This window comes from Eulemur rufifrons, chromosome 17 (genome assembly GCF_041146395.1).
Source record: "Eulemur rufifrons isolate Redbay chromosome 17, OSU_ERuf_1, whole genome shotgun sequence".
NCBI lineage: Eukaryota > Metazoa > Chordata > Mammalia > Primates > Lemuridae > Eulemur > Eulemur rufifrons.
This window is the reverse complement of record NC_090999.1, coordinates 84,571,052-84,695,131: the sequence shown is the minus strand read 5'-3', so window position 1 is coordinate 84,695,131 and position 124,080 is coordinate 84,571,052. Positions and strand designations below refer to the sequence as shown.

Sequence of the window (124,080 nt, the reverse complement as noted above, 5' to 3'; positions counted from 1 at the left end):
CCGAGGTGGGCGGATCGTTTGAGCTCAGGAGTTCGAGACCAGCCTGAGCAAGAGCGAGACCCCCACCTCTACTAAAAATAGAAAGAAATTATATGGACAGCTAAAAATATATATAGAAAAAATTAGCCGGGCATGGTGGCGCATGCCTGTAGTCCCAGCTACTCGGGAGGCTGAGACAGGAGGATCACTTGAGCTCAGGAGTTTGAGGTTGCTGTGAGCTAGGCTGACGCCATGGCACTCACTCTAGCCTGGGCAACAGAGTGAGACTCTGTCTCAAAAAAAAAAAAAAAAAAGAAAAAAAAAAAAAAGAAAAACAAGGTGCTTTAAAAAAAATAATCCCTTGTTGGGTGGGGTGGCCGCCACCTATAGTCCCAGCTACTAGTGAGGCTGAGGCAGGCAGATCACTGGATATGAGGAGATCAAGTCCAGCCTGTCTCTAAAAGAAATATAATTATAGTGATAATAATCCTGTGGGCAGAAGATCAAAGTTATATGTGTGAATAAGGGATAATAAATTTCCAAATTTATTAACCTAGGAGTTTAAGAAAATACAAACATAAAACTGCATAGCCAGGAAATGTAAAAATTAGAGTAGATCCTTGAGGAAAATCAGGCAGAAAAACAAAGACATTTCCATATAGAGCTGGTGTCAGGAAACTTAAAGAAAAAGACAAACATTATACCAACAGTGTAACTAATGCATAAATAGTGCAGGAGATCTCAGTGACAAGTTGCATGAAAGGCATGAATCCGTGAAGGAAGGCCCTGCCCTGAGAAAAAGAATCTCAACCCCTTCACTCGAGTTAGGGGCAACAGCAAAGTGTCCAGGGATCTGGGGGTTGGAGGGAGAGAAGACCACTTCTCTATCCTCTACCAAGTCATTTAAGAACAATTTATGTGAAAATAATCATGACAGATTTACTTGAGGAACTTGCCTTAAATATAATTGTTTATATTGGACTCACTACTGATTCACATAAAAAAAGATTTCTACTTGGTTTTCTATTTGGAGATGGGAAGTAAATTAATATCTCAATAAATTATCTTGCCTCTGGTAAGTTGGTTGTGTCTCTTAAAGGATATTTCACTCCCTTTTCTGGCGTCTTGGCATTTCCTAGCAGTTGGGTCACTGATGGTCTTTATTCTGAGACCTGGGTCTACCCCAAGCTGGTAACCTCACACATATGTTTCCTCAGGCTTCTCAAGGTCAGAGTTTATAAACCTGGATACTGGGTGAATTTCCTGCTTCTCATAAGGGAAAATGATGCTCCTTTCTCCAACTCTGACTGTATCCCTCTTGGATGGGAGTTTTCTTTGATTCTGGTCAGCCTCTGACCAGAGAATGGGCTGGCAGGGGCTTTTCTTCACAGGGGGGCAAAGATGGGGCAGAATACTACTTATGTGGCTTTGGCAATATGCTATGCAAGAGATGATGGGGGCCTAAAAAGGGTGGGAGTAATAAGAGAGAGAAATGATTGGATTTTGAATACTTTGAAGGGTAAAGCCATTGATCTGATATGGGGTGTTAAAAGGAAAGCCAAAGATAGATGGGCTTGTGTCGACCTAAAAGGAAGAAACTAAGGCAAACTTAATATAGTTTATTGAGGCCAAGGTCGAGCACTGCAACCTGGGACGCACCTCTAGATTGCCTTGGCGAGTACTCTGGAGAACAAAGGACACCTCAACTTTTTAAAGGAAAAAGGATGACGAATCAAGACGGGGTGATTACAAAAGATGTTTGTCAGGAATTTTCACTGGTTTACAGAAATAACATTGGTTAGTGACTGGCTATACTTTGTTGAACTACAGGGTGTATGGCATTTTATGGCTACTTGGTATCATTTAGTCTAGAGCCAACATAGCACGTGGTTTCAAGAGGTAATTATTTTTAGCTTAAGGGGGAGTGAGACTGCTCACATTCCTCAGATAAAAAGAGTTTTTCCTCACTTGTCACAACTCATCTGCTCTCTCACACCATACAGTTGGGAGTCCCCAGGTACCTCAAATGACTTAAGAGAACATTTCATGGAGAGGGGGTAGAGTAAGATGGCCAAACAGAAATCTCCAGCAATTGGTCTGCCAAACACCAAATTCAACAGCCAACAACTATCCACACAAGCTAGCACCTTCAGAATAACCCCAAATCAGATGAGTGACCATACTACTTGGTTTTAACATTATATCAAGGAAAGAGGCACTGAAGAGGGCAGAAAAGACAGTCTTGCATTGCCTACCCCCCAGTGCCTTGCCAGCAGGTTGAGTGGAGAGAGAATCGTGTGGTTGGGGAAGGGAGAGTGAAGTGATTTTGGGACTTTGCATGGAAACTCGGGGGCCACCCTGGCACAGCGGAACACAGCACAGGGCAGAATTCTGCTGGTGCCCACTGAGGGAGCATACAGATCAGCCAGGCCACAGCAAATCCTCTGCCCTGAAACCCGAGTTCTGGCTAGCCCAACCACCAGCTGACAAAAACCAACCTGGGGTCTGGACAAAATTCATAAGGCACTCGAGCCACAAAGGCTGCAGTTCTTGGGCAACCCTTGCAGCTGTGCTGGCTCAGAGCTGGTGGACTTGGGGTACACCCAACCCAGTGAGACTCCAGCAGTGGAGGCCAAACCAGTGCCTGTGTCACTCCTGTCCCAACTACAGGGAGTATGGCTCAAGGAGAGTCTTCTTCCACTTGGGGAAAGGAAAGGGAAGGGCACTGTTTTGCAACTTGGGTACCAGCTCAGCTACAGTAAAATAAAGTACCAAGAAGACTCCTGAAACACCTAAATCCAGACCTTAGGTCCTAGATGGCATTTCTGGACCCACGCTGGGCCAGAAGGAAACATGTTGCCCTGAAGGGAAGGACACAGTCCTGGCAGGATTCACCACCTGTTGACTAAAGAGCCCTGGGGCTTTGAACAAACATGAGGGGTAGGTAGGCAACAGTCAACATGGACTCTGGGTGAGACTGGACTGGCTTCAGGTGTGAGACTCTGGCTCTCATGGGGTCTGAGTGAGACTGGTGCTGGTGGCCTAGAGGGAGTGCCCACATCACTCCTCCCCTCACTCCAGCAGCCCAGCACAGAGAGTGAGGGAAGACAGTGAGAGACTTTGCCTGGTAATCCAGGGAATTCTCCCATATCTTACCCAAGTCCACCAAGGTGAGACCACCAGGAGTCTGCAAGAGTCACAGCATCACTGGGCTTGAGGCACTCCTAGTGCTGATATAGTCAAAGACTTAGACCACAACACTCAATTCCCCTTGAATATCTGGAAAGCTTTCTCAAGAAGGACAAGTTCAAACAAGCCCAGACTGTGAAGATTACAATAAAATAAATATCTAACTTTTCAATGCCCAGACATCGACGAACATCCACAAGCATCAAGAACATCCAGGAAGACATGAGCTCATCAAACGAACTAAATAAGGTACCAGTGACCAATCCTGGAGTGATGGAGATATGTGACCTTTCAGACACGGAATTCAAAATAGCTGTCCTGAAGAAGCTCAGTGAACTTCAAAACAACACAGAGAAGGGATTCAGAAGCCTATTAGAGAAATGTAACAAAGAGATTGAAATTAAAAAAAAATCAAGCAGAAATTCTGGAGCTTAAGAATTCAGCTGACAAACTGAGAAATGCATCAGCGTCTCTCAACAGCAGAATTGACCAAGTGGAAGAAAGAATTAGGGAGCTGGAAGACTGGCTATTTGAAAATACACAATCAGAAGAGAAAAAAGAAAAAATAAGAATGAAGCATGCCTACAAGATCTAGAAAATAGCCTCAAAGGGGCAAATCTAAGAGATTGGCCCTAAAAAGGAGGTAGAGGGAGAGATTGGGGTAGAAATTTATTCAAAGAAATAATGAAAGAGAACTTTCTAAACCTATAGAAGATATCAATATTCAGATACAAGAAGGTCACAGAACACCAAGCAGATTTAACTCAAACAAGACTACCTCAAGGCATTTAATACTCAAGCTCCCAAAGGTCACAGATAAAGAAAAGGTCCTAAGGGAAGCAAGAAAAAAGAAAAAAAAAAATAACATATAAAGGAGCTCCAGTACATCTTCTGGCAGACTTCTCAGTGGAAACGTCATAGGAGAGAGTGACATGACATATTCAAAGTGCTGAAGGAAAAAAAACTTTAAGCCTAGAATGTGATATCCTGCATAAATCAGACATGAAGGAGAAATACTTTCCCAGACAAACAAAAGGTAAGGGATTTCATCAACACCAGACCTGTCCTACAAGAAATGCTAAAAGGAATTCTTCAATCTGAAATAAAAGGACATTAAAGAACAATAAGAAATCATCTGAAAGTATACAACTCACTGGCAACAGTAAGTACATAAATACACAATACTCTATTGCTATAACTGCAGTGTGTAAACAAACCATTTATATGTTGAATAGGAAGACTAAGAGACAAACCTGTCAGAAATAACTACAACTTTTTGAGAGATAGTATAAAAAGAAATGGATGGAAACAACAAAAAGTTAAAAAGTGTGTATGTGGGGATGGAGTTAAATGGTAGAACTTCTGTTACACTTCTCTTTGCTTGTTTATTTATTTGTTTGTAAGCAAGCAGAGTTGTCATATGTTTAAAATAATTGGTTATAAAATGTTTTCTGCAATCTTCACGGTAACTTCAAATTGAAAAACCTACAACAGATACACAAAAAATAGGAAGCAAGAAATAAAAACACATTACCAGAGAAAATCACTTTTAACAAAGGAAGACAGGAAGGAAGGAAGGAAGAGGGGACCACAAAACAACCAGAAATCAAATAACAACATGTCAGTAGTTTGTCCTTACAGATCAATAATAACATTGACTGTAAATGGACTAACTTCTCCAATTAAAAGACACAGAATGGCTGAATGGATAAAAAAACAAGAGCCAAATATATGTTGTATGCAAGAAACCCACTTCACCTATAAAGGTACTCATAGACTGAAAATAAAGGGATGGAAAAAGATAATCCATGTGAATGGAAACAAAAAAAGAGCAGGAGTAGCTATACTTCTATCAGATAAAATAGATTTCAAGACACAAACTGTAAAAAGAGACAAAGAAGGTCATTATGTAGTGATAAAGGGATCAATTCAACAAGAGGATATAACAACCCTAAATATATATGTACCCAACACTGGAGCACCCAGATATATAAAGCAAATACTATCAGAGCTAAAGAGAGAAATAGATCCCATACAAGAATCATTGGAGACCTCAACACTTAACTTTCAGCATTGAACTGATCAGACAGAAAATGAACAAAGAAATATTGGACTTAATATGCCCTATAGACCACAGTTTCTGGGTTTGGTTTATCCCCCAATTCCAAATGGCATAAGTGCCAGTTCTTTCTGCCACCATATATCCATCACCAGATGATTGTTTCAGTCTTTTTCTATCCCTTACTTAGGGTACTCCAAAAGAAAAGGGGGATGCTGTTTCCAGGGGAAAAGGATGCAGGATAGTTGAAAATAATAGCTTTGTATTCTACACACAAACTTGATTTTTTTTTTTTTGTTGAGACAGTCTCACTCTGTTGCCTGGGCTAGAGTGCCACGGTGTCAGCCTAGCTCACAGCAACCTCAAACTCCTGGGCTCAAGTGATCCTCTTGCCTCAGCCTCCCGGGTAGCTGGGACTACAGGTATGAGCCGCTATGCCCAGCTAATTTTTTCTATATATTTTTAGTTGTCTGGTTAATTTCTTTTTAGTAGAGACGGGAATCTTACTCTTGCTTTTTAGTAGAGACAGGAATCTTACTCTTGCTCAGGCTGGTCTCGAACTCCTGAGCTCAAACGATCCTCCTGCCTCGGCCTCCCAGAGTGCTAAGATTACAGGCGTGAGCCACCGCACCTGGCCCCAAACTTGATTTTAAGATGATTGAAAAAAATCTAATAGTGAAATAAACACTTTCTTTAAGAAATACAATATTGCTTTATTACTCAGTGGTGACTCTACTTTGTTTCACATTTAATCCTTCACAACTATGGAGTCAAGATAATTGTGATTGCAAAATTTCACTCATAAATAAGACTGCTGAAAACCAAGTTTAATTCTGTGTTTAAACGTTGTATATTGGCAGAAGTAACAGAAAGCATGAATAAAACACAAGAAATCAGCACCCATTTTGGGCAAATAGCATTTCTGACTTCATTCTAACAGACTTCATTTTGGCGTTTAAAAAACCCTGATTATCTGGGAAGCTGGATAGAGCAAAAGCAGAACAAAACAAAACAACCCTGAGCTACCAGGCTACATTGCTGTTAATTCAGTAGTTACAAATACTTGGGCAACGTAGTTACCTTTCTAGGGCTTCTTTTCTCAAACATAAAAATCTGTTTGTATCTCAGCCCAGCTCTCCTATTGCCTCCTGATCCTAGGTGTTGTGGACAATTTAAAAACCTCACTTAACAAATAGTTGGTGTCTAGTGTAAACCAGTAGTGCTGTTGCTGCCGAGAAGAAATACCAAAGAAGTACAAGACACAGGACACAGGTTTCTGCCCTTCTCCAGCAAGAAATTCACATAATGAAACGGACCAGACGTGACTCTAGTTTTTAGTGGGCACAACCTCTCCTTTGTTGGCCTTTAACTATCAAGTACATCAATTGTTGCAACTGCTATGCATGCACTCACCGTGGGAATCCAGCAAATTATTAAATTGACATTGTAGGACGGAAAATGCAGAATCTCATTTTATTTTCACCTTTGAGACAGTCTCGCTCTGTTACCCAGGCTAGAGTGCAGTGGCATCATCATAGCTCACTGCAACCTCAAACTCCTGGGCTCAAGTAAGCCTTATCCTCCTGCCTCAGCCTCCCAAGTAGCTGGGACCACAGGCATGCGCCACCATGCCCCGCTAATTTTTAAAAAAAATTTTGTAGAGTTGAAGGTCTGGCTACTGCACAGGCTGGTCTCAAGCGATCCTCCCACCTCGGCTTTCCAAAGTGCTGGGATTACAGGCATGAGCTACCGCGCCTGACCTATTTTCATTTTTAAAGCGTTAAATTAAGAGAGTTAAATTCGGGCTTGGTTCTGGGGTGGTTTCAGAGAAGCTTCCCTTAACTTCTCCCAGTGATACTACCTAACCTCACCTGCACTCTAGCACTCTCCACGCTTTCCTTCCTGGTTCTAGGGGAAATGTCCCACGGACCAATAGGCTCGTTGCTTCCCCGCAGCGGGGCGGGACCTCGAGGCTGGGCTTCCGAGACCCGCCCCCCCGTACGTGGCGTGCGTGCGTGTCGCTGTGCGACGCGGCCCGGTTTTCCCAGCGCGTGGCGCCCCCCGGCGGTAGCGGGGCTTCAATGCGACGGCCTGACCTGAGCGCCGGCCATGGAGGCGCAGAAAGAGGCGCGAACACTCTGCGAGCCCGTAGTGCGGCCGCCTGGGGCCTCGCGGGCTCAGACGCCGAGCGAGGAGGAGCAGCGGGAGGGCGGCGCAGCGCCGGCGGCGGCTGCTTTGGACGCAGAGGCGGACGGCGCTTGTGCGGACGGGCTGTGGGAGCTGCCAGTGGAGCCGGCTGAGCGGAGGCCCGAGTGCAGCCGCTGCAGGTGACCGCGGGGCCGGGGCGGGGAGTGTGGCTGGCGGCGGCCTTCGGAGCAGGCTGCGGCGCCCCCTGCCGGGGAGCCGGCGGCTCGGGCAGCTCTGGCTTAGGGCGGCGGGGTGGGTGGACCTTGGAATCACTCTGAAATGCCTGACAGCTCCGTGGAAGCCTTTTATCCAGGTTAGTGATTATTTAACCTTACTTTCCGCAAGACGTTGAGCGTATCATGGGATGAGCAGACATTAAGTTCTGTTTCTAAGAAACTTAACAGTCTGATAGGGAAAGTAAGGCCTAATGACAATAATACTTGTAATAGACTTTCATGCTTAAGTGACACGGTGATCTCACAATTAAAAAAATGCATAAAATGAATTGGAGGAGAGAGACAAGCAGGGCTACACTACTTAAGATTGTATTCAGAATAGAAATATTTGTCCAGCGCCTGCTGTATGCAAAGCACTGTGCTAGGTCAGGGGAATGCAGCGATGAATAAAGCAGACATAGTCCTTGCCATAATTGGGGCGCTTACGGTCTAATGAGACAATTTATACAACAAGCAAAACAACTAACATTGAATGCTCACAATTGCCTGACTGTTTAAGTACTTTTTAGGGTTATCTCGGTGTGCTCCTGTACTTCAGGCTTGTGAAATTTGCTCGCCCTGTTTATTTGATCTAATGCTATGCAGATAACGCCACTTTCTTTTTAACTCCTGAGTATACAGGATCATTTTTCCTGGTTACTAAAGGTCTCCATCCATCATCTGTCTCTCTGTTGCCCTTCACTAATTACTAGGTAGCGCCTCCACCTCTTCATCTCAGAATCACTCTGCAGTGTGCTATCAGATCCTACACTGCCCTGAGATGGCTCTCGCTAAAGTCAGCAGTAACCTCCATGAGATGAAATCTAGTGGGTCCTTTTCTGTTCATTTTTTACTAGATCTCTTGGCAGCATTCTGTAATTGAATACTCATTTCTCGAAACACACTCTTTCTTTAGTTTCCCTTTGATTTATCTGACTTCTCTATCCTAATCTCCTTCACCTGTTCAACTCAAACTCTAAATGTGAACTTTTTTTTCCCTTTTTTTTTTTGACAAGAGTCTGGCTCTGTCGCCTGGGCTGGAGTGCCGTGGCATCAGCCTAGCTCACAGCAACCTCAAACTCCTGGGCTCAAGCAATCCTCCTGCCTCAGTCTCCCCGAGTAGCTGGGACGACAGGCGCACACTGCGATGCCCAGCTAATTCTATCATTAGTAGAGACGAGTGTGTGGGGGGGAAGGGCTTTCTGAAATACAGAGCAAAGGCATTCAGTTCAGATTAGGAGCAATAGCAAAGAGGGAATGACATTTTAGAATAGAAAGGATAGTAGAAGAGAATAATTTGAATGTTCCTAGCATAAAGAAAAGATAAATATTTAAGGTGATGGATATCCCAATGGTTATGTGAATGTATCAGATTATCACAGGTATCCTGAAAATATGTACTTCTGATATATATCAATAACAGTAATTTTTAAAAAGACCTTAAAAAAGAAGAATTTGAAAGGATAAGAGTTGGCTAGGCAAATCTGGGAAAGAGACAGGCAAGTGAAGACAAAGAAGGAAATAATATTCTGAAATAGAAAACAGCACCTGTATCACTCAAGGTGAAAAAGAACATTGTACCTTCATAGATGGTAACAACATTGTCTATGGCTGGAAGGCAAAATTGAAGGGTGACGAAGGTAAAAGATGAGTCTGGTTCCCATTAAAAAGGACTTCTGTGGGCCACTCAAGGAATCTATATTTGTCCTGAGGACTATGGGAAACCTTTGAAAGTTTTTTTTTTTTAAATTTCAAAATATTAAGGGGGTACAATGGTTCTGTTACATGGATAGCTTTTATTACATAATGCTTTAGTCAGGGCTGTAAGTGTGCCCATCACAGGAATAGTGTTCATTGTACCTGTTAGCTAGGTTTTTACTCTTCCCTTCCTCCCTCATTCTCCCTTTTTGATTTCCAATGATTTTTACTTATTTCTGTGCCCATATGTACCCATCAATTACTTCCAAATTATTAAAGAGTGCATGTGGTATTTGTTTTTCCATTCTTGAGCTACTTCACTTAGGATAATGGTCTTCAGTTCCATCCAAATTGCTGCAACAGACATTAATTCATTCCTTTCTATGGCTGAGTAGTACTGCATGGTATATATATTCACCACATATTCTTTATCCATTTATGAATAGATGGACACTCAGGTTGATTCCACATCTTTGCAACTGTGAATTGTACCGTGATGAACATTCGTGTGCAGGTGTCTTTTTGATAAAATGACTTTCTTTTCCTTTGGGTAGATACCCAGTAGTGGGATTGCTGGGTTGAATGATAGGTCTGCTTTTGGTTCTTTGAGAAATCTCTGTGCTGTTTTCCATAGAGGTTGTGCTAATTTGCAGTCCCACCAACAGTGTATAAGCATTCCTTTCTCTCTGCATCCACACCAGCATCTAGTGTTTTTGGACTTTTTAATAAAAGCCATTCTGACAGGGTAAAGTGATATCTCATTGTGGTTGTAATTTTCATTTTCCTGATGATTAGTGACATTGAGCATTTTATCATGTTTGTTGGCCATTTTCTGTCTTCTTTGGAAAAGCTTCTGTTCATATCTTTTGCCCACTTTTTAATGGGGTTGTTTGTTTTTTTCTTGCTAATTTGTTTGAGTGATCCTCCTGCCTTGTCCTCCTAAAGTGCTGGGTTTGTAGGCGTGAGCCACTGGGCCCAGCCTTGATCTGTTTTTTAAAAAATAAAAATGGCTTGCTGAATTTTAACTTTTTTCAGTTCCATTTGGTTAATACTTTAGGATTATAATTTACTCCAATATTTCTGTACTTTGCTTATTTCTAGTGAGAATTACTACCATTTAAAAGCTCTTCTTCCCCTTGGCATGCTATTCATTTTATTTGTTTTAGTTGATTGGAATACAATTCTAGAATTATGGAGAATACTTAGGTAGTATCAGTAAAATATAAACTAATTAATAGCTCTTTATATTTTATTCCACTAGATTGTTGAGTTCTAGTTCACTGGATGAATTTATTTGTACTTATGCTTAAAATAATTTTAAAAATGCATTCTTAGATTTGAGTGATCAGTAAGTCACAATTATTTGGCTATTTACTTAAACAGTATTCATTTCTCTAAAAACATTGCTATAATTGTCACAGCCTAGGGAGTTCCAGAAATTGGGTTTGTTTAGGAAGTGCAAAATCAATTTAACTTTTCAGCAGAATCTTGCTCATTAGAAATACAACATATCTTAAACACGAATGGAACATTCTTTAAAAGATCCCAAACTTGTAATTTATTTTTTCAAAGCATACATTGAGTAAATTTATTCTTTCCCTTATGTATGTTTTGTTTACAAAATCTGACCATATTCTATTTACCTCTTTGTTCTCTTTCCTAATCTCCATTCCCAAACATACCAAATTAATTTTTTTCAGATAAAGACAAAATCTTGGTTGATCTCTCCAAATTATGTGTCATAAGCACCATTTGAGAAGAAATAAGAAGGCTGAGTATCGGGGGGCATGGTAGATTCACACAGTATTTGCTGAATTTTTTAGTAAAGTTCAGTTGTTCAACAAATATTTTTGGAGAACTTATTTGTAGAAAGTGCGATAGGCAGATAACTATGAAATAACAAAGATGGATAAGGGATGGCCTCAACTCTCCAGTAGCTCGGGATCTAGTGGAAAATGGCAAATCCATTTGATATAGGGAGCCATCGTTTAAAAGTCTGATTTAGGGCAATGTTTTCAAATTATAGGTAATTGAACCATGATGAGACTTTTGTTACATACATGCACACACACGCACGCACACACACGCACAGGTGTCTAATACAGAATGTATTCAAAAAGAGTTTGAAAAATATTGAATTTTTGAGGCTCTGAGAAAACAGGAAAAAGGGTGTTCTGGATTTTTCAAAGCAAAATTATTTGTGAAATAACTTTATTCAGGTTAAAATCATTTTCTTAGTTAAAAAAGCCTTATTTAAATTATATAATGTCACAGTAGGAAGATTTAAACACTTTTTATACTTATTCGATATCCTTTGGCAGTTTTTGAAATCAGGACAACATGGGAGTAAGAGTTGGAAATGAGAGGATGCATGTTATTAGTGTTTCAGAGATTTTACTAGAGTCTTTAATTTTGTTAGGCAATCAGATGTAGTATATATATGTTATGCATATGCGTATGTTGTTTTTCTTGTTGGATTCACATGATTAGCTCCCTTCTTACGTGGGTCTGTATAGGGTGTTTTAGGAACACATAGGAAGGTGCACCTAACCCCAGTTACGTTGGGGTGGCAGTGAGGAAAAGATCAGGGAAGGCTTGTAAGTGACATCTACACTGAGACTGAAGGACATAACAAAATATTTAATCTAGGTTCTAATATTTAGTATTAATTAGGGAAGAGACTGGTGGGGGGTTGAGGGAGGGAAAAATGTGTTCTGGTGGAAGGAACAGTATGTACGGGAGTATAGTATATAGAGCACAGTGTATTTGGAGAGTTTGGCAGAAGGGAGGGAGTGGGGAGAGATGAGTGGTGGTTGCCCCAGGAAGGGCCAATTAAGCTCTGTCAAGGAGGTTGGGCCCAATGCTCTAGAACTCAACAATCCACTTAAGTATTTTTATATTTGAATGGTGGTGACAAATTTGACGTCTATAGGTGGGTGGCTTTTTGCTGTCTAATTTATACTTTATTTTATTAAAAAAGAAGCAAACTGGATGGGGATAAAATGGTAAAAGGCTTGACTAGGAAGAGTTAGGGCCTCATTCCAGAAAGATTATAGGCATAATTATAGTTTTTTTTATCTTATGTAGATATTGCTATGAGCTTGAGGATAGGTCAGACAGAAACCTTTTACAAATCACTGGTCATAGAAATAATGGAATAGCATCTAAAAACTGCATGTTTTTTAATCTGTTTAAGGGAAGAAACAGCAGAGAGCATGTATACGAACTGACTCAGACCTTGAGACAGAAGTTTTTCTTTCTCTAAAGTTTTCTTTTCAAAAAACTATAAAGTTGTAAGGATTACAGTAAACCACACCTATATATTTAGCACCCACTTATCAAACGCTAGCCATCTTCCAGTTACATATTGTATTTTGTATGCAATTTATGTATTTTTTCTCATAACAGCCTTGTAGAGGTGATAATACTGTTTGCTTTTAAGTGATGAGGAGGTAGAGGTAGCAGGTGAATAGCACAGTTGGGTCTCCAGGTCCAGTCCACTTGGCTCCCAAGCTCATGCAAGTACTTGACCTTACTCCAAGCTGCTTGCTGAAGAACGTTAGGATTTTATTTGCATCGTAGATATCATCACCAGTTGAAATGGAGTCACTAAGGCTGCAAGATGTTCGTACTGTTTAAATTATTAACAAGATACCTGAGCTTTAGTATTTTCTTTAGCTTTTTTACTCCACATACCTTAATCTTCTCCTTAGTCTTTAGGCTTCAATATTTTGGAGAGAAAAGTGACAGGAATAAAAATCATGAGAGAGAGTGAGAGAGAGAGAGAGGAGGAAAGACTGCAGGTGTTTAGGAGGAATGCAGGAGCCACAAACTGGCAGCCTATGGATGTTTTGTTTTGAACTATACCAGCTTGTAAATTAGTAGTTAACAGTTAAAAATCAAGATGTTTTATGTAAAAATCCAGATTTCTGGCTTCTGTGAGAATGGGAAGATCTGGCCACTCAGGGACCACGTCCCTGAGCAGTAGTTGGTTGAGCTGTGCCCTTGCATTGGGCATGATCTGTCTAGGTCTCCGTAGCTCCCAGTCATTTCTGCTTAGTTCTTGTGGTTAGTCGGTGGCCCCCCATAGACAATTGTGTTTTTTTTTTTTTTTTTTGAGACAGAGTCTCACTTTGTTGCCCAGGCCAGAGTGAGTGCCATGGTGTCAGCCTAGCTCACAGCAACCTCAAACTCCTGAGCTCAAGGGATCCTCCTGTCTCAGCCTCCCGAGTAGCTGGGACTACAGGCATGCACCACCATGCCCGGCTAATTTTTTCTATATATATTTTAGTTGTCCATATAATTTCTTTCTATTTTTAGTAGAGATGGGGTCTCGCTCTTGCTCAGGCTGGTCGACAATTGTGTTTTGATTCCGGGTCTCCTGTACTTCACTGTGGTAGGTCTGACTGAGCAGCAGGGTAAATCAGTCTGCAAGTTTGGTAGAAAAAAGTAAAAAATGGTAATTCCCAGGGTAATTAGTTTAGAAAATTGAAACTGTTGAATTGCTATCAACACTTAGGAAACAAACTATTTTGGTAAATTTAAAATCAACTAAATTATTGGTGATAATTTTTAGGGTAAAAATTTGGATATTCTGAAAATTTATTTTTTTCATGCATATCAAAAGTATCATATTCCCAAGAGAAAATTGTTAATAATTTGTTCTTTCCTGTTAGTATAGAAAATATGTTTATTCTTTGAAGTAGTTCATTCATAATATATGTGGAAAGCTAACTGATTTACACATTACTGTGCAAGCTAATTGTATGTTCAAAGTTGAGTGAAGATGATGTATGTCAAAAGGGAATTTTCTTCTTAACCTTAATTAAGTCTCCAAAGAGGAGTGACCAGTTTTGAAAACCACATTAGAGCTTTCTAAATGTTTGATTAATTTTTCCTAAGAAAAATAAGAATTATTACCTTCTGATAGATGTTTTCTTCAAAGACCATCAATGCATTCCTTAAGTTCATTTGCCCAAAATTAATAATTCATAGTTCTATTAGTGCTTGTATAGTTAGAGAATGTATTCAGAAATAGTCTGGTCTAAAATTTGGTATCGTTTATAAAGAGTTCACAGTTACAAAGTGCTTTTACATGTACATTTTATTTAATACATGATTTACAGCCTTGTAATTTAAATAGTGTTATTTGCTCTTTTTTTTAATTTCAGCTTATTATGGGGGTACAAAAGTTCAGGTTATATATATTGCCCATGCTCCCCCATCCCCCCGAGTCTGAGCTTCAAGGGTATCCATTCCCCTAACAGTGCACATCGTACTCATCATGTAGGAATATACCCATCCCCTCCCCCCACCCCATCCCCCCGAGTCAGAACTTCAAGCGTGTCCATTCCCCAGACAGTGCGCATCGCACTCATCATGTAGGTATACATTCATTCCCTCCCCCCACCCCCCCACCTCTGTCTGATACCCAATTGGTGTTATTCCCAAATGTGCACTTAGGTGATGATCAGGGAAACCAATTTGCTGGTGAGTACATGTGGTGCTTATTTTTCCATTCTTGGGTTACTTCACTTAATAGAATGGGTTCCAACTCTCTCCAGGAGAACTAAAGAGATACTATATCACCATTATTTCTTATAGCTGAGTAGTACTCCATGGTATACCTATACCACATTTTACTAATCCATTCATGAATTGATGGGCATTTGAGTTGTTCCCACATCTTTGCAATTGTGAATTGTGCTGCTATAAACATTCGGGTGCAGGTGTCTTTTTTATAGAATGACTTTTGTTCTTCTGGGTAGATGCCCAATAATGGGATTGCTGGATCGAATGGTAGGTCTACTTGAATCTGTTTAAGTTATCTCCATATTGTTTTCCACAGGGGTTGCACTAGTTTACAGTCCCACCAGCAGTGTATGAGTGTTCCTGTGTCTCCGCATCCACGCCAACATGTATTGTTTTGGGACTTTTTGATAAAGGCCATTCTCACTGGAGTTAAGTGATATCTCATTGTGGTTTTGATTTGCATATCCCTGATGATTAGAGATGTTGAACATTTTTTCATATGTTTGTTAGCCATTTTTATATCTTCTTTTGAAAAATTTCTATTCATGTCATTTGCCCACTTTTTGATAGGGTTGTTCGAGTTTTTTCTTACTGATTTTCCTGAGTTCTAAATAGATTCTTGTTATCAGTCCTTTATCTGATGTGTAGTATGTGAAAATTTTTTCCCATTCTGTAGATTGTCTGTTTATTCTTGTGACTGTTTCTTTGGCTATGCAGAAGCTTTTTAATTTAATCAGGTCTCATTTATTTTTATTGCTGCTGTGATTGCCTTAGGAGTCTTCTTCATAAATTCTTTGCCTAGGCCAATGTCTGTAAGAGTCTTTCCTACATTTTCTTCTAGAATTCTAATAGTTTCACACCCAAGGTTTAAGTCTGTTATCCACCGTGATTTGATTTTTGTGAGTGGTGAAAGCTGTGGGTCCTGTTTCAGTCTTCTACATGTGGCTATCCAGTTTTCCCAGCACCATTTATTGAATAAGGAATCTTTTCCCCAGAGTATGTTTTTGTCTGCTTTGTCAAAGATTAGATGGCTATATGAGGATGGTTTTATATTTGGATTTTCTGTTCTGTTCCACTGGTCTGTGTCCCTGCACTTGTGCCAATACCAAGCAGTTTTAATAATCACAGCCTTGTAGTATAGTTTGAAGTCTGGCAAATTAATACCTTCCATTTTGTTTTTATTGCTTAAAATTGCTTTTGCTAAACGGGATCTTCTCTGGTTCCATACAAAGCGTAAAATTATTTTTTCTATATCTGTGAAAAATGATGTTGGTAATTTAATAGGGATTGCATTGAATCTGTAGATCACTTTGGGCAGTATAGACATTTTAACAATGTTGATTCTTCCGATCCACGAGCATGGTATGGTTTTCCACCTATTTACATGCTCTGCAATTTCCTTCCTCAGTGTTTCGTAGTTCTCCCTACAGAGGTCCTTTACCTCCTTAGTTAAATATGTTCCTATATATTTTATTTTCTTTGTTGCTATTTTGAAGGGTATTGAGTCCTTAATTTGGTTCTCCGTTTGACTGTTATTGGCATATATGAATGCCTCTGATTTGTGTGTATTGATTTTGTATCCTGAGACTTTACTGAATTCATTGATCAATTCCAGGAGTCTCTTGGTTGAATCCTTGGGGTTTTCTAGATATAATATGTGTTATTCTTTTTTATAGACTTTTTTTTTTTTTTTTTTTTGAGACAGAGTCTCACTCTGTTGCCCAGGCTAGAGTGAGTGCCGTGGCGTTAGCCTAGCTCACAGCAACCTCAAACTCCTGAGCTCAAGCGATCCTCCTGTCTCAGCCTCCCGAGTAGCTGGGACTACAGGCATGCACCACCATGCCCGGCTAATTTTTTCTATATATATATTTTAACTGTCCATATAACTTCTTTCTATTTTTAGTAGAGATGGGGTCTCACTCTTGTTCAGGCTGGTCTCGAACTCCTGAGCTCAAATGAACCACCATGCCCGGCTAATTTTTTCTATATATATTTTTAACTGTCCATATAACTTCTTTCTATTTTTAGTAGAGATGGGGTCTCACTCTTGCTCAGGCTGGTCTCGAACTCCTAAGCTCAAACGATCCGCCCACCTCGGCCTCCCAGAGTGCTAGGATTACAGGCGTGAGCCACCGCGCCCGGCCTTTATAGACTTTTAAGGTCAGGTGACTTGGAAGAGGCAGAGCTGCTTTAATTTTCAATTTGTTTGTTTTTTTAGAGATGGAGTCTCACTCTGTTGCCCAGGCTAAAGTGCAGTGATGTGATCATAGCTCATTGTAACCTTGAACTCCTTGGCTCAGGTGATCCTCCTGCCTCAGCCTCCTGAGTAGCTAGGACTACAGGCATGTGCCACCACATCCAACTAATTTTTCAAAAAATTTTTTGTAGAGATGGAGTCTCACTATGTTGCCCAGACTGGTCTGGTACTCCTGGCCTCAGGCAATCCTCCTGCTTTAGCCTCCCAAAGCACTAGGATTACGGGCACAAACTACCATGCCTGGCCCAGCTTTCATATTTTTATTGCTACATCACATAATAATGAATTATACTCAAATGAACAGTGTGACTGCCTTTGTTTTTCTATTGCTTATAATAAATATTTGCAGTGAAGTGTTTCTCTGACTTCTTCTGCTTTATAGATTCTTTTCCTTTATCTTTGACTATGGCTATTTTTAATTATTTTGAAATGAGCAATTTTTAATTATTGTCTGATTAAGGTCAAGCCTGTATCTCCTGAATCCTTTGCCTATGATCACATTCTCATTTTATTGGTGGCTCCTCACTTTTCAGGTAGAAAGACATATTTGAAGATATTATTGACAGGAATTTTTTTCTCTGCTGAGTTGTTTGTTTGCTTGTGTTTTGTTTTTCTCTGTTGGAAGCCTAGTGAAAAGGTTGTGGGGAAAGGGAGCAGTGAAGTAAGTGGAAAAAGTGTTCCAGGACTACCCAAGGAGAAAAAATGGAAAGGTATACAATGATACAGTGAGCCTGTTTATCTCGCAAAAGACTTAGAGGGATTGACCTGATAGAAATGTCTCCGATTTGTTTATGTAGGCAAGTTATTTGGCAGGCTGATTTTTTTTAATTGTAGTAACATATACATAACATATTTATCATGCTGACCATTTGTTAAGTGTACAATTTAGTGGCATTTAATATATAAGGTTGTATAATCATCACCACTATCTATACCCAAAACTTCATCATCCCTACATACTCTGTCTCATTAAACAATAATTTCCCATTTGCCCTCTTCCAGCCCCTGGTAATCTCTGTTCTACTTTTTGTTTCTATGAATTTACCTATTCTAGATACCCCATATAAATGGAATCATGATATTTGACCATCTAGCTTATTTCACTTAGCATGTTTTCAGGGTCCATCCATGTTGTACGATATTTCGAAATTTCATTCATTTTTATGGCTGAATTGTATGTCTGTACCACCTTTTGTTTATCTGTTATCCATTCATCTGTTGATGGATACTTGGATTGTTGCCACCTTTGGGGGGAAAGGCGGTACATGGGCAACGTATGTAACCTGCAATTTTGTATCCCCCATAACAATAAGATGAAATAAAAAAAAAATAATGCTGCTCTGAACATTGATGTACAAGTATCTGTTCTGGTTCCTGCTTTCAATTCTTTTGGATGTATACCTAAGTGTAGAATTGCTAGGTCAGATGGTTGTTGTGTTTAACTCTTTGAGGAATTTCCACAGTAGCTGCACTATTTACATTCCTACCGGCAATGTATGAGGTTTCTGATTTCTCCACATCCTTGCCAATATGTATTATTGTCCTTTTAGAAAAATTGTAGCCATCCCAGTAGGTGTGAAGTGATATCTTATTGTGGTTTTGATTTGCATTTCACTGACCAGTGATGTTCAACATCTTTTCTTATGTCTTTTGGTCGTTTGCGTATCTTCTGTGGAGAAATGTCTATTCAAATCCTTTTGGCAGGCTAATTGTAATAAATGGGCTCTAAAGTTAGACTGCCTGTGTTTGAATCCTGGCTTGTGACATTGAATAAGTTACTGAGCATCTTTGTATTTCAGCTTCACCTAATGTAAAACTGAGATAATAACAGTTGCTTGCTTCGTGGTGTTCTTATGAGGATCGAGTGACTTATTAATAATATAGACAGAGTGATTAGAGCAGTGCCTTTTGTATGCTAAGTACTCAATAAATGTTAGCTATATTTATTTTTATGAATCCCAGAATGCCTTGCTTTATTTAGCTTGTGAAAGAAAAGTGAATTCTAGTTATTGTATAAAATATATTTTTTTGAGCTTTAAAACATTTTTTTTGTTGTAAAAAACATATAACATAAAATTTGCCATTTAACCATTAGAAAATAAGACATTCCATAGTGATGAGAGAGATCACTGAACTGAATTAGTTTTGTTTTACCAGCTCTGTCACTAATCAACTGTGTGACTTTGAGTAAGCTTGAGTTCTTGGTGGCTTTGTTTACCTGCAACAGGGATTTAACCTACTTTATAGGATCAAATAGGTTAATGTACATAGAAAAATTAATACGGGAAGTATAATTAACTTGTGAAAGGTAACATAACTACTAATGTTTGTCATTAGAAGATTTTGTTTGGTTTTATGAATAAACTTATCTCATTATAATTGCTGTTGGGGCAAATGTCATGGCATTATCCTGAAAGCAAAGTTACCTTGTAATGAGGTATTTGTGGTATTTAAGCACAGTCTTCCCCTGCCATAGGAGGGTAATTTGTTTCTGAATCACTCCACTCTCTCCCCAGTAGGGTGAATTCTTGAAAGCTTAATTGCCATTGAAATTGATGATACATAGTTAACAAACAAAGCATATATGTAACATTTAATGTACTTGAAATTGAATCTTTAATGCCAACTCCCAAACCGAGGAAGTCACTGAAAAACAATGCAGGGATTATCATTGCTAAAGCAAACCATGAATTCTTTGAAAGGAGAACCTAATATAATACATACCAATTATATAGTGCCAATGATGACCCCATTATTATTATTGTTTATTTATTTTTATTTCAGGATGTTATGAGGGTACAAACGTTTTGGTTACATTTTATGTCTTTGCCTCACCCAAGCGAGGATTAGAGGCATGCCCCTTCCCCTCTACAATGCTCACCACATCCATTAGTTGTGAGTTTACCACCCCCCAACCCTATAATCTCTGGAGAATATTACTACCATGTGAGCACCATAGTGTTGATCAGTTAGTGCCAGTTTGATGGCAAGTACATGTGGAGCCTATTCTTCCATTCTTGTAAACTGGGCAGATCTTCCAAACAGAAAATAAGCTAAGAAATAATGGACTTACACAGAGCTCTAGAACAAAAGGGTCTGACAGACGTCTACAGAACATTCCACCGAAATAAAGCCGAATATACATTCTTATCAGTAGCCTGTGAAACTTTCTCTAAAATTGATCACATTCTAGGCCACAAATCAGACCTCAACAAATTCAAAAAAATAGAAATAATACTGTGTGTCTTCTCTGATAATAGTGGTATAAAATTAGAGTTCAATTCCAACAGAAATACTCACCACCTCACAAAGTCATGGAAATTAAACAATCTATTATTTAATAACTATTGGGTCAAGGAGGAAATACAGAGGGAAATCACGAGTTTCTTTGAACTAAATGATAATGGAGACACTAGTTATCAAACCTGTAGGATACAGCAAAGACATTCCTGAGAGGAAAACTAATAGCATTAAACACTCACATCCAAAAAACAGAAAGCTCAAAAATTGACAATTTAATAAATAGTCTCAAGGAATTGGAAAAAAAAAGAGCAAATCAATTCCAAACCTAGTAGAAGAAAAGAAATAACTAAGATCAAAGCAGAATTAAATGAAATTGAGAGCAAGAGAACTATATGGAAGATCAACAAAACCAAAAGCTGTTTTTCCGAAAAGATAAACAAAATTGACACTCTCTTGTGAGATTGACAAGAATTCGAAGGGAAAGGACTCTAATAAACTCAATTAAAAATGAAAAAAGAGAGATCACAACAGACACCACGGAAATATAAAACATTGCTTTCGATTACTATAAAAACCTATATGCCCAAATGAGGAGGAAATGGACAAATTCCTGGAATCATACAACCTCCCTAAGTTCACCCAGCAGGTTATAGAATTTCTGAATAGACCAATCTCAAGCTCAGAAATTGTAGCAGCAATTAAAAACCTCCCAAAACGCAAAAGTCCTGGGCCAGATGGCTACACTTCAGAGTTTTACCAAACATACAAAGAAGAACTCATACCTACACGACAGAAATTATTTCACAACATTGAGGAAGGTGGTACCCTTCTTAACTCATTCTATGAAGCCAATATCACCTTGATACCAAAGCCAGGAAAGGACACAACAAAAAAAGAGAACTACAGACCAATATCCCTCATGAATTTAAATGCAAAAATCCTCAACAAAATTTTAACAAATCGAATTCAGCAGCATATCAAAAAAATAATTCACCATGACAAGGTGGGCTTTATTCCAGGGATGCAAGGCTGGTTCAACATACACAAATCTATAAATGCAATTCACCACATAAATAAAAGCAAGAACAAAGACCATATGATTCTCTCAATAGATGCAGAAAAATCATTTGACAAAGTACAGCACACGTTTATGATAAAAACTCTTAACAAAATAGGCATAGACGGGTCATACCTTAAAATTGTCAAGTCCATTTATGATAAACCCATGGCCAATATCATACTGAATGGGGAAAAATTGAAAGCATTCCCACTTAGAACCGGAACCAGACAAGGTTGCCCACTATCCCCACTTCTATTCAACATAGTGCTAGAAGTACTTGCTAGAACAATTAAACAACAGAGGGGAATTAAGGGCGTCCAAATGGGGGCAGATGACATCAAACTCTCACTCTTTGCCAATAATATGATATTATATCTAGAAAACCCCAACGATTCAACCAAGAGACTCCTAGAATTGATAAACGAATTTAGTAAAGTCTCAGAATACAAAATCAATAGGATACAAATCAGAGGCATTCATATACACCAATAACAGTCAAGCCGAAATTCGAATAAAAAATGCAATACCTTTTACAATAGCCTCAAAGAAAATTAAATATCTAGGAATATATTTAATGAAAGAGGTGAGAGACATATACAGGGAGAACTACGAAACACTAAGAAAAGAAATTGTAGAAGATGTAAACAGACGGGAGAATTTACCTTGCTCATGGGTTGGTAGAATCAATATTGTTAAAATGTCCATACTACCTGAAGTGATCTACAGAATTAATGCAATCCCTATCAAAGTACCATCATCATTCTTTATGGATCTAAAAAAAATAATTCTGTGCTTTGTATGGAACCAGAGAATACCTCGTATAGCCAAAACAATCTTAAGTAAAAAGAACAAACTGGGTGGTATCAATCTACCAGACTTCAAGCTGTACTACAAGGCTATAGTAATTAAAACAGCATGGTACTGGCACAAGAACAGAGACATAGACCTTTGGAATAGGACCGAGAATCCAGAGATGAAACCATCCACATATGGTAATCTAATCTTTGACAAAACGGACAAAAATATACACTGGGGAAAAGAATCTCTTTTCGATAAATGGTGCTGGGAAAACTGGATACCTACATGCGGAAGATTGAAACTATATTGCCACCTCTCACCTCTCACAAAAATCATTTCAAAATGGATAACAGACTTAAACCCAAGGCATGAAACCTTAAGAATTCTAGAAGAAGATGTTGGGAAGACCCTTTCAGACATTGGCCTAGGCAAAGAATTTTTGAAGACCCCCAAAGCAATCAAAGCAGCAACAAAAATAAATAAATGGGATCTGATCAAATTAAAAAGCTTTTGCACAGCCAAAGACACTATCATTAAAACAAATAGACAGCCTACAGAATGGGAGAAATATTTGCTCTCTACACATCCGATAAAGGGCTGATAACAAGAATTTATCTAGAACTATTGTTTTCTTTTGACATGGAGGAGTTGGTATTTGGCTACTGATTGATTTTATTTGTAAGTTTTAATTTTGAAATAATTTTAGACTTACTGAAAAGTTGCAAATATAATACTGAGAATTCCTATATATTCTTCATTCAATAACTCAATGTGGTTATTGTACATGACTATAGTGCTGTTAAGAATTATAAGGGTCTGAGATTTTATATTATTTGTAAGTGGGCAAGTTAGCCTGCTGGAGTTTCATGGATGCTGGCAAAAGACATGAAATTTTTCTCTTCTGAATCTTCTTGTGAAAATTAAATTAAAAAAAAAAGAAAAGAAAAGAAAAATTGCTGAGTCAAAGACAAAGGATTTTATTACTCATGGCACAGCAGCTAGCATGAACTTCATCATGTTTGTGTTGGTTCCCCTTATTCTCCCCTCCCAGTCCAAGCCCTATATGGGCTTAGCAGAGAAGACTATGTAGATGCTATGCACACAGTGGGTTTGCATCATGGCTGAAGAACCTTGAGTTTAGGATTCCCAAATTTTTTATATTGGGTTACAAGCAAACTTGCCCTTTACCCAGAGGGAGAACTTATTTCTGTCTTCCAGGACTGTTTGCTGTACAGACACCTTTGGAAAGATAATTCAGAGCAAAGGGTTAGTGCCTCGCTCACAAAACATACAGAAATGTAGGAAACCCACGAAGAATTACCTCCCAAATTCAGTTATCAAAACTAAGAAATGAACATTGGTATAGCACTATTAACTATGTTCAGAATCTGCTGGTTTTTCCACTAAAGTCCTTTTTCTCTAGTCCAGGATCTAACTCATGGTCACACATTGCATTAATTGTCATGTCTTAACCAGTCTTCTTAGTTTGTAATATTTCCTCAGGTTTTTCTTGTTTTTCATGATCTCGATACTTTTGAAGAGCACTGGTCAGTTATTTTGAAGAATGTCGCTCTATTTGGGTTTGGCTTATATTTTCTCATAATTAGAACTAGGTTATAAATTTTTGGCAAGAATAACTGCAGAGTGATGTGCCCTTCTTAGCGTATTGTATCAGAGGTACGTGATGTCTATATGTCATATTTCTCATGAAATTAACCCTGATCATTTGGTGAAGGTAGTATCTGCTATTTTTTTCTACTATAAAATTACTCTTTTTCTCTATGTAGTTAATATCTTGGAGGGGCAGTTACTGTGAGACTTTGCACATATCCTGTTTCTCCTCAAGGTTTTGCCCACTGATTTTAGCATCTGTTAGTGGTTCTTGCTTGCAACAATCACAGCTATGGTGTTCTGATAGTGATTTTCTATTTCCTCCATTCTTTCTATATTTATTGATTGGAATTTTTCCATATGGAAGAGCTGTCTCTTCTTCCCATTTATTTATTTATTTATTAAATTATTTGCTTATATCTGTATGGGATTATGGATATTTATTTTATTCTTGGGTTATAATCTAGTACTATTGTTATTTATTTTATTGTTCAAATTATTCCCTCTTGGGCCATTGGGAGTTCTTTCAGGTTAGTTCCTGGACTCTTTTGAAATTCTTATCCTTTTTTGAAAACTTTCTTACTTTCTAGCACCATAAGATGGTCCAAGCTCATTTTGTATTTTCCCTGCCCCAGCCTGGACTCAATCATTTTTTCAAGAAGCCCTGATTTATTGTAGAATGGTATTGGAAACCAAGATATGCATACTATGTGTGCTCATTGCTACTGGAATGTCCATCTTATCAGTGGCCAAAACTAGGATATTTTTGTATATGTACTGACTCATGCATAGACCTATATCTGTATTTATTTCTGAATCTAGGTGACTTTGCAAATATGAGACTGTGGGCACATATATAAAGAAACTATAAATTTTATCCAATACTACCAGGTTCATTCTAGTCTCCTTCCTTTCTCTATTTGTAGCTTAATTCTTTGACAATGAGAAATATGACTCTCCTTATGTACAACATATTTACTTATTTGTTCAACTCTAGTATGCACATAAAGTCATTTCAGTATTGCTAACTCATAGCCCTATTACTAATTGACTTTTAATTTGCAATCCTGGAGAACTGTTAGGGAAAGCAGCATCCCAGGAGATGGATTCTAATGGTGATAACTTTTATCAATTTAATTAACTTAGGTATAGCTCCTAATCAGCTTTTGCTCCCATAATTTACTATTTTTTTTTTTACTTTGTCTTATATAACATAATGTACTAAAGAGATAAGACTAGCATTGTAGCATATTGTTAACTAATTTGCCTGAGTATGATCATAAGAAAATGTTAAACATCTTTTCTGGTGAAAAGATCTGGAAAACACAGATTGTTAGAGAAACCTTGAGGTCACATTGTTTTGGTGCTTTTTTTTAAAAAAAATATTTTTATCTGAATACGAAAGAGGTGTATGCTCCGTAGAAAAAGCCATACATTACACAATAAGTGGAGCATCTGAAAATCTGTCGTGACCCCTATAACTACTATCCATCCACATACACCAGATTACTGTTCTGTGTCTTTTAAACTTGGACATTTTGTAGCTTTCTTTTGAGGTTTACTCTTGCAAATTGGTCAGAATGGTAGAGAAACAGCCAAATCCCACTATATGTCTGGGAAACTGATCAAGATATTAGGAGGTATTAAGAAATTTTGATAGTATTAAGATTTTTTTTTTTTTTAGGGGCAACTAACATTTATTATTTAATATAAGTTTGGCACAATACAGGTTTTGGACTCTGTCATATTTCAAACACTCCCTTCTCTATGCTATTTTTTTTTTTTTTATTTCAGCTTACTATGGGGGTACAAAAGTTTTAAGATTGTTTTCTGGCAAGGCTACCAAGTAATGCTAGTGACTGCCCCCAAACCATAGCTAATATCGTTATAAGTTTCTGGAGAGAAATACTTGTATGTGCACAAGGCACAGTGGCAGGTGAGAACCAGGTATTAGGAGATGCTCCTTCATGGGTCTCTGTATTACTTTCGTGTGGCTGATACTACAAATTACATCTTGTCAGCTGAAAACAACAGAAATTTATTCTCTCACTTCTGGGGGCAGAATTCCAAAATCAAGATGTCAGTAGGGTTTTTTGTTTTTTTTTTTTTCCTGAAATCAATCTCTTTGTCTTTATTTTTGTGAACCTGACATTGTGAACATACTTCCTAGAATATCTGAGGAAGGATTTGTTCCATGTCTCTCTCTTAACTTCTCATGGCTGCAGGCAATTCTTGATGTTCCTTCACTTGTAGATTAATCATTCCAGTCTCTGCCTCCATCTTCATGTGGCCTTCCCTTCTGTGTGTCAAATCTTCCTCTCCTTTCTCTTATAAGGATAACAGTAATTGGATTGAAAATCGCCTTAAATCCAGGATGATCTCATCCTCAGATCCTTAACCTAATTATATCTGCAAAGCCCTGATTTCCAAATTAGGTCACATGCACAGGTACTGGGGGTTACACCTTGACATATCTTTTTGGTTGACACTGTTCAACCTAGTATAGTCTCTAACACTTCTACACATCTTTCTGGTATGCTAAGAATTCAAGGTCTTGAATACTCTTACCTGGGTCATTTCTCAGGGTTGTGTTTATACCAACAACTTGAGAGATGAGATCATTCTCCCAGCAAAGAGCAGGCTGTTTACTGCTTCCCATAGAAACAGTGATTTCCCAACCCCAGTGTTTCTCTCCTGTAACAAAATCCACTCATCTTCCACTTTGCTGTGGGACTTGGGCACATGGAAAACTGATTTAAACATCATTTGGGCTGCTTACAGTACCATGAATAATAAAGTACTTTTTCTCTAATTCAGGAGTCTCCTATCTTCTGATAGCATCCATGAAACAGAATTTATTAGTCTGTTATTGGCTTTCAAGTGGGGTAAAATAAAAGCTCAGACCCTGACAGAAGGTACTATGTTGTTGTCAGCTTTGCTTGGGCCTGTATTCCCTCATGCAGAACTTTCTAGAAAGCTGGGCCAGAGCCTTACCTAGTCTAAATGGCTGAAGAGAGAACTTTTCTCTCTTTGAGGGAAATATAGAATAAATACAGAATAAAATAAGGTGACAGTAATGGTCAGTTCTGTCTCTAGGAACATCTATCCAACTGGAAGGAACAAAGACAGAGAAGGCCTCTCTGAGTACTGGACCTGTTACCATGCAGTGACCTGAGCTTCTAGGAAGTGTGGCTCAGTCCACGTCTTGGAATCTAGCTGGACTCAATCAGATTAGTAGTGCCTCTTTGGAGAGGAAATAGGCAGCATGACTTTTAGTCTGAATGGTACAATTTATCACTCTGGCCTTGTATGAAGTATGGTTTGGAACCAGTCTTATTCTGCAGTCACATCTCATTACTGAGTGAACACATCTCAGATATTTTATTCTGCAAATGTTTATTTTATGTATTCTTTTACCAAGCTGGGCCCTGGGGCTATTAACATGAATGAAACTTTGCTGTTACCATAAGGAACTTTAATGGGAGAAACACATATAAAGCGATAACTGTACTATAATATGAATAATGTGCTTTAGGAGCACAGAGGTGGGAGGGACCCACTACGTAGAGCTTCATGGGGAGGTGGTAGTTAAACTACTCTTTAGTACCTGGCTTTTCTCAGTGCCATTGGTCTGCCATGAATTTTTACAGTCCTGTACTAATTGAAGTAGTTTTCCAACCTCCATTTTGTCATCTATCCAATTCCCTTTCAACTAAGTTCATTATTTTTTTAACATCTGAGTCTACTCATTTTATTCCTTTCCTGGAGACCTTCTGTGCTTTTATTTTAGTTAAAGAAAGCAGTTCTGACTCGTGTGTGATATCAAAGTCCTGCAGGTCAGTCCTCAGCTTGACTACTTGTCTCCTCCTCTACCATACCCTTCACATACTTCCTTCTCCAGCTATGCCAAACTGCTCCCTAACCAGGTGTTTTTTGTGTATGGCTCTGTGCCTGTGTTCTGTTACTTTTCCACTGTGAAAGGACTCCTCCCTCATCTCTGTTGTCTGCGATCAGATAGGTTCAAGGTCCAGCTCAAGTGCTATGTCTTGCAGGAAACCATTTCTTGTCCTTCCTGCTGTCTTCCAAGTTTGAATCGTTTATTCTTCTAACTGTTTTGTCTATGTTTTCTACTATACTGTTAGCTTCCTGTGAATTGGCTTCCTCATATTTCTTATGGTATCCTTAATTACTTTAAGCCATGTTATACAGGAGACTTTTATGGATGTTTTGGTTTTGACCTTTTGCTTCTGGATCCTCTTTCAAACTCTAAGGTTGGTTTGTTTATCTCCAAATATTTTAATTCTAGTGCTAGGCTTTCTGGGGCCTAGAGCAGTTAGATAGAGTTATGTGTTAAAACTTTCCAATTAACATTAACTGCCTATGTGGACTTAAACTGATTAAAGGCATGCATTTTGGAGTCAGACAGAATTGTCCTATTGCACCTCTGTTTTCTCTTGGGAAAGTTTTTTAATCTCTCTAAGCCTTAGTTTCTTCATCTTTATTTATTTATTTATTTCAGAGACTGGGTTTCACGCTGTCACCTAGGCTGGAGTGCAGTGGCTCAATCATAGCTCACTACAGCCTCGAACTCCTGGGCTCCAGCAATTCTCCTGCCTTGGTATCCTGAATAGATGGAATTATAAGCACATGCCACCATGACTGGCTAACTTTTTAAGAGATGGGGGTCTTGGTATGTTACTCAGGCTGGTCTTGAACTCCTGGCCTCAAGCGATCCTCCTCTCGGCCTCCCAAAGTGCTGGGATTACAGGCGTGAGCCACTGTGCCCAGTCTTCATCTTTAAATTAGGAGAATAATACTACCTCCTTTTGACAGTTTTTGTGAAAATAAAATAAAGATGTTTAACATAGTGCCTGTGAACAGTAAATATTCTTTCTCTTTACCTTTCCCTCCTCTTTCTCTCCCTTCTCCTTTTCCTTCCTTCTCTTTATTCCCTCCTCCTTCTTCCTTTTTTTCCTCCATGAAATTATTATTGCTATTTATGAAATTAGTCTATTTTGCTGTTATCCAGCTTCTTCACTGGTAAGGGAGTTTTTCTAGATTCAGAAGCCCATAGGAAGGTCCATAATTTTGTGTGTGTTAATGCTTCAGGTCACCATAAATAAATTGCCTCAGAGTGGAGAGTTTGTTATTCTGGGGCTTTCAATAGTACTCAGTTATCAGCTGAACATAAATGTTGCATTGATGAAAACCACTTTTTTGGGGGGAGGGGCATCAAAATCGGTGGCTTATTCCAAACAATGTTGTATTCTTTTATGTAAGGTAATACTAACCTAAATCTTAATATATTTTCTCTATTTTATATTGAAGAAAATTCTCAAATCTTTTTGTTATCTTTTGAAGAAATGGACATTTATTTAAATTTAGGAGGAATACTCCCCCAATAAATCAGCTGTATAAAATCTGTATTTTAAAATATAGACAGTTTTTAGATAAGGGAAGGAGATGAGAGACTAAACAAAATGAAAATGTTTCCGAGTAACATGGTCCCCTCCTTCTATTCTTTGTAAAATATCTCTAGCTTGACTTTTGACTTCTTGCTTGTAAGGATGAACATCCATGGTGTTCCCTTTCATTGGCCAGTGGATAAGGAGCATAGAATTCTGCTACAAACAGACCTGGAGGCTCAGTTTGATAAATCATGTGGATTTTCTTTTTTCATTCAATCATTATTTATTCAATATCCAATACCCAATATATGCATAGTTGGGGTCATACAAAAGTGATTTAAGAAATTGTTTCCTGAAGAATTTGTAGCAAATTATATGTGAGAAAACATGTCTAAGTAATATTTAAGACAAATTACGGAAGTACAAAACAAGAGTTTGCTGAGGAAAGAGTGATTAGCTTACTTTGCTACTAAGAAAGCTGTTTGCTATTTTTTATATTTATATTTCTATAAAAGGAAAGGAAGTAAATAATAGGATAACCGAATGTAAGATGATTATGATAAGCTTCTCAGTCTTAGTTGATCTGTCACTTTGTCATCACAGTTTCAGCAGGGGCTTTGTATAGCTACTGTATATAGTCATCTCTCTGGACTCAAAGCTTTTGTTCTCTGGGCATGTGGCCTCTATGAAGCCTTCTTTAATTATAATAGTCACCAAAACTTTAATAATTATAGATCCTATAGTAGGAACAAACTTATCTATAGGCCAGTGATATAATTATTTTGATTACACACTATAATGGATTAAAAAAATTTAGGATGTATTTCTATTAGCTATACTTACTTATCTATAATTACTTACATTTATAGTATATTAATTTATGATGTGCCTCATAAAACACACAAAAATAGATATTAAAATAAGAAATAATGGTGAAATAAACTATTTAAAAATGTCTTGCTAAATATGATGATGGAATCTCACTGTCATTATTCATTATTTCAAAGTACAGTATATACTTAGGGTGAGATTCATTGTTAGTGACAATAAGATGTGAATCCACAGTTCAAAGAATGATAATTTTTCCACTGCTCTAGGCATGCCCTCTGAGGCACAGGTCTCTGAAACTCTCATCTAAAGATATTTATAGAGTTACTTTCCGACCTACAACGGTGATTTTTTTCTGAGTCTGCTCTTCCTCCATTCCTGAAGCCAGTTATAAGGAAAAAGAATCTAGTAAGAAAAACAATTTTGGGGGATGTGAGAATATCATTGTTATTTATACTTGAATCAGTGAGACATATAAGATGTTATCTACTTTGCTTCTATTTAAGAGATGAAAATTTATTATAATAATCATAATGTAAAGCTGTTTCTCCTTTCATTGGTTATGTGAAATATATAGTTTCAGAAATTGAAAAATTAGAGTTTATCTTACAGATCATTTTAGTTTCCTTAAAATGACAGCAGAGGGCACTGTGGTATTTAGTTTTTCAAAGACTTTTAAAATTGGAAAAGTTTTTGCTATTTTTATGTGTAATGCAGTGTATCTATTCAACTAATTCAATGAAAAGCTATGAAACATTTTGTTCCTTGGTTTTTCACTCTGTTGGGACTATAAAAATTTTGTTGCGAGTTGGAAAATTTGAGGTGCATTATTTTCCTGGGTTCTACATTTGTTTTTAGTGGGTACAAGAAATCCCTTAAAAATAGTAATTATTGTAAATCTATTCACTAATCTTTAAAATTATGTGAGATTTTCTTGATTAAAATCAGTACTATGAGGAAAAAAGCTTTCAGGGAATATTATGGAAGAAATTTAAGCTTTTGAAAGGTGTTTTTATAGGTCCTAGCATCTCTAGTCTTATGTCAGATATAGTTTTATTAGCCCACAGGCTGTCAGAGATAGCGTGCCCAGAGTGACAGATTAGCTTTGTATTATAGCATTCACTTAGGAAGCGAGTCGGTCTTAGTCTGACAGGAAGCCTACTGATTTATTTCTACATCCTTAATGAAAAAGAAGAAAAAATTTATTTTATAAAATTCCCTTAGGGAAATTATTTGAAGGTTTGATTTATATTTTAAGAGTATAATTAACATTCATTGAGTTGTATAGATTTTAATAATGCATAGAAAAATAGTGTTTATGCTACCTTTATAGTATACCGTAAATATAGAGAAGGGAAAATCTCAGCTTCTACTTTGGTCATTCTGTTACAAATTAGCTCAATATAATAGCCAATGATGATTACATTTTTATAATGTTTGCCAGTAATTCAGTGGTTATTCCTCAAAACTTTCTTGGTTCCTTAGTGTTACCAGTTTTACAAAGGAGGAAATTGAAAAGCTGTGACAGGCCCAAGGTCACATAGTAAGACAGTGACATTGTCAGTGACACATCTTAATAGTTATTCTCCAAACCTATACTCAGTTGGCCGGTTTATATTTCTTTGTATATTAATCTATTCCTCAGAAGTATATAAATTCTAGAGGTAGCTTTTTACTTTAAAATGAATGTTCATTATTTACAAATAATCAGTTTTGATATGTAGTTATGTGTTATTTTTTTCCTGTTAAGTATAATAGTTCATAGGAAGCAAGGAACTTACAAAATTTTTTAAAAAAAGATATGGGGTCTTGCTGTGTTGCCCAGGCTGGAGTGCAGTGGCCATTCACAGGAGCCATAATATTGCACTGCACCCTCAAACTTCTGGGCTCGAGCGACCTTCCTGCCTCAGCTCTTGAGTAGCTGGGACTACAGGTACATGCCACCACGCCCAGCAAAGCAAGGAACTTTTAAAAAGTCCTTTCGGGCGTGAATGATGAGAACAAATAAACTCCATGAAGGCAAGAATCTTTGTTTGTTTTGTTGTCCCAAGTGCCTAATATCTGGCACTTAGGTGTGCAGTAAATATTTGAATAAAAATTTGTTGAATTTATAAATTATTTAATCCATTATTGACTTGAAATATTTAAACCTTCTAGGAGTTAAGTTTGGATGTAGAGGGTTCTTTTGTTCCTTGGAAAAAGATTTTAGGACGAGGAGAGCAATTACTCTGCACTTAGGCACTAGTGTAGTGAGAGATGGTTTCTAGTCACCATCATAGTGCTTGGAGAGCATTATAGAGGAGGGCAGTAGGAGAAAGATTGATATTAAAGTAGCAAATAAGCACAAATTCATCTTATAAAGTAACTTGCTAAATGTAAAGTTGGTCAGCTGGAATTGCAAAATGTTTTAAAGAAATATAGTTTTATTTGTTTGAAGTAATTGTAATTAGAATTAGGTTAATAAAGAGGACATGCTTTAAAATAAATAGATAATGATATTTTATGAGCATATCAAAGCATGAGCCAAAGCAATTAGTTTTAGCTTAAATCACAGTTACAATGTTTACACATAAAGTGCTTAGTTGTTTTTTATTTAGTAAATAATTTTGTTCCGTGAATATTTTTGCCTTTTATGTGTTATTGCTTATTAAAATGATCACGACATATGACAAAGGAAGACCTGATGCTCTGAATTTCAGTTATAATACAAACTAATTGCTTAAGTAATAGAGAGGATGTGAAGGAGAAATCAAAATTCGATATGTAAGAAAATGAAGGGATGGGATAGGAAATTGTGTAAGTGGAGAAAAGTATCCCCAGGTGGAGGTGAGAGGGAATGTAAAAATATTCCTTCATGTAGAAGAGTTGTCAGGTTTCTCTCTGATGTGAAATCTGTTCTTGATTTGGAATAGAAGTTAGGAGAAGTGTTGCTTTATGAATAAAAGGACAATGGTGACTTGTGAGTATTCTTCCATTAAAGATAACTAAGATAAGACTTTTTTGAGGTGCTTTATTAGTATGTAGATGGTAAAGAATTTACTTGAATTTTTTCCCAAGTTCTCATGTCTGAAGTCAGATTGATTAAATTTATTCTTGGTGTTTCATTTTGAAAAGAATGCAGTTTTAGCAAACCTCTTTATATACATGAAGTGGGATTTAGGAAATTGTTATATCATTGTATTTAAAAACTTTACAAGTTTTCTTTTTCTTTCTGCCCTTTAGCCGGCCTCAGAAAGTGTGCTTGTGTCCCTTTCTACCAGTGCACCCTTTGCATATCTCCACCCACTTGTACATAATTCAGCATCCAGCAGAGGTGAGTAAGGTTTTGTAAATTATATAATTTCAAATAGAATATTAGTACAACAGACGAAGCACACAGATTAACATACTCATCCTTCCCAGCTCTTTAGCATTTCTGGAAAGAAATTGATGATAAATACTTTCTCTTTGAGAAAAAAATTGTTTCTTTTATACATCATGTGATAGTATAGAGTCATATGCTTTAGGGACAGATAAGATTTCATAAAAATTGTGTTACTGAATAGTGTATAAATTTGGAACTCCAACAACTTTGTATGAAGAAAAGATGAGATTTTGTGAGTAAAGAGCTAAGAAAATCATTTCTTTTTTTATTTTGGTCATAGCTTATGTTTCTTGATGTCTTGCTGAAGTAGCAATAGCTTTAGCATGTTAGTATTACAAAGTAAATGTATAAGTAAGTTTTTGGTTTTGTTTATTTTAATATATATATATATATTTTTTTTTTTTTCTTTTTCCTTTCTTTTTTTCTTTTTTTTTTTTTTTTGAGACAGAATCTCACTCTGTTGCCCAGGCTAGAGTGCAGTGGTGTCATCATAGCTCACAGTAACCTCAAATGCCTGGGCTCAAACAATCCTCCAGCTTTGGCCTCCCGAGTAGCTGGGACTATAGGTACATGCCACCATGCCTGGCTAACTTTTGAAAAATCAGTTTTTTGGAGATGGGGTCTTGCTGGTCTTGAACTTCTGGCCTCAAGCAATCCCCCTGCCTCAGCCTCCCACGTACCTGGGATTATAGGGGTGAAGCACCACACTCAGTTGATGGCTTTTTAAATGTGGATATTTTCATTGATTTGTAGCAATTTTGATGTTTTCAAATCTTTTATTTTTTTAATTTATTTTTTACCGTGCTTAGTCCATGATTTGGATGATCCAGCCATAATTGTGTGTGCTACAAATGTATTTTATGCATACATAGATATAGTTATACAGTTTCTTATCAACAAAGGAACTTTCCAATCTTCATCTAACTCAATAATACTGGGCTACCTGTGCTTAACTTCACTGTTTTCAATAAAAGGATGCTAATTTGATGACTTTCCCCTAAAAAAGTGATTAAAAACCATTTGGATAGGTTCCAGGAGGGGTCTTAGGGAAAGGGAAATTTGATAGAGGTGATATGGAAGTGATATGATGGAGCATTTCAAAGAGTAGGTATAAATATGTAGAAAATTACTTAAGGATAAAAACAAAACACTTATCTCAAAAATTACAAAAAGCTTTATAAGAAAGAAGTGTTTTGTTAAACTACTTGGCCTTTGTGCACAATATATATTTAGCCACAATAATGCAACACTGTTGCTTTGGGAAAAACTCTCAAACTGTGTTTTTCCCTCTACTGTCACACCACAACGATCATCAACACAGAAGAAGACGTCTGTGACCACATGTGGGGGGTTTTCCCCACACGCCGAGCAGTGGGCACCATCTGGGTATCTTCTCATTCAATTCTGACACTATCTACTGGAAGATAGTGTCAGATCCCGCAGGGTGAGGGCTCAGTCCTCTAAACTGTCCCCTTCCCCTAGATTCTGACAGACTGGCTTCAAGTTGGAATTCCCACGACCCCCTCTTTCGGTTTGATTAGTTTGCTAGAGCACCTCACAGAACTTAGGGAAACACTTATGTTTACTGGTTTATTACAAAGGATGAACAAACAGCCAGATGAAGAGATACATAGGGTGAGATCTGGAAGGGTCTTGAGAGCAGGAGCTTCTGTCCCCATGGAGTTGGGGCGAGCCAACTCACAGGGATGAGTTTTTATTCACCTTCTATCTGCCTCCACGTGTTCAGCTTTACAGAAGCTCATCGAACCCTGTCCTCTTGTGTTTTTGTGGAGGCTTCATTATAATAAAAATTGACAACTGTGTAGAAATGTGATTGGACAAAAAGCACTTGATCTAAACCCAGCAAGGCCTGTCTATTCAGATGCTTCCTGGCCTCTCTGTGCAACATTCTTTCTCCCAGGGTGTGGTGCAGGACCCTCTCTGGACTGAGGGTGTTCTGACCCACAGTCAGATCAGGGTGCTGCCTTGGGCAGGTGAAAGGAGGACAGGAGAAGGTGAGAGAGATTCTCTCCTGAGGCCTAAAGTGCCCCAACATTATAACAAGGATTATAGAAGTTATGAGCCAGGAACCATGGATAAAAACGAATATATGTGATAATACCACAACTGTTTATTGATTTAACTAAAAATATTAGAAGATGTGGGGATAAGGATTGGTGTTAGAAAGCTAAATCCTCATTTATTATGAGACGCTGTAAAGTGGACTAGTTAAGATGAGGGCTCTGGGGCCAGGTTGCCTGAGTTCAAACCCTTAATAGCTCTGTAAATTCTGTAACCCTGGGCAAGTTCAGTAACCTGTCTGTGTTTCAGTTTCCTCGTTAGTAAAATGGATGCAACAGAAGATATATTTCTTTATCAGTTTATTGTGAAAAGTAAATGAATTTCTCTTCCTTCCTTCCTCTCTCTCTCTCTGTCTCTTTCTCTTTTTATATATATATATACACAAACATATATACTTACATTAATGATGGCTGTTATGATGCTAATTGGTAGTTTTTAGATAATATCTAAAATTGATAAATCAAGAAATAGCAAAGCACATATTATATGGAGTTATGGAGATAACTACCTGAAAAAAATAGCTAAAAGAGTTAAAGTGATTGCCTCTGAGAAGTGGTACTGGGGAGTATATCTGGGAATACGTGTGGCATTTTAAATCTTTTGTATGTTTAATTTGATGTATATACATTTATTACTTTGATAAAAGTTGGGGAAGTGATTGTGTCAAAGTCTCATGGTGGTGGTAAGGAGGGAAGAACATTATATGAAACACTGAAAAATGTCCTAAAACCACCTAAGGCAGAGTAGCTAATCACCTGGCTCTGTAGGATTAAGGATAGAATTCTTGTGGCAACAAGAAAGGTGGTTTCCAAAGTGGCAACAAGAAAGGTGGTTTCCAATGTTGGAAACTAGGATGTTGAAAAAACTACTGATGATAATCAAGTTAATGGAATTTTCAGAAATGGTCACCAGATTTCTCTACTCTAAAGTTATTATTTTGTTCTCTTTCCATACTATATTCTTTGGAAGCAAGGCCATAAAACACTCTGGTGGAAGGGAGAGATTAAGCTCTGGCTTCTGGAGTGGGAAGTATTTACATTTATTACTTAGAATTCTTTTGTGAGGAAGATTTGTTCCTTCTCCCTCATTTATTTATTCATTCATATCACTCTAGAGTCTTTTTTACACTTTGGGTTATAACCCAATACTATATCATTTATGTTTCTGAAATTGTTCCATTTTAGCCATTGATAAGATTGGCTTCTGTGTCCCTTTGATTTGCCCCATTGTTTTGTTTTTTGAACACTACCTTGCTTTCTGTGCATTAAGATCTAAGCAATTATCTTCAAGCCGATGTAGTACAAAAATGTGATTACTGTTGAAATAAAAAAAAGTTGTCAGAATAAATGATTCAATTTAAACACAAATTTACATTTTTATAATCCTAATCATTATATAGATTAATATTATCTTGTTTGATCACTAAACCTATAAACATATCAAAATAGAATAAAAAGGTATGCTTGTATTATGCTTAGTACTGATAAATCAGAGAAACTTACCTCTTTTTATTAAAGTGTGGTCTTTAGTAAAAGACTTGTGAAAGTTACATGTAAAGTTGTGAATCATATTTTCATCATAAAAGGTTTAGAAGTGTTTAAGCAAAAATCCATGTTGTAATTAATTTTTTAATTAAAGGAAAACAAAGTGTTGCGGACAGTTCCTCTACTAGCAGCATGCCTCCCCCAGGACAAGTGTAAAGTAAAGATTGGTCGTCGCTTCAGTGAAGAAAGGTAAATTAACTTTTAGGGCAATTTAAAATAATTAATTCTTCTCTTCACAGACCTTTAAAAATGGTTTTCTTTTTTTTTTTTTTTTTTGTTTATATATATATATTTTTTTTTTTTTTTTGAGACAGAGTCTCGCTTTGTTGCCCGGGCTAGAGTGAGTGCCATGGCGTCAGTCTAGCTCACAGCAACCTCAAACTCCTGGACTTAAGCGATCCTCCTGCCTCAGCCTCCCGAATAGCTGGGACTGCAGGCATGCGCCACCATGCCCGGCTAATTTTTTGTATATATATATTTTAGTTGTCCATATAATTTCTTTCTATTTTTAGTAGAGACGGGGTCTCACTCTTGCTCAGGCTGGTCTCGAACTCCTGACCTCGAGCGATCCACCCGCCTCGGCCTCCCAGAGTGCTAGGATTACAGGCGTGAGCCACCTCGCCCGGCCTAAAAATGGTTTTCTTTAATATATTCATTAGACCCAGAACATGGTCTAAAAACTGGAAATTAGAAGTGGTCAAAAAATTGAAATTCTGCCTCCCCCCCAACAAAATCATATAAGACAAGCAAAAGCAAAACAAAAATAGAAATAAAAACACACAAACCAAATGGTATAAACAAGGGAATGAATGATGGCCTTATCTGAATTCCATAGTAATATATGTTGAACATAAAAGGCAAATATATTTATTGTTTGTTTCATTTTTTATTAAAAGTGCCTTCAGGATGGTAGGGTTCTTGTATTAGATTTAGTTCAGCTATTTCCTATGGTGCCTAATGTAGTGCTTACTAAGTAAATTATTCCCTGATGAATTTTAAATTAAAGCAGATTGACTATTGATTTAATATGAATTTGATAGTTGAATGATTAATTGAGGCTTTTGTTAGAGGTAATCATGGGGAAATGATTAAGAGACCTACTGCCCTACTGCCTTGGTATACTTTGTAAATGGAATTTAAAAATACTCATTTTCATGTATTTGTCTTTAGTGTATCCAAAAACAATTGATTTTTGTATGTTAAATCTGTATCCAGTGACTTTATAAACTCATTTATTAGTTGTAGAAATCATTTTGTAGATTCCCTGGAACTTTCTTTGTAAGCAGCATTATCATCTGCAAATAGAGTTATTTACACTTCCTCTGTTCTGATCTTTATATTTTTAAGTTTTTTCTTGCCATATTGCAATAACTGATACCTTCGGTACAATGTTTATTAGAAGTGGTGAAAGCCAATATCTTTACCTTGATCCCAGTCTCAGGGGACATTGTTAAATATATTGGCTGTATTTCCCCCTTCCTCAACATTATTGAGATATAATTGATAGATAAAAATTGTATATGTTTACAGCATACAATGTGATGTTTTCATATATGTATACATTGTGAAATGATTACCACAATCAAGCTAATGAACATACCTTTCACTTCACATAGGTGTTATAATTTGTTAAAGATGTTAAATAATATTGGGAAGAACACTATGGTATGGGTGTGTCAGGTGAGATACAGTGAGAAAGTAAAGCCAAAACACATGAAATGAAAGACATTTATTACTCACGGGCACCAGAGAGGTTAGGGTGCTGATGGGAAGCCAATGGGAAGTCAAGACAGCAGGGCACTCAACCATTGGGTGGGTTGGGGGAGATGTGAGAGGGAGACCTGTGGGACTGTGCCTTTATTAACATCCTTTATTAAAGGTCTCTTGGGTACCTATGGCCTTGGGGTCACACGTTGCCTTTTGATCAAATCCAAATTTTACAGAACAAATTCTTTTAATAAAGTATTTTCAAGTACACAATACATTATTATTAGCTATAAGCACCCGTGCGGTACAACAGATCCATAGATCTTCATTTTTGTAATGTCATTTATCAGTTTTTAAGGTGCTGAGATTTTTTTTTTAAGGAAGAGAGGTTTGCTGAGTTTCATGAAATGCTTTGTCTGTATCTGTTGAAATGATCATGTGGATTCTCTCTTCAATTCTGTTAATAGTATATATTATATTGATTGATCTTTGAATGTTGAATACCCTTGCATTCCTAAGATAAAGCTCACTGGGTCATAATATAGTATCTTTTTTGTATATTGCTGGATGTGATTTGCCAGTATTTTGTTGAGGAAAAATTTTGATTTCTTGGCTTATTAAATGGGATTTGGGTTTGGTGATTTTCCTTTTTTATAATACTCTTGTCAGGTTTTTGTGTCAGGTTTATGGTGGCCTTTTAAAATGATTTGGTCATTTTCCATTCATCATCTATTTTCCAAAAGAATTTATGTATGATTTTATTATTTTCTTAAATGTTTGATAGAATTTACTACTTAATCTGATGCTTAAGTTTTTATTTGTGGGAAGGTTCTTAAAAAACATAATTTGTTTATGAGACATAAAGAAATTCAGATTTTTCTTTTTGTATCAGTTCTGGTAGTTTGCACCTTTCAGAGAAATGGTACAAGTCATCTAAATCGTTGAATTTATTGACATAAAGTTGTTTGTAGTATTTCTTTATTAGTCTTTTCATGTCTACAGAATTTGTAATGATAGCCTCTTTTTCATCTCTGATTTAGGTAATTTGTGTGTTCTTTCATTTTTCTTAGTCTATCTCAGTCAATCTTTTTAAAGAACCAACATTTGTCTGTGCTATTTTACCCTATTTGGTTTTTCTATTTAATTGATTTCTACTCTCAAAGTTTGTTTCTTTTTTCTGCTTGCTTTGGACTTAATTTTCTCCTTTTCATAATTTTTAGTAGAAGATTAGATAACTGATTTTAAACCTTTCTTCTTTATCTAAACATTTAAATTCTCTTAACCATTGCTTTAGCTACATCCCACCAATTTTAAGTTGTGTTTTTGTTTCGTTAAGTTCAAAATATTTTTAAATTACTCTTGTGATTTTCTTCTTTGACACGTGGATTGTTTAGGAGTGTGTTGCTTAATTTCCAAATAATCGGAAAGTTTTAGATCTATTATGATTATGATTATAATTATTTTGATTTCTATTCTAATTTATTTGTATTTTGTGATTTTAGGTTTAAAAATTTTGTTGATTTTTGTTTTATGTTCCAGCGTGTGGTCTGTTTTGTGGTGAATGTATACACAAGAAAAAACTGCATTTTTCAGTTAGATGTAGCATTATTACCCAAATTATCAATTAGGTCAAATTATCAATTAGATTAATAGTGTTCAAATTTACTATCTTATGACTGATTTTATGTGTACTTTTTCTCTCAACAAGAAGATTATGTTTAAAATCTCCAGCTATGATTATAGATTTGTCTATTTTTACATTTTGTTCATTCACTTTTTGTTTCATATATTTTAAAACTTTTTAATTAGGTGAATACGTATTTAGTATTGTTATGTTTTCTTCATGAATTGGCCCTTTTATCATTATTAATTGTCTGTCTTTATCTCTGGTAATACTCCTTGTCTTGAAACCTACTATGTATGATGCTAGTGTTTATATGGTATGGGTCTTAGTTTTTTAAATCCAATCTGACAATCTGTTGTTTAATTGAAGAGTTTATTCCATTACCATTTAGTGTAATTATTGATTTGTTTGCTTTCCTTTGAAGTTACTGATCTTGGTATTTGTTTTCTGTTAGTCCTATCAGTTCTTTGATCTTTTGTTCCTCTTTTATGTAGTTCTTTTGGGTTATTCAGTTTTTTGGGGGGTTTTTTTTTTAGCATTCTATTCTATCTCTTTGTTGGCTTTTTAGGTGTGTCTTTTGTGGTTAGTCCATAGATTTATACTATGCACTCTTTTTTTTTTAAGACAGAGTCTTGCTCTGTTGCTTTGGCTAGAGTGCCATGGCTTCAGCCTAGCTCACAGCATCCTCAAACTCCTAGGCTCAAGCAATCCCCCTGCCTCAGCCTCTCAAGTAGCTGGGACTACAGGCAGGTGACACCACGGGCAGCTAATTTTTTTTATTTTTTAGTAGAGAGGGGGTCTCGCTGTTGCTCAGGCTGGTCTCAAACTCCTTACCTCAAGTGATCCTAGCCTCCCAGAGTGCTAGGATTACAGGTGTGAGCCACTGCGCCTGGCCTATACTATGCATTATTAATTTATCACAGTCTACCTTGAATTAATGTTATATACTAAATATATAAGAACCTTATAAAAATATAATTCCATGCAACACCTTTCCATTTTTTGTGCTATTGTTTTTATATATTTTATTTCTAGATAATAGGAGAAACTGGCTATAATGTATATAGAAACTCCCTGTACTATCTTTGCAATAATTCTGTAAATCTGAAGCAGTTAGTTAGATCTATTTTGCTTTTTTAAACCAGTCTTCATAGTTTTTCACATATCGGTACTGTATGTATTTTATTAGATTTATACTTAGGTATTTCATTTTTGGGATGCTATTGTAAATGGTATTTAAAAAATTTCAAATACCAATTGTGCATTGCTAGTATGTGGGAAAGCAATTGCCTTGTGTATTAACCTTGTATCTTGTGATCTTGCTATACTCACTTATTAGTTCTTAGAGTTATTTTTTAGTTAATTCCTTGGAATTTTCTACACAGATGTTAAGGTTATCTGATAATAGAGTTAGTTTTATTTCTTCCTTTTCAGTTTGCAAATCTATTGTTCCCTTTTCTTGTCTTGTTGCAGTAGCAAGGGGTTGAATAGCAGTGGTGAAAGAGGATATCTTTGTCTTGTTCCCAGACTAAGGGAACTGTTATGTATAATGCTAGCTATAGATATTTTGCAGATGTTCTTTATAAAATTGAGGAAGTTCCCCCTCTAAGTTTGCTGAGAGTTTTTATTAGGAATGGATGTTGGATTTTGTCAAATGTATTTTCTTCTCAATTAATATAATATAGTCCTTTGATTTTTCTTCTTTAGTCCATTCATGTGGTTGATTACATTTATTGATTTTAAATGTTAAACCAGCCTTCCATACCCATTATAAATCTTGTTTGGTTGTGGTAGATATTAATAATTCTCCTTATAAATCATTGAATTTAATTTACTCATATTTTATTGAGGATTTTTGCATCTATATTCATGAGAGGTCTTGGTCTGTGTTTTTTTTTTTTTCTTGTAATGTCTTTATTTGGTTTTGACATTAGGGTAATGCTGGCTTTATAGAATGAATTAGGAAATGTTCTCTCTGTTTTTATTATCTGGAAGAGATTATAGAAAATTGATTTCTTCTTAAATGCTTGAGAGAATTTACTGGTGAAATCATTTGGGGCTGGTGAAGATTTTTTTGAAGATTATTAATTATTGATTCAATTTCTTTAATAGATATAGGGCTTTTCAGTTTTCCTAATTCTCCTTGTGTGAATTTTGGTAGTTTATGTCTTTTAAGGAATTAGTTAATTTCATCCAAATTATGAAATTTGTGGGCAATGAATTTTTTGTAGTATTCTTTTATTATTCTTTTAATGTCTATAGGATCAGTAGTGACCATCCTTGTATCATTTCTGATATTGCTAATTATGTCTTCTCTTTTTTTTTCTTGATTATCCTGACTGGAGTTTTATATATTTAATTGATCTTTTCAAAGAACCAGTGTATTAATTTTCTAAGACTGCCATAATAAAATACCACAGACTGGGTAGCCAAAGAGAAATTTATTTTTCCACAGTTCTGGAGTTTAGAAGTACAAGATCAAAATGTCAGCAGGTTCAGTCTCTCCTGAGGACTTTCTCCTTGGCTTGCAGGTGGCTGCCCTCTCACTGCCTCTTCACTTGGTTGCCCCTCTGTGCAGATGTGCCCCTGGTGTCTCTTTTGTATGTCCAAATTTCCTCTTCTTATGATTATACCAGTCAGATTAGAGCCCACCCTAAGGGCTTCATATTAACTTAATTGCCTCCTTATAGGTGATTTATCTATCTCTAAATACAGTCATATTCTGAGGTACTAAGGGTTAGGATGTCAATATATGAATTTTTTTGGGGGGGGGGCACAGTTCATTCTATAACAATTAGCTTTTGGTTTCATTGATTTTCTCTATTATTTTCCTGTTTTGAACTTCATTGATTTCCATCTTAAGTTTTACAATTTCTTTTTATTCTGCTTGCTTTAGGCTTAAATTGTTCTTTTTTCTCTAGTTTTTTTTTTTTTGGAGGAAGCTTAGGCTGTTGATTTTAGGTCTTTCTTCTTTTCTGATATGTGCATTTTAATGCTATCAATGTCCCTCTAAGCATTGCTTTTGCTGCATCCCTCAGATTTTTTTTTTTCCACCTCTATTCCCCTATCTCTCAAATTTTGATAAGTTGTATTTTCATTTTCATTTAGTTCAAAATATTTTTAAATTTCTTTGAGAGTTTTTTTTTGACTCATGGTTTATTTAGAAGTGTGTTGTTCAATTTGTAAATCTTTTGGAATTTTCTATCTATGTTTCTGTTATTGAGTTCTAATTTAATTCCATTGTAGTCTGAGAGAGCATGTTTTGTGTGATTTCTATTCCTTTAAACTTGTGAAGATATGTTTTATGGCCCAGAATGTGGTCTATCTTGGTGAATGTTGCTTGTGAACTTGGGAGATGGAATATTCTATAAATATCAATTAGGTCAAGTTGACTGATAGTACTGTTCAGGCTAATATATCCTTATTGATTTTTTGCCTGCTTGATCTACCAATTACTGACAGTTGTGTTGAAGTCTCTAACTGTACTACTGGATTTGTCTATTTCTTCTTTAATTTCTATCAGTTTTTGCCTCACATATTTTGACACTGAGTTTTTAAGCACATACATGTTAAAGATTATGTCTTCTTGGAGAATTGACTCCTTTCTCATTATGTTATGCTCCTTTATCCTGATAATTTTCCTTCTTCTGAAGTCAGCTTTGTCTGTAATTAATATAGCTACTACAGTTATCTGTTGATTAATGTTATCATGGTGTACCTTCCTCTTTCCCTTTTCTTTTTTTGAAACAGCTTTATTGAGATATAATTCACACAGCATTTAATTTACGAATTTAAAATGACAAGTTAAGGATTTTTAACGTATTCAAAGATATTTGCAACCATCACCAATTTTAGGACATTTCATTACCTCAAAAAGAAACCCTGTACCTTTAGCTATCATCCATCCCTTATCCCCTCTCTCCTCGCCATCTCCCTGCCCTTTCCCAGCCCTAAGCAAACATTAGTCTACTTTCTGTCTCTATAGATTTGCTTATTTGATATCTACTATTTCATACATGTGCAGTAATTTCATATATGTGGAATACTATATGTGGATTTTCGTGATTGGCTTCTTTCAGATAGCATAATATTTTCAAGGTTCATGAATGTTGTAATATGTAATACTTGATTTCTTTTTATGGCCAAATAATAGGTGGAAAAAAGCTCTGGTAAAGTAGTTTTCCTTGAGAGAAGGCCTTTGTTTTGGAGAACATTGATTACTTTTCACCTTTCCTTCCCTTAAAGCACAACAGGATTTTTCTCAGACCTTCATTATGAGAACTTAATGGAGGTCTTGGATGTAAAACCCAGGAAAGTAGGGGCCCTCCCTGCCAAGACTGGGCCCCCGGGAATTTTAACTCTCGAGCTAGTCCACACTCAGCCTTCAGTAATTTGTCAATGACTGTTCAAATGTTCCTACCAGTTACTAGCTTTAGTGGTTTCTACTCCCCTGTGAACTGCTTTGGCTTTGATTCTCTGTTTTTGCCTTGTCTCTCTAATTTTTGGAGTGTTTGCCCTGTGGCCTCAATTCTTTGATGGATGGAAGAAAAGTTGTTGGTTTTCAGTTTGTTATCATTTTTCTTGAGAGGATGAGCTTGATGACTTACAAGCTCTTTGCATGTTTGAGCTGAAATTGGAAGTCTAAATTATCACATTGTCTTTAATTGACTTTTACTTATCTCTTTACCCTTCAAGAGAATTTTTTTTTTTTTTGCTTGCGAGCAGAGACTATCTTATTAATTGTTACATCTCTACTGCCAAAATGTTTTGACATGTATTTTTGAAAGAATATTGAGTTAGTTAACCCTGTAACTGAACTGGATGATGTGGGGGCCAAGGGAAAACTTCCCCGTTGCCCTCTGAAGGTTTGCTAGACAGATTAATAGGAGGAAAAGTATACAAATATGTTAACATCCATGAGAGTCTTACAAAATAGAAGAACTCAAAGAAATGGCCAGATGATTGATGCTTTTATACCATCTTGAGTTTCCAGAACGAATGGGACTTGGAGTGTGGCCTAGTAGGCTATGGTGCCAAAATAGTTATGGGAGGGGGTGAAGAGGAGGCCTGGCTAGCGAGGGTGATCTCGTTATGCAGATGAAATCTCTTAGGTAGCAGCTCTCAGAGGGAATAGATGGTTAATGTTTCTTTCAGATCTTTACAGTGTCAGACTCTCAATTAATCTTTCCTAGATCTGGACAGGGGAAGGCCCTCAGGGAAAGCCTGGCTGTATTAATGCAGATATTCTCTGCAGATGCAAGGCTTTCCCACAAAAGGCAGCTTTGCAGGGCTACTTCTGTTTGCAGGCCCTCTGAACAGCCATCTCAAAGATGGCATATGTCAAAGAAGCATATTCTGGGGAAAAATACTTGGAATTTTTTTCAATAGATAATATAAGGTGAATTTAAGAATCTGGTTTGCCAATAAGCTATGTTACATAACTTCTCCTTATGGTTCTGTTGCTACTGGGATTGTCCTGGGATTGTTTGTGGTAGAATTGTTTGTGCCAGTTGTTTGCTGTGATAAAGTAGATCAAATTTCAGATAAAGCAATAGTCAGAAAAGGAAGACTTCTTTGGGAGGTTTAAGTTATATCACTGACAGTTGGATAGAAAAGCTTTAATGGAGAAGAATCGTGAAGACTGGGAAGCCTAGAGGAGAGTGGCAAAATTGTGGCTAATGAATAAGTAAAGAGTACACACAATTTTGAATGTTTTAATTCATACTTTATGAACTAATTAATACCTCTGTTTGATTGGACAAATGACTAGATATAGGGGAACTTTAATTAGGAAATTTAATAAGCATAATAAAATGTTTTTTTTTCACAAGCTAATAAGATATATTTTAAAAAAATTTTTTTAGAGATCCTGAACTTTCAACTGTTTGCCGGAAGTCTGGTACATTAATATTATATCCAGGGGCTGACGCGGCTAATTTGGAAGAATTTATATTAGATTCTCCTGTTTACCCTTCCACAATCATCATCATTGATGGTACATGGAGCCAGGCTAAGGACATTTTCTATAAGAATTCCTTGTTCCGACTTCCCAAACAGGTAAACTAGTATTTTAACAGAGAATGAATGCAAATCTCTAATTATGTATATTGTATATGTTTTCTGTGAAAGAATATGCATTTTTTTATATATAATTTGGTGGTGTTTATATGTGTGAATATTATATACATAGGTATGTATATGCTTGTGTGTGTTTGAATATTTATATTTATATATATGTAGAAAATTTCAAATTTGTCATCCTGTCTCAATTCCTACTGCCAAACTTCACTGTAGTTTAGGCATTTGGCTATATTAAGAGTCTCTCAGACACTTAAACTGAGAAGTTAAATGGTTTTTGTTAAGAAGTGTTATTATATTTAAATACTTTTATTTGGTTACTAAATTACCATACCTATTTCTTACTAAGAATGACCAAATTTTCATGAAATACTTTTTGTCATCCATTATTATAATTATATGGTTTATTCTTCAATTTTTTGATGTAATTAATTATGAAGATATATTTCCTAATACTGAACCATTCTTGTGTTCCTGGCACGCACTCTGCTGAGTAGACTATCAAAATTTTTTGATATATTGTTGAAAGTTATAATTGATTTAATGGCATTGAATTATGTATTTTTGTACTTTTGTTATCAGGCTTGGGTACTAAGGTAATGTTAACTTCACAAAATAAATTGGAGAGATTTTAATATTTTTCTATGGCCTGGATTACATTGGAATTCCTTGCCCCTTAAAGATTGGATGGAACTCATTGATGAAACTACCTGGTCCTGGTCTCTTTAAAAATGGTGGCTTTTAAATCCTTTCAAACTCTTCTGTGGAGATTATTCACGCTTTCTTCTTCTTTTTAGATCAGTCTTTAATAACTTATTTTTCTAGGGAATTATCTCTTTCCTCTAAGTTAGCAGATTGGTTGCTGTATACTTACATATATTCTTAAATAATTATTGTAATTTCTCCTAAATGTGTTCTTTCTCATTTCTAATCATATGCACGGATGTAGAGACACAAAAACTTTTTTCATACATAGATTCAAAAGAAGTTTCCCGTTTTTTTCTTAAAGCTTTTGTGGTTTTTTTTTTTTTTTTTTTTTTTTTTTGAGACAGAGTCTCACTGTCATGCCTGAGCTAGAGTGGTGCAGTGGTGTCATCATAAGTCACTTCAGCCTCAAAGTCCTGGGCTCCAGCGATCCTCCTGCCTCAGCCTCCTAAGTAGCTGGGACTATAGGTGTACACCATGACACCCAGCTAAATTTTATGCTTTTTGTAGAGATGGGGTCTTGCTCTTGCTCAGGCTGGTCTGGAACTCCTGAGCTCAAGTAATCCTCCTGTCCTGGCCTCCCAGAGTGTTAGGATCATAGGTGTGAGCCACTGTGCCCAGCCACCAAAAGAGGTTTCTCTATTGAGCTTTTAAAAGTATTAATATAAGCTTTCAGATTGTTTGTAATGGCTATCATACTTTATTTTTATTTATTTCATTAAGTTAAGGAAGGTTTTTTTCTTGATCATTTTCTTCTTTCACTTTTTTCAGCTTATTTTCTTATGTTCCTTTTCTAATTTTATAAGATTTATGTTAAGAGTACTGCTATGGCCTGAATTTTGTTCCCTTCCGTCCCTTTCATATATTAGAGCCCTAACTTCCAATGTAGTGCTATCTGGAGGTGGGACCTTTGGCAGGTAATTAGATCATGAGGGTGGAGCCCTCATGATGGAATTAGTGCCCTTAGGACCGGGTGAGAGATTTCTTTCTCTCTTTCTGCCTTGGGAGGACACAGCAAGAAGATTTCTATCTGAAAGCCAGGAAGAGAGTTCTTACCAGGACACTGAACTGCTGTTACCCTGATCTCAGACTTCCCAGGTCTAGAACTGTGAGAAATGCATGTCTGTTGTTTAAGCCACTTAGTTTATGATGTTTTGTTATGACAGCCCAAGCTAAGACAAGCACTATATTTCTTTATTAAAGATTACTGAGTTCCCTCTTGAATACTAAAGAGAAGGATTGCTGCAGTATTCCTTCTTAGTATAACTTTCATTGGTTGACTTAAAATTAAAAAGTCTATAAATTTGGAAAGGAGAACTTTATTTTTTATGGATTGCAACATGCAAACTGGGGAGTGGAGCCTTCAGCTGAGACTGAAAACAGGCACTTCGAGGGAGGGAGGGTGGAAGGGTGGGACAGGAGTTTTATGCAAATAGTTGGCTAAACCATATATATTTAACAGGTTATAGGAGGCTATGACTATTCATGAAAGAGGGTCACCTAAATGTGTGGTAAGCAAACATGCATGTTAAATACATCCTATGTTCACTTTGGGATGGAGACTTAACATTAAAATACGGTAAAATTAGAGTCTATGTGTCAAAAGATGAAATTTAGGACACAAAGGTGCTTTGTGCGTAGCCTCTGTAAACCAGCCAGAACAAGTCTGTGGTCAGTGGTCATTTATCAGGAAGGAATGTGTTGTGAAACTGGTCAGCTGTCGTGTCAAAACCAGGAAGAGGGTGGGGAGTCTGGCTGCAGTGTCGGCTATTAGTTGAAGTTGAAGTCAGTGGAGGAATCTTTGGTTCTTTGTTTTCCAGGGCTTGTTTCTTTTTAACTCATAGGAGAAAAGTCTGGTAATGGTTAGTGAGAAAGGAGGTATACTGAAGTGTGACTGACCTCCTATCCTCTCATTGCTGGAAACTTAATCTTTAAAGTTTTTCTGGGGTCTCCTTGGACAAGAGGGTTCAGTTCAGTCTGTCAAAGGCTTGGAGTTTTATTTTTATTCCACACATTGTATTCCATTATTTTGGGTTGAAGTGTTCTTACATTGATGACATTAATATAATTTGTTTTGCTTTCTTTCTATCCATAGATTATCAGTGAATTCTTAATTCTCATTGTGGTTACTGTTTTATTTTTATTTCTGACTTTGTGGAATTGTGATAAAAGAACATTGGCTGCAACGTTTTGAATAAGCTTATGATTTCTGTGTGGATAAATTCATGGTAGATTTTTGTTCCTGTTCTATGAATATAAAAAAATGTACATTCTCTATTTAGGGATGTAAGAATTTTCATTATGTATGTATGTATGTATGTATGTATGAATGAATGACAGGGTCTTGTGCTGTTGCCCCGCTAGAGTGCAGTAGTGTCATCATAGCTCACTCCAACCTCAAACTCTTGGGCTCGAGAGATTTTCCTGCCTCAGCATCCTGAGTAGCTGGGACTACACACAAATGCCACCATGCCCAGCTGATTTTTCTATTTTTTGTAGAGTTGGGGTCTTGCTCTCACTCTTGCTCAGGTTGGTCTTGAACTCCTGACTTCAAGTGATCTTCCCTCCTTGGCCTCCCAGAGAGCTAGGATTACAGGTGTGAGCCACCACGCCTGGCCTACATTATTGTTTTTAAGTTTGTAATTGCATTTTTCTTCATGCATTTATTTTTGGTATACCTTGGCTATTTGCTACTGAAAAGGTTTTTGAAAACCTTCAGCTCTTATGTATTTTTAATGATGTTATCCTTGCATTCCCAATAGTTTTTGAGTTACGGATTTATCTGCTTTGTTGTTAGGTGCATACAAGCCATGCACTTAGTGAAGAATAACAATGGAACCCTGACTTCTGAGGTTTTAATCTCAAATTCTTTCTAGTTTTCATTTCCTATAACCATAATGCAGACATAGTTTTTAGATGAGACTCAAATATATGAAACAATTCTAAAAAATAGCTAATGCATTGAGTACTTTGAATGTGCTAGTCACAATTCCAAAAGATTTGCATGTTATCAGTTCATTTAATGTTTCTCCAAATCCCATGAGGCAATAAGTATTGTTATGTTAGCTAACAGATGAGGAAACCAAGGCACAGAGATGTGAAATAACTTGCTTTAGATCATGTAACTATTTCACAACATAGCTGCAATTTGAACCCATCTTATTTAGAGATAAAGCATGTAGTCTTAAACACAACAGTATAATGCTCCTAAATGGAAAACTTCAGTTGAGGATATTTACATAAAATAGCTTCTTTAGATTTAACTTTTTTTTAAATTTCAAAATATTAACGGAGTACAAATGTTTTTGTTACACTGATACCTTGTATGATGCTTAAGTCACGATTTTTGGTTTGCCTGTCACCAGAATAGTGTTCCTTGTAACCAGCAGGTAAGTATTTATCCCTAACCTCCCCACCCTCCCACCCTCCTTTTGCATAGAATTGTCTTAGTTATTGCTCTTAGTTTAGTTCATCCATTCAGTTTCTGTAATAGTATAAAAATTTTTCTCCAGATGCATGAAAGGAAAATGGCAGAAAAGAAACAAAAATCAGAATTAAAGTCCAGAGTTCTTTGTAGAAGAAATATAGTTTTTTTCTCCTAATAAGCAGGTAACCATATGTGGACTTCATACTTACATAATTGAGGAATGAGAGAATTGTAGTGCAAATGCATTAACTTGGCCTCCTTTTAATCTGGAATTCGAATATATCCAGACCATTTGGCAGTGACTCTCTTCCTTCAGGGGACTTTTACACAAGAGACCCTGGACATTTGTAGGAATAAATCCAAGGTGAATGTGGAAATGTTTGAAGAGGCCCCTGGCTTTCTTCATAAACATATTTCCATGGTGTCTTTGTATATCTTTGCTCTGCTGCCTTTAAAACATAATACTGAAGCTTAATTTCTCACTTGATAAGCAGAGCACTGTTGGGAACACTCATTGGCTCAGATATGTTCATGAAAACTTTTTCTTGTGTCCACATAGAGCTATTACGGACTGGCTTATGTTATATATCTGATCTATTACCAAATTCATCATTATCCTTATTTTATCTAAAACTTCAATTGTCTTTATTTCTGTCATCAACATTGGGAGTTGGTTTACTTTTTAACACAGTCTCATGGAGATGTAGATTCTAAATAGCCTGTTAATGTTCGTTAAGTGACTTCTGTACCGTACCTTTCAGTAAATATGCTTTAAATTAATACCACAGCAAAATAATAATTTTATGTCATGAAACATCTCTGTCCTTGAGGTGTAGCCAGAAGAGTTGAGTGTTAAATCCAGAATGTCAAAGGTCTACACATCAGTGATTTGCTTTTATGATCTTTGCATTCATAATTTTGTTGGCAGAATGTATCTACACCTGAATCTTTCTGGCTCACGTGTTGGGAGATGTGTACTTCTCACAGGCCATGAGGCTGATCTCTGAGGTTGTAGATAGTATTTACATATAGGACTTGAGTTAACTTGGAAGAACATTTGCTTCTATGATTCTGGGTGATAGAAGAAGATATGATAGGAATTATGTATGATCTTGCTATCTGTAAAAGGATAATTTAAAAAGGATTTATCAGAGATCTCACCATGGAATTGCCTGCCTCCCTACTTCCATCCGTTCTTTATTGAGTTCTTAACTGTGAACTCCTCTTACTGGGAGAAATTCTCAAATCCCTTGGCAAGTAATAATATAATTTTTGAACTGGAAGGAATCTTAAAAATTAACTAATAAATCCTCAGCATTTCAAAAATGAGGAAGCAACAGCTCAGCAATAAATGACCTTTCTAACGTTGCAGCCAGTTAAGGGAGAACTAGGAGTAGAATCTGGGTCTCCTGCATTTTAATCCAGTATACCATGTGATCACTAAAATATTGTAATTTTAAAAAGTCCTGATTGAACTTTATTTTAAAATTAACCTAAACTTACGATTTTATGCCACAAATTATTTAGTCTAATTTAGTGCCGTAAGTTAAAGGCATTTTTTCCTGAAGTGTAATAAATCAGGTAGAGATACACAGTAGCAGAGTGTGAAAGGATGTGCTCTGCCTTTCTTCTCAAACTGTGGTCCCTGGAGCAGCAACATTGGGAGCTTGGAAATGTAGTTTCTCAAGTCCTACCTCAGAACTACTCAGAATCTTCATTTTAACAAGATCCCCAGTGAGGCTTTGAAAGAGAGAGAAACTGATGATCCCTGATACATGCGGTAATATAGGGCCTATTAACTGTATAGATAGACCTAATGACTGAACAGCTAATGCCTAGCCTGCGTAGATGTGTTCATCCAGACCTCCAGGTAAATAAATATTGTGTGCAATTTGGATCTTTGTTTTATTATCAATGTGTGAAGGTTCTTTTAAATTTAGTTTATATTTTCAGGAGTGATTCATGTCTGGCACTAAATGTTCCACTTCCACTAAAGTGTTTAAATACTTAGGGCTTTTAAAAAAGACAATTTTATTTTTTTCTTTTTATTTGACATTTGCTGAATCGGTTATTTTTATTATTATTTTTTTTGAAAATTCAATGCTTAACTGTAGATTAGAAAACCAGTGTATATATTTCTCTTTGCTCTCAATGAAAATGTAGGTCACAGGAACTTCCTAGAGTTTGGATGCTGAACACTTGGTGTTATAAATGTTTTACATTTCCACAAAAGGACCTTTCATTCCAGGGCAGAAAAGACCCATTTTGTATTGTGGTATCATATGAAGCATGAAAAAAAAAAATCAGCCATTTTAAAGAAAAGAAAGATTGGATGCTTTTAATTTGTTGGAAAAATGCTTTTTATTTAATGCTGTGTTAAGTATTCTTTTTTGCTCTAATTACTTCTAAAAATGTAAAAACAAATATGTAGAATAACCATAACATAGGAGTATTTTTTTCTCTATTTGTGAATAGTTTGAGATAAATTCTGCATTTTTTATTTTTTAAAAAATGTTAGCTTTACTGAGGTATAATTTCATACAATAAATTCTACATTTAAATATACAGTTTGATGAATTTTGACAAATGTATACAACTGTAACCACCATTGTAATCAAGATACAGAGAACATTTCTATCATCTTGAAAAGTGCCTTTATATAAAGGCTGTAGTTTTTTTCTGCAAAGGATCATATGGATCAAGTACAATATTTATAGATATTAGCACTTAGAAATGTAATTGACAGAATAATATATTTATTCTTTCTATATAAAGAGACAACAACCAAGATCACATTGAATTAACTGTAAGCAGTTAATTTATTTCATTCATATTTATTTTTAATATATATTTGGTTTAACTTACATTTTTAATGCTCTTTTGCTTTTTTACCTTCTTATAAAATGAAAAAAAAAAATTATACTATCAGCCTAACCAAAAGTTTGTGTTGGTTGTATTGTTTTTCTGAAGTTTATAGTCATTAAATTATTTTTATATTATATGGCTTTCTTTAAGAGATTACAATAGTTAACATTTGGTTTTATAATCATATTTATCACAGTTATTTAAATCATGTTTAAATCAATTTATTGCTCACTAGTAGTACTTCTTTTCTATAGTTTCCTAGTTTTTATGACTTCTTATGGTTATTTCATTTTTTTTAGTTAGCTAGACTGTATTTTTAACATAGGCTTCAGGAAGATATGTAAATTTGATATACTTCTTGAACAGAGGTTTTTTTATTTGTTTGTTTTTTTTTGAGACAGTGTCTTCCTCTGTCACCTGCGGTAGAGTGCTGTGGCATCATTGTAACTCACTGCAACCTCAAACTCCTGGGCTCATGCTATCCTGCTGCCTCAGCCTCCTGAGTAGCTGGGAGTAGGGCTACAGGTGCACACCACCACGCCTAGCTAATTTTTCTGTTTTTGGTATAGATGGAGTCTTGCTGTTGCTCAGGCTGGTCTCGAACTCCTGAGTTCAAGCAATCTTCCTGCCTTGGCCTCCCAGAGTGCTAGGATTACAGGCATGAGCCTCCACAGCTGGCCTCACTTCTTGAACTCTTACATACTTAAGAGTATCTTTATTCCTGTGACAAGTTAAAAGTAACTTGGCTTTGTGTAAAATTCTTAGTTTAATATTCTTTTTACTTCAAAACTCTGTAGACCATACTCAGTGTAGTAGTCAAGGGTCTCCAGAGAGACAGAACTATTTTATGTATGTGGGTATGTGTGTGTGTATATATCTTCCCCTATATATATGTGTGTGTGTGTGTGTAGTGTATGTATATGTATATATATATAGGGGAGGATTGATTTTAAGGAATTGTCTCACATGATCGTGGGGGCTTGGTAAATTTAAAATCTGCAGGGAACAGGCTGGAGACCCGTGGACAAGTTGCAGATCGCGTCCACAGGTAGTCTGCTGGCAGAAATCCCCCTTGCCCAAGGGACTCCTAGTTGGAGTGCTTGCACCCTTCCCTAACCAGCCATGTCTCTGGCTCCTATTCTAAAGTGGGAAATATTTGAAAATCCTTTAAGAATTTCTTTCGCTTAGTAACTGTAGCCCTGAACTATGCTTACAAACTCTCGTTATCAGCACCAAGACTCCACTTTCATTTTGGTTCAAATTGATTTGCATCTTATTGATAGCGTTGGTATGTTTAGTTTGTGTTTAGAACTTTTCCTCTTTTAAGTATAGATCTATTCATTCACTTATCAATCCATACAATTACCCAATTCATTTGTGCTTCCAGCTACATTTCTCTCATTTGTCATTTGGCTTAGCTACTAGACTATATGAGACATGGTTTGACATCAGAAGATTTAGATTTGAATTCTGTTTTCTTAATTCCTAGCTCTTTGACTAGATGGCTCACTTAATTTCTCTGAGCCCAAGTCTCCCTAGAAATGCAACGAAGTGGGGTTTTATTTTTATACCTATTGGATTATCTAGATTGCTGGCTTCTTTAGCTCCAAGCCAGGCATATATGAGGCAAAATGAAAATCCAGGGAACTCACCTCATGTCATTCCTTGGTCCTGAGCATCCTGAGGCCCCTATCCACTCTTTCTTCTCTTCACTTTTCAGTTTTTTCCTGTTCTTTTTTTTTTTTTTTTTAACATGTAATATCCAGAGTTTTTTGTTTTACTTAGCAGGATGAGCAGGGAAAAGTACAACAACTCCATCTTCCTGGGCACAGATTCCTGGGCACAGATTCCTGAGCTCATTTTTAATAACCGTGAAGTTATAGAATTTTGGAGCTGGAAGGCATCTTCAAGTTCATATGGTCCTGTGATGGTTCATTTTATGTGTCTTATCTAACTGAGCCACTGGGTTCCCAGCTATATGGTTAAACATTATTCTGAATGTGTTTTTAGATGAGATTAACATTTTATTGTTAGAGTAAAGCAGATTGCTCTCCATAATGTTAGTGGGCTCCATCCAGTCAAAGGTCTGAATAGAACATTAAGAGCAACCTTCCCCTGAGTAAGAGAAAAATTCTCTAGCAGACTTTTGCCTGTGGACTCTATGTGCACCATTGGCCTCTCCTGGGTCTTTTTTTTTTTTTTTTTTTTAAAGGCTAGGGTCTCACCGTGTGGCCCAGGCTGGTCTCTAACTCCTGGGATCAAATGATCCTCCCACCTCTGACTCCTGAGTAGCTGAGACTACAGGCACATGCCATTGTGCCTGACTCTCCTGGGTCTTTTTTTTTTTTTTTTTTTTTTTGAGACAGAGTCTCACTCTGTTGCCCAGGCTAGAGTGAGTGCCGTGGCGTCAGCCTAGCTCACAGCAACCTCAAACTCCTGGGCTTAAGCGATCCTACTGCCTCAGCCTCCCGAGTAGTTGGGACTACAGGCATGCGCCACCACGCCCGGCTAATTTTTTCTATATATATTTTTAGTTGGCCGGGTAATTTCTTTCTATTTTTAGTAGAGACGGGGTCTCACTCTTGCTCAGGCTGGTCTTGAACTCCTGACCTTGAGCGATCCACCCGCCTCGGCCTCCCAGAGTGCTAGGATTACAGGAGTGAGCCACCGCGCCGGGCCCTTTCCTGGGTCTTGAGCCTGCTGCCCACACTGCAAATTTAGACTGGCCAGGCTCCGTAATCATTTGAATCAATTCCTTATAAGAAATTGTTTTCTATACATATATATAAATATCCTAGTGGTTCTGTTTCTGTGGTGGAGAATCCTGACTAATATAGGTCTAACCTTACCATTTAAAAATGTTGAGGAAAATTAATCCCAGTACAACTAAATGAATTTCCTGATTAGGGTCAGCTAAGTTAATGGCAAAAACAACTATATTTGAAGAGAGGGGAGAAAAACTTTCGAATCCATAGAAAGTGATGTTGTAATATACCACATAGTCCATCGGATGGGAATACTTCTAGCACAGTTTCTATGGGAATATAGTTCTGTTTACAAAAAGTAAACAAGGCGGGCGCGGTGGCTCACGCCTGTAATCCTAGCACTCTGGGAGGCCGAGGCGGGTGGATCGCTCAAGATCAGGAGTTCGAGACCAGCCTGAGCAAGAGCGAGACCCCGTCTCTACTAAAAAAATAGAAAGAAATTATCTGGCCAACTAAAATATATATATAGAAAAAATTAGCTGGGCATGGTGGTGCATGCCTGTAGTCCCAGCTACCCGGGAGGCTGAGGCAGTAGGATCACTTGAGCCCAGGAGTTTGAGGTTTCTGTGAGCTAGGCTGATGCCACGGCACTAACTCTAGCCCGGGCAACAGAGTGAGACTTTGTTTCAAAAAAAAAAAAAAAAAAAAACAACAACAAAAAGTAAACAGAAAAATTTTGGGGTAAAACTATGATGTTAGCCTAATTTGCCATCATTATTCCCGGTCTCATTTTCTTTGTTTTTTTTTTTTTTTTTTTTTTTTTTTTAAATGATAATTGTAATTTTTCCGTCTCTTTCTATGTCTAATACTCCTTCACATACTACGTTTTCTTCTCATAAAGCCTGTTAAAAATTTGGTATAACATTGCCTTGTATTATTTTGGGAAACTGTAATTTATTTTTCAACTCACATGCAATAAACTACATGTTTAAAGTGTACAATTTGCCAAGTTTTGACATATGTATGCACCCGTGAAACCATTACCACGGTAAAGATAATGAACATGTCCATCACTCCCTAAATTCCCTCCAGCTCCCTTATAATCCTTTCCTCCCACTCTTACCCATCCTTAAGCATCCAGTGATCTCCTTTGTGTTACTGTCAGTTTGAATTTTATATAAATATCATCATACACTATATGCTCTTTTTTGTATGGGTTTTTATTTAGCATAATTATTCTGCAGTTCATTTGTGTTGGGTATATCAGGGGCTCATTCCTTTTTTATTGCTCAATAGTATTCCATTGTGTGGATATACTGCACTTTGTTTATCTGAACATCTGTTAATGACCATTTGGGTTGTTTTCAGTTTTTGGCTATTACGAATGAAGTGGTTATGAACATTCATGTATAAGTCTTTGTGTGGCTATATGCTTTCTTTTTCTAAACTAATTACCTGGGAGTGGGATGCTTGGATTCTTACAGTAGGTGTATGTTAAACTTTTTAGGAAATGGACAAATGGTTTTCCCAAGTGATTGTACTATTTTACATTTCTCCTAGTAGTTTATGAGAGATCCAATTTCCTCTCATCCTCACCAATACTTGGTATGGGTAGTCTTTTTTTTTTTTTTTTTTGAGACAGAGTCTCACTCTGTTGCCCAGGCTACAGTGAGTACCGTGGCGTCAGCCTAGCTCACAGCAACCTCAAACTCCTGGGCTCAAGCAATCCTCTTGTCTCAGCCTCCCGAGTAGCTGGGACTACAGGCATGCACCACCATGCCCGGCTAATTTTTTCTATGTATTTTAGCTGTCCATATAATTTCTTTCTATTTTTAGTAGAGATGGGGTCTCGCTCTTGCTCAGGCTGGGTCTTTTAAATTTTACCTGTTCTAATAGTTGTGTAAAGATACCTCATTGTGGTTTTAATTGCATTTGCCTAATGACTAATGGTGCTGAACATCTTTTCATTTGTTTATTTGTAATCCATATGTCTTCTTTGGTGAAGTGTATATTCAAATCTTTTGCCCATTTATATATTAGCTTCTTTGTTTTCTTATTAATGAGTCTGAGAGTTCTTTACATATTCTGGATATAAGTCTTTTATCACATATGTGATATGCAAATATTTTCTACCAGTTTGTCTTTTCATCTTCTTAGCAATCTGTATGGAAGTGAAGAATTTCTTAATTTTGATGAAATCCAAGTAATCAGTTTTAAATTCATATACACGATTTTTTTTTTTTTTTTTTTTTTTGAGACAGAATCTTGCTGTGTTGCCCTGGGTAGAGGGCAGTGGTGTCATCGTAGCTCACTGCAACCTCAAACTCCTGGGCTCAAGTGATCCTTTGCCTCAGCCTCCTGAGTAGCTGAGATTACAGGCATGCAGCATGCCTGGCTAATTTTTCTATTTTTAGTAGAGACTAATATTTCTATTTTCAATAGAGATGGGGGCTCTCACTCTTGCTTAGGCTGGTTCTGCCTTGGCCTTCCAGAGTGCTAGGATTACAGGCATGAGCCATCGCACCTGGCCTCATATGCATGATTTTTAAGATAAAGGATCTAACCAATTAGTTAGCTTATTTTACCTTTATGCATGAAGGCTGGGCAAAGATAAAATTTTACAGCTTTTCTGGTTACCAAAGCCATATTACAAGTCTTTTTATCTTCAGAAATAGAAATGTCAGTTAAAATAGTCTTACCAGGGCAATCACTTAACAAGCAAGGCAACCAATTGAAAAACCAGAGGTTTTTAGATACTGGTTAGAGTCACAGGGCATAGTCAGATTCTTTGAATCCAAATGGCTTTAGAGACTCCTTTGTTACAAATAACATTTGTAGGACCTGTTTTATCATAGAATATAGAACAGAATGATTACAGTTATAACTTGACACACAGCCTCTGTACTATACTTAGGATATTCTTGTGAATGCTTTCAGTTCTATATCTTATCAGGACAGGCCCTCTGGCTCAGAATGTTCTGCCCTCTGCAGCTGCAGGAGAGAGAGCAGGGGCATCCCTTCTCATCTTTCTGAGATTCCTTTCTGAATTCCCAGTTAGCAATTCCTCCAATTGCCACTTGGGAGGGCTTGTGTTCTCAAAGCTAAATCAGAAATTCCATTAGTTACTAGTTCTTTGGAGAAAAGAACATCAAATATTTACAATGTGAAATTAAAGGGAAAATTTATTTTAACAAATCAAATTAGGTAATGTTTTATTTTTAAAACATGCTTACAGACAGATACATTAGTATTACATATATGTACCCTTATATACACACAAATGTACATAAATACTTACATAAACATATGGAATTGTTAGCAGAGTTTGCTTTGTCTTTTGAGATTTAAATAAAATTGTCTCAAGCTCTTATCAAATATGCTGTGGAAGTTTCCTGGGAAAATGTTATGGTCACCTCTTGCTCAGAGTTCCTGCTCTATTAAACTTACTTCCCAGGAATGTCCTCTATTCTCTACTTCCTGCCTATTCAGATGTAGAATATAGCTCCTTTCCTACAATTGACCCAGCATCACTCTCACAAAGCGTTTGTGTGTAAATGTTGACTTCAGTGAACGTTTGGGTAAAGTGGTGAGGGGAGGATTGTAACAAGGTGAACAGTTTAATCACCCTGTTTTTTCTCCACGTGGTCCCAGTTCTTGTTTCTTACCATATTCTTTCTCTTTCTCTCTGATTGTCTGTTTCTTCTATCTCCTGTTTCTATCTCTTTTGCTTTTCAACTTGCCACTACTTCCAAATTCTGGAGAGATTTAGGTATCTCTGATTCAGTCTCTTATCTAAGGAATTACCCTAAACACAGGCAGAAACCTTAATGTCAGCTGATTAAAAAAAACACAAAAAATGTTTTATTTCTTCTACATAAATGTATGTGTGTGCATGCACACATTACATAAAAAATGGTGCCACACTTATACATATTATTCTGGAACTTGGTTTTTTTATGTTTGAAACTATATCATGGATATTTTTCTATGTCAGTATAGTACACAAGTGTGATAATTCATTTAACTGTTCACTTAGGGTGTGACTGCCGTATTTTAGTGAACATCCTTGAATGCATCAGCTTTTTGAACATGTGGGTATTTTTATTAGATTCTTAGAGGTGAATTTTGGGTTAAAAGGTATATATATTTTTTATCTTGAAGGATACTGCCAGATCAGTCTCTACTAATAGTTTATGAGAGTTATCTGTGGCCTTATAATCTCAGCAGTCCTGGATATTATGTCATCATTTTAATTTTTGCTAATATGATGGTATAAAGCAGTATCTGATTATTGTTTTGAATGTCTTTTTAATGAAACCACTAATTCTTGGTGTAACCCTAAATTTAATACAGACACTATGGTTTGCATTAACAGATGTTGGTTATGATTATAAATAAGGAAATACAAAGCTTTTGATTCTTTATTCTTTGTGGCATAATTTCATCCTAATATGTATATAAAATTCTCTAATAGGAATGTTGTATTTTTTAGAGACCGCTGTTATTTCTCTTCAACTCTTCCATTTCTTTTGATTGAATTTCACACATATAAGTAGATAAGATTATGATGATGATAAAGACGGTAGAGATTTTATTTTTTCTTTTTTGTTGTACATCATAACACTTTCTTACATTTCCAGGAACTTCAATTTTATTTTTAATAGGATTTCATCTTCATGACAGTATATAGTGTTTATAATACTGAATGAGCTTTTAAAGAACCGATGTGGGTGGTAAGAATCTGCTTTACATAGTTAGCTAGAGATTTGGAGATCCTAATACTCCTTGAAAATTCTAATAGGTTTCTGGGGACGAGATCATACTTGTATTCTCAAAGTATTTTGAAGCTGGCCTCAAGTATAATTGAATTTTCACTGTGTGCAGTTGGAATCCCTCCAATCCCTTAACACTGATTAGTATTTCCACTATGTTATAGTTTATAGCTGATATTTCAAGAAACACAAAGCAAAACAAGTAGCACTATATAAAGGAGATTGTTTATTGCTCCTTAGTTAATATGGTATACATTCTCCATTTCTCTCTCATAATTTCTGTCCTTGTCTTTTTAGAATAAGAAATATTATCAATATTCTTTGTACTTATGAAAACATTGATAAGGCTTAACATTTATATAGCAATTTATAGTTTTCAGAGCTGTTTAATGTTTATTTCATTTGTTTCCAAGAAAAACCTTTTAGGCAATATTGTTGTCACTATGTTGGAGGACTACTGACTTAAGTTTTTGCCACTTTTAGCATTGTGAATGTTAACCAAATTTTTGGTGAAAAATGTGGAGTTTTAAGATGTATTGTTTTCCCTATAATTAATCATTTTAAATTACTTTTAATGACTAAGTTAACACAGATTTGTTAGTATTAAAACTTGGTTTTGATTATGATGTGATATAATGTGTAGACATACCCAAAGGATATAATATAAATGTCAGATATATAAAAAGATCATGTGGTCATATAAAACCTATTTATGTGTTATGAAAGGATATTAACATTTTAATGATTCATAAACTTAGAGCATCTGGTCCTTTGGTATCGTTAACAACTTTGCATATGGTCCAAGTCTCAAGATTCATATGGCAATCATTTGTGTATACATGGTAGAAGATATCTAAAAATTTCCTATAGACTTATTTCAGTAAATATTAAGTCTACTGTGAATAATATGATGATTACCATAGAAAGTAGCAGGCTTACTTTTTCCACATGGATGTTTATAGGGGTGATTTTGATGGAAGAAAGTGCATTTCTTGTTTTTACTGTCTACATTGATCAGAAACTTTGTGTGTGTGTGTGTGTGTGTGTGTGTATATATATATATGTTCTCTAAATGTAAATAAGACCCATTGAGATAATTATGTTGAAGAAGAATTATAATAAATGTTTGGATGTAACTGTAAATTTAACTGTAAAGTTGCCATCTCACCTGAAAATATAATTCTTTGGTTTACAGAAATCTGAGTACTGTTACCAGATATATACTTTGATATTATGATATATTCCTTGATCTATTTTAAAATATAAATGGCTTATAGTTATATATTTGTGTGCCTTATAATTTTAGCTATTTATTCCCACAGATATATCCTAGTTATAGTTCATTCATTCTATATATATTTACTGAGTTCCTGCTATGTTTTAGTTACTATTTAACACAAGGGACTTTTTTTTTCTTTTTGGCTTTGAACATTTGTTCATTGATATTTCTTTTTTTTCTTTTTTTTTTTTGAGACAGAGTCTCACTCTGTTGCCCAGGCTAGCGTGAGTGCCGTGGCGTCAGCCTAGCTCACAGCAACCTCAAACTCCTGGGCTCAAGCAATCCTCCTGCCTCAGCCTCCCGAGTAGCTGGGACTACAGGCATGTGCCACCATGCCTGGCTAATTTTTTCTATATATATATTTAGCTGTCTATATAATTTCTTTCTATTTTTAGTAGAGATGGGGGTCTCACTCTTGCTCAGGCTGGTCTCGAACTCCTGAGCTCAAACGATCCGCCCACCTCGGCCTCCCAGAGTGCTAGGATTACAGGCGTGAGCCACCGCGCCCAGCCCATTGATATTTCAAGTAGCACATTTGCTGCTCTCTACTATTCAGTTTAAATAATCAATTTAAATAATTATACTTTCATAAATTATTTTGTTTCTCAGAGGATCACTAGGTACAGTAACATGTTGAAATAACATATGGTGAGAAAAGGTATTGTTATGTGATTATATAGACAGATTATTAGAATTTTTTTTTTTTTTTTTTTTTTTTTGAGACAATGTCTTGCTCTGTCTCTCAGGCTAGAGTACAGTGGCACAATCATAGCTCACTGCAACCTCAAGAGGTCTTCTTGGCCCAGCCTCCTGAGCAGCTAGGACTACAGGCATGCATTACCATGTCCAACTAATTCTATTTTTTGTAGAGACAGGTCTTGCTAAGCTGGTCTTGAACTCCTGGCCTCAAGCAATCCTTCTACTTTGACCTCCCAAAGTGCTAGGATTACTGGTGTGAGCCACTGTGCCCAGCTTTAGAGTATGTTTAATGGGAAATTGTGCAAAACCATAAATAATAAAAAGGAATTAAGTATGAATCATTTAAAAGAATTTAAGGTTACAGTCAATCATCTGATTTAATTTTGAGTTTAGCCTGGGTTAGCAATAAACATTTGTAATTAAGTCATTTTAATTTCTTGATCTGGGGAGATAATCTACTTTATGGATAGTTAGGACACATTTAATTATTACTGTTTTAATTTTTATTGACAGGTCTCTGACATAACCTGCAGCCCATGGTAATACTTAGTAGATACTTTCTTAGCTAGATATAATGTATCTCCTTCCCTTAAGGCCACATAATATATTGTAATATATTGTATACCAGTATATAACATTTTCTTCAACTATATGCAAGTTGTGACTTAGCCAAGATAAAAAATCATCAGAGGCATTCTGGTCTCTGTGTTTTAATTTGATTGTCAGTAAAAAAGACTCACTTGTTAGTAATGAAACTGATGAGGGATTGTGAAACTATATTGTCTGATTTTTCTCAAATTTGATTGTTTTAATGCTGCTTCATTATTTTTATTATGCTTTGTGAATTCCTAGATTATCAAGCATGTTTATGGTTTATGCTATATGGTTTATGGTATAATATGTGTACTTATGTGCATTTGGAACCCCCCCACCCCCACCTTTTTTTGACTGTTTTGAATTTTGTCATTTAGAGGGAAATCATAGGGTGTTGATTGTCTCATGGCTACCAAAAAAATACGGGTAAAAATCTTAGAGAAAATATACAAACTGACTAGTATTAGAAGTGCTAACAGTCTTTATTATAATTATAAATTTAATTATATTCACATATTATATTTTATAATATAGTTAAATGCTGAGAGAATGTAAAATATATGTGAATACATAAATACTTGAATAGTGATATTGATTTTTGAGAATCGTTATCATTGAGAATGTAGGGACCAAGGCCTTGGCCCCCTAAAAGTTTGCTGAAAAATCACTGACACGAGGCTCATGATTAATATAGGAGAAGAGGCATACAAATTTATTTAACATGTATACACAGGAGCCTTCAGAATGAAGACCCAAAGATATGGGCAAATTTTCCATTTTTATGCTTAGGTTCAAGAAAGTATGAAATATAATTGAACAAACAGGGTATTATCTAATGCTATTAGGCCAGGTGGGGAAACCCAGCAAAGCCTCTTTGTCGAGATTCTTGTTAACTTCTCTGCGCATGTACTTCTTACTTCTGGGTTTGGGGCATAGCCTTCTCTGGAATGGGAGCCTTAAGACCTACAGTCAAAAAGGTAGGTCAGATAAATTTTTTTATGGCCAGGTTTTACACAGAATAATTTTAAGTTTTATGGCTGGCTTTTGGGAAAAGGGGTCTGGCTTTTATGACCTACCTTGAGGAAGAGGGATTCTAATTTCTGTGACTCACCTCGGGGACCGAGTGATAGGAGGACAGTAGGTTAGAGAAAGACTTTTGTTTCTGAGGCTGCTTCTGAGGCCTTCATTTTGGAGTTCTGCTTCTGAGCCCTGACAAGAACCTCTGCAGGAAATATGATTTTGAGTCAGTTTTCTCATCACTGGTTTTAGGTTAATCTATTAACTCTGTCACCCAGTCTATCCTAAAGTAAAATACCTTATCTTTTTTAAGATACTTTCATTTTTTGAAAATGTCTTGGACATGTACTTGTGAGTCTATTTCTGGGTTCTCTATTCTGTTCCATTTATCTATGTCTTTAATAGGAATACCACAACTGCTTTGATTATTGTAGCTTTATGGTAAGACTTGCAATCAGGTAGTATAAACCCTCAAACTCTGTTTCCTTGCTGGCTGCCAGCAGAAGGCTGTTCCTATCTTCTATAGGTTGTCCACATTCCTTCTCTTGTGGTCCTCTTCACCCATTTTCAAAGCCAGCAATGGTGGGTTGATTCCCTTTTAAGCTTTCTCTTCTTTTTTCAGTCTCATCTCTCTGACTCAGCTGTTCTGGGAAAAATGTTAAGGACTTGTGATTAGATTGGGTCCAACTATATAATCCAGGATAATCTCCCTAACTCAACATATTTAATTTGATCACATCTACAAAAATCAGAAAAACTACAGAAAAGTATACTCAGGGACGTCTCTGTTTCATATCCCTTCTTTCTTATTTCCACATACCCTCTATAGGTAATAAATGTCATTGTTTTTTTGTTCATTCTCCCTTTATTGCATTTTCCAGAAAACTAGTAGATACATATATATTTTTTCATAGTATCCTTTCCACTTTTTTATACAGAAGTATCACACTGTATATATTCCTTTGCATGTTGCTTTATTTTTCACTTAATAGTATTATCTTAGTAATCATTCCATATCTGTTCATAGATCTTCTTTATTCTTTTTTAAAGCTTCCTTATTTCTTATATCGATTAAATGGGTGAACTATAATTTATTCAGTTTCCATAGAAATGCATTTAGACAGTTTCTAATAGTTGCTCTGACAAATAATACTGCATTGAATACTGTTGTGCATATGTTGTTTCATATTGGTGGAGGTGTTTTTTCAGAGTAAATTCCTAGAAGTAGGATCATATGGAAAATACATATGTACTTTTGTTAAATATTGTCAAATCCCTTCCTTTGATTTTCTACCATTTTACATATTCATGCACACATCATGAGAGTGCCTATTTCCCAATAGCTTTCCAACAAAGTTGTCAAGCTTTTGAATATTTTGTCAATTGGATAGGTGACCAATGGTATCTCAAATTGACTTTACTTAAGTATAATTTCTGTAAAATAAAATGAATTTATTTAAAATATAGAGTTGATGTTTTGACAGATGCACATTTCACATAACCACTACACAATCAAAATGTAGAACAATTCCATCATCCTTAGTAAAGATGGAGAATAATTTTGATCATACTTCATTGTGGTTTTAATGAATTTACTTACTATGGACAGTCATAGTTTTTAAACTGGTATGCTTTTTGCTTCTAGGTTAAATCAGGGATTTTATTTATTTTTTTAAATTATTATGGGCACATAATAGTTGTATATCTTTATAGGGTACATGTGATGTTTTGATACAGGCATAGATATTAATCAAATCAGGGTAATTGGAGTATCCATCGCCTTAGGTGTTTATCATTTCTTTGTGTTAGGAACATTCCAGTTCCACACTTAGTTATTTTAAAGTACACCCAAACTTATTGTTGATTATGTTCACTTTGTTGTGCTATCAAATATTGTTCATTCTAACTATCTAACTATATTTTTGCTCCCATTAACTATCTCCACTTTATCCCCACTCGCCACTACCATTCCCAGCCTCTGGTAACTATCATTCTACTGTCTGTCTCCAGATTGATTTTAAAAAGATGAACCAATTTTGTCAATGTGTATGGGAATATTAAAGGAAGGTATTTATGTGGTACATGATTGTGATATTGGAAAACTCTGAAGTATGTTTGGAACAACTTAGATATGTGAACACTTTTCCCAAGTCTATTTTATAAAATCTAATATAGACTAAATATTTTTAATTAAAATTTAGCCCCCTAATTAAGATGTTCTATATATATAAAATACATGCTGGATTTCAAAGATTCTTTTAACATTTCTTAATAATTTTTATAATGGTTACATGTTAAAATAATTTTTATTGTAGATTTATTGGGTTAAATAAAATATATTATTAAAATTAATTTTCACCTTTTTTACTTCTTCAAATATGGCTATTAGAAAATTGAATGTTGCATATGTAGCTTATATTTTTATTAGCACTGAGCTAGATTATTTTATTTTCTTGCTTGTATAAAAGTTTGTGGGTATTTTCTGGATGTTTGAGGTTAAGAGAAGTTTGACCTGAAGGCAATTTGGTTTTAACTCAATTACTAGTAATTTCTTGGTTATCCTAATCATTTCAAACATTCTGTTAGTAAGGTTTATAACACATTTTATTTATATATTAAATATTAGTCCTTGATTCAATGGATCTTACTGGGTTAAAATCATATCTAAAACATATAATAAAGTGAAATGACTTTGTTTTTGTATTTGCCAATTACTATAACTTCTAGTGAGCCATATTATGATACTGATGGTGTTTAAACCTCTAATTGCCTACATTCTTTTGGAGCAGTACATTATTCAGAGATATTTTGCACAGCCACAATTGAGAGTAGGCTGTGAGCAGTGGTGTATGCATTGTACACTTGCTTGCAACAGCTGTCAAAGTTGGCAAAGGTAATGTTGGAGAAGCACTGTATTAAACTGGTCCAGTGGTCATAATTAATTCAGAGAAAGAAGAACTGTTTGCATAGCAGGCAAGCTTGGCATAGTCAAGGCAGCTAGTATGATTATGTGCCTCAATTACAGGATATGGTAGGTAAAACTGTCTCTGTTTATGAAGTGATGTGGATTGCATACTGGGAACAGATGGCTAAAAAATATACTTGACCCTCTAATACTGTTCATACTAATAATGAAATAATTTTTTAAAAAATCTGGAGAATTTTTTATAGATTTGGAAAACAACCTGAATACAAATGGAAAAAATTTAGCCAAATTTAATCAAAAGAAAGACGATCTATTAAAAAATCTCTTCCACTGCATCTAGAGGTTACTAATGAAATCTCATTATTAGTAAAATTGTATATATAGGCATTTTTCACCTGGAGAATTTCACATTTAGCCCTCCGCATATTTCTGCTCTATTCTTCTATGTGCTTAATAATGAACTATACACATTTTTAAAAAAATACCTTTTTACCTATACATTCATTTGACTTCTGAATTAAAGAGAGTAATTTGTTAATATGTAATCAGGGCATAAAACTCATGAAGTTAGGATTTTGTTGATTGCTTTAATTTATACCCTTAGGATTACATTCTGTCTACAAGTAAGATCACCATGTTTTCAAAGACATATAAAAATTTAAGTGAATCAATTTAAAATCTAAGAACCTTAGAGTTTATAAATGTGAATTACCAAACAGTACCTAAGACTATCTGTTTAGAACTTTATTGTACCTAGTGTAATGAAATGTGTAGGACAGGCCATATGTCATAATGCTTAGGAGCCCAGGCCCTGATGTCAGACTGCCTGCCTTTATATGAGGCTCCACAGCTTAATTTGCTGTTTAACATGGCCAATTACCTCTCCGCCCTTAGTTTCCTCCTTTGTAAAATGATAATAATAATAGCATTTATTTAATAGATGGTTGTGAGATTTAAAAGAGATAATACATGTAAAGCACTCAGTATGGTTTCTGGCTTGTAGTGAGTATTATTTATTGATATTATATATACTGACATTTAGTTACTTTTGTTGGGTAGCTGGGACTTTCTTATTTCAATTAATTTTTCTTAGTTAATAGATTGTACTTTGCACCATATTATTACCAAATAGTAACAGAATGAAGCATATATTTCTGAAAGCAGAGGATCTTGAGTTTTAGTGGAGAGCTGAGTAAAGTTTTCATTCTTTTATGAACAATTGTGATTTTTAAGAGATACATTTTAGTCTTAGAAAGCAATGACTTGATCACTTTCTTGCATCACAATAATTAAATAATTGTTGAAAGGACTATAATTATCATTCAGGTTTTTTGGGATTTAATTTTTTATAAAAGTAATATATTACATAGTTAATATTTCTAGACCTCATAATAAGTAAGACAGCATAATATTTCTTGAAATAGCCAACAAGAATGAAGAATTTAGTATTCTGATTCTGTGGGTGTTCTTGAAATACATACAAAAGGAACTACATGTATGTGTATGTAAAAGCACAAATCTATTGGTAAAGTGAGAAGTGTACACTTCTCTCAAATGTTAGTGCTTCTGCAAAAAGTTTATTTAGAACATCCTGGATTTGATTAAATAGAGATGGGAAATGTTCATGATAGTTTCCATCCTCTCTCATCTGGTAACTTCAAAATTGTATCTACAGAAAAAGAACCCTTATAAATTTACAAAAATCTGATGTCTAATCCTGAACCACACTATTCTCTCTTTTACTCATTACTTACAGAACTATAAATATTTATAAAGTTCCTAGCACCACCATTTTGAAGTGTCATTTTTTGTCAGCTTTATTTATTTTCTTTCTCTCTCTCCTATAAAAAGATCTTGAAATAGTTTTATCCTCTAAGACCAGTAGTGTTTGATTTTCATTTCTCTCTCTCTTTTTGTTTTGAGACAGAATCTCGCTCTGTCACCATGGGTAAAGTACAGTGGCATCATCATAGGTCACTGCAACCTCAAACTTCTGGGCTCAAGTGATCCTCCTGCCTCAGCCTCCTGAGTAGCTGGGACTACAGGTGGACGCCACCATGCCTGTCTAATTTTTTTATTTTTTGTGAGACAGGGTCTCGCTCTTGCTCAGGCTGGTCTCGAATCCTGAGCTCAAGCAATCCTCCCACCTAGGCCTCCCAGAGTACTAGGATTACAGGTGTGAGCCATTGAGCCAAAGCTTGATTTTTATTTCTTTTTTAAAAGAAATATTGAGGTTCTAGAAAAATATGAGTTTCAAAAAATACTGGTAGTCATTAGAAAGAAATAATACTTTCAAATTATTAATACTCTTATGAAACGTGTTGTTTCTTAGGTAAAAGAACTTTTCAAATACTCAAATCTCATTCTTTGAAATAAGCAGTGAAGATCTTAAAAAATTATATCTTAGATCATGGTATTTAGAGTCTATGGTAACAGAGAAAGCAAAGATAGCATTTGAATCATATTGAATGATTTTGAATCATACTGAATCCTTTGAATCATAACATTTAAATCTGTGGTAACAGAGAGAGCAAAGATAGCATTTGAATCTCATTCTTGCAAAATTCATATTCTTAATAGATATTTTAAAAATGGTATTCACAGCTTCAATACAGTATATTTACTTTTTCTGTGTGAATTTAGACATAGTATGAGAAACATGGGTAGTTTGCATATTGTTTTGTTGCAGAAATAAAATGCCTTTTTCCAAAATAGATATATATTAGAATGCATTCAAAATCTAATCTGTAATATTAAAATTAAAACTATGAGATTAATTCTGTTGCATGAAGCTGTTAATCAGTTAAGATGATCTAATCGTTTGCATGCTGTATGTTTTGCTGATAGCATTAGAGTTTGAAGGTGATTGAAATGATTTTCAGTGTATTCCAGCAGGTGTATAAAAATACTGAGAAGGATACTTTAAAAAAATTTCATTATTTTTTTTAGAGATAGAATCTCACCCTGTTGCCCAGCCTGGAGTGCAGTAGTACCTCAAACTCCTAAGCTCAAGTGAGTCTCCCACATCAGTCTCTTGAATAGCTGGGACTGCAGGTGTGCACCATCGTGCCTGGCTAATTTTTTTTCATTTTTTTCAGACAGGATCTCACTATGTTTCCCAGGCTCATCTCAAACTCCTGAGCTTAAGCAATCCTCCTGCCTCAGCCTCCCAAGTTGCTGGGATTACAGATGTGAGCCACCATGCCTGGCCACACTTACTTAAATTGTTAAAGAAAACTCCCCTTCAAACTAGGAAGTTTAAGGTCTTGGTTCACATAGAAATTTAGCTGTGACCTTTGACAGTTATTTCAGTGGTTAGCAATTTTAGACTAACCTGTTAGGAAAGACTATGAAATGTATGAGGAAGATAATACTGTTTTTATGTGTAAAAAGAAACAACTAGTTAGATAGTTAGCATTTTATTTTCAGGATGATGAGTACCCTTTATGTGAAGCATAGCACCATTTGAGTGCATTTTAGTATATTTGCCAGTAACATTGAGTTTGTAGAGATCCTAGAGCCCAACAATTATATGAGAATTGAAATAAAATGTGAATGAAAAAAACTGAGCCGTGTTTTTAAAAGGGAAATAAGGAAAAATAATAACAGTTCAGTAGTATCCAGAATCTAATGAAAAAACTAATTTTACCTGAAAATTAGGTGACATCCTTTAAAGAGATTTATAAAAATTCCAAAGAGAATCCCAAATGTTACCATTTGGTTATGATAAGTATTTTTAAAACAGGTTGTATTGATGTTTGGGAATCTAAAATTCTGCTTATTTTAAGACATGCCCTAATTTTAGAGATGCTAAAATATGTGGAGAAAATGTGTCTATGAATCAGTGAGATACAAGATTAATGTTCACAAGCAGAAAAACATAATATAACTCATCTAAAGTTACAAAAACATTGCAATCTGGATGTGAATTGAGCTCTGGTCCAACTTTAGAACTCTTTGACTACTAAAATATAATTCCCTATCTGTAGATATCTTTCCACGTCTGCACACAGGGTATACAGGCATACTTTGTTTTCTTGGGTTTTACCTTATTGTGCTTAGCAGATAGTGTGATTTTTACAGACTGAACGTTTGTGACAACCCTGCCTCAAGCAGATCTCTTGGTGTCATTATTCCAACAGCAGGTGCTCAAATTGTGTTTCTCTGTCACATTTTGATAACTCTCAAGATTTCAAACTTTTTCATTGGTAGTATATCTGTTATGGTGATCAGTGATCTCTAATGTTACTGTTGTAATTGTTTTGAGGCACCATAAACTGTACCCATATAAAGTGGCAAACTTACTTGATAAATAAATGTGTGTGTTCTGACTGCTCCAACTCTCTCTCCCTCTCTTCTCACCTCCCCATTCTCTGCAACTCTCATTGTGATTTTGATTTACTTTTCCCTGATGATTAGTGAAGTTGATCATCTTTTCATGTGCTTATTGGCCATTTGTTTATTTTCTTTAGGAAACTGTCTATTCAAGTCCTTTGCCCATTTTTTAAAACAGGTTTTTTTGTTCTTGAACTGTAGGACTTTGTATGTTCTGGATATGAACCTCTTATTGGATGTATGATTTACAAATATTTTCTCCCATTTCTTACATTACCTTTTCACTTTGTTGCTTGTGTTCTTTGATGCATTTAAAAAAAATTTTAAGGTATTCTAATTTATTTATTTTTTTTGTTGCCTGTGCTTTTGGTATCATATCCAAAAAATCAGTGTCATGCTGCTTTCCCCCTGTGCTTTTCCTTAAGAGTTTTATATTAATAGTTTTAGTGCTATGTTTAGATCTTTGATCCATTTCGAGTGAATCTTTATATATGGTGTAAACTAAGGGACCAACTTCATTCTTTTAAATGTGGATATCTCATATTTCTAACAGCATTTCTTGAAAATACTGTCCTTTCCCCATTGAATGGGATTGTAACCCTTGTTGGAAACCATTTGACCATATATGCCAGAGTTTACTTTTGACTCTTTATTCTATTCTGTTGGTTGGTATGTCAGTCTTTATGCCAGTACCACAACTGTTTGATTACCATACCTTTGTAATAAATTTTGAAACCAAGAAGTGTGAGATCTCCAACATTGTTCTTTTTTCAAGATTGTTTTGGCTATTTGGGGTACCTCGAGATTCCATGAGTTTTAAGATAGGTTTTGTATTTCTGCAAAAAATACTATTGGGATATTGATAGGGATTGGATAGAATCTGTAGATTGCTTTGGGTATTGACATTTTAACAATATTAAGTCTTCCAATCCATGATGTTTTTCCATTTATTGTTATCTTCTTTAATTTCTTTCAGCAGTGTCTTTTTGTGTTTTTTAAGTGTTGCTCTGGATAACAGCATTTTTGTGTATATTTTTCTTTTTTATCAATTTAAGGAATTTTCATTGGGAGGGAATAGATTCTTGGGCTTAATCTTGGGCATAATATCCCATCTTGCTGTAATTGTATGTATTTTCCTGACTTGATTCCATAATACTTAGTTAAGAAAATGGAAGACTAGAGAGGTTAGGTAATTTGCTCAAGGACACGCTGTTAGAAAGTGGCAAGCCTATTTTTGAAGCCATTTTGGCTCAAGAGAGTTTTCATTCACTTTGCTGTCTTAAAAAATTATCTCGCTAAAAAGGCAGAAGATAGGTAATATATATAACCTATCTGGCAAACAGATGTTCAGCTGCAGTATAGTTGTAAACAAAAATGTTTTTTCCTGTGGAATTCTTTAAATTCTTTCAGAATAATTGTATCTTGGATTCATAGAGTGAATTTTTTCTTTCTGATCAGTTACTTTGAAGTATGTTAGATTATGTATGCTGTTTAATTTTGAACTAAAGTATTACACATTCTGCCATAAAGTATATAAATCATTACCTCATGCCCTTTATTCTATTTTGTTAATATGCCTATTTCAGGCCAGCATAAATTTTTTTTAACTAAATTTTTAATATATTTTACATCTAGTAGAGTTCTCATTGCATTCTTCAGAATTTTCCTGTTTTTTTCTGACTCTAAGAGTAACAACAACAACGTATTTGTTGGTATTTCTTTGAAAACTTATTTAATTTATAGATTATTTAAAGAGTTATATCTTTACAACATCAAATTCTTCCTTTCTTTTCCTTACAAATTTTACCTTTCAATTTATTTCAAGTCTTCTTTTGTGTTCCTTTGTAGAGTTTTAATGTTCATGTGTGTCTTGCCCATCTCCATTTTTACACACAATTGGATTCAATTTGTTAATTAATAATTACTCAAGAATTTTTGCATCAATATTATTTTAAATGTAATTGACATGTGGTTTTCTTGTAGGACATAAGGCAGTGTGTGTCTGTTATGCTGTCTTTGTAGAAATGGTTTGGTTTGGATTGTTTTCATTGTTTTTTTTTTTTGTTGTTGTTGTTATTTCAGCTCATTATGGGGGTACAAAAGTTCAGGTTATATATATTGCCCATGCCTCCCCATCCCCCCGAGTCTGAGCTTCAAGCGTGTCTATTCCCTATACAGTGTACATCGCACTCATCATGTAGGTATGCACCCATCCCCTCACCCCACCCCATCCCCCCCAGTCAGAACTTCAAGCCTGTCCATTCCCCAGGCAGTGCGCGTCGCACTCATCAAGTAGGTATACACCCATCCCTTCCCCCCAGTCCCCACCTCTGTCGGATACCCAATTGGTGTTATTCCCAAATGTGCACTCAGGGAAACCAGTTTGCTGGTGAGTACATGTGGTGCTTATTTTTCCATTCTTGGGATACTTCACTTAATAGAATGGGTTCCAACTCTCTCCAGGAGAACCAAAGAGATGCCATATCACCATTATTTCTAATAGCTGAGTAATATTCCATGGTATACATATACCACATTTTGCTAATCCATTCATGAATTGATGGGCATTTGGGTTGTTTCCACATCTTTGCAATTGTGAATTGTGCTGCTATAAACATTCGGGTGCAGGTGTCTTTTTTATAGAATAAGAATCATAAAATTTTGTGACTTTAAGGTCTGTGGTACTGTGTCATATTTTCATATGAGGAAACTAAATCTCAAGAAATTTAAGTGACTTGTCTGCTCTTAAACAGTTAATTAATTTTAAATGGGAGAGATTTTTTTTTAAAGGCAAGTAATAGTTTAGCAGTTTTTAGATTCATAACTTTTGTACCTGGTTGTTCCAAAATGGAATATATTAAGACATTTTCCTTCTAAGATTCAGTTACTATATCCTAGAACACAAACGAACATACACAGACACACACACACACCCCTTTTAGACCTTTGGTACATTTTATATATTAATACTTTCACTGGTTGTCAACTACTCTGGGTCAGGGTCTGTGGATATTAAAGTCTATAAGAAAGGTAAGTTTTTGCTTAAGTATGTATGTTACAAATCAACTTAAAAGTGGTTCTTGTTTTCAGACTTTTTGAATCCTAGGGAGATAGGTTATATTTTATAATTTATGAGAAAAATGAAAAATTCAGTGTTTCCATTTTTGAAATGTTTAACATAAATCAGTGAGATAAATTGAGGACATTTTAGCCTCCATCAGTCTCCTAGCTTTTAAAAATGAGGCCACAGTAAGGCAAAATAAGGAGTATAATTTTTCCTTGAGATGTAATGGCTCTTCAACTACTGTTGTATTTCTTAAATTTTTCACTTAATGTATTTAGACAGTTTTTTAAATTAACTTCAGAGGAAGTTTGAGAAAATATGACCATGTCAAAATGTAAAGGATCACATTTTAAGCCCTATTTCCTCTCACTTTCCAAGTATGTATGTATTTATATGTATGATTCTATCTGATGTTTTTGTTTTATATTTATATAAATATTTTTATTATATAGTATATAGACAAACTGAGGGGGAAAGTAAATATACAGAAGTAAATATATTCATGATTCTGAGGCAATGATTCTTGAGTCAGGAAGTGCTTTTATTCATTCCTGCTGTATTTGCATATAGTGTAAGCTAGTCTTAGTGTCATTTAACACACTTTACAATGCCTTTCTATCTTATTTTAAAGTGATTATCATTAGTGAAGCCAGAATCAGCCTAGACTGAAGTCTATGAGTTGTGAAGGAATGTTTGTTATCAAATTCAAATATATTTCAGAAAATTTAACTGCTCAAGTGTGGGTGTATCTTAAGGTTATAAGGTAAAAAATTGTTGGTGAGGTTGAAAAGGTATGTACGTTATATACTGTGTGTGTGTGTGTGTGTGTGTGGTTTAAATTAGCATCAACATTGTAATAATTTGTCACTGAATGACTTTTCAGAAAATATGTGTTCTCAGTAACAATTTTGTTAGGCAAAAAGGGATTTGATATGGCATCCAAGAGGAGAGCTGCTACTCTTACATTTATGAGAAAATATGTCAAGGGGAGTAACTTGGTTTTGGCAACCCAACAGCTAAGAGGGAAGTTTTTATAAGTGAGCAATATGACAACTGGGAATAAAGTACTGTGCAATTTTTACACATAATAAATCTGCTAGAATTTTAGAATTAGGAATAGGTGAAAAACATAGCTTTATTTTCGTTGATATTTTTAATAGCATCCCTTTATGTTTTGCCACTAGTATTTTAAGTGGTTCTTTTTATAGTTTGTATTTCAAAAACAATTTGTTTAGTTAAAACATCATCTTTTCTTGCTAATATTACTCAGCTGGAAATAAATAAGAATTTTTTTAATTACAATTTTTCCTCAGCTTTAAATGTTATTTTTGGTTCTTGAATTTAAAGTTGATTATGCTATAATAGGCAAGGCTATATGAATCTTTGCAGATACTGGTTCAAACTGTTAGACAGCCTAAAGACCAGAAAATATAATTAAGGAAGAAAGGACCCTAATAATCTGTCAGTCCTCTTAGTAACAAGTTGGTTGATCAAAAGTTCAAAGAGGTGTTTAAGAAATATGCTTAAGACTTGAGGTACTTCTTTTGTCACTTTCCCTGGTTCTTAGAGGTAGTCCACTAATAACCACTGTTTATATCCGTACTTCTTCAATGTAGTCTTCTGGTCTCTCTCTTTATTTCCATTTCCTCTTGTACTTAGAATATATATAACACCAGTTAACTCTTGGTGATTCTCCTCCCATGTTTTTCTCCTCAACATGATTTTAAGCTTCTTTTAATATACTTACATTCTCCGATAGTGCAGAACATACTAAACAACATAGGCAATTGACTTGTACTTTTGGACTAATCAGTAAACATAAAAACTTAAAAATGCTTGTTTATAGAAAAGTTAAAGCTGTAGCTCTTTGTTTCGTAATAATTTGGGAATGTTCTTTATCATATTATGTTTGAATCTTTTGTCCCTGTTTGTTATATATACAATAGGAAAAGATTTAAATCATTTGCTCAGTAGGTCTATAATGAAATTCAAAGGCCTAAGCAATGAAAGCATTGAACTCTTATTTGAATTTTTTTTTATTTTTTGGATGTATACTCATAAATGTGAAGCACATATACATAAGCCCAGAAGTTTCCCTGAAACAGAGGCATTAAAATGTGTGTATGGAATTCTAGTCCTCAAATGCAGTCTTCATAAAGTTATGAATGTAAATATTGCTGTATCCCTTTCCATGAAAGAAGTTCTCTGCTGTACAAAATGAAAATCTTAATAAATAGTATCTTGTATTTTTTCACAATCTTTTGAATAGGGGTGCATAACTAAAATGTAATTAGAATAAATAGTACCTTCTTCTTTGTTTAAACATGGACAGGGTCTCATTCTGTCACCCAGGCTGGAGTACGCGGCACAATCATAGCTCACTGCAGCTCTAACTCCTGGGCTCAGGTGATCCTCCCGCCTCAGCCTCCTAAGTAGCTGGGACTACAGCCTTGTATCATCATGCCCAGGTAATTTTTTTCATTTTAAAGAGAAAAGGTCTCACTATGGTGCCCAGCCTTGTGTTGAACTCATGGCCTAAAGCGATCCTCCCACCCAGCCTCCAGAGTTGCTGGGATTATAGGCATGAGCCACTTGCACCCAACCTAAACCACTCACTTTAAATAAAAGTTTGTTTTAAAGTTGTGCAATAAATATCCTTTTTCTGCAAGACACTTTGTCTATTTTAGAATTTGTTTTAGGAACTATAACTAAATGTAATATGTTATAAGAAGGTAGGGTAAAAATAGTAAACATTTCAATTTTGAAGGAAAAAATATAAATATTGTGGTTCTTAAAACCAGATTTCTATGATTAATTTAAAATCTTTTAAAAAATCAACTTTATATAGAATGTGAAATATCTTAGAAACATGTGAATGATATAATTAATCAGGAGGCCTGACATGGTGGCCTATGCCTGTAATACCAGAATTTTGGGAGGCCAAGGCGGGAAGATACCTTGAGGCCAGGAGTTTGAGACCAGCCTGGGCAATACAGTGAGACTCCATCTCTACAAAATATTAAAAAAAAAAAAAAAAAAATAGCCAGGTGTGGTACACCCAGTAGACTGAGACAGGAGGATTCCTTGAGTCCAGGAGTACAAGGCTGCAGTGAGCACCACTGCACACTAGCCTGGGCAACAGAGCAAGACCCTGTCTCAAATAAATAGAGAGATAGATAGGTAAGTTAAAAAAAATTGATCATGAAACCCTGATGTCCCATGACATCAAGTTTACACCTATTTCTTGGGTTGATAATTTAGAAAATTTTGGTATCTCCATTTTTATGGGAGAATAAATATATGTGTGTTTGTGTGTGTGTATGTGATTAGACAAATAATGGTTATAGAAACAGTCTTTGTGGCATCTACTTTTCTTATATGACTATACAATTTAAAAAATTGCATGATGTTTAGGGAAAAAATTCCCTTTAGAAATTTTTTTCCAAATGAGTGCTCTAAAAATGTCACCTTGAATTAAGGCATAATGTTTGGAAAAGATAACTTATTTATGTTCTTGATGTAGATTTCAATAACATGCTGTGTTTTGTTCTGGTTGAATTTTTCCTGTATTTTAAAAGAAATTGATAAAAATATTTGAATGTAAGTTTTTTAGATTTTGCGTTATAAAAAAACATTAGAATTGCATAGAATAAAAGAAAGCAATCCTTTTAATATTCCTAGGAAAGGATTAGGTAAGCATGATATATTAATATTTTATAATTAAAGAGAATTCATATTTGAGTCAAAAGTCTAAACAGCTTTTATAGATTTCTCAGCTTAAATTGAGATGTATTATATTTTTATAATATGAAAAATGACTGCATTTGTAATTTTTGTAGTGTGTGCTATCAATGGGCTATTTCTGTTTTATAAACTTACCAAAGTACCTTAAAAGATATAAATTATGGCATATAATATTTCTTTACCAATTTCACATTTTCCATATAAAATTTAATAACTGAATAAAGCCGTTGTTTTTAAACTTTATAAACTTAAATTCAGACACAGATCTCTAACTTCTTTAAACAGTCTTTTTCTCCACTCCTCGTCCTCATACCTCCTTCCCCAATAAAGTCACAAAACCCCTAAATTTAAGTATTAATGGCTAGATTTGGCATTGATAATTCATAGCTATAGTTATTTATTTGCTAATGACTGTGATCAGCATTTATTAATTCAGCCAATATTTTTGAGCACCAGGTACTATGTTGGACACTGTTCTAGGCAGTAGAATACAATGGTAAGTAAAATAGACAGTTTATGTCCTAATGGAGTTTACATGTAGTAAAGAAATAAATAGCCACATAGATTAGTGTATAATTACAAATTAAAGTAGATTCTTTGAATGCTTTAAATAGGGGTGCTTTAAAATGCTGATTTTATTGAGGTTGGGGATTCAGAAAGACCATTCTAGCATTTGAGAACTGAAGAATAAGTAGTGGTTAGCCAGGCAAAGAGTGGGGCAAAGAAACTTACAGATCACCCTTAGTCTGAATGGTATGTAGTAAGAGGAGGCAGAGAGTGGTGTCAATGAAATGGATGATTTATGGGCCATGGTAAGGATTTTTTTAGTGGCAAGCTGTTTAAGGATTTTAATCAGAGTAATAATTTGATCAGTTGGTTTTTTGAAAAATCACTTGGTTGATGCAAAGAGAATGATTTATATTTTTTAGAGATCCAAGCTAGGGAGGATGGCGACTTGGAATTGGGTACTGTCATTATGGAGAGAATTATCTAAAAATAAAAGCCATGATAATAGTTACAAAGATTTTGTGTGTTTGTGTCCCTGAATTAGGATGTTGACCTTGTCCAGTAAAAAGAACTAAGTTATACAGATGAAATTAGGTTTTAGATATTGCCAATAAATTAAATTTACACAAACAACTTTTATATGGATTAAGAAAGTGATGGGAATCTTAGTAAGATAATACTGGGATAAAGTACAGGAGAAGCATTCATTAAGCAGATGGTAAAATATAATATAACAATAAACCACCATTTGTTAAAGATTATGTATCACCATAGTGAGACTTTTATTGTAATTAATGCTCTGTATGAGGAAGCATGGAATTAACGTGCCACACTATTAGGTCTATTAGGTGTTTCAATTAACCATTTAGTAGAGCTTTTATTTAAATCATGTGATGAGCTTTAGGAAAATTAAGTTTTAATTTGAAATCAGATTTTTTTCCCTACCGAATAGAAAAGAAATTCCTATAATTTGTAAAAAATTTCCACCTCATGTTCCTTTTCCATATTCTTTTCACTCTTCATTGCACTACCAGCATTTCATCACTTTTGGGGGTAGCAATTCTTCAGCTTTATATGTATCGTTAAAAACTACTTAATTTTTCAAACTTAGTATGTGACATTTATGTACATATTTTTCATACTAGAAAGCTGACAGAATTATGCCATCTTTTATTTTTTATTTATTTATTTTTTTTGAGATAGGATCTCTTGCCTAGGCTAGAATGCAGTGGTGTCATCATAGTTCACTACAACCTGGAACTCCTGGGCTCAAGGAATCCTCCTGCCTCAGCCTCCTGAGGAGCTGGGACCTCAGGCACGTGCTACCACGCCTGGCTAATTTTTTTCTATTTTTAGTAGAGATAGGGTCTTGCTCTTGCTCAGGCTGGTCTTGTACTACTGAGCTCAAGCAATCCTACCACCTCAGCCTCTCAGAGTGCTAGGATTACAGGTGTGAGCCACCACGCCCAGCCTATGCCATCTTTCTGAGGGGAATGTATTATATGCCATTAATGGTTATTTCATGGAGCTTTATGTTGCCCCAACTGTGTTGAAGTGGATTCATTTAAGAAATCCAATTCCCTTTTTAGATTTCACTCTTTCTTAAATAGTCTAAAAATATAATTGACAGAACAAGTACAGGCATTATTTAATATCTCAATATGTTTTGACTATACTTGAATGGACAATAGTGCTAATAAAATTCTATACCACCACAAAATATGATACATGTTATATTTCTCTTTCACACCTTTTCAGCTCCCAGAGTGGTTTTTGTATGTTTGAATTTTTAAAACTTAATGAATCAGCATCTGTTCATATCCCTGGCACTTGTTAGGGTGACAAAAAAACATCAATTCACACTCACAATTTGGCTGATTATTGACCTTTAAATAACAGTGAAATATCATGTTTGCATGTGTATAAATTTGAAATTGCATATGTAATTTTTCTCTATTGTGCTGTACAGTGGAGAATGGAAAGAACATAGGAAGCATACATGAAATTTAACTGGAGCCCTGGTAGTATTCACCTGAGTCATGGGAAATAAAGCAAATTGAAGAATTTCAGAACCTGAAGGAATTTTAAGGATAGTTTTAAACGCATTATTTCTTATATTAGGAAAATGAGACACTGAAAATTAAGTAACTTACCCAAGATCACACAGCTCATTACTGACAGCCATCCCATTTTTCTTTTCTTTCTTTCTTTTTTTTTTTTTTTTTTGAGACAGAGTCTCACTCTGTTGCCCAGGCTAGAGTACCGTGGCATGAGCCTAGCTCACAGCAACCTCAAACTCCTGGGCTCGAGCAATCCTCCTGCCTCAGCCTCCCGAGTAGCTGAGACTATAGGCATATGCCACCATGCCTGGCTAATTTTTTCTATATATGTTTTTAGTTGTCCAGATAATTTCTTTCTATTTTTAGTAGAGACGGGGTCTTGCTCTTGCTCAGGCTGGTCTCGAACTCCTGACCTTGAGCGATCCACCCGCCTCAGCCTCCCAGAGTTCTAGGATTACAGGCGTGAGCCACCGCGCCCTGCCACCATCCCATTTTTCAATTTGATTTTAGTGTTTTGCATAGCAGAAAATACTTCTCATAGGAAGGTACATTTATTAAGCTAATAGTTATCAAGAGAATTTCTAATAACATGTTTTATTTTGCGATGTGCATAAAACATATGTGTAGAGTAAGAAACACTTAAAAAGTTAACATTCTTGTAACCACTGTGCGAGTCAAGACCGTTGCCAAAGGGTTTTGTACTCCAAAAGGTCCACATTCTGGTCTGTGTTATATCCCCTTCATACACCTTCTCTTACTCCCCAGGTAACCATATCCTGACCTTTATTGTAAACACTTTTTTGATTTTTTAAAATAGATTTATGGGTCCCTAAATAATACAGTTTTGTCTATTTGTGAACTTTATGCAAATTGTATCTTTTTTTCAATATTAATGTCTTTAAGATTCATCTATGTTATCGTGTATAGTTGTACTTTGTTCATTTTCATTGCTGTGTACTATCCCATTATGTGAATATATCACAATCTGTCTGTTCTATTGTTGATGGTCATTTGGACTGTTTTCAGCTTGGGGCTATTATGATAAATGCTGCTGTGAATGTTCTTGTGATATATCCTGATACACATGTGCAAGAGTTTCTTTCAGGTGTATGGCTAGAAATGAAATAGGTGAGTCGTGGGTTTAACATCATTTCAATTTTACTAGATTTAACCAAACTGTTATAAAGTGATTTTAACTATTCACACACCCACCAAAACGTGTGGGAGTTATCCTCTCTAACACGCGGTAATGTCAGACATTTAAAATTTTTGCCAATCTTATGAGTGTATGGTATTTTCTCATTTGGTTTTAATTTTCATTTCCCTGATTACTAATGAAATTTAACACATTTTTAAATGTTTTTTAGTCATTTAGATTTTCTCTTTTTTGAAGTGCCCATCCACATCTTTTAACCATTTTTCTTTTAGCATTTTGGCTGTTTTTCCTACTGATTTCTAGGAATTGTTTATGTGTTCTGACTCTGAGCCATTCCACAGTTATATAAGTTGCCAGTTTCTTTTGTGATTATCTTTTCACTCTTTTTTTTTTGGGGGGGGTTGTGCTTTGATAAATGGAATTTTGGATTTTCAGTCTAATGCTCTCCCAACTGAGCTATTTTGGCTAAGGCTGGAATTTTGGGTTTTAATGTCTTTTTTTCATGGTTAGCATTTTTTGTATTTTAAGAAATTCATTCTTTTTTAAATTTTTATTTTTTTTTATTTTTTTTGATTATTTTTTAAATTATTTTTTCTTTTCTTACTCTTATTTTCTTTCTCTAAGACTCCGACCTCATGACCTAAATAAATTCATTCTTATCTCTAGCTCATAGTCTTATATTACCTTCTAAAAGCATTAGAGTTTTACCTTTTACATTTGTCTTTAACCTACCAGTAATAGATCTTTGTGTTTGATGTGAGGTATAGGTCCAATTTTCACTTTTTTCCCCTCATTCTGCTGCGCACTAGTCCCAACACCATTTACTAAAAAGATCATTTTTTAAACTCACTGCTTTGCAATATTACCTCTGTCATTTATCATTTGTACAGTATACAAAAGTACATTTATGTGCTTTAAAGTCTAGTCTATTACTGGTCTATTTGTCTCTATACCAGTTCCATACTGTCTTAATTAATGTTTATAGTAAGTCTAACTGGTAGGAAAAATTTTTTTGTCTTCTTCAAGAGGATCTTAATATTTTTGCCCTTTGCATTAAAATATAATTTCAGAATCAGCTTTATGAAATTCCCCCCAAAAAACTCCTCAGGTTTTATTGAGATAACATTAACTTATAAATCAATTTTTGAGAATTGACATATACAATATTGAGTCTTCCATTCCATGAACATAGTATGTATCTCCTTTTATTTAGGTTTTCTGTAAATTTACTCAATAAAGTACAGACTGTTGGTGAGAATATAGATTGGTACAGCCATTATGAAAACAATATGGAGGTTTCTAAAGATATTAAAAATAGAACTACCATATGACCCAGCAATCCCTCTTGTGTACATATACCCAAAGAAAATGAAATCACTACCTCATGAAGATATCTGTGCTCTGATATTCATTGTAGCCTTATTCACAATAATGAAAATATAGAAACAATCTAAGTGTCTGTCAACAGACAAATGGATAAAGAAACTGTGGTACATATATACAGTGGAACATTTTTCAGCCTTAAAAAAGAACGAGATCTTGCCATTTGCCATGGATGAGCCTGAAGGACATTATGCTAAGTGAAATATGCCAGACACAGCAAGAAAAATATTACGTGATTTCACTTATATGTAAAATCTTTTTTTAAAAAAATTAACTATACAGAGATAGAGAACAAAACATTGGTTACCAGGGCAGGAGGGGAGGGGAGAGGAAAAGGGGAGATGTATCAGAGTATATGAAGTAGCAGATATGTGGGGAACAAGTTTAGAGATGTAATGTACAATATGAGGACTACAGATAATATAAATATTGTCAAGTTTAAAATAATAATCATCATCTTTTAATAGATTCTCTGTGTGCCACATTTCATCTATTAGTTTTTTCCCTTTTTTAGAATAACTTTGCCTTGAATTTTCTTGAATTTTTAAGAAGACAAGGCAATTTCTTACAAATTATTTATTATGCCTCTGACTTCTTAAGACGGATTAACAGGATTCCTTTCTGCTCTTGCTTATTTGCTCATTGAATCAAGTGTGTGATGAAGGTAGACTAGCATATAAGTATAAAAGGAAGAGCTGTGAGGTTACATTAACATGCTATTATCTAATAACACATGTTAATAACGTAACATAGTTATATAGTCTTTTACTATATCTAGTTGCTGAAGAGATGATTTGTAAAGGATATTCTGAAGTCTCTTAACATGAGAAATTTCGAATTCTGAGTTTTCTTAAATTAAGAAATAAAACTCCTCCCTGAAATAACTAACTTCTTTTAAAAAATCAAATTTATTCCAATAAGCAAAATTCACTGTGAATTTTTGCATGTTTCTCAAAGATTTTATTGCAATCAGATGTCATTGTAAATTTCTCCAATGAAGACTTGAAATTTAGTATTGAAACCAGTAATTGGTTGTACTCTGTTCTACTAGTTGCTTTGATGAAATATCAAATCTGTTAGTAATTATTGTTAATTGACACTGTGAATTACTCTTAGTTATTTAATAATAAGCTAACTTTATTTTATCACTATACATATTTCTCAACCATTTTCCTCCGTTTCTTTCCCTCCCTGCATCTTTTTCCTATCTTTTCCATTGGTAGAAATGCAGAGTAATTCAGTATAATCATACGTAAAACAGTATTACTCAAATCTGCTTTAAAGGATATATTCCAAAATCATATACATTTTTTAAATAATGTTCATTTAGCAGCAGTAGCAGCAGCAACTTGCTTCTCCCTCTCCTCTCTCCCCTCTCCCCTCTCCTCTCTTTCTCAGGAAAGAAAGAATACAAGCTTGTAGAGAAGAATTCTTTTAACAAAAAGCACAGAGTAAAGAACCATATTTCTCATCATGGGAACTGCATGAGACACAGAGGAGGGAAGGGATTGAGGGACAAGATGCCATTGATGAGAGAGTTTTGATGGTTTAAAGGAATGAGAAACTCATACAACTGTGGGGATACTAGGAAATAAGAGAGGGTACCTGATTTTAATAAGTTGCTATGCATTAAGGTTTAGACACCACTACCTCCAATCCCCATGTTCACATATTTTATAAACAAACATTGAAATTATCATCTACCCACATATCCTTAAATGTGATTCTGATCAGAATGTGAGCTAGGAATATGGCTTTATCCCTAGTATAAAATTGCTTGAGTTTCATTTAATTAAAATAGAAAGCAAAGGCCAAAATGTTGACATTTGATTTTCTATTTATTGCCTTTCTCATGTCTGACTCTGTCTCAGTCATCAGGTCTCAGCTAAAATATTATCTCTATGAATAATACAATGTATAGTATGCTACGTTTCATCTAAAAAGAGGATGTATATATACACATATACACTTACATACCTTTGTGTGTCTGTATGTTTATATACACACACACAGATGTACACCTATCAGTTTATATTAATAATGGAAGGATAAACCATACAATTAAGAAAATTGTCAAATTTTTTCAAAGTGATTATGTTATTTTAACTCCCACTGTAATATATGAGAGTTTCATTTACTCCATATCCTTTTTGGTTTTAGCTACTCTGGTGGGTGTGAAATGTTATCCCCTGTGGTTTTAATTTGCATTCAATCATTTTGAACACTTTTTCATGTACCTATTTGCCATTCTTCCAGCTTCTTTTGTGAAGTGTGTATTCACTACTATTCTTTTCCTTAGGGAGTGGTAGTGTTACTAGTCTTTTTATGTTGGATATGTAGTAATTTGTATATATTCTGGATATATCTTTGTCAGATATATGTGTAACTATTCTTTTATTTCTATTATTTATCAAGAATAATAAAACAATATTATATATGAAAGATATTGATACATTTGATATTTCTATTAAATATTAAAAACTGAGACTTTTGGAAGGAAAGTAATTAGTATTTAAAACACGGACTTTATAATTTTAAATTTAAAACAAAAATTACATTGTACTATTTTGTTTCTGGTTTCAGGTGCAGTTAAAAACTAACATTTCTAGTCAGTATGTAATTCGGATGCAACCAACTAATAGGTGCCTTTCTACACTGGAGTGTGCAGCTGTTGCTCTTTCAATCTTGGAGAAAAATAGTTATATACAAGAGGTATGTCTTTGGAAGGTTGTAGTTTTTGACGGTAGGAGTTTGGTTAGATTTTACCTAGAAAATTTAGATATGCTTAACTTGTTAAATTTGTAACTCTAGTGACAAGTAGAATGTATCTGTGATAGAAATTAATGTACTTTTATAACCTCCTTTCCCCTCTGGTGTTTTTCTGTGTTAGTTTAGCATTCCAGATTGCATTATTTAAATATTCATACTAAGCTGTGCAAACAGCATTTGTAATATGCTAAATTGTATTTAAGTAGCACAACATTAAATAGAGTTTTTTGGCTAGATTTTTCTTTTAGTATTTTCTGTTTCTCTTTTTAGTATTTTTTGTTCTTTTATACTCAAATTTTTTTTTTCTTTTTAGTTAGAGGAACATTCTACAGCGACATTTTTGTTTTTGCATTGGTGCCTTTATTTGAGGAGGTATACTAACTTCTTGTTTATCATACTAACCTTGTTTACAGTGTAAAAAAGACCTTTGAGAAAAAATTGCTATAGAATATGAACAGGTTATAACTTACGATCACCATTTTAATTTCCATGAAAGCATGATGATTTCATATATAATTAATAAGCATCAATAAACAATAATATTTTAATGAGCTTATTAACAGCTCAATCTTTTGGAACATGTATAAGAAACTGCATCTGTAGCAAAAGAAAAATATAGTGAAATAAAATTTAAATTGTTAGGGGTTTTTAATCATTGAAAAATTTTGACAAGTACAACTCAAGGAGAAAAATCATAGGATAATGAACATAGCTAAATGGAGTTTATTACTCCCCCTCTGATACCTTCCCTCCCCCCACATATACATAGAAGGTACTCTTTTTTGCTTGCTTGCTTTCTTTCTCATTATGCACAATGGTTGCTATTATAAGAGTGTGCCTTAGCCATGAAGGAAACTTCAGTGATGGATAAAAGTTCAGTTGAAACTGGTAACTGGATTAGTTACCAAGATATTAATCCTAAAGAGAACAAAAAGATCTCAGGCACAAGGATTGTTAAAGAATGCCAGAAGCAAGCGCTGAATTACTTTTTTCCTCTCTTCTGCCCTAAACTGTGGAAAATGTGAGTTGGAGACTTTTCTTCTTTTGAAAGAAGTAGGCTTTCATATGTAGGTTTTTCTTGAGTGTGTATGTGTGTGAGTAGACTTTGTTTTGGGTCTAGGCAATTTCATTTTCTCTGTTCTCTGTCCTTTAGAAAAAAATTCATAAAGGACGCTAGATCTGTACCCTAAATGACCAGGGAGTGTTCTCAGACTCTCTTCCTTCTCCTCTAACCTTATCACCTATTCCCATGCCTGGCCACAAACATGGCACTTTATATACCCCTATACTTGCCTTTCTGTTTTGTTCATTCACTATCATCCCTGTATATTCTTGAGAAACAAAGAATATTCTTTTTATAGGTACCTTAAAAGAAAAATAAAACCCAGTGCTGTTGTTTAAACTTGCTTTCTGTGTAGTCTCTGTATTTTCCTTTTTGTTGATGTAAAATTCTAGGATCAGACAACATCAGACAGACCAAGGACCAATTAAAAGTTCAAATTTTGAGGGGAAAATATAATATTCTTTGGCCATAGATTTGGAACTTGCTTTTCTCTTCTTTTGGATTCTGGAAAGAATCCTCTGTGGTCTTACATCTCTTATTCCCACAATTGGAATTGGATCTTTACTGCAATCCTAAATGGATGCTTTAATGCTGGTAATAGTGATGGTTATAGTAATAGTAGTTGTATTAGTATAAAAGGGTTAGGGTTTGTACTACTATTACAATAATCCTGGCCCCCCCAGTTTTGTAAGATATTATTCTGGCATTAATTAATGTATCATCAAGAATGTTTCAGGTTCTATTTTACAAGTATTCTGGATTCTACAGGTATCGAATGAATTCTTTTAAAGTTGCCTGAGAAGGAACTTTTTCAGAAGATGATATTATATATTTAGGGCAACTTCCTTAATATTGTTTTAGGGTTTATTCTCCATCAGTATATTTTAATTTTTATTATTTGACTACTTTTTTTGATATAACCAAAAGCATTCACTGATGACATAAAGCCAAAAGCTGACATTGACTGTTGCTAGATTGGATGTGCTTTGTGATATGGTATCTTTTAAAACAAAAAAGAAATCCTTGTAGCAACTTGAGACTTGCAAAATATCTTACGTTCTGAGTATAATATCTAGCAAAAGGCAAAGTTTAAGATACAGCGTGGTGACAGCATCCACCATCTCTTTACCTTTTGTTATTGTTGTCTGAGAATCAAATTGAACATAAAATCCCAAAGTAATAGTGAGGTCCTAGAGCCCTCATTCTGCTTGCTTTGGTAGTCAGGAGTATTCATACCACAGTGGCCGGGAGTATAAAAAGGATGTTTGACAATCAAGCCTGTGATTTGGGAGGTGCTGATGAGATAGTTGGTGGGATCAGGAGAAGAAGAAATGCGTAATGAAGCATCCCAATTTGCTTATTATTATAGATGGCAAAAATTGGCCCCACTCAATTTATAGCAAAGGCTGCTTTCCTAGTGGAAGAACTCCAAATCCAGCCTGTTCAAGTCTAATTAACAATAAAAAATTAGCATGTTTGTGACACACACTTACTGTCTGCTCTGAACATAGATATTTTCTTCCTTTCCCGGGAAGGAAAGCTATATTTTTTTCCCAGTAACCTTTTATTGGGGCATTCGATTATTATAAAACCTTAAGATGATGGAGGAGAGTAGTAAATTTTCACCTGTCTTCATTCTATAGAGGTAGAGTTCCTTAAAATGAACAGCTTGGCACAGAATAGGATTGTTAGTCTGTTGATTTATTGTCATCCTTTATTCTAGAGCAGTTTTTCAAGCACCTGGAAGTAGCATGATATGACAGCATAGCTACCCGGAAGTAGCCTGAGGTGAACTTTCTCAAGTAGGTTTGAACTATAACCTCATGAGTTACTATCATCACTTTTGCCAGTGGGCAGTTCACATAATCTCTTTGTGCTGTTTTCTAATCTGTAATATACAAAAAATAGTTACCCCGTAGTATCGTGAGAATTAAGTGAGGTAATGTGTGTTAATTGCCACAGTTGTCAACACGGGCACTCAAAAAGTTCCAGTCCTTTTACCTGTGCCCTTCCTTGCCTCTCTGATCTTGCCTACAGATTGATACTTACGAAGTTTTACCTTATGAACTTTTTAAAAATAGATATGGCAAAGCTTTGTGCCCTAGCCTAAGTGCCTTAGCTCTACCCAACACCAATGATTGGTAGTAATGGTTCTTTGAAAATTGTCACTTTGCATATATAGACAAAAGGATTTACTAGGCTAGATTTCAGTAATTTAAAACTCTATAAAATTGAAATGGCATAACATGACAAAGGTTTATGCCTCTCTCGTGCTGTTTGTCCGGTGGGATTGCCCATAGGACCTCTGTTCATTGCAGTCACTCAGGCACCCAGCCTGATGGAGGAACTATGCAGACACATCATTCCACTTTCATCAAGGAAAGTGGTGAATCCTACACCACTTTTAATGCTTCTGCCCGAAGACGGCCCATATTACTTGTGCTAACATTTCGTTAACCAAAGCAAGTTATATGGCCATGCCTAACTTTAAAGGGGGATAGAAAATGCAACCTGATTATGTATCAAGAAGGAGACTGGCGTATTCGTGAACATCCCTAGTGACCACTGCAGAGGTGGAGTGGGGATCGGATCCAGATCTATCTCCAAAATGCATTCTTTTAATTATCTCCGTAAATTGACAAAATCTTATCTTTAGGATGTGAAAGTTGGAAGCCCTTGACCATAGGAATATTAATTGTCTCTTAAATATGAAGAATCTAATAAATGTCATAAAATATCCACAGAATCTTCAGTTGTCTCAGTCTGTATGTAGTCCTAGGTATTTTTCCTAGGTATGATGTTTCAGCATCCAATCAGTGTACCATGTTGACTCTGTAAAGTGGGTAAAGTAATATATAGTTATTTTCTCTCTTGTTTTCTTCATTAAAAGAAATTAAGAGAACATTCCTAAGGAGCTTTCTATAATATTTTACTGAGCTTTTCGAAGATGTTTGCCTTTTTTCTTATTGGTGTATATCAGTTAGAAATTACGTTTGATGACATGTAACAGAGCCCTTAGTGCAGTGGTTTAAATCTCATCGGCGTTTCTTTATTCCTGTAAGTAAGAAATGTTGACATGGGCAGTCCTGGGTTGAGAATGCAGCTTGCAAAGGACATCAGGGACCCAAGTTTCTTCCGTCTTTCTCTCCATCATCTTATATATTTGACTTTAAGCTTCGTGTTTACTGTAGTGACATGATGGTTGACCCACCACCCCCAACAATCATGTATGAAGCAGGAAAAAAGAACAAAAGCCTATGCCTGCTACATCTGCTCTCTTTTAAAGAGTATCTCAGAAAGCCCTACCCAACCCCTTCCACGTCACCTCATTGGATAGACTGTGTCATCAGTCCATGTAATATTACTGGCTGGACACATTGCCTCCTTGAATAACATTTGGATTCTTTTAATAAGGAAGAAAAGAATGAATATGGAGAAGCAACTACCAGTGACTGCCACAGTTTATAAGAGTTCATTGTAAATGAAAGCTATGGACCCCTTTCTACCACTTATGTTATATATGTGGAGGAATAAATTTTCACATAGACATTGTGAAACTTTGTAGTTAAATCTATTCATTTTTTCTTTGCTTCTTTTGTGCTCCTTTAACAGTCTGTTTAGTTGCAGTTTTGTGTTTTTATTATTTAAAAGCTTTAGATCAGGGATCTCAGGCCCATGGAAAGAATCTGGCTCAATCTGTGTTTAAAACACTGGCATAGTGTTACTATTTTTTTTTATTTTTTGAATAACTTTATACTGAGCATATTCTCCATTTGTATTACAACCTCAACTATTGTCTGTTAGCTTATAAGTCCACCCAGTTTACATATTTATATTACATTCTTGGCCCTGTAGGTATTTGAATGTAGACAGGTACATATACAGTTAGAATGATTTCAAATGCACCAAAACATGGGTATCTAACTTGTATGTGATCCATGGAGTAATGTGAGAGAAGTAGTAAACCACTTGCCCACTGCTTCAATCATCTAATTGTTACCAGGTGTCAGTATGCTTGCATCAATTTGTGATTGAAACTGAATTAACTAATTTGATGTGCTTATCTTTGTATCTAAAGGTTTCTGTTAGACTACTTGTTTCAGATTAAATTTTTATAATGGCATCAATTTTTCATGGTGTTTGAATAAGTTAATGTATAAAACTAAGTTCAGACTTTATTATAATACCTATATGGAAAATCAACATTTGTGCCTTTTTTTTTTTAATATAAGCTTCCCATGGAAGGTAAAGTATTGGTGCCTATTTATTAGACTTCCGTAGTGTGGTATGTAAGTTATGAGTTTAAATATATTAATTATCTAGAAATAATTATATATATTTATTAGAGTACCTATTGTTTTTCATAGTTAAAAGACAATAATAATAAAGAGAAACATAGTAGTCCCTGTTTCTGAAGGTAAAATGTTGATAGAATATCATGATTTTCATAGATAACTTTTTTTAGTATCTCTTTTTTTCTTAACAGACTTTGCTTCGCCCTCTTCGAGCCTTATGTTCTTTCCAGCTTCAGCACGGTGCTCAAATTCGCCTCAGCAAAGAACACCTTCTGAAAAATGGATTATATCCTAAGCCAATGCCAAAGAACAAACGCAAACTCAGGAAAATGGAACTGTTAATGAATAGTGTTAAAATTTAGTACAGTTGTTCTATGGTGCTAGTTTACTTGTCTTTATCTGAGAATACCCAGTTAAGTTTTCATGCAGTTTAGATCTGTGGGTTTTTCGCTCTCTGAAGAAGAATGAAAGTTACATACTAATCTTGCCCAGAAGAAGGAAGTAAACCAAATAGCCATAAAAACAACAAAAAAAATTTCATTGACTCAGCAAAAAGCAAGATTTCATACTGTATTTGTTTTTAAAAATGTGCCTCTAAAACATGTTTTTAAATCCATAATTTAAAATATGATTAATTGTTGAGCTGGGTTAGAAGTTCTTGCTATAAAATGGAAGGAAGTCATGCCTGATTGGAACAGTATTGTTTCCGTTAATGTTTATGGATAATTAGGTGTAGAGCAATAATAGAGATATCTACATCAATTTACAATCAAGTACCTGAAGTTCATAGTTTAAAATAAGTAGCAGAAGAAAACAGTAATTTAGATTCAACTTACTTATTTTATAAAATAGTATAAAAGAATAAGGAAACTTTAAGTATTCTTTAGGGGCTAAACTTGACCTCAGCTAATGTGATTTAAGTGATCTATTAATTGCCCTAATTTTTAAAGAGGTGCATGTAATTTTGAAATCACATACATTTTCATTTGCAATCACTCTGGATAAGTTTTTATTTTTCATTGTATTCATCTGTATGAGTTTTGAGTATTTACTGAACAGGTTTATTGATTGTGGTACACTGCTTTTGTTGAAGTTTTTATATGGAAAATAAGTAGAATATAATAACAGCTGTTACTTTGAGAACATATTTCTGTAAGTAGGGCTATTTAAATCTTTTTTAATGGGCAAAAACTTTTAATTCGAGAGAACAAATTCCCCCTGCCCTATTGGGAACATATTTGCTAAGATTTTGTATTGAATAAGAGACGTGTATGTAATGTATATTTATATCCAACTGTAATTATGTACAAATTTTTAAAAGAAATGGGGACTTTCTTTTGGTCTTTGTTTATGATTTCTAGAGTTTCCTGTATCCAGTGTTAAGTTGTAAGGAAAAGCTAAACATGTATTTTAAAAGCAAGCTTGATAAATATTTGTGTGTGTGTGAGAAACATGAGCATACACCATTGGTTGTTTCTGACAGTTTTTATGCTTATTTATTTGTTTATTTTTACACTGGATTAGACCCTAATTAAAAAGCTATAATGCTGGTCACAATTAGAATGCTAATATTTGGGGAAATTATGCAGAAAACATTTTAAAATATTAAAAGTTAGATTTCTGTCTTTTATTGTTGACTTATTTTCGGATTTAAAAACAAGTTAGCTGATTTGTAATCTCAAACACCTAATATTAAATGATTATTTGGCATATAGAGAAGAAATAATATATAATAATCTATACTGATTTCTTAAATGGGCTGAAATAATTTTGAAGTAATTTTTTTCACATTGAAATTAAACTGTGCAAATTTTCTTTAGTCATTTATTTTTTTAAAAAGACTATCCCTACATAAAACACCATTTATATCTCAGAATTTAACTTTAATTTGTGTTGATTTTAAGAATGTTTTATTTTTGTCTTTTGAATAAAACATTTTAGAGTATTTTTTTAATACTTGAAAAACTTAAAATTTAGTGTTTTATAAATGTATAAACTTTTCTTTAAGAAAGTATGTGTAGTTTTTCAAATTGTTTCACTAACCTGCATAGTTACTTTACTTATTTTTTATTTTTTCACTTAGTTTTTACTGACCTCTTAACAAGGGGGTTCCATTAAATCTTCTTTAGTATACAGTGCTTCTCTAGTCACCTATTCTCATTAAACAGTTTTAAGTAAGTTTTAAAAACTATTATTACTATTTTTATTACAAAAATTTCTCAAAGTGTGTAATATTATGTATTTTAACTGAAAATTTAGTCTGGCTTTTAAAATTTGTTACCTTTTTATTGTTTTATAATAGTTGGCTTTTAAATTCACATGCTTTATATTTGCCTGATTTTCCTGGACTTTTCCTGGAAGTTCCAGGTTTTGTGGATCTGTAGCTGATGGTGCACTCTAACTGCACTTTGATGTGGTGTAGATTATTTTGTGGGTTGTTATTTAAACCATATAGCTAAGAGAATAGTATTTCCTCATACACAAGGTGACCGTGCTTTTAACCCATTTATGGGAGGTTGAAAATCACTGTGCTTAGTAACGAGAGATAATATTATGAAAGCTTCGCACACATACGAGTATAAAGAGTTGAGAACTACAATATACAAAGTAAATCACGGTGCCTGGCAGCTTTCTATAGGTTGGATTAGAAGACTGCTTACATGGAATATGATAATTATATTAGGAAAAATTATTTTCCCTAACTTTAAGACCTCAGACACAACTTTCCTTAGCTGTGATCACTAATATGTTAGGGTTTGTTTTGAAGATTTTGGAAGAAACAAGCTCCTCACTACCACCATTGTTGGTGATTGTGTAGGTGAGCACCTCTACATAATTTCTTCAATTTCTGCATTACTATTCCTATTTATTGTCCTAAATAGGCTGTTTAAAAATGTAATTAAATAATCTTTTCCATTGAATTTCAGGGATGCTGAATTTCAGGGAGGTAAATCATTGGCCCTTGGATGTAATTGTTACTGGTATAGAAGTAAATTGTATTGATGCTACAAGTAAAAAATTAGGTCTGACTTAGTAAATTCAAAAGTTTTTTATAAGCATACTTTACTGTGTAGATGTAGTTCTTTAAAACAGATATGAATGGGTATTTTTATAAATAAATAATACTGTGCTTAGATGCCGTGGGACTTTGCATTTAACTGTGTCCCGTAAGTAGGCTTTTGGTAAAATGAATCACTACCTGTCATGTGTCTAATCTACATTTTTATTTACTGATTAGCTTAATGCATATTCTCTCTCTTCTCTCTTCACACTTTTTCCCTCCTTCCCAGGCTCCTCCTCTCCCTCTTTCATCACCTCTATTGTCCCCTTTTCTATTATGCTTATCCTGTGTATTAGCTCTTTTTATTTTTACAAATATTCATGTATAAGCATTTTTGTATAAGCATTTTTCTTTACAAAAGGTCCTGTAGTTGTCTTAACAGATTGTAATTTTATATTTAAAATTTGGTGCAGGAAATCAGGCAGTGCTCCGTGACTTTTTACACCATGCTGATTACTTGGCTCTTGTCTTGGTCCATTCAGGCTGCTATGACAGAATACTAGAGACTGGGTGGGTTTCAATCAACAGAAATTTATTTCTTACTACTTTGGAGGCTGGGAAGTCCAAGATCAAGTCCTCAGCAGTTTCAGTGTCTGGTAAGGGCCCAGTTTCTGCTTCATAGATGGTGCATTCTAGCTGTGTCCTCACATGGTCTCTTATAAGGACACTAATCCCAGTCATGAGGACACTGCCCTCATGACATAGTCATCTCCCAAAGGCCCCACCTCCTAATACCATCACCTTGGGGGTTAGGATTTCAACATATGCATTTTGGCAGGACACAAACATTCAGACCATAGCAGCTCCCTTACTCTATTAAAAAAGCATATTAAAGAAATAGGTAATTATTTATTAGCCTTTTTTTTTTTTTTTTGACAGGCTCTAACTCTGTCCCCCTGGCTAGAGTGCAGTGGTGTGTCATCATAGCTCACTGCAACCTCAAACTCCTGGGCTCAAGTGATTCTCCTACTTCAGCTTCCCAAGTAATTAGGGCTAAAAGTGTGTACCACCATGACTGGCTAATTTATTTTTTGTAGAGATGGGATGTTGCTCTTGCTTAGGCCAGTCTCGAACTCCTGGCCTCAAGCAATCCTCCCACCTCGGCCTCGCAGAGTGCCAGGATTATAGCATGAGCCACTGCACCTGGCCATAGCCTTTCACTTTTTAATAATTGTTCACTGGAACTAACATAAGCATTAAAGAAACTCTTTAATATCAGGCTTTTTTAAAAAACTGAAATATATATTCTATGAATAAGAAATTATATAATTTATTGTTACTTATAAATGTATTAAAGATTAAAACATTTTAAAAAGTACATCTGCCTCAGAATTTCATTATGGAGTATTCCTCATTGATTTTTCATGCAAATAGCATTTACCCATTTCTGCCTCCAAATATGTTATTTGCAAGGGGAAAAACGTCCTCACTTTTTTTGTATAAATGTAATTTTACGGGAAACATTAGTTATGAAAACTGGCAATGATTTACAATACGGTCATCAGATTTTATAAACATAATTGTATTATTTGGCTTTATTATGTAGTTTTATTTCTAAAGTTGCTTCTTTTCTAGTAAAATCAATGAAGAAAGATTGCACATAAAAATGTACATGAAAAGCCTTGATTTGGGTTTAAAATGTAAACTTCCCTTTTTTCTATTTCTGAAATTGTAATTATAGACATGAAGCCAATTTTTTGAATATCATATTTTAATAGTAACTCTCAGAACTCTTACAAATTCTAATTCTGTGTGGCAGACAATGACAGATAATTTCACTGAAGACATATATCATCTCCTGTTGGGATATAGAATTAAGAGACATGAAAAGTTTCAGAAGTTTTGCAGGGCTTTGCCTTGAAGGAATCTGTGGGCATGTTAGTTCACAGACTAGAAGCTGCTTAGCAACAAGGGGGGCATTCCACTGATCAGAAGCGTCTGCAAGGCGGTGCGACTTCGAGGCCTCCAAGCCAGCCTGGAGCTTGTGGAAAGCAGAGCTCGGCATTGGGCCCAAAGCTAAGAAACTGATCGAAATGCCAGCCCAGCAGACAACGTGCAGCTGGAACTATCTTAAACTTCAAGGCTATTCCTGATTCACTCCTGACCATGTGTCTCTGTATATAGAGAAACAGGTTAAATTAGTATACAGACTAAGTGTTCTTGCTTTACACATTTTTATCCTTAATTTTGTATGCTCAGTTAGGTCCATTCTTAACTTAGGGCTTAAAAGGTTGATCTTAGAAAAATTTTGTAACTGTCTATTCTTGTAGACAGAATTAGGTAAGGGTCCCTTGAAACCTTTGGGAAGCCTTGAAACCTTAACGAATGATCTGTACACATAATTCTTTGACCAGGGACAACTGCTTGCTGTAACAACAAATACTGATGTGGGGTTTCACTCAGGTCCTCACAGCTCACGGGAATGCTGGAGGACCCCTGACTTCCCCATCACTTTACACTTTGTCTCTGTCTCTGTTATTTCCAAATCTCTTGTGATGATCCTGCCTGAGACCTGTCTTGCTGAGAGAGTAGCTAACTCCCAGCAATCTCCTATAAAAGAAAAAAAGTCCATTTAGTGAATAAGGTAAAAGTAAAGACAAGTAGAAAGAATGAGTATCTTTAGGGTAAAATACATTAACAAAGTGATTAATCCTTATAAAGCTCTTATAAAGTGGTTATATAGTAATCTAAAGTAGGGAAAATGGATTATAGTGTTACTTTCTTGGTTTTTCGCTTGTACTAATTGATTTTATTACTTTTAAGAGTGTTGGTCATCATTTGAGCTTAGTTTATTAATGTCTTTACTGATGGGATATTAATAGTTTTGCCTTAGAACTAAACATTTGTGATTTATAATATCTAATGTTCAAAAAATTCCTAATAGAATGCTAAGCCTCATTTTAATTTTAAAAGAAATAGTTAAATCACTAATGATAATAGTTATTTTGGATAATGCCTTTGCTATTTTTTGTTGATAACAAAAGTTATTTGAATTGTTTTTTAAAAAGTAATTGGTGTGTTTTATTTTTTTGGTGATTCTTAATCCTATCATTAAGATATCATAAATATTTAATTAGAAATATGTGACTTATGTCTAGTATTTAGCAGCAAAAAGCAGAGTTTGTTGGGTAATATATCTCCCCACACATGTACCATTATTTTGAATAATGGACATAATGGTGTCAGTAGCAAAATAGGCTTGGATATTCATAAAAATATCAGGTTCAAGTATATATTTGCATTTTCTGTAAGTTCTGTTTTTTATGTCTACTAGTAGATAGATCTTGGTTTACTTAATTATTATTTCTCTATAATCAGTCCAATAATCCATCCATTTATTCAATAGATATTTTTATTTAGCATTTACTATGTGTCAGGCACTATTTATACAATGATGTAGAAGACAGAATCTCTATGTCCAGAAAGTTGAGGTTCTGGTGGTTGGAAGCAGACCATAATAAAATAATTTCAGGTATTTACAACTGATATGAAAATGGTCCTATAATATGATGATGAAACTTCCATCATAGAAGTTGGGAAAAGCCTTGCTGGAGGAGGTGATTTTTCAGAGAAATAATTGTTCAAAGGGATCAAGGGGAAGGGTTTTTTAAAAAAGATATGTGATATTAAGGATAGCAATGTGGGTAGATTGGTAGACTTGATTGAAGGAAAATATGAGATAATTTTCATGTAATTGAATTTTTTTCTGTGAAGAAAGTGGCAAGGTTATGGGCTAAGTGTAAAGGGGTATATGGACATGAAATAGTTATCTAGAGCATGAATTTATTGGTGGAGAGAATGAGATTATTTGGCATTGTTGTGTGCCCCCTTGCAGATATATGATTGTAAGTTTGAAGTAGATCTGGCCATCATGGTTATGTGATTTTTGTATATGTGAGTGCCACATTGTGCTATGGCGCATGGTCCTAGAGTAACGAGATCATTGGATTGGGGTGTTGTCAGATGAGCACAAGGGAAGGAGAGAGGGTAAAGGAGGTGTAGGTGATGTGTTATGATGCTAGACCAAAGAATCTAGGCTGGGTAAGGAAGAAAAGAGGATATCTGAACCATGGATAGTAAAAAATTGGTATGGTCATTGACTGAAGGTTTTAATGAGGTCAGAGAATTAATTATTGGAATAGGTATTTTTGAGTAAATAAGCTGGAAAGTGAGGGTCAGAAAATAGGAAGTTTGAAATTGAGATTTCAAAGTTTGTGCAGTTACTGCTGATGACAGCATCCAGTGTGTGACCATAGAAATGATGCTGAGGTTTGGTAGAGGAAAAAGTATTTAAGAAACAGCTGTGTGAGGGCACTGGAACGTGATCAAAATCAGGCAGAAACTTGAGGAAATTTTTACCCTTGGGAGAAGAAACCCCAGAGTGAGTGACATTCTTTTTTTTTTTTCTTTTTTTGAGACAGAGTCTCACTCTGTTGCCTGGGCTAGAGTACCATGGCATCATTGTCGTTCACAGCAACCTCAAACTCCTGGGCTCAAGGGATCCTCCTGCCTGAGCCTCCCACACTCGATTAATTTTTCTATTTTTAGTAGAGACGGGGTCTTGCTCTTGCTCAGGCTGGTCTTGAACTCCTGAGCTCAAGCAATCCTCCAGCCTCGGCCTCCCAGAGTGCTAGGATTACAGGTGTGAGCCACCACACCCAGCTGACATTCATTTTTATATGGCTTTTAATCTGAGGTTATTCCTCAGTCTATACAATAGGGAGCAGGTAGAACTGAGGACAGAATTTAGGATCATAGAGTGACTGGAAATTCAAGTATGTGTGTTGGGGCATGGGTGGGGGAGAGTCTTAGTTTGAAGTAAAATTTGCATATAACCTGCCCTTAAATTCTTGGCTGACCCATGAAGTCTATGAGTGAGTGAGACTCCAAGGAGCCCAAAAAGAAAATGACAGAAATCTCTATCTAAAAGAGCTAGATAGAGATTTCAGCTGTTGTCATCCACAGGAGAAACAGAGTTTGGAGGTGTGAGTCCTGCCAAGTTAGAGGGATTTGGTATAAACCTCAGGTTTTTCATTGAAACTTCAGAAGGGCCACATTTTTGGAGAAAATATTAAATTCCAAGACTAAGTGATTAGCTCTAGGACTAAGGGTGAAACAGAAATAGATCTACCTAAACAAAGTATAAGATCAAGCCTCCACAAGTTCAAGGTGACCTGACTGCTAAAACAAAACTCAGTACTCTTCAGAAGAAGAAAATATGTCCATAGTCCCTATAGTGTACCATTTAATGTTCAGTATACAATAAAAAAAATACTAAATATGTGAAGGAACAGGAAAATTTGATCAGTAGTCGAGAAAAAAGTCAATAGAGACAGACCTGCAGATTATTTAAATGTTGGAATTGGTAGACAAAGATTTTAAATAGCTGTGATAATATGTTGAAGAGTTTACAGGAAAGGATGATTATAAGAGGCAAAAAGGTGGGGGAATTCCAAGTGAGATTTGATTAAAAAATATATATGTATATATGTACTTAATAAAAATTCTAGAACTGAACAATGCAATATTTGAAATGGAAAATTTATTGGACAAGATTAAGAACAGATTGGACAGAACAAGAAAAAAAAAAGATCAGTGAATTTTAAGACATGTCTATAGGAATCATCTAAACTTAAGCACAGAGAGAATACAATTGGAAAAAAAAAGCATACCCCAGTGGTTTGTGAAACAGTATTAAGTGGCTAACATGTTTAACTGCAGGAGAGAGAACATATATTAAAAAAAAAATTGAAGAAACAGTGACCAAACTTTATCCAAATTTGATCAAAAATAGTAACCTACAGGTCCAGGAAGCTCCACAAACACCTGGCAGGATAAATACAAAGAAAACTATACTTAGGCATCAAACTGGGGAAAAAGATGAGGGAATCTTTAAAGCACACAGATATAAAAGATACAAACAGGAAATAATCATAAACATGGCACCTAACCTCATCAGAAATAATAGAGGCCAGAAGACAACAGAAGGCATTTTAATATTAGCATATATCCATATGAAAAATAAACTTTCAAAAATTAAGACATTCTTTTTCAATGCTAAATGCTTTTTTTTTTTTTTTTTAAAAAAAATAGACATGGAGTCTTATTACTATGTTGTCCAGGCTGGAGTGCCTTGGGTATTCACAGGTGTGATCATAGTACACTGCATCTTCAAACTTCTGAGCTCAAGCAGTTCTCCTGCCTCATTATCCTGAGAAGCTGGGACTACAGGCAAGAGCCATTGTGCCTGGCAAGACATTCTTAATAAAACAAAAGCTGAGAAGATTTGTATCCAGCAGGCCTGCACAACAGGAAATTCTAAAGGACATTGTTAAGAATGAAGGGAAATGATACCAGATGGAAACTCGTATCTACAACAGGAAATGGCATTACACTGGAAATAGTAATATAATGCCATTATATAACTATAAAATAGTAACATAAAAGACTATTTTAATATAGTTAATATTAAAATACTATTTTCTTTGAAATGTAATTGTTTAAAGCAAAAATAGTAAACCTGTATTGTGGCATTTATCACATATGAAAGTAAAATACATGACAATCATAGCACAAAGGATTCAAGGGAGTGTAAATGTAGTTATGCTGTCAAAATGGCATAATGCTAACAAACAGTGCACTATATAAATTAAGGAGCATATCGTAATCCCTGTAGTTGCTCTGTTCAATATGGTAGCCATTAGCCATAAGTGACTATTTAATTTAAAAATTAGTTAAAAAATTTAGATTCTCAGTTACACTAGCCATATTTCGAAAGTTCAGTAGCCATACAAAGGCTAGTGGCTATTGTATCAGAAAACACAGATATAAAATATTTCTGTAACTGGAGAAAGTTTGATTGGATAACACTTCCCTGGATCAACCATTAAGAATTGATAATACAAAAAAGTATAGGTAAAAAGTCAATAAGGGAAATAAAATGAAACAATAAAACATATTGAGTTAACCCTAAGGAAGACAGGAAAGAATGAATAGGAATAAAGAATAGGTAGCATAAAGCAAGATGGGAGATTTAAACCCAGCTGTATCAATAATGACATTAAGTGAAAATGGACTAAGGATTCCAGTTGAAAGGCAGAACTTGTTGGACTGGTTACAAAAGTGAAACCTAATAGTGTAAAATTTATAAGAGACACCAGACATTTTATATATAAAGACAAGATTGAAAATAACAGGATGGAAAAAGATATACCATGCAAACCAAAAGAAAACTGGTGTATCTATAGTAATTTCAGATAAAATAGACTTTAAGACAAAGCTTATCAGAAATAAAGAGAATCAACTCATCAAGATATTACAATCCTAAATATGTATGTTCCTCATATCAGAGTTTCAAAATACATGAAGCAAAACTCAAAGGAAGAAATAACAGTACACAATCATTGGTGAAGTTTTTAACATCCCTCTGTTAGTACTTGGTAAAACAAATAGTAAAGATGTAGAAGATATGATCATCACATCAGTTAACTTGACCTAATATTTTTAGAGCATTATGCCACAAAACTTACAATGTGTAGGCTTTTTAATTGCACATATGACATTCAAGGCAGACTGTATTCTGGACCTTAAAACAAGTCTCCATAAACTATATAGGATTAAAATCCTATAAAGTATGTTCTTTGACAAGAATGGTATTTAATTAGAAATCAATAATGGGAAATTAAGCTACACACTTCTAAATAAACTTTAGGTCTAAAACTCCAGGTTTTAGTTCACGGAGAAGAAATGACAGAGTGGAATTAACCTCCTGGATTCGTGCTCCCAGAGAGGAAGGCATAGATCTTGACCTGCCACAACGTGAATGGATCGCTCCCCCACAAGAACAGTGGTGTGAATCCACGGAGAATCAGCGTGGGACACAAAAAGCAAGAAAAAGATAAGGTGAATGGGAGGTAAGATCGAGAAAATCTGGAGAGTGCTAGACAAACAATAGAGAGAGCGTGGGATGGCTGCGCCTGCCTCACCAGCGAGTGAGGTGGGGTCAGTCCCACAGGAGAACGTCTTGCTTCCCCACTGGCCTCCACACCCACTCAGTCAGGGATCTGCCTGAAGTCGGTGCAGAATCACCGCAGGAGACGTGGGGCTTTGTGGAGAGGAGACATTAGCAGGAGGCATCTTGGACTCCGGAGCTCTGTGCTAGGACTGCGCTTGGCGGGGGAGGGACTGGTCTGGGCTACCGCTGGAGGCAGTTAGGAGACAGTTGAACTGCCTCTGCCACTCAGCCGGTCCAGATTGACGGAGATGAAAACTAATTAGGGGACTCTAACCTGGAAACCGCTGCGGGCTATTAGGCCCGCTCAGGGTGGATCAGAAAGAACGAGAGCCCCTGCTGAACAGGCGAGAGATGGTGGGAGGGTGACATAAATGAGACAAGGGGGCATCTTGATGACATAGCCCCTGGTTCTGGCACCTGCCAACCCCTGAACATTCACCCCCAGTGCTGGCGATCTGTGGGTGGGCAGTCGCCATTTTCGTGGTCCACAGCCTGGCCCCTGTCGTTCGATAGGGTGTCGGGTGGCTCCCTTCCCTAGTCCTTGGACTCTAGCTAGGAGCTCCGCCCTTGTGTGAACTCTGAGTGCTTCCCCAGTGGAGAGACACTGGGGACCTTGCAGACATTGGGGCGGGGCAGACCATCGCCCGCAGGATCTGCAGCAGATGGGGTGCTGGGCGAACAGCACCCTCCCCCTAGCCAGTATCTTTCAGGCAGAAAGAGGTAGAAACCACCTCTGGAGAGGGAGAGACAAGAAAAAGACACTTTCTCTCTGCAACTAGTGTGAATCTTGGCTGCGGATCAAAAGTCGTCAGCCCACTGACTTGTCAAACCTGTTTTAGGTCAAACAATACTCTGGTGCTGGAACCACCAGGAACAACTCCGCCCCCCCCCCCCCAATTGTGGTAGAAGAATCCTGAACAACACATAAGTGGCTCCCCCTAGTGACAAAGGAAGCAACACACCTAGGCTGTTGCGCTGCCTAGGAACAGAGCACAAGGCGTGTTACTATCCAGAGGAAAGCTGAAAGAAGAGAAGTAACCATTGATGCAGATGGGAAGGACTCAGCGAAAGAACTCTGGGAGTATAAAGAATCAAATGGAAATCACACCCCCAAAGAGGAACACCAGCTCTCTAGCAATGGACACAAATCAAATTCAGAACACTAAAATGTTACAGGAAGAATTTCAAACATGGATTGTAAGAAAGCTGAATGATATACAAGAAAAAATGGATAACCAACACAAAGAAACCACAAAAAAAAATCCAGGACTTGGAAGAAAAATTCACTAAAGAAATCGAAATAGTAAAGAAATATCAAACCGAACTCTTGGAAATGAAGAATTTATTCAGGGAGCTACCAAACACGGTGGAAAGCCTCAAGAGCAGGGTAAAACTCTAGATTTTATAAAGAAAAATCACAAAGGAAATTAGTAAATAATTTGAAATGAATGATAATGAAAATATGTGGGATCCAGTTAAAGCAGTCCTTAGAGGGAAATTGGTAGCTTTAAATTTTTATACAGGTATACCTTGTGCTTTGCTTTCTTGCACTTTGGAGATACTGCATTTTTCACAAATTGAAGGTTTTTGGCAACCCTGCGTTGAGCCGGTCTGTCAGCACCATTTTTCCAACAGCATGTACTCATTTTGTGTCTGTGTGTCAGCATTTTTTGGCAATAAAATATTTTAAGTTAAGAGATGTACATGTTTTCTTATACATAGGCTATCACACAATAGACTACAGTGTATGTAAACATAACTTTTATATGCACTGGGAAACCAGAAATTTATGTGACTTGTTTTATCGTGATATTCACTTACCTGAGGTATGCCTGTATTAAAAAGATAGTTTAAAATAAAATGTTCTGCTATGGTTTGAATGTCTCCTCCAAAACTCATGTTGAAATTTAATTGCCATTGTAACAGTATTAAGAGGTGGGACCTTTAAGAGGTGATTAGTGTATGAGGGGTCCATCATCATAGCTGGGATTGGTGCCATTCTTTTTTTTTTTTTTTTTTTGAGACAGAGTCTCACTCTGTTGCCCAGGCTAGAGTGAGTGCCGTGGCGTCAGCCTAGCTCACAGCAACCTCAAACTCCTGAGCTCAAGCGATCCTCCTGTTTCAGCCTCCAGAGTAGCTGGGACTACAGGCATGCACCACCATGCCCGGCTAATTTTTTCTATATATATTTTTAGCTGTCCATATAATTTCTTTCTATTTTTAGTAGAGGTGGGGTCTCGCTCTTGCTCAGGCTGGTCTCGAACTCCTGAGCTCAAACGATCCGCCCACCTCGGCCTCCCAGAGTGCTAGGATTACAGGCGTGAGCCACCGCGCCCGGCCTGCCATTCTTAAAGGGCAAGTTCATTCCCCTCTTACTCTTTTGCCCCTTTACCTCTGCCGTGGGATAATGCAGCACGAATGCTCTCACCAGATGCCAGCTCCTCACTCTTAGACTTCCCAGCCTCCAAAACTGTGAGGATATACATTTCTGTTCTTCATAAATTAGCTAGTCTGTTATATTCTATTATAGCAGAGCAAAAGGGACTGAGACATGATCTAGACTTTAACCTTCTATTAGGGTTTAGTCTGGGGAAGCAGAACCAATACAAGTGCTAGAAAAGGGCATACTATAGGAATTGGCCCTTACACAATTATGAATGGAACTGGGAAAGTGAAGGCCCAAAAGAGGGAGTTGGAAGATCAGAAAAGGAGTCACTACCCAGTCCTCCTGAAGCAATGGCAGAGGTGGGCAAGTGAGATCTTTTTTTTTAAATTTTTTGTTGATACATAATAATTATACATATTCATGGAGTACCTGTTATATTTTGATACAAGCATATAACATGTAACGATCAAATCAGGGTAATTGGGACATGATTCACTCGAAACATTTATCATTGCTTTATGTTGGGAACATTTGAAGACTTCTAGCTATTTTGAAATATAATAAATTATTGTTAAATAGTTGCCCTATTGCACTATTGAACCCTAGAACTTTTTCCTTCTATTGAACAGTATTACTCATTAACCAACACCTCTTCATTACCCCTTCCCACCATCCTTACCAACCTCTAATAGCCACTATTCCATTCACTACCTCCATGAGATCAATTTTTTTTTAGGTCCCATATATGAGTGTGAAAATGCAATATTTGTCTTTCTGTTCCTGGTTTATTTCACTTAAAATAATGTCTTCCTGACAAATGACAAAATTTCCTTCTTTTTCATGGCTAAATAATATTCCATTGTGCACATATACCACATCTTCTTTATCCATTCATCCCTTGATAAACACTTAAGGATCCCCACCTCTCACCTCTCACAAAAATCAATTTAAGATGGATAACAGACTTAAAGCTAAGGCATGAAACCTTAAGAATTCTAGAAGAAGATGTTGGGAAGACTGTTTCAGACATCGGCCTAGGCAAGCGAGATCTTAAAGGGGATATCTGAGAAGCCAGGCACTTTTGGCCACCAGTGTGGGAATGTGAGGAGGAACTTGTGAGGAGGTGTTGCCGCTGAGTAGTTACTGGCTCTGTGGGTTCTCAGTCAGGCATCTGCTAGTGGGCCTCGAGCTGCTGTTGGTCAGCTGGGTTAGCAGGCAGGAGGAAGAGGGGAGAGAAGAGTGAGGACAAACTGGAAACTTTCAGGCTGCTGTTCATTTGTCTAGCACTTTATCTGACCTTCAGAGACTAATGGCTGCTGCTTTACTCCTACCTCCCAAATCTCAAGCAACCTCTTCTTCAGGACAACTCTAACCTTGATGCATACAGGAAATAGAGTTCCCACTTTAACCAAGTTGATGGACAACACAATGACCACACACAGTTCACCTCTTGCTTGGCATTCACACATACCTTTTAAAACTGTATCTAACTTCCAAATAAGGACAATAGCAAAGTCATGCTTCCATTTACCATGATGTAGCTGTCTATGGAACAACTGAAGAAAAGATGCTAGCTTTTCCCCAGGGAAGGATATATACAGTCCTGTGTCATTTTAGCTATCTTTGGGTGATGTTTCTTTTCCTTCTACTCCACCTTTGCTATCCTATAACTTAAATTCTGAGGTATAAGAGTATGTAATTAACCACCATTAAGATAACTTATGTTGGATAGAAGGGGAATAGAAGGGAGAAAAAGAATTTACACACATCACACACACACTTATCTAAAAGTAACACAGAAGTATTTTTAATATTTATAGCCCTTATTTCTGCAACTGGTCACATAGTTTTATTTACTTTCTTCTTGCACTGCCCATTTGATATTTCCTTTGCCCTTAGCAGCACTCAGCTAGTTACGGTTCCATGCATGCTGCAGTGACTTTAACCTTAATTTTTGAGGGATCTGTGATATTAGCAGACCTGCTTCTTCCTATTGGGTTCTTGTAGTCTTCCATGAACATTTAAAATTTTTATTTTTTTATTGATATATAATGATTGTACATAATTATAGGGTACATACATAGGGTGATATTTTGGTACATGCACACAATGTGTAATGATCAACTTAGGGTAATTAGGATATTTATCACCTCGAACATTTATCATTTCTTTGTTCCGGAAGATACCAAATCTTCTAGCTATTTTGGAATATGCAATAATAATTATTAACTTTATTGACCCATTCATTATTTAGGAGCATAATTTTAAAATTTCTATGAATTTGTACATTTTCCAATGTTCCTTCTGTTATTGATTTCTAGTTTTATTATGGTCAGAAAAGATACTTGATATTATTTTGATTTTTAAAAACTTTTTTTTGTGACTTAACTTACGGTTTGTCCGGCAGGCTGCTCCATGTGCTATTGTGAAAAATGTGTATTCTGCGACTGTTGGATGGGATGTTCTGTAAATGTCTGTTAGGTTTATTTGGTCTAGAGTGCAGTTTAACTTTGATTTTTTTTGTTGATTTTCTGTTTGGATAATCTGTCCATTACTGAAAATGGGATGTTGAAGTCCCTTACTATTAGTGTATTGCATTCAATCTCTTCTTTAATGTCTAGTAATATTGGTTTTATATATTTGAGTGTACCAGTGTGAGATGAATGTATATTTACACTTTTTATATCCTCTTGGATCCCTATAAGCCTTTGTCTTTTTTTTTTTTTTTAACCATTCTTGACCTAAAATCCATTTTATCTAAGTATAGCCACTCTGCTCTTTTTTGCTTTCTATTTGCATGGAATATCTTTTTTCATCCCTTCACATTTAATCTGAGAATGTCTTTATAGGTGACATGAATTTCTGTAGGCAACATATAGTTAGGTCTTTTTAAAAAATATATACTTTTATTTTTAGACAGGGTCTTGCTCTGTTGCCCATGCTAGAGTGCAGGGGTGTCATTAATAGCTTACTGCAACCTCAAACTCCTGGGCTCAAGCAATCCTCTTATCTCAGCCTCCTGAGTAGCTGGGATTACAGGTGTGTACCACAATGCCCAGCTAATTTTTCTATTTTTTTTTTTTTTTTGTAGAGACAGGGTCTCACTATGTTGCTTAGACTTGTCTTGAACTCCTGTCCTCAAGCATTCCTCCTGCCTTGGCTTCCCAAAGTGCTAGGATTACAGGTGTGAGCTACCACACATGGTTCTCCCCCCACCCCCACCCCCGCCTTTTTCTTTAAATCCATTCAATAACTCTGTGTCTTTTAATTGAAAAATTTGTTCCATTTACATTCAAGGTTATTATTCATAGTTAAGGGTTTAGTACTTGCATTCTGTTACTTGTTTTCTATTTATTTTGTCGAGCCATTCTTCCTTTTTCCCTTCCTGTCTTCCTTTGTGTTAAGTGATTTTTCACTAGTAGGTTGTTTTGCTTCTATGCTATTTATTTTTAGTGTATCTATTTTAGATTTTTGCTTTGTGATTATCATGAGGCTCACAAAAACATCTTATAGCTATAACAGTTTAAACTGATAATGACTTAACTTTGATGAAAAAATAACAAGAACAAACTCTACACTTTAACACTCTTCCTTCTCCCTCCCATTTTTGCTTTTTGGTGTTTCAGTTTACATCTTTTCATATTGCCTTTCTCTTAAGCAGTTGATGTAGTTATTGTTTTTAATAGTCTTGTCTTTTAGCCTTCATACTTAAGATATAAGTGGTTTACATACTGAAAATACAGTATTAGAGTATTCTGATTTCATCTGTTTTCTTTTATCAGTGAGTTTAAAACCTTCAAATGTTTTCTTGTTACATGTGTCTATTTCCTTCAGACTGAAGAACTCCCTTTAGCATTTCTTGTAAGACAGGCCTGTATTGATGAATTCCATCAGCTTTTGTTTGTGTGGGAAATTCATTATCTCTTCTTTGTGTTTTAAGGATGGCTTTGTAGTATTCTTGGTTGGCAGGATATTTTTTCCCTCAGCAGTTTGAATGTAGCATCCTACTATCTCCTGGCCTGCAGGGTGTCTGATGTGAAAGCTGCTGACAGCCAGACTGGGGCTCTGTTGGATGTTATGTGCTTCTTTGCTCTTGATGCTTTGTGTATTCTTTGTCTTTGATTTTTGTTAATTTGATTATGATGTGCCTTGGGATTTCCTCTTTGGGTTGAATGTGATTGATGACTTCTGAGATTTTTGTATCTGAATGGTGTCATCTTTTTCTAGATTTGAGAATTTTGTACCTATGAGTTTCTTAATAATGCTTTCTAGGTATTTTTCCCCTCTTGTCTCCTTCAGGAATTTTTCTTATATGCAGGCTAGTTTGCTCGATGGTGTCCCTTAATTCTCATGGGCCATCTTCATTTATATTCTTTTTTTCTTTTTTGTTCCTTTGATTAGGTAATTTCATATGTTCTCTCTTTAAGCTTGCTAATTCTTTCCTCTGTTTGATCAAGTCTGCTATTGAAACTTCCTAATGAGTTTTTCATTTCAGTTATTGTATTTTTTATTGTTAGGATTTTTTTTTTTCATAGTTTCTATTTCTTTGTCAAAGATCTCATTTCATGGCTGGATTGTTTTCCAAATTTTATTTAGTTTTCTATCCATATTTTCCTGTGATTCCCTGAACTTCTTTAAGAGGATTATAGATCTTTAATAAGATGTATTTCATAGATCTTCAATTCTTCTAGGTCCATTGTTGGAGTTTTGTTGCATTTTTTTCAAGTTGTTATATTTCCCTGAGTTTTCACAATCCTTGTGTTTTCACACTGATGTTTGTGCATTTGAGGACACAGCCAACTTTTCCAGTTTTTGCAGGTGTTCTTTCAAGGTGTTAGACCTTTTACTACTTAGTATCAAAACTTAAATGCTAACCTGTTGTTTCTTCCCATTATGGGGAGGTCTTATAGTGAGCACTGGAACTAAAACACTGCACTGAAACTAATTTGCTCTATTATTGTTTTCTGGTCTAAGGAGGACTTACACAGCGAACAATGGAACTGAAACACTGCTCTGGAACTAGATTGCTGCCCTGCCATTGTTTCCTGGTCTGGGGAAGGTTTATTGTGAGCAGCAGTTGTTAAACTTTGCCCCAGAATGATATTGTTGTCCTCCTATTATTTCTCAATCTGTAGAATACTTAAGTGGGCACCGGAACTTAATGCCAACGTTTTAGTTGTTTGTAAGACAGGAGAAGGGTCCACACAAGCATGTAGGTGCTGTGGAAAATCCCACCAAGTAATCAGGCCATCCCACAAATTTTGCTCCCTTGTAGCACTATGGCTAGTCTCTTCGATTTGGCATCCCCGCTGATTGGTAGCAGTCAAGATCCACGTGCTAGTTGCTGTGATCGGTGCCCCACTCTTTGCCTCCAGTTCACCTCAGACCCCTGGCACTCTCGATGGTTCCCATGGGATGGGACTGGGGTGGTCTTCTAACAGAAATTCCCAGACTAGTGGGGAGATAGAATGTTCAATTCCAATTCCCTTCTTTCAACTTGGAAACTGTGCATCTAGGGAAATTCTTTGTTAGTGGTGTTAGTGGTGTCAGTTTGTGGGAAGGTGTGGCACAGTATGAAATGACAGTTTCTCTTACTGGTCATGGCTTCTCTTCATTCTGTGGGCCCAGGGGGTTTCTTTGCTTCTACCCTGAGTTCTTGTGAACTCAGGATGGTGTTCATGTCTTTGAATAGTTTCTACATGTATTTTTGTTGGGGGAGTGATAAAGGGCGACTCTTCTATTCTGACTTCTTGATAATATCACTCTTCCATTAACTTTTATCACAATAGTACACATAAAAGCTAAGAAATATACTAGAGAGCTTCTTCATTCTAAGCATACTCCTTCTCCTTCTCATGTTGTATTTGGCAAACCAGTTGCCCTTGATAATCAGGATCTATCACCTCAGTCAGTTCTATAACCCTCTTCTTATTTGCCTGTTGGTTTTCTGGCATGAGGAACCAAAATGGCTAGGTGGAAGTTTCTGTTTCTAGTTTAATGGAGCTACTGTTGTGTGTGCTGGTAAAACCATTCTTCCCTTGGAAACTAAGACATCTAAAGCAGCTGATCCTAGAATTGCAGGGATGGGAAACAAAGAATTTGCTAACTGATCATTAGGGTTACAGGAGGAGTTATTCCTGTTTCTACCCCTTGATTCCCAGAGCCATGGATCCTGACTGTGGGAGAAATGGTACCGTATATTGGTTGCTGATTCAGAACATGTGCCACATCCAGGAGGACATTATCTCAGCCACACAGTTATCCCACACTGTGCTATAACTGAGTTTTCAGATGGTCATTCTATCACTTTATCAGGCCATCTGCTTCAAGGTAATGGAAAATGTGGTAATACTAGTGAGTTCCATAAGCAAGAGCCCACTGCCAGGCTTCATTCCCTAAAAAATAAATTTTCTTGTCAGAAACAATGCTATGTGGAATATCATGACAGTGAATACAGATTTCTCTAAGTCCACAGATGGTGGTTTTGGCAGAAGCACTGAAGGCAGGAAAGATAAATCTGTGTCCATGGTTAATGTCTATTCTACTGAGAACGTAGCACTGAGCTTTCTATGATGGAAATAATCCAGTGTAATCAACCTGGCACTAAGTAACTGCCTGATCCAGCCATGAAATTGTGTTGGACTCAGTGTTGGTCTCTGCTATTGGTATTTTGGGCACTCAGCAGTGATTGTAGTCTGATTGGCCTTGGCAAATGGAAATCCATGTTGCTGAGTCCATGTATAATTTCCATCCTTTTCTCTATGGTCACTTTGTTCAAGAGCCAATTGGGCGAGGGCAGGGGTGGCTGGGGAAAAAGATGAAAATCCACAGATTGTGTCCACCTGATTGTTAAGCTCCTCCTAAACTGAAGTTGCTCTTTGGTTATTATTCACATGGGTCACAAGTATCTTCACACTTAGTTATCTACTTCTTCAAAACAAACCACCTGAAACTTAGTGCTTTAATTCAACTGCCATTTATTTTTTTGATAGCTGTATTGAGCTCAGTTGGACTGGTGTCAAGTATGCAGTTCCTCTGCTAGTTTCATGGGATTGCTTATGCAGCTGTAGTTATCTAGAGGCTTGACTAGGTCTAGATGATACAAGATGACTTCATTTGTATGTCTTTTGCCTCAGCTGCAATGGCTGAAACAGGCTCTCTGGGCCTCTTTCCATGTGGCCTATCCAGTAGGATGGCTAGACTGCTTGACATGGTGCCTCAGTCCTCCAAGAGAGTGAAAGCAGAAGCTTCCAGGCCTCTTGGTATCCTAGGTCCTGGAATTCACACAACATAATTCCTACCATATTTTATTGGTAAATGCAAATTATGAGGTCAGCTGAATTTCAAACAGAAGGAAGTAAACTCCATTTCTTGATGAAGAGATTGGCATGTACATACAGAATGACAGGACTTCTTGGCAGCCATTTTTGCAGACAGTCTACCTCAATTTGCCATTTGGGGCAACAGTTTATATCCTTCCATATTTAAAATGCACTTGTTCCTTTCCATGATCCAAAAAGACTTATATAATTATGGCATCAGCTTAAAGTCCAGGATATCTGGATCATATCAGATCTGAAAGTAGATGAATCACGTGTGGCTTCTTTTGATTTGGACACCAGTTCTCTTTTGAATGTTATAAATCTCCCACTGTGACCAAATTTTGAGAATGGTATTTGTTCTACAGTAAATTTAATTGTAATATGGTCACCTGTATCAATGTGAGTTGTGTTTTTGATCGTAAGAAATTATTCTCTATTATGTCATTCACTCTATAAACAAATGTAAATTGCCTCCTAATATCTAATCTCTCTTTCTTGCATAGGAAATCTGCCAGAAGATTACATTCTCTGGCGTCTATTGCAGCTGGGTGTGGACAATGAAATATAAAAGGAAGTTTTTGGGTGGGACTTCCAGGAAGGCTCTCTACAGGAGGACACACATATTTCCCATTAAAAGTAACCACACTCTTTGGAGAAATAGCTAATTCTAGGATTGGGGTAGAGAATGTACATGAATGAACCTGGAATATCTTGTTGTAGTATAAGTTAGGAAAGTGTTTTAAAAATAAAAGATGATTCCTTTTTCTAGTTCATCATGTGAAGAACAAAAGTAAAAAATAAAAAGGATGATTCTACAAAGGTACAAATAAAATTCAATGAAGAAGAGATAGTCTTTTCAACAATTCATGCTGAAACAATGGATACCCATATGCAATAAAATGAACTTCCACCTAAACCTCATACTTTTTACCAAAGTCAACTAAAATGGATCCTAAAGCTAATGTAAGACTCCAGACTATAAAACTTCTAAAATAAAACACAGAAGAAAATCTTTGTGACCTTGCATTAATTTAAGGTGCCTTAGATGTGACACCAAAAGCATGCTCTATAAAAAAAAAAATTAACATATAGGTATCAACATTAAGATTTCTTCTTTTTGAAACACATTGATGAAGAGTAAAAAGACAAGACACAAAGTGGGAGGAAAGATTTACAAGTCACATATTTAATGAAGGACTTCTTTCTATCCAGAGAAGTAGAGAAGGGACTGTTGCTTTTTATTATCAGATCTTTTGTACTTTTTGATAGCATACATATATGCACACACACAAGATAGATACAAATATATATGTAGTAAGATATTACTCTTTTATTACTTTATTTTAAAAATACTTTAAAATTTATAACATAAAAATTACCAATAATGTTTATTATGTATTAGGATCCTACAAAGTTTTAAAAGTGCATTATTTCATTTAATCTTCATAATGAGCCCTATGGAATATGTTCTGTTGTTATATATACCTTACAAATGAGGAGGCTGAGGCTTTTAAAAAAGATTTTTAAAAAAATCATAGCAAATGGTGGTATAACCAACACTTGAACTTGGGTTTTTATGACTCCTGAGTCCTTCCTGTTGACTGTCATGCCCTACTTTCTATGCTATATGATAAGGTATCCTATATTCTCACCATGAATCATACCCTAGTTTTATGACACTGGTAATCCCAAGCACAACTCTGTTAGAACTTCTTTGGACTCATCTCCTGTATACCTGAATATTTAAGTTCAAGAAAATGAATCCTGGCTAAAAGTCATAATTAGACTATAAACTTAAGGATAGGAAGGAATTGAATGAAGATATGAATAGAATTTATGAAGATTCATAAGAAATACAAGAATTAGGCAAGGCAAAGTTATTTTTTCTTTCTCTTGGTACCAAATATTAATTAAATATCAATTTCTTCATTTCTTAATGAATTAAGAAGAGGCATCAGGTGTATGGTCTTTCTGCCCCTTCCTGGTTTAGTTATCAGCCTAGCTAATATTTTGATACCATGGCCCCCAAGTTCCTTTACCTTCACATGATCGCCTCCATTTCTCTTCAACCTCCCATTCTATGTACCATATTCTAATACATCACTTGTGAATCTGTAACTTGAAAATCACTTATTAATATCTTGCCACCTCCTTCCAGCGTATTAGGTTAGTAAGTATGAAATGTCTGATTTCCTTAAGCACTAAGTTTGACAGTTGATATCTCTGACATTTCACTTTGACACTTCTTGTTTTATTTTTATTGTGAAGGTACATCCTCATTCTTTCAAATACACAGTTTGGCTTGTGATTATCTTTCATATTTTTTTAGAGCAATTTTTGTGAAACAATGGATAAGTCAAAAATTTGAGTTATTTTTTAATATGAGTTCTGTCATGAAACCAATGCAGTGCAGACAGCTCGAAATATCAACAAAGTGTTTGGGAAGGATATGGCTAATGAATACACAGTGCATCGATGGTTTGAGAAGTTCCATTCTGGTGATTTTAATCTTGAAAGTGAACCGTGTGGGCCACCAAGGTGGATAATGATGAGCTGAAAGCTGTAGTGGAAGTGAATCCATCTCAACCTATGCATGAATTAGCAACAAGGTTTGATGTTACTATTCCAATATTGGACCATTTGAAACAAATGAGCAAGGTAAAGAAGTTGGATGGATGGGTTCTGCACGAATTAAAAGAGCATCTGCAAAGAAATCATCTGGAAGCTTGGCTTTCTTTGCTGTTGCAACATAAAGGTAAACCATTTCTATACCATATTGTTATGTGTGACGAAAGATGAATTCTTCTAGACAATTGCAAGCATTCGGCACAATGGTTGGATAAAGATGAAGTGCTGAAACAAGGTCCAAAACTGAATATTCATAAAAAAAAAACAACAACAATGGTGTATGTTTGGGGGTCTAGCATTGGTATCATCCACTACAGCTTCAAGAACCCAGGTCAATTGATTACAGCAGATGTCTACTGCAACCAATTGGATGAAATAATGAGGATGCTTGCGATTAAGGAGCCGAGATTGGTCAATAGAGACAGGCCAATCCTCCAACACCACATGTTGCAAAAAACAACACTGCTTAAACTACAGAAGCTGGATTTGGAAACTCTCTGGCATCCCCCATATTCACCAGACCTTGCACCAACTGACTACCACTTCTTCCAGGCTTTGACCACTTCTTGCAAGGAAAAATATTCAATTCTCAACAAGCTGTGGAAAATGCCTTTCACGATTTCATTGTCACTCACTCTCCAGGCTTCTTCACTACTGGCATAAACAAGTTACCATTAAGATGGCAAAATTGTGTTGATAGTTTAGGTGCATACTTTGATTGTACTGCTTCTTGTTTGAGATATGATAAATTAAACTTTTGATTCGAAATCAGACATTTCATATTTAATGACCTAAATATAATAGTTTCACCATAACCATTCTTTGACCTCAACAGGGATTCCAGTTCATTCATCTCTGCACTTTCTATTATTACATCATATCTTGACTTTCTTTAGTTTCTAATCCATCTTATTCATTCAAGAAATACTTGTTTGGTACCCAAGAGGTGTCAGGCACTGTTCTAAGCACTAGAGGTATAGCAGTAAATAAGAAGACCAACTCTGGCCAATATCCTGAAATCCTGTGCCCCTCTATTTGAGTCACCACATCTAGCAAAACTATAATCCTGGCTGAGGCCAAGTATTCACTTTCTTTATACCTCCTCCAAAGAGACAAGTTTGATGAAAAAAGTTTAGAGAGAGGACAATGATAATATTATGAATCCATGATCAATATCAAAAATCAATATCAAAAAAGGCTGCCATACTTATCTAATCCTATCTTAAGTCATTATTTTGCTTTTCTCAATGGCTATTTCTACCTATTTCTTTTCTTTTAATCATGTGTCCCTCTCATTAAAACTGTCCTGTTGAGTTTCTGAGGGGTCCTCCAATGAACAGCATGCTTCTTCTTGCTTGGATTATAAACAATGTAATTAAAAAACAGGAATAGAGTTAAAAGAAGAACCAAAATATTAATATTATTCTTATCACTTGCAGGTGTGTAGAGAATGTAGTTTACTTGGGAACTAGAAGGACTGCTTAACAGCACTTTAGAATCTGGAAGATTTGCCCACCCATCCCCTGGGCAGTGCTGGACCAGGCAGCCTTCCTACATGCGAGGTCTGCCAAAGTAAGGCTTACATCGTAACTTCTTCTGAGACATGCCCACTCCCAAAAGAGCTTCTGAGCTGAACTACTCATGGGTAGATATTCTTCCCAAATTCAATATTAGATAAAGAATTCCATTTTCCCTGGAACAGAGTGAGGAAAATGTCAGTATAAGGGCTATAGGGGAGTTAGGTTAAAGGAATGGGAAGTTGAGGTAGATCTCCTACCTAACATCTTCAATGGCTTCTCATTGCACTTAGAATAAAAACAAAGCATAATATGTGCTAAAATGCTCTCTACATGGTCAACCTCTTCCCACATCTATAGCCTTGTCATGTGCCGTGCTCTCTTTTTTGCTATTCTTTTCTCTCAGAGACAGAATCCTTCTTTCAGGTGCTCATATTTGCTGTGTTCCTTCCCACTGCAAGACCTTTGCACATGTTGTGTGTCTGTCTCTAATGCTTTTGCTTTCTTCTTGGCCTCATTAACTCCTAACATCTCTCAGGTGTTGGTTTGTTAACAATTTTTTTTTTTTTTTTTTTGAGAGAGGGGATCTCACTTTGTCATCCAGGCTGAGCTCAAGCGATCCTCCTACCTCAACCCCCTGAGGAGCTGGGACTACAGGTACCTGCCACCATGCTCAGCTAATTTTTTTTGGTAGAGGTGGGGATCTTACCTGTTGCCCATGCTGGTCTTGAACTTCTGACCTCAAGCAATCCTCTCACCTTAACCTCCCAAAGTGATGGGATTGCAGGCATGAGCCGCTGTGCCCAGCCTATTAACTTTCTCAGCAGAAGCTTCATGACCAGCTTCATCAGGTCAGATAGCCCTATTGTGTACACTTATATATTGCTGTGTTCTTCTCTTTAATAACATTTTGCAGGTACAGTTTTAAAATTTATTTGGATAGCTGATTAATGTCCATCTCTTTGCCTGCACTGTAAGTTCTGCCAAGGTTTTGCTTGCCATTGTCTCCTCAAGGGTCTAGCACAATGCTGAGCCCATAATGCTCAATGTGTATAGTTTTTGAACTAATAACTAAGGAATGGAATGGTCTCTAAAAGCTCTTTTAGTTCTTGGTGTTTTAATTTCTTGGCATCATATATGTTTAGCATAAGGTAGGGGTACTTGTTTTAGTATGGAGTAGAAATAATAAGCAAATCTGTGTTTACTGTTGTAAAGATATATTATCTGAAAGAATTTTCCCTCTGTTGTATAGAAGTCCTTTTTTGCACCTAAGATAAAGATATAGAAGAGACTATTCTGAATAATAAAACAAATGGCCTCCCTTTCCACATCGCATAAGATGAATTTTGCTCTAGTCCATCTCCTGGGAGCCATCAAAACAAATCTTACAAAAGGAAAATTCCTTGGGTTTCACCCTTGAAGATTTATTAACAGCTCTAAAAGTACAGTAGAACTTGCATTTATTTAGAATGGTTGGAGAATGTACTGTTCTTTCTACTTGTGTCTTATTTGAGAGTTAAGATGTATACAATATATCTACTTTAAAATAATTTAAATATATTTCACATTAAAAACATGACATCGAAGATGATTAATATTTTTCTAATTCAAATTTCATTTTTGGAATGCCAGAGCAGTGTTTCAGGGTCTTTGGAATGGTTACTTTTACAATGAAGTATGGGAAAAAAATCCTAGCTGTTTGGATTTTCCAATATTTTGGATTTTAAATAGGAAAAATTGATAGAGTTAGGATTTATTCACATACAGGCTTGCTCCTAAAATAACTCTTGTTCTTAAGAGAAAAAAGCCAACTTGTATAGCCTGACCATCCAGTTAATACTTTTTTTTTATAGTTATAAAGATTTATTAGAAAAAAACCAGAATGTTAATCCCAGGCAAATGATCTATTACTTTACTCTTAATCACAGTGGTAGGCATCAGTAGTCTTTAGTAAATCCTTTAATCCTGTCTAGGTCTTTATAAGGAAGGATATAACAATAGCAATATTTTACATATACTTGCTAGATTAAAATGTTTGTCTCCATCCTTGTGATCTAGTCATTAACTCCCTAATTTATCACTTTAGAAATCTTGTCACATCCACTTCCTTTTCGAGTGGGGAATGGAATCTAATATTTTCTTTGAGCCCAGGATGATATTTTCTTTGAGCCCAGGATGAGTTCTCAACATGTGGTGAATCTCTGTCATAAATGAATAAAAACTTCATTAGATATTTGTTATACAGAAAATTCATTTTCTTCTCTTAACTGACTTCACTTTATCATCCTAAGAATATAATTCAGAAAAAGGAGTGTAATATATGTCGACAGGGCCTTCCTGCAGAGAGGTTTTTCCAGTTAACTTGCTGATTTCTACAGGAAAATGCCTTGCCTAGTGCATAATTCAGGTAAGACAGTAGAAAGGGATTGGACTGACCAATGACTCCAGTGAGGAAATCATGTTGGAACCAAAATATTCTATGCAAAATGTATGATATTCTTAATGCTCATATTTAATATTTAATAAATCCAGTCCTGAAGGGTTAGTCTTTGAAACACAAGTTCAGCTACCTGACTGACATTTCTGTATGCTGTAATTAGAGCTGTCAAAACAATCTCTTTTAAAATAGAACCAGAAGGAGCTTGAGTGCTTCTTGTTTGGAGTAGTACTAGTGTTACTTAATGTGAATACAGAGTTTCTCCAAGAGGTGAAGCTAAAAAAATACTTTCTGATTATAAGTACAGCACTATATGTAAACATACATGTATATAAGCCCATACACACAAACACATAGGAAGTGACATATATTTCAAGGCTAGGGATGAAATCTTTTTTCTTTAATTTATTGAAATATTTGTGAATAAGCAGGCATAGCCAAAAAAAGTCTATGAAGAAACATATAGAAAAATATTTCTGACATTATGGAATAAAGAAGCCTCAAATATATTTTTATAATATGGAAAACAAAATTGGGTGATGTATGAAGAATTGTAAAATAATTGTTCATTAATGGACATTATACATCTGACAACTGCTTTTAATTTTTTATCTTAGTGCTGCAGAGAGTATATAAGTGATATAGGTATCACTATGGCTCATAGATCTCTAATCTCTTTTTTTGCAAAACATTTTCTCAAATGAGCAAAATCTGAAGTCTGAGTTTTCTAATTCATAAATAAAATTCTCATTATGCATTGCTAGGATTCCACCAATCAACCGTGCAAAATTACAGTGTTTTACAAGCTATAGTTCTTGCTTAGAAGAACTTCTTTCTCCTCTTTCAACTTGTTTTCTCATATATTTGAAAAAATAATCCTGAAAAGGTCTGTTTTTCTCTCTCTCTTTTTAATTCTTAGAGTGACTTAACCTGATTTTATTATAAGCCAGGCTCTTGATGTCAGATTTTAAAATTCTGATAGAAATTCTGCAAAAGATTCTGTGGCAGCATCTCAAACATAGTGTCAACGGTGGACCTTCCAACTCCTTTTAAGCAGGACACGAATGACAAAATCTATATCATAATATCAGGTATTGTACTCCCAAACTGTCTGACTTGCTCAAAAATCAGGAAGAACAACAAAGAGAAATATTGGTGCCTGCAATATGCTGAATTTAAAAACGTGCATGCTGCCTTATGAGGAAAAGGCCAAATTTATTGCTTAAGGGCTCTCCACTTAAAACCTTGCTATTCACTCTCCAGTTACTCCCCCTTGGCCTTGGGTTATGACTCTCTCCAGCTGAGTGCTGGAGATGGAGCAGCTAATGGTTTGTCACTGCGTTAGAGTTCAGGGAGTCAACCCAACCTGACGAGAACTATTAGAGAATGAAACTCTCAGGACTAGCAAAGAGGAGCCCTGAAGGGCGCTTGGCAGTTACGCCAGCAGTTATACCATGCCCAGAAGCACCGCGCAGCCCCCAGCAGGCAGCTAACGCTGAGCGTCACTGTGCAAAAAGGTACTCTGGATCCTGTGTGTGCTGCCCAGGATCCTGACATCCTTGGCTAATGCAAGGATTGCCTTTGTAGACATAGGGTTGCCTTTCTATACGTGGGGATTTCCTCATCGTGTCTCTGGAGCTCCTGATGAAAAGTGGATGTGCTCTCTCAGCAGGGCCAGACTCACATGACTGAGAAAGAAAAAAATGCTCACTGGTCTACACAGAGCCTCATAAACAGGAGGAGGGAGGACAGAAGAGGGGCATAAAGGTAGTTCAGCTGAGAAAGTATTCTAGCCCTCTAAACGGCTGCATCTATAGCGATCAGCCTCAAGAATATTTAGCCCCTCCCTGCGTCATGCAGATTCCTTTAGGAAATACTCAGTGTAGAAAATTTTTAATAAAATTATTGAGATGATTTAAAAATTTTTACTTTATTTTATTTTTTTTAGAGACAAGGTCTTGTTCTGTTGCCCAGGCTGGAGTACAGTGGTACGATCATAGCTCACGGCAGCCTTGAACTCCTGTACTCAAGCGATTCTTCTACCTCAGCCTCCCAAATAGCTGGGACTACAGGCACGTGCCACCATGCCTGGTTGATTTTGTTGTTGTTTTGTAGAGACTGGGCCTTGCTATGTTGCCCAGGCTGGTCTTGAACTTTTGACCTCTAGAAATCCTGCCTTAGCTTCCTAAAGTGCTGGGATTAAAGTGAATTCTTAACAAATATATCTGCTTTTATATATATATCCCAAGGAGCAATGTCCCCATCATAGTAATCAGATTGAGAGATTATACAAATATTCTGCAATACTTTATTAATATTTTTGGAATTGTGCACAGAACTCAGATTATATCTTTTTTCATATATATTTTCTTTTTTTTGAGAGAGTCTTGCTCTGTTGCCCCAGATAGATAGAGTGCAGTGGCATCATCGTAGCTCACTGAAACCTCAAACTCCCAGGCTGAGGCGATCCTCCTGCCTCAGCCTCTTGAGTAGCTGGAACTACAGGCTCCTGCCCCCACGCCCAGCTAATTGTTTTTTCTATTTTTCGTAGAGACAGGGTCTTGCTCTTGCTCAGGCTGGTCTCAAACTCCTGAGCCCAAGTGATGCTTCTGCCTTGGCCTCCTAGAGTGCTAGGATTACAGGTGTGAGCCACTGTGCCTGGCTCATATTCTTAAAGGTAAAAAAATTATCTTTTGAGTAACAATTTTGATTTATTAAAATATTCAAAAATTTTAGCTCAGAATAAGAAGGAAATGGAAATCAACCTAGTTTTACTGTGAAAATATGGTGAAGAAATGATAGTTGGTTTCTTTTGAATTAAAAAGAAGGCCCAAACACTTCATTCAGCATTTCTGTACATCAAGACTAATTGCCCAGTTGAGCGCGGTGGCTCACGCCTATAATCCTAGCACTCTGGGAGGCCGAGGCTGGTAGATCGTTTGAGCTCAGGAGTTCGAGACCAGCCTGAGCAAAAGCAAGACCTCATCTCTATTAAAAAAATAGAAAGAAATTATATGGACAACTAAAAATATATATAGAAAAACTAGCCGGGCATGGTGGCGCATGCCTGTAGTCCCACCTACTCTGGAGGCTGAGGCAGGAGGATCACTTGAGCCCAGGAGTTTGAGGTTGCTGTGAGCTAGGCTGACACCACGGCACTCACTCTAGCTGGGCAACAGAGTGAGACTCTGTCTCAAAAAAAAAAAAAAAAAAAGACTAATTGCCCATGTGGCATGACTTCTTTATGAAGAATTCCACTGATTTGAAAGAAAAGTCAACATTTGCATTACGTATGAGTCTAGCACATGAACATTGTAAAGCCTCAGGGTATTGGGGGTTTCTTCTGATTTGTTTCATTACTAAATAATATTTTCTGTAACACTAAAGTTTTTTGGCCAAAAAACCCCCCAAAGACCGAAGTCTTCATTTTTGTTCAAAGTCTATGACAGAGTAATCGCTAAACTTTTTCATGTTAATTTTATTTCACAGTCATCTTTCTGTTCATCTAAATTCAACTCTTCAATAATCCAATCTGTTTTAGTGAACTAAGTCTTAGCTTTGCAACATTTCCGTGGATCTTGCAGGTAATTAGAAAATTTACCAGTTCATGCTTAGTGTGTGGACATCTTTCCTTCTTTCTTTAAACCTTCTGAAGAGCCCAAAGAGCCCTACTGTGCTATAACTTTATCTGTGTAAGCTTCTTTCAGTGGGTCAAAATATCTCTGAAGGAAAATTTACTGTATTTTGACTAATATTATAATTGGTCATTTTTATGCTGACCTGAAGCAGCAGGAATGTACGAGAACAATAACAAGACTTTATTAACTGATCTTGGCTGATCTTGATGTAGCTGCAAGTTGTAATGCTGTAGCATTTCTCTGCCTTAAGCAGTCTTCTTTTCTGTAAGAAAAATAATTAGCTTTCCACTGTTAGTTGTGAATCCCAGCTCACTCTTCTTTCATTGGACCCTGTTTTGTCACTTATTACTGAGAGTTCTGACCTAGGAGAGTTACTAGTAAGCATATTTGTGGCTAGATTTCTATTCTGCCTAAATCACCCTAGGGAGCTGGGCTTGACCATGTTCAAACCTCAAAGACTCTGTTTTCATCATTCTCGTCTAAAGCCCAGCAGCCCTGCATAATAAGCTTCTTGCTTTTTCCCTAAAACCTCATCTAGGTTCATTTAAAGGCCTTGCAAGATAGAGAGAACTGAGAGCACACCGACTCCTGTAATGGCATCAGCTGGAGAGAGCTTAGAGGGAAGGAGCAGTAGGAGGTGTGCAGTTCCTTCTTGCCCTTCGCCTGTGGGACAGTGCAGGGAAGTGTAACGTGGCTGGATGGCAGACTTCTGGCAAGAGACTCAGCTGTTGGAATATGGGGCTTAGAAGATGAATTACTGGGGTGGGGGGAGCACCAGCATTGCTTGGTCAGGAGCTGGAATCTGAGCCTTAGGGCTAAGCTGTGTGACATGGGTTAGTAGAACCTTGGCGTTTAGCTCTCTTCTGTCACCTCAGCATTCTGTACAGATGTTGGCCAAATCATCTGCCTGCAGAAGGCCAGCCTCCTTTCTGTAGAGCCTCCCTGCAGTCTCAGCCTACTTCACTTTTCTCTCTCACACACTACGGTGATCATTGACAGACGAGAGTGAACGTTGCCTTAATCCACTTCTAATCATGATTGCACAGTCCTCTCACCACAGTTTCCAATCGTCAGTCCGCAGGAGGGTGGTAGATGGGACATACAGAATTCTGTGGGACATCTTGCCTCGATTTTGTCACAGACTCATTCAAGAAAGTTGTTCCCTATGATAGAGTTGGAGGGGCTGTGATGAACAATTTCTTTAGAGCAGATATGGGAGACTGGTAGCCCATGGATTAACATGTTTTTT

General features: G+C 35.8%; 1 protein-coding gene across 1 annotated transcript; it reads left to right on the top strand.

Annotated features, from left to right (window-relative positions):
- Nucleotides 1–7,329: 7,329 nt before the first annotated feature.
- On the top strand, nucleotides 7,330–92,253 carry DTWD2 (DTW domain containing 2). Its single transcript, XM_069492571.1, has 6 exons — nucleotides 7,330–7,554; nucleotides 33,287–33,377; nucleotides 37,149–37,243; nucleotides 46,250–46,442; nucleotides 86,285–86,413; nucleotides 92,020–92,253. The coding sequence occupies exons 1-6, from the start codon at nucleotides 7,337–7,339 to the stop codon at nucleotides 92,188–92,190; spliced, it is 897 nt and encodes a 298-aa protein (XP_069348672.1). The 5' UTR covers nucleotides 7,330–7,336; the 3' UTR covers nucleotides 92,191–92,253.
- The last annotated feature ends 31,827 nt before the right edge of the window (nucleotides 92,254–124,080 follow it).

Bases quoted from the DNA above. Each gene is read 5' to 3' on its own strand.
- DTWD2 (XM_069492571.1), top strand. From the start codon at position 7,337: ATGGAGGCGCAGAAAGAGGCGCGAACACTCTGCGAGCCCGTAGTGCGG. The intron at 7,555-33,286 runs GTGACCGCGGGG...TCTGCCCTTTAG, and splicing joins CCCGAGTGCAGCCGCTGCAG to CCGGCCTCAGAAAGTGTGCT. The intron at 86,414-92,019 runs GTATGTCTTTGG...TTTTCTTAACAG, and splicing joins AAAATAGTTATATACAAGAG to ACTTTGCTTCGCCCTCTTCG.